The sequence below is a fragment of the Cornus florida genome, unplaced genomic scaffold (genome assembly GCF_030987335.1).
Source record: "Cornus florida cultivar Cherokee Brave unplaced genomic scaffold, ASM3098733v1 CherokeeBrave_3.0.0_Hap2_Chr05, whole genome shotgun sequence".
Lineage (NCBI taxonomy): Eukaryota > Viridiplantae > Streptophyta > Magnoliopsida > Cornales > Cornaceae > Cornus > Cornus florida.
In genome coordinates, this window is record NW_026775575.1 from 117,370,746 (window position 1) to 117,498,308 (window position 127,563).

At 33.3% G+C, this 127,563-nt stretch overlaps 12 protein-coding genes across 17 annotated transcripts; 6 read left to right on the top strand and 6 right to left on the bottom strand.

Annotated features, from left to right (window-relative positions):
- The first annotated feature begins 11,724 nt into the window (after positions 1-11,724).
- LOC132308948 (protein trichome birefringence-like 42) lies at positions 11,725-13,650 on the top strand. Its single transcript, XM_059807251.1, has 4 exons — positions 11,725-12,294; positions 12,372-12,546; positions 12,691-12,866; positions 12,988-13,650. The coding sequence occupies exons 1-4, from the start codon at positions 11,813-11,815 to the stop codon at positions 13,472-13,474; spliced, it is 1,320 nt and encodes a 439-aa protein (XP_059663234.1). The 5' UTR covers positions 11,725-11,812; the 3' UTR covers positions 13,475-13,650.
- A 334-nt stretch (positions 13,651-13,984) lies between these two features.
- Positions 13,985-20,786, bottom strand: LOC132308947 (uncharacterized). 2 transcript variants are annotated; one of them, XM_059807250.1, is made up of 6 exons: positions 20,707-20,786; positions 19,216-19,390; positions 17,961-18,738; positions 17,776-17,880; positions 14,530-14,702; positions 13,985-14,439 (listed from the first exon to the last, which is right to left on the bottom strand). In XM_059807250.1, the coding sequence occupies exons 2-6, from the start codon at positions 19,309-19,311 to the stop codon at positions 14,236-14,238; spliced, it is 1,356 nt and encodes a 451-aa protein (XP_059663233.1). In that variant the 5' UTR covers positions 19,312-19,390; positions 20,707-20,786; the 3' UTR covers positions 13,985-14,235. The 2 variants fall into 2 exon arrangements, with proteins under 2 accessions (XP_059663233.1, XP_059663231.1); XM_059807248.1 differs by having other exon boundaries at positions 20,604-20,768.
- A 9,501-nt stretch (positions 20,787-30,287) lies between these two features.
- Positions 30,288-32,134, top strand: LOC132310521 (ABC transporter G family member 10-like). The gene has a single exon (XM_059808686.1). It carries the CDS (start codon positions 30,288-30,290, stop codon positions 32,112-32,114), a length of 1,827 nt encoding a protein of 608 aa, XP_059664669.1. The 3' UTR covers positions 32,115-32,134.
- A 1,552-nt stretch (positions 32,135-33,686) lies between these two features.
- LOC132308949 (transcription factor bHLH30-like) lies at positions 33,687-36,602 on the bottom strand. Its single transcript, XM_059807252.1, has 2 exons — positions 35,871-36,602; positions 33,687-34,399 (listed from the first exon to the last, which is right to left on the bottom strand). The coding sequence occupies exons 1-2, from the start codon at positions 36,132-36,134 to the stop codon at positions 33,908-33,910; spliced, it is 756 nt and encodes a 251-aa protein (XP_059663235.1). The 5' UTR covers positions 36,135-36,602; the 3' UTR covers positions 33,687-33,907.
- Positions 36,603-50,099: 13,497 nt separating this feature from the next.
- Positions 50,100-55,938, top strand: LOC132308950 (ketol-acid reductoisomerase, chloroplastic-like). Its single transcript, XM_059807253.1, has 10 exons — positions 50,100-50,453; positions 50,566-50,658; positions 52,505-52,570; positions 52,741-52,881; positions 53,526-53,753; positions 53,845-53,962; positions 54,038-54,177; positions 54,384-54,551; positions 54,730-54,885; positions 55,257-55,938. Exons 1-10 carry the CDS (start codon positions 50,154-50,156, stop codon positions 55,623-55,625), a joined length of 1,779 nt encoding a protein of 592 aa, XP_059663236.1. The 5' UTR covers positions 50,100-50,153; the 3' UTR covers positions 55,626-55,938.
- Positions 55,939-65,915: 9,977 nt separating this feature from the next.
- On the top strand, positions 65,916-70,128 carry LOC132308951 (inactive TPR repeat-containing thioredoxin TTL3). Its single transcript, XM_059807254.1, has 7 exons — positions 65,916-67,226; positions 67,917-68,112; positions 68,198-68,382; positions 68,467-68,800; positions 68,944-69,148; positions 69,254-69,360; positions 69,765-70,128. Exons 1-7 carry the CDS (start codon positions 66,280-66,282, stop codon positions 69,915-69,917), a joined length of 2,127 nt encoding a protein of 708 aa, XP_059663237.1. The 5' UTR covers positions 65,916-66,279; the 3' UTR covers positions 69,918-70,128.
- A 1,639-nt stretch (positions 70,129-71,767) lies between these two features.
- LOC132308952 (ubiquitin-conjugating enzyme E2 36-like) lies at positions 71,768-75,167 on the bottom strand. 2 transcript variants are annotated; one of them, XM_059807255.1, is made up of 8 exons: positions 75,035-75,167; positions 74,834-74,861; positions 74,457-74,543; positions 73,941-73,999; positions 72,866-72,907; positions 72,713-72,786; positions 72,377-72,474; positions 71,768-72,023 (listed from the first exon to the last, which is right to left on the bottom strand). In XM_059807255.1, the coding sequence occupies exons 1-8, from the start codon at positions 75,068-75,070 to the stop codon at positions 71,986-71,988; spliced, it is 462 nt and encodes a 153-aa protein (XP_059663238.1). In that variant the 5' UTR covers positions 75,071-75,167; the 3' UTR covers positions 71,768-71,985. The 2 variants fall into 2 exon arrangements, with proteins under 2 accessions (XP_059663238.1, XP_059663239.1); XM_059807256.1 differs by lacking the exon at positions 74,834-74,861 and having other exon boundaries at positions 75,035-75,143.
- A 1,610-nt stretch (positions 75,168-76,777) lies between these two features.
- LOC132308953 (bifunctional riboflavin kinase/FMN phosphatase-like) lies at positions 76,778-82,217 on the bottom strand. Of its 2 annotated transcripts, none has more exons than XM_059807258.1 (10): positions 81,976-82,217; positions 81,433-81,640; positions 80,771-80,901; positions 80,125-80,194; positions 79,938-80,003; positions 79,101-79,255; positions 78,943-79,020; positions 78,542-78,678; positions 77,802-77,894; positions 76,778-77,214 (listed from the first exon to the last, which is right to left on the bottom strand). In XM_059807258.1, exons 1-10 carry the CDS (start codon positions 82,145-82,147, stop codon positions 77,071-77,073), a joined length of 1,254 nt encoding a protein of 417 aa, XP_059663241.1. In that variant the 5' UTR covers positions 82,148-82,217; the 3' UTR covers positions 76,778-77,070. The 2 variants fall into 2 exon arrangements, with proteins under 2 accessions (XP_059663241.1, XP_059663242.1); XM_059807259.1 differs by having other exon boundaries at positions 81,433-81,619; positions 81,976-82,212.
- Positions 82,218-84,773: 2,556 nt separating this feature from the next.
- LOC132308954 (14-3-3-like protein D) lies at positions 84,774-90,268 on the bottom strand. The gene is made up of 7 exons (XM_059807260.1): positions 90,089-90,268; positions 89,520-89,826; positions 89,342-89,429; positions 87,767-87,876; positions 87,532-87,680; positions 85,208-85,263; positions 84,774-85,097 (listed from the first exon to the last, which is right to left on the bottom strand). The coding sequence occupies exons 1-7, from the start codon at positions 90,159-90,161 to the stop codon at positions 85,086-85,088; spliced, it is 795 nt and encodes a 264-aa protein (XP_059663243.1). The 5' UTR covers positions 90,162-90,268; the 3' UTR covers positions 84,774-85,085.
- Positions 90,269-95,685: 5,417 nt separating this feature from the next.
- Positions 95,686-100,216, top strand: LOC132308955 (protein AGENET DOMAIN (AGD)-CONTAINING P1-like). 3 transcript variants are annotated; one of them, XR_009482509.1, is made up of 4 exons: positions 95,686-96,394; positions 97,237-97,376; positions 98,349-98,417; positions 99,764-100,216. XR_009482509.1 is itself a non-coding variant. In XM_059807261.1 (2 exons), exons 1-2 carry the CDS (start codon positions 95,991-95,993, stop codon positions 97,271-97,273), a joined length of 441 nt encoding a protein of 146 aa, XP_059663244.1. In that variant the 5' UTR covers positions 95,686-95,990; the 3' UTR covers positions 97,274-97,914. The 3 variants fall into 3 exon arrangements, 1 of the variants encoding a protein (XP_059663244.1); XR_009482508.1 differs by having other exon boundaries at positions 98,349-100,216; XM_059807261.1 differs by lacking the exons at positions 98,349-98,417; positions 99,764-100,216 and having other exon boundaries at positions 97,237-97,914.
- Positions 100,217-102,734: 2,518 nt separating this feature from the next.
- Positions 102,735-106,158, bottom strand: LOC132310522 (heavy metal-associated isoprenylated plant protein 28-like). The gene is made up of 3 exons (XM_059808688.1): positions 106,150-106,158; positions 103,206-103,281; positions 102,735-103,106 (listed from the first exon to the last, which is right to left on the bottom strand). Exons 1-3 carry the CDS (start codon positions 106,156-106,158, stop codon positions 102,751-102,753), a joined length of 441 nt encoding a protein of 146 aa, XP_059664671.1. The 3' UTR covers positions 102,735-102,750.
- Positions 106,159-107,792: 1,634 nt separating this feature from the next.
- On the top strand, positions 107,793-110,356 carry LOC132308957 (protein AGENET DOMAIN (AGD)-CONTAINING P1-like). The gene is made up of 2 exons (XM_059807262.1): positions 107,793-108,467; positions 110,034-110,356. Exons 1-2 carry the CDS (start codon positions 108,064-108,066, stop codon positions 110,038-110,040), a joined length of 411 nt encoding a protein of 136 aa, XP_059663245.1. The 5' UTR covers positions 107,793-108,063; the 3' UTR covers positions 110,041-110,356.
- The last annotated feature ends 17,207 nt before the right edge of the window (positions 110,357-127,563 follow it).

Genomic DNA, 127,563 nt, shown 5'->3' on the forward strand with positions numbered 1-127,563 from the left:
TAAAAATAAAAAATAAAACCTTTTTATCATTTTTGAAATAATAAGTTAAATTATTAAAAAAAAAAATTAAGTAAATGAGAGTTCAAATCATTTTAGAAAAGATAAAATTAGAATAATCATATCATCAGATTGTTGGAATAGCACAAACAGGATAAAAAATTAAGAAAAAATTGGACAAGATGATCTCGACATGTATAATTAAAGAGTAATAATACAATAACCGAACGGAAATCACTGAACGGGCACTGAAATTGACATACTTTGCCACATCAGATTCTCTTGTTCACGTTTTTTAGAGTTTCTAACCCAAGTTTTGCCCTTATCTTTATTACATACCCCACTTGCCCTTATCTTTATTACATACCCCCACTGGTTCTCTCTTTCAATTTTTTTTAAATCTCTTTCCAAAATTCTCTCTCTTCTGCATATTCCATGGCCACCATCTTCTCAATTCATAAATTCGTATCATACTAGAAACCTTTCAATTACTTATTCTTTTTTTTTTGTTGTCTTCTCTCTTTGAAGAAGACCAGACGGAGTTAATAAGCAACCGTGATATAGACTAATAAACCTATTTTGATGAAGTTTACAGATTAGGGTTTATTTGCAAGATTTTAGAGAGGGAGAGATGGACAAATTTTTAAAGAGAAAAAATGATTAAAGAGGAAGAAAATTTAGATAGCGAAAAGGTGAAGAAAATTTTCATAGAGATAGAGAGGAGATAGATAAATTTTGAGATATAGAAAAAGTTACAGAATTTGAAAGAGATGGAAAAGAGAGAATTCAGATCCAAATTTGAGAGATAGTGAAGAGAATGTCAGTAGAGAGAGATGGTTAAATTTTTAGATATAGAAAAAGTTACAGAATTCGAAAAGAGATGGAAAAGATAGAATTCAAACCCAAATTTGAGTGAGAGTGAAAAGAATGTCAATAGAGAGAGATAGGTGAACAATTTGAGAGAGAGATGAGTAAAATCATAAAGAGAGAAAAATGAAGGTTATGAAAAGAAGATAAGACTGAACATAAGGGTATCTTTGTTATTTGCAGAATTATTTTTTTCTCAATGAGCTTCAAGTAGATGACGTGATGGGTTCGGTGCCAACTCAGAAATAAATGTTCGGTGTTTCTATCATTATTCATAAATAAAACCTTTATAAGCATAAATAATATTACAAAGAGAAAAATTAAAGTTGAGAGTAAATAGTGATATAATAATATGTGCATTGACCGAAACTATTAGTATAAATAAACGAAATAAAAATATTTAATTCACGTAACCGATCTCAAATTATTAAGAAAATTGATTAATTGTCGTTATTATTGTTCTAACAAGATTTTTTAAATAGAATTAGAAAATTTCTATGTTCTCCCCAACATAACTTAAGAGTTATTATTTGATTAAGGATTTTTTTTTGTGTCGGAAATTTCATTAAGGATTAAAAGATTAAAAAACTCAAATATTTACTTTGCTCCGAGATATATATATATATATATATAGATTGATATTTCTTCTCTTACCTATACTTAAACTTTTCAACTTTAACTTTAGAATGTAATAAGTAAATATTAGTAATGCATTACAATCCTTTATTTTTTAAAAATAAAGCATATACCATTCTAGATTTTAGCACTCAAAAGTTCACTAGCATTTGTCTTACATAAATCATGGGAAAAAACATAAAGCATATACCATTCTAGATTTTAGCACTCAATAGTTCAATAGCATTTATCTTATATAAATAATGGGAAAGGGCAGATAAAAAAATCAGAATAAAATTATTATATATCTCCAATCAATATTCTAATAACTTAATGACATTCTGTGTAACACAGTGAGATCAAGTTTGCTGATGAAATATGGACGGGGGATCATAAGGCCCCCAAATCAAGTGGCCGACAACTTGTGGCTGATATGTTGCCATCCAACACCACTCTCCATGTGTCTCAGTCCCACTATATACTCTCTCTTCTCTGTAACCCCCAACAGTCACGTCAACAGTCACGCTAGGGGACACACAGGTCACTTACATGAACTAGTCCAAAGCAGAATTGGGACTTCCCACAAGTTGGTCGAAAACTACAAAAATGGAGGAAATTTCAATGATGATCGATTATTTTAATATTATGCTTCCAATATACATCCAGATTGATATAGTATTATGCAACTCAGCCGCCAACACAGACAAAATATATATAGTATAATACATATTTAAATTTATTTATTTGTTACAATATACTCCTCCCTAGTAGTTAGTATTGTGGGGGCCAAAAAGTACAAAGAAAAATTTTCATATGCCTGCCCATATGAAGCTGTATCCCCAAAACATAAAAATTAATATATATATATATATATATAGACTCAAAAAGTACAAAGAAAAAATGCATATGCAGTACAAAGAAAAAATGCATATGCCTGCCCATATGAAGCTGTATCCCCAAAACATAAAAATTAATATATATATATATATAGACTCAATGAGCTTCAAGATTGAAACTCATCCTTTGACTTCCCGTCAGTGATTTGGAGGAAGAGCCTCCATACCCCAGTGGTTGTCATTGCTCTAATATCGTTATTATTTTTTTTATTATGATTTCAATCAAGAGCGATCATCCAAGACAATTTAGTAACAAGTGAGAGGAATTAACAATTCTTTCTGTTTTTGTTCTAAATCACAACTGGTTGACTACTGTTATATATATATATGTGCACACACACACACAAATATACATGTACAATTATGAATATACATATATGTATTTACGCTGGCAATTCTTTTCTCTATTTTGCTATTGATGTGATATTGATTTTTTTTTTTTTTTTTCCCTGATTGATCTAATAATTTGTTTTCCATATAGTAATAAATTAATGGAAAAAATTTGTAAATTTGGTTGCCAAAAAATTTATGTTCATGGTTATAAAAGTTACTTATTTACCGAAAAAAAAAAAGAAAAAAAAGAAAAAAAACTGGAAAGGCCATGCATGATGAGTAAGTATTGGGTCCATATATGATCTATATGGGACGGTAAAAGAGAAAATTAACAAGTGGCTTAAATTTGCATTATTGGGTATAAATTGATTGTTCTTTATATTTAACTAACAATATATATCTTATACCCTTCAATAAAATTGAAATTAATACACATTTATAATTGAATTCTAATGTATTCAGTTCTCATTTTGTACTAATGTCTTAAGTACCAATGATATCTCCTCTAAGTTGTAAAAATAAAATGTGAGAACTATAAAGATAAATGCGAATGTGATTGAAAAAGAAATAGTCAATAATTAATTAAAGTCATAGTTATATGCATATGAGTCTTATTCTCACAGCTGTGTGTGTAGGGTATTAAGAAAAGCATGTGTGTTTGGAAGGTAAGGTGTTATTATAAAAATTGTGATGAAGAAAACAGAGTAGCCTTCTCTTCTCAAACACTAATTGTGACGAAGACAAGAGTCAAATGTTGATGTAGGATGAATCAGAAACTTCAAATTTATAAATTCATTCGGATCAATAAAATAGAACAATATATATATGTATAATATCAAACATTGAGTGCATCTTGCATTTCCTTCCCAACACTTGACATTTCATTATTTTAATTAAAATCTAAATAAAATTACTAGGATAAATAGTTGAAAACGAAACTACGGGTGTGGGTTGGAGGCAACAGGTCGCATCCAAGGACTAACAACGTGAGCTTTGTTAGGTGGTGTGAGGGTAGGACCTGCAATTTGTTGAACCACGTTTGTATTTGTATTTATTGTCCCCCATGGAATCTAAACCCAAATACGCACTTTGCATCTCATCCCAAATTCCCAATTGTTTTAGGAGTTTCTTTCAGTGTCCCCCACACTCCACATGATTGCCCAAATTAACTCCAGAGCCGACCCAGACTTGATACATGACCCTTCCACGTAGGTGCATATATATATATATATATATATAATTTCAGCGATGTTGATGGGTTTGGAGTAGGACCTTTGATTAAGTAAAGATTCGTTTTCTTAGTTTAAAACAAAAAAAAAAAACAAAAACATTTAAAAAATAAAGTAGAGCAAAGTATGACTTTTCCTTCGAATTCACTAATTAAACCCATTTTCAATGGGTGGGTCCAAGAAATTTTCAAGAGGATCGCTTAATTATGGAAGGTGTGCTTAATTATGGTCTCGCTAGTAAAATCGAAGTCATCATAATGGATAATTTGAAACATTTATCTCTAGGGTTTCCCTTACACACTGCATAACAGGGGCTGATTTGAATTATTACTGAAAATGATAATTAGTCAGTACTGTGTTAAACAAAATCCATTAATTATATAAATCATACCCAATATGTTAAAATTGCCAACTCCAATCCAATGTGCCACTAACTCTGGCAACGACAACTCCCACATGTGGAAAATTACTTCTTTATGTTTTATTTCTACAAATATTCTAAGTTGTTGATGTGATGATTATCTTCTTCTACTTCTTCAATTTGTTAAATTTTTAAAGAGAGAAATTTTGTTTGATGCAGTGTAAGACACCAAAAAATATTAACTTAAAAGAATATGTTGCGTCAAGGTATTGGCTGATCAAGTTGGGCTAGGTGGGCCGTATGCACCTTATCCTGTGAAAAGCTCTGCCCCCACTCGAATGGTTTTCATATAAGGAAGCTTATATATGAAGCAACGTCATAATCATATATATATATATATATATATATGTTGGCTTTTGTAAGATGAAATTTAGAATATGTGGCCTCTCAAACGTCAAGATGATATCAACCTGTGTTGATGGACGTGAATTGGCAACATATACCTAACTTTGTACTTAATGAGGGCACCCAACAATAAGCAGCCATTTCCTGTAATGGGGTTAGTTAGGATTTGTTGGCCGCTTTGCTTTGTTTTCAAATCACGCTCATTAATTGATTCTAGTCATTGTAATACCACCTTTATCCTATTCATTTTTGGGTATGTTTTACTTTTCTCCCAAGCGATGAGATCATGATTATCATTAGAATATTTTAACCCACTGTTGGAAATAAAAAATTAAAAAAAAATTATTCATTGTTTATATTTTACAAAAAGAAAAATCTTTTAATACATTGTTGGAGATACTCTGAGCTTTTTTATTCTCATAAATACATTGTAGATTACATTAATGCTAAAAGTTATACATGTAATATATGCTGTGTTTTTTTTTTTTTTTTTTTTTTTGCACTTAAAAGTCTTAAACCCTTCATCTTTCTTTACAAAGTGCAAACATAACAAGGGCTGGTATTTATTACGAGTATCTGTTAAATTGTTAATGATTTACTACTAGTAGCCTGGTAGGGTAGAACTTTCAAAACAACGAGATTTGTTGGGCTTCTAAGGCCCAATTACCTATAACGCTCATTACCTATCCAACAGGATATGAAAAAGCTTGTGGTTTGGATGTGAAATCTAAAAATCCAGGTCAAGTTGGCAAATGGTTTCTATTCCTAGCCTGCTAACTCCTTACAGGTGGGCTAAAACTTAGGATTGATTAACGGATACAACCTCTCATAATTAGACCCTTCAAAAAAAAAAAAAAAAAACCTCTTATATTTAGGTAACGACTTATAATTCGTCCATGTGTATAATCTAATATCATCAGCAATTAATCAAAAAAAATTATTATTTATTGTCATTTCGCTAAAGCACTTTGGATAAATAGCCTCAAGGGCAACACATGAACACTAAAAAAATTTGAATTTCTTTTTTTTATTTTAATTCTAGGTAAGGTGGCTTTTACTCTATTCCACCCTGATTCCTAAGATAACTTTCTTTAGGTAGCCTTTTCTTTAACATAAATTTTCAACAGCATATTCATTATTTTTCTTTTCTTATCCTTTTCTGGTGGAATGTATAAACACAAGAATCTTTTCAATCATGTAAATACTCATTTAGCTACTCATACAATATAATTTAAGTCAACTTTACATTAGTTTCTGATCAATTATCTCATCCTTTAATGAGATAATTTATGAATTTAAAAGATTCCTCACTAAAAATAAACAAATAAAGTAAATTATTCATCAATGTTTTAGATCATGATTTCAAGCACTTCATCCATTGATTAATTGTGCCATATGTCTTGAATTTACAAAAAACCCAAAAAAAAAAAAAAAAAAAAAAAAAAATTGAATTTTAAAGAAATAAATATAACTCGTGTTATACCAAAGAAAAAATGATTTTCACATTCTCATAAGAACCTAAAAGATAACAAACTTAAACCTACGCTTCAAGTGTGAATTGTGCTATGTAGAAGGTTGTAAAAGTAAATTTCAAAACAAAACCTAGAAGAGGTTGAATAGACTTAACTTGCTCATTTATCCAATTTTCAAACTATTTTAATTTGTAGCCCAAATAAAATAATCAAGTACACAAAGCAATAAGTATAATGTTATAAAGTAAGACATAAAATCAAGATTTTTAGTGTGAAAACCTGATGAAAAAAACAATGGAGACTTATTTGTCTCGAGTGAAACAATCTACTATGTCGAATCAAACTTATACCAACTTTATCGCAGGTTCACACCCCGTTCACTATGTCAAGAACCAATTGTTGAATGCCTAACACTTACTCTTGCGACTCCTAGTCCAATTGCGGCAAACTTCAAACATATTCCTCGATCCTTTGCAGAAGGGTTGTTACACAGCTGTTCTACGAACACTTTTGTGAGGTTTTTCACTTTTGTGATTTTTATAGATATTTTCACATTTGTTCATTCATTCATTTTATTGCTGGGTCCCTAATTATTTTCTTTGCTGTAATTAATTGTGTTGTATGTCATTTGTCAATTACATGAGGGGTGATATAGACATTTGCTGTATTAATGGCATATTGGGAATTTAATGATGTTGGGAGGTGTTTTGGTCTTTTTGCTACAAGTGTGAATTGCAATATTTGCGGAGTGCGAATATTACTGCTTGTTTTTTTTTTTTACATGAAATAATTTGATAATTGTTTGATCGAAAATCAACGGGAGCTATTTTGCCACTTTTTGAAAAGGTCAGTGACAGGGAACCGAAAAGTATCCCCGAAAAAATCACCACCGTATCTTCCGTGGCAAAACCACGTTAGATTCTCAGTGCAGGTAAAAGAAATAAAAAATAAAAAAAAAGGAGGGAGGGAAGGTGACAGGCGCGGCTGATCTCACAACGGCGGTGACTGGTGGTTCAGGTGGGGGCGGTTCGGGGCTCGGCCGTGGCTGATCTGGGTTGAACTGCCGGCTTATGGGTTGAATGGCCGGCTGATGTCTTAGAGACTAGGCCGTGATAGACTCAGCCGTGATGGTGGCGGATCTGAAAATTAAAGGACAACCAGTCGACGATCACTTCCACGCCGGCGAGACAGATCACTTCCACGCCGGCGAGACAGATGAGGATTGCTGGAGCCGACGAAGATGGGTGAGGATGGATTCGGCTGTGGTGGTTCGACTGTGATGAGAAGATGGAGATGGCTGGGTCGGCGACGGCAGCTTCGGCCTCGTTTACAAGGCTTGTCTCTCCAGTGGCGTCGCCGTCACCGTCGCCGTCGAGAAACTCAATCTGCGACGACGACTTCTCAATCTCCGACGAGACAGATGGCGGGCTGTGAGGGCGGTTTGAAGATGGTAGCGGTAACAGAGATGGCCAGCTTGGAGAAGACGACGGCCGTGGAGAGGGACCGGCGATGGGGACGATCCGATGATGGGCGGCGGCGGTTCAATACGGTGGTTCACGCCGGCACTTTTGGCTGGAGTTTGCCCCCGGCTGAAGTTGTTGGTTGCGGGTATAGAATCTGACATGGCTTTGCCACGTCAAGATTCGGTTGTTTTTTCGGCGGTGATACTTCGGCCCCCTTATTATTTTCCTTTTGAAAATTAAGGAATTTTTTTTTTGCAGTTTTATCTTCTTATAATTTAAAATGTATATTAGACAATGAGTTTGGGGTCACTGTTCAGACAAACGACCATAAAAATGTAATCTTGAATACTTAAAAAAAAAAAAAAAAATGAATGTAACCTTGAATATGATAAAAGGCACCATAGTGTAAAATACTTCTGAAAGATTTTTTCTTCCCAATATTTAAATGGCCCTAAAAGTTATACTTTCTTCATCTCAAATTTAATGTTGCACCTTTTTTTATTTTAGTCTGTTCTAAATTAAATATCTCATTTGAAAAGTTAAAATATTATTTATTATAACATATAAACCCATTATGAATATATTTAATAATTCATTCACAACTAATATAATAAATTAATAATTTTATAAAGCTAGATTCCCAAACTTTTAAATATAATCTAATGGTTCTATTACGAATCCATTATTTCTTTTTCTAACCCAACAAAATCACTATTTTACGTATTTTGAAGTTTCTAAACAACTTTCTTCTTATTTAATGTTTCCTAAACTAATATTACAAAATAACTATCTTCCATCAAAACAAATATTGAGAGAGGGGGAGGTTTTTGCTACTTTCAGTTTGCAGATACTGCATAGTACCAAATCATCTTTATGCTTGAGCTTCTTGCTAGACTTGTTTTTTTTATATTTTTTTTGGTGGTAAATTCCTGATAGTCAATTTCTTATGCAACACCCTGGGCATCTTCATCTCTCGGCTATCAAAGGGATCACGTGCTGACCCCTCTTCTGGTCCACTCTTATATCAGCCGATCTCTACCATATGGAGGATATGAAAAGCATGAAATATTTTACCCAAATTTATTGGGCCAAAAACTCTTTTAAATTGAAATATTGATTAATTACTAATAAATAAATAAAAGTAATATTTATTTATTAATACAAACACGTGGAAGGAAGCTCAAGAAACAAAGGAACCATAGTTCTTTTCGTAATATTAGTTTATGAAACTTTAAAGAGGAAGAAAAGTGGTTTAAGAAATTTTTAAATTGAAAAAATAATGATTTTGTTAGATTCAAAAAGAATAAAGGTGGATTTGAAATATAATTGTTAGAATATGAACAAGAAATCACCAATATATATAAGTGTGTGTGTGTGTGTGTAATGATTTACAAGACGATTGGTCTTCGGACAGACTAGTTGGGTAAAACTTTTAAGACAACCAGAATTTTGGGCTTGTAAGGCCCAAGTTCCTGTAACGCTCATTACCATTATGAGCCACCAAAAGTCGAAACCACATATCTTTCAAGTTTGGCTGTGCTGAGCAAATGGAGTGTATAATGTATCCTGGCGCAGCTTACTAACTCCATACAGCTTGTGTGGGCTAAAAGTTGGGCTAGATTAATGGGCCCAGGTAAGTAGTTAGTAGTGTTGGTACATGATTTCGAAATGGTGAACGCCTAAAATCCCTTGATGACGACAAATGAAGCAGCATTTTTTCTTCTCTTACCTATGGTTGGTCACTGGTTTTCCGATCTGCAAGTTCAAAAATATAACAAAAACATAATACACAAAACACATGGACACATAATAACGAATAAGATCATTAAATTCACTAGAATAAAGGGATTAAAAAGTTCTTAGGGAGTACCCAATCGGCTCCCAATTGGTATGGCCCATAAGATTATCGGCCCATAAATTTTTTTTGGGGAGTATAAAGAAAACCCAAAGTCTCTTCTTGATTTGGATACAGGTACAGTAGTAATCAAGGACCCAAGTAGTTAAAATGACAAACACAATAGATATTATCCCTTCCTTGTAAGGAAGGAAGGGCTAAAACGACATCGTTGTTGCCAGTGCTAAGTATATTGGCAGTTAGTTTTTGTGGGGAAATGTATGGGCTCATAAACTTGAACACCGTCCTTGTATTTATTAATCCCAGCTTTTACAACCATACCAAAACAGTGTCCATTTCCACTTCCCTTTTTTAGAAGATATGGTCTACACTCTACAATCACATCACACCGATTCATTTTGAAATTCAGTAATTAAATTATCTATATATATTTAACAAAATTAAATTATCTGATAGAGTCTGTCCTATGTCCCTATTAGTTTACACTCTCCAGAGAGAACCACCTAAAAGTTTCAAGTCTTCAGCAAAACAAGCAGGCCTTTTGGTGTATTTGTAGTTTCTTCAATGCATTTATTGCAGGTAGTTGGAGAAAATATTTTGGAAAAAAAAAAAAAAGGCCAATTTCTTATAAATAATATTCACCATATGTTTTACACTAGCTAAGTGTGGAGTTGTCTAAGGATATATGTAACAAACCATTTTTTTAATATAATAAGGTGGAATTCTAAAAGCTTGATTTTTGCTCCATAATACTGTAATTATATATATATATATATATTGTTCTCTTCCTTTCTAACACAAAACACATACATACATGCATCATATGTAATCATGCACTTTGGTGAAATTCTGTTATAGAAAAGGGATGCTCTGTTGACTCTGGTCATGTAAATTATGTGACTGTGGGTAGAATTAGGAGATAAAAACTGAAATGGATGGTCTCACGTAGATTAGGAAAGTACCAATACTTGCTATTTTGTGCAGTCGTTTGTTGCATGTAATCATTCACCAATTTAAAAAAATAATAAAAAAATAATCCTGAATTAGTGAATTAGTGACCATATATTCAATAATCCATCATGCATAACTTTGAAATGAAGCTGCAGCCAAACAGATCCTAAGTTGAATTTCCCTAATGAGGTGGTTAAAAGATGATTTGGTTGATCTACCTCCACCAAATATTGGTCAAAAACCTAAAGTAGCTACTTACCTACTGCCGTGCTATAATACCTGCCTCATCATATTCATGATATAAAGCTGCACCTGTTATTATTATTCTTCTGTCAAACTACTCAAGTGCCACTAGATGGGACTAGGATGATGATGTTGTCCAAGGACATAATTTAACACAAACCCATGGAAATTAAAATTAAAATTCCAAAGATAGAATCGACATATTAGGACAACAAATTAAAATTCTATCTATATATATATAGAATAAAAAAAATATTTTCAAAATACCAGTCTGGCCAATCCACTCCTAACTCAGAAACAAATTCACATGAATGTCCTAGGCGTCAACCTCACTTAGCCTGCAGCTCTGAAGAAAATACTCATTAGGATTTTAATGTCATTATCGTAAAAATTATTTAGGGTTTACCAACTCACAAGACTTCTGTTTACTGACTTTTGATGCAAACCACTTTTCTTTTTCTTTTTTTTTTTTTTTTTTTTTTTTAATTCAATCTCTTTATCTCTCCCCCCTTATGCATTACATGTGGAAACACACACACACACACACAAAGTACATGTTGAATTTCGTAAATTACCTATACTTATTTGATTACATATCATTTCAATTCTAATTATTTTCTAATTATATAATGAATCTAATTAATTAAATTAAAAATCTTATATATACACTATATAAACATCATTTGGCTTTACATAAAAAGAATGAAGATATATAGAGTATATTACTCTTGTAGATAATAACTAATATCAGTACCCCATATTACTCTTGTAGATAATAACTAATTTAAAACCAATGTAGTTAATAATGTGATAGAGCCCATCATGAAGAGACTCCTATCATATTGCTCTACAAATACGGTAATATATAATCTCTGTTCTTAACACTTGTATATATATATATATCAACCTATTTTTTGTGTGTATATATATGTATATTGACGCTTCATTTATCAAGTTACTCCTATATATAGACAAACAACATATTAATTAGAAAGTGAAGACCACTGTCAGTCACACACTCTTGGTGTTCTTTTCAATTGAACATACGTTGACTTCTGAAACAACCTTCTCCAATTTATATATATATATATGTGATATTGCGTTTGCTGTGAATGATAGCTAGCTATGGATTCAAAATCCTATAATTCTTATACTTCAACCATTAACGAGCGATGGAAGGTTTGTATATTTGTAAGCTTCTTAGGTTGCTTCATGCTTCTTTTGTGTCTTCGTCGTCCCAACCAACATTTCACTTCTTCAACCTCCTCTAACCTCCCATCTTCGGCCACTAATATCCCACCAACAATTTTTACTAAAAATGGATCACAAATATTGAACCAGACAAGATTTTCGGTCACTAATATCCCACCAACAATTTTTACTAAAAATGGATCACAAATATTGAACCAGACAACGGCCACGAAGGTGGAGAACAAGTACTGTAACATATTTGACGGAAAATGGTTGTACAATCCGATGCAAAAACCATCATATGATAAGTCCAAATGTCCATTTCTTAGCAATCAGGTGAGCTGCCAGAGGAACGGAAGGCCAGATTCCTACTATGAGAGTTGGAGTTGGGAAGCGAAGGATTGTCAGATTCCAAGGTGAGTGATTAATATATTTGTGTTTTGCTTAATTTAATGTTTTAGTATGTCAAGTGATTGGTTGGTTTTATGTATAGGTTTAATGGGACAGAAATGTTAGAGAGACTGAGAGGAAAGAGAGTGATCATAGTTGGAGATTCCCTTAACAGAAACCAATGGGAGTCTCTTGCTTGTCTCCTCTACTCTGCTATTCCTCCCTCAAGGGCTATTGTCAACTATCAAAAGGGTGACTACAAAGTCTTCACCGCAAAAGTAAAATTTCAGTTTCACCTTCCATATTAGATTTTAACTTTTTTTGTTATATGTATGTATATATCCATATACGCTGTGTATATTTCTGTGTATATATGTGTGTGGAACCCTGAACTAGTGGGATTCTTGTTTTGAATGATACAGGACTACAATTGTAGTGTGGAGTTCTACTGGAGCCCATTTCTTGTGGAACTATACACAGACCAAACCAATGGCACTAAAGTTTTGAGGCTAGATGAAATTGTGACCATGGCTCACCGTTGGCAAGGGGCCGACCTTATGGTATTCAACACCGGTCATTGGTGGGTGCACCTCCGAAAGTTCAGAGCGTAAGTGGATGTGATTTTGGTCAAGTTTCATGAATTTCAACCATTTGGATTATTATTATATATTTTTTTCTCCAACAATTGGAAATTGACATTTAATATTGCATAATTGCAGGTGGGACTTGTTTGAACGCAACGGAAGATTGGTAGAGGATATTGAATTAATCTCCGCACTTGAAATGGCCATGAAGACTTGGGCAAAATGGGTTGATAGTAATGTGGATTCAACCAAAACTAGTGTGTTTTTCAGGAGCATTTCGCCTGAACACAAAGGGAAGAATTGGTGCTACAATCAAACCAAACCCATCATGGATGAGTCCTATGAGCCAATATTTCCAAAGCCTGTGATTGAGGTTGTCGAGAGGACAATCAGTGAAATGAGGACACCGGTGAAGTACTTGAACATCACCAAGCTATCGCAGTACCGGAAAGATGCACATCCAACGTTGTACGGTACAAAGAAAGGGAAGCCCAGGTCTTTCTCCGATTGCAGCCATTGGTGCCTGCCGGGGCTGCCGGATACATGGAACAGGCTATTGTTTGCACATCTGGCGCTTGACACCTCTAGCGACAGTGCGAGTTCGTCACATGTGATTGTTTGATCCTCATTGATTGTTTTTGTTTTGCACAGGAACATAAAATTTAAGATTCAGAGTGTTCCTGCGACTCAAGAAATATATCGACTCCATCCGTAGACACTGTTTCAATTTAATTGCTTTTGGTTAGTTATAGCGGCCAGACTAATTTGAAGAACTTCGGGATAGGAATTGGGAACCAAGTTGAGACAAGTTCTAACAAATTTAAGTTTGTAGAACCAGATGTAACTCTGACTTGGTCTAATTTCGAACGAATGATGAATCTACAGAATATCATGTATGTATTCACCTCTGACCATGAATGGATACCTCGCCTTTTATTACCCCCAACCTTACCTGCCGCAAACCCTAGAAAGATAACCATCAACAGCAGAGTTCATCTTCCATTGCTGTCATCCCCTTGTCTAGTAACATAATGAACTGTATGCAACGACCAAATAGCTAGAAGTTGAATCAGTAATCAGCAACAAGGTCTGACATGGGAAGATTAATAAGAACACTATAGGAGACTACATGTTAAAAAGTAAATAGGGCAGCATCATATGCATACATATCTTTAATCATTACATAAACCCCATATATCAGTTAACCACTAAAATGTGGATCATTATGCTATTGTACCACTTCAATGTAATGTTTTATGGAGAGAGATTGAGCTGCCATTAATGACATCCAGTATAGTACTCTTTATCCCCTACAACTGTATGGGGTAACCAGATACAATCAAGTGAAATCTTTATTTACAGAAGCCTTGTGAATAGTGGTGTCTAGAGAAGCTCCCACTCAGACTCGCAAAAGTCGGTGGTTGGTAAATTGTGTGTCTCTGCATCCATGGTAAGAGTTGGCACCCAATTCTCTCCTGTTTTCTGGCACGACCTTGTGCCAACATCTTCATATTGTACCACAAGCTGCTCGTACTCCTGTTTCCTTGCTAACCTCATTTTTGAAGAGAAAGCTTCCTGGATCTTTTTCTGAAAGGAAACATCCCATCAATGAGAAGTTCCATCAACGAGAATGTTGTGTGTGTGTGTGTAACACAGAGAGAGAGAGAGAGAGTGTACCTTGTATGACCTTTTTCCGTCTTCCCTGTGAGAAACAAAACAAAGTTTGCCTCCATCTACCAAGACACAAGATTCCCCCAGCTTCAGCTTATCAAATTGTACAATGGTTTCCATCCCTGGCTCAGTAATTGCATTATTCTCAACCATGTCCCTATTACAGTCCCCTGATTTTCCTGTAAAATTTCTCCTATGTCAGTAGATAAATCGAAGAATTTACAAAAGGAAGCATTACAAAAAAAAAAAAAAATAGCACTTAGTACCACAAAGATTGTTTGATAGAGGAGGAGGACAAGGGAGATAGAGGGAGAGGCAAATATGAGATGATTTATGAGATGCACTTGAAGGCAGTAGACAAGCTTCCAAGAAGCAATATTGCCCATGGAAAATTAAAAGTGTCTTGATTTCATGTCGTTTAGAATCTGTGCATCTTTTGTTCACGTCTATTTGAAGAATTTCAAATGATTTCCCCCACAGTAGTTATGGCTGAAGGATGAACTTGAGCTTCCAAGTATAACATAAATAAATAATAATAATAATAAATAAATAAAATGGAACGTTCCATTTTAAAAGACGTCCAAACAAGCCCAACGTCCATAAATCGAAAATCGTACACCAAAGATATCAGCTAAATATAGTTCTTGAGCAAAAAGCGTAAATATAAGCATACATGTAACTGAAATTAAGATTGGATGAGTGTTGAGATGTCTATATCGTGACCAGAATATTGAAGTTAAATAACAATTAAATAAAATTGTGGAGAAATGATGACTAGTTTATATTCAGAATTCAAGCAGACAGTATATACCAGTAGCCAAAGGACCGGTGAAAGTGGAATTTCACAGACTCATGTAGCTTATTCGTATACTAGCTGTTTAAGATCATGACAGTGTGCAAAAGTGAAATTGAAGCTTCCATACAGGAAATTTTATCTGACCGAAAGTAACTAATGGGCAATGAAGCCTACAAACAACATGGCAAAAAATAAATATATCTTAATATATAAACATTCTATCAAATAAAAGTCAACACTAATAATTCAGGGAAAAAAAATCAACACTAATATAAAAACTGAGACTTAAAAATCATAATAATCAATAATGATCCTTGCACACCGACAAGGACATAGCAAGAACAAAATATTTCTTACTTCAGTCCCCCCCCCCCCCCCCCCCAAACAAGATCAAACTTTTTATAATTTTTTAAAAACCTTCGATTTGATTATGGGAAAACTACACATATGTAGAATTAGGAACTCTAAATAACAAGTTGATCAATTTTAAAAGTTGATTTTTCACATGGATTGAATTAAGCAAAATAATTACAAATAAATCAAGAATTATTGCTAAGGTCAAAAATGTCCTCACACTCTTATTCCAAAAATAAAAAAATACATTTTTAAAAATTATATAATTTCAAAATATTAAAATAGATAATTAAGAATTAATTTAACTAGAAAATAAAAATTCTCTATCGCTTCTCTTTGTCATCAATCAGTCACTAACGTGGAGGGACTGTACTTTGGATTGCCTTTGAAATTGATGGCATCTAATTTGAAAGGTAAGAACTGAAAAGGGAAGCTTCACAAATATGACAGTGATGGACATCACATAGAAGATTTTTCAATTGCTACCTAAATTAAACTATAATGGGAAGTATTGGAATATCCATATGCCTTTCGTTTTGGTTGTCAGATCTGGCTCCTCTCAGTTAAACACTCTGTGCCAGTACATCCGGTCAGAGATCTACCACATTGTTCCCTTAAAAATAACACCTTGTTTCAACGCCGTCTTCAACCGGAAAATTCAAGAACGTGAGAGATTCCACGTCGCCGAAATCACACAATAACCAAGCGGAGACTCCACGTCGGATTGCGAACGGTTTCAGAACTCCATCTCATTCTCTTCCTTCTCTATGCATAAACATCAAGCCATTCAAGCATATGCTTTAGAGAGAGAAAGCGATGAAGGTGACGTAGAGAGAGAGAGAAATCGTTTGTTCATTGGAGTTGCAGTCAATATAAATCAGAAAAGTGGATTCGTCTGTGGGCCGCCGGAATCACATCTGATGCCGAGGCTATCACCACCAAACAATCTCCATCACCTTGACTCGAACTTCCTACAATTCTTGCTCAAGCCTCCTGCTCAAGCCTCCGAATCTAAAGTCTCTGCAGAATCTGCTAATGTTTCACATCATACCCAGAAAAATCGAATCGGACGGGTGGGTGGGTTGACTTAGTGAGTCGACTCCGCATGACACGCTCTCCAACACCCACCATCTCCATTTGATGACGAGTGAGGGTTCCGGCCAGAGAGTCGGCGATCTCGCCAGGGTAGTTCGCCCGGACCGATTTATATATATGTGTGGAGAGAGAGAAAGAGGGAGGGAGGAAGTAGAAGACCTTGAGAGCATCTAGAGAGAAGGAAGGTGGGTGGTGCTGTCTCTGGATATTGGTGGCTGATTGATGACGAAAGAAGTGATAGAGAATTATTATTTGGTAGTCAAACTAATTTTTAATTATTTATTTTATTATATTGAAATTATATAATTTTAAGAGGATATTTTGATATAAGAGTGAGGATATTTTGGACTTGAGCAATAAAATTTTTTTTATAAGTGGATTTGAGCAATAAATATTGATGTATTTATAATTAATTTGTTTAATCTAATCAAAGTAGAATATTAACTTTTAAAACTGATCAATTTTTTTTATTATTTTGGGCTCCTAATTCTAACTATGTGTAGTTTTCCTTTTGATTATTACTAAAATTAAACTTCTTTTATTTCTGGAATTAAACCCTTATTTTTATGCTAAAGCAAAATCAAAACCGACGTACAAGGTTCAATGGTAAAATGTTGTCAAGAGCCCAATATGTGGCGAACACAAGCAGAGAACAGTCCTAGAAGTGTTTATGCAACACATGCCCGACACGGATACGGCTTCATTTTAGAAGCATTTGTCCTTTCTAGGCAGTAGTGCCCAGCAACTACTACAATATAATGGTGCAGCATTTCCTTCCACAGATATACGGAGGTTTGAAAATCATTTTGGTTCCCGCTACTGAGATCAATTATGAATTCTTCATTCATCATCTCTTTTTTTTTTTCATAAATTTCTTCATTCATCATCTCTTTTATGCATTACTTACAAAACAAAATAAGATGATCCAACCTCAATGTTCTCCTTTTCCTAATTTACTCAACGACAAGAAAGTGAAGTTCCACATCAAACATTTGAGACAACAATACCTGTATGGGACGTAAAGAGCACCCCACCAGCAGATTCACCATATTGTGCATCCTTAGTAGTGTATGACCCTGAAACCAACCCACTGTTCGTACATGTGTTTGCAGCTGCCAAAACAGGAAGTTAAGAAACTGCAACTAGAGGAAGTCAGAAATATAAGCAAATAAAACAGCCAGTATGTAATCACCATTTGATTCTACTGCTAAGCAATCAGTTCCATCAGCAGAGGAAGTACTTCTCACTATTGGTCCTTGATTCCTACTGGATTCAACTGATAGAATCATATCAGACATTGGGAGGTCAATTAAAGCATCCGTGAGAGACGAAGTTGCCCCCGCAATACTATTATAAGTTTTCCCTCCTCCAAAGTCGTGTGTAACTTCAACTGAAGTGGGGTTTGATATCATAGCTATCTGGTCACAAGCTACATCATGATTTTCACTTATTTTATAACACAACGAAGACCTGCTCGAATCTTTTGATACAGAAGCAATTGACCTTGTCACTTCAGATGAAGGTTGATAGTTCTTTTTGGAGTTCCTTTTGATACCAAAAAGATATTCATCAATAGAGCACGCCTCTTTAACGGAACTCCCAGAAGATGTGGGTGGAAACTGATCCAAATCACAAAGTCTGCTGAAAGATGATAAACGGTCTGCATCCCAACCAGTACTCACTTCAGAATCCTTAGTTACTTGCTTATCGACCTTTGTAGGATCTTCCTTGATGCTTGATTTTGGCTTAGTTACTTGCTTATCAACCTTTATAGGATCGTCCTTGATGCTTACTTTTGGCTTCTTATATATCCCAACATCAGCATATGGGTTCAGAAACAAGTCAGCCGCAGTCACTTCCAGAGGATCTGTAGAAGATGGAGGAAGCAAATCTTGCACAACATCTGAATAGAACTTTTTGACACTTTCACCGACCGTTTGCACCTGATCTTCAACATACTTAACTGTGTCCTACCCAAATAAATAAGTGATGTTGTGATTAAAAAAATGCCAGCTTCAGTAAAAGTATATATCTTAATACATCCACATAATGCGAATGAGTATCGCATGAAATATATCAAAATCAAACAGACAGAAGGATTCGCATAGAGGATAATAATTAATCTCTTTCAGGGAAGAAAAAGGAATGTAGTGAGATCTATAAAGATTGTAAAGAAAAACCATCTCAAGAGAAAATACTAGTAATTGAGAGGAGACTCGGAGAGGAAGGGGTAATATGGTTGTTGCAATCATAGTTGTACTACTATGATCTTTTAACAATAATATAAGCACTGGCCTTGCAGGGTAGTGATGTGCAGCTACCTCCGCACTTGCGGAGTTTAAAGAATGGAGCCTCAGGAATACCCTTGTGACTCATAAGGACTGGACGGAAGCCTAGTAAATGGGATAGGCTCAAGGCTAGATCACTAAAGATGGAGAAGTACATACCTGGTACATAATTTCTTCTGCCTCCAAGCACATAGCTTCGAACTTCTGATATATACCCCCAACCCAAGTGATACCTTTAAACTCCATAGTCATCATAAGGTAACCTTGCAGGATAGTTGCTCCACTTTTGTGTGATTTTATTTAATTCCTACTCCGAGATGATGCTACTCTTCAACTGCAGAAATTCAGATGATTTTTTTTTTTTTTATCAAGGCATGCAGTTGTTTCACTGAACTATGTATGATATCCTAGCTTAGGTAGACGTAATTTGTATATAGACCAGAAAGATTCGAACAAAGAAATGCAGCAGCAACTGATTAAAATAGTTTACATGGTAAAGTGTTAAAAGAATTTCAATGACCAATTTCATGTAGTCCCACCCCACAAACTAAACACTGTTATAAAATGAAACACTCTGTAGAACACCATTACTACAATCTTCAGTTCAGGCATTATTCAATTTTTATTTATTTATTTATTACATAGGCAAGAAACTCACACCCCCACTTTTGCCAATATGGGGACTTGAACCATTTACTTTCTACTTTGGAGTTTGGAAAGTGAAAAAGTATGCTACAATCCTTGATGGTAGTCATTATTCAATTCAATGGAAGTAGGGTTGAGCCAACAGAAATGTAGAACATTTCATGTCAGTTTATGCAGGCTTTATATTCAATATTCCTTACGAGCCTAATCAATGCTAAAATTTATCTAGTGCTTCAATTTAAACCCCCTGCATATCACCCTTGTAGTAAACATTTTGCAGATAACGTTAAACATCAAAAAAATTGCAAGACATCCCCTTCCGTCAAGTTATTTTTAAGAAATAACAGTCAAAGGACGGGACTATTTGAAAATCCGGATCGTTCTTTTAAATTAATTGCATAAAATGTCCATGAACTCTAAAATATTTGCATACTACCAACGGAATATTTGCATACTACCAACGGTACCAGGGAATACTGTACACATTTCTTATAATTCAGGGGCCATTTGTAGAATTAACCTTAAGGGCAGTCGTAATTTACACACTTAACAGCCACCTAATTATGATAAGGTAGTTGCCTTATTTTACCAGAGCCGAATTTTTATAGGTCAGGGGATTTCTGGGCAATTAACATATAAACTGCTTTATCCCTAATTCTAGGGTTCTTAGAAGAAAAAAAGTAGCATCCTTTCAGATTAGGCTTATAATAAGAAGGATAGAGCTGTTACAGTACAAGCAAATAAAGTCTCTACCACCAAAAACTTGTCAGAGATTAATATGAAATGTTTAACTAAATTAAAAAACCAGAACCCACATATAGTGGTCGAGAAATATCACAAAATATATAGAGATATAAAATGATATACACAGAATTCTATAAAAGTAAGGCATAGAGAATTACATATGAACACCCAGAAGCAGAAAGCTGGAGAAATCAAGGTCTAATAAAAAAAACTCAAAAATCAATCTACAGACGAAAATACATGAGAGAGAGAAAACTTTACAGGAATCAGAAACGTAGAGACGGAGTTCACTGTGCCTTCTGCAAGCGGAACTTTGACAGGTGGACAAGAATATACCTAGATTATGATCCAAATAGTTATATGAAATCAAAACAAAAACTCGGTGGGTTATTGGGCCCCCACTATAGTTTGGGCTACAATTGGTTGAGCCTCTGTTAACCACAGAATTCTAATGGACTCATTACACGCATCAGGCCCAATATTTGAGCAACCTCCACTAAGGACGTCATCAATTTGACCCTCCCGTTCCTTTCTTAATAAGAGGGATGTCATCAATTTAACCCTCTTTGTTTGGATCGAGGGATTTGAAGAGAAAAGAAAGGGAAAGATAGTGATTAGGGTATTTGGATGGAAAGAATAAGAGAAAAAAGAAATGATTGGGAGGGGCAAGCTTGATAAGATTTGGAGGGATTTAGAGAAAAATGGAACAAATTACAGAAGGGGTAAGCTTAAGAGTTGAGAGACAGCGTGTAATACCCCTAATTTTAAAAGGATAGTCTCGGCATTTTAATTCTGATTTTATTGCAGTTTTGTTTGATTAATTGTTTATGTGCTAAATTGTTTCCTTGTTTTATTATTTATTTTTATTTAATTGTTTACATTTACTCGTATATTTAAATATCGTTATGTGTTTAATTGGTGGTTGAATTGCATTAATTGGTAAATTGTGTTTTATTTTCATTAATGGATAAATTATATTTTTCTTATCTTTTCTTTAAATTGTTTTAATTAGATTAAATTAATGTAATGGTGATAGTTTTAAATTAGAGTTCACGAATGGGCCGATTAAGTTTCAATTTAGGGTTTTAATTGGACTTAGGTATTGTAGTTGTTTATAAATAGTTACCATACGTTTGCCTAGGGTTTTAGAACCCTATTCACGGCACAGTGAAGGCAGAGACATAATAGAGAGAGGGTTGAGAGAACAGAGGCACCGTAAGGGCTACCAATGAGGAAAACAGAGAGGACCAAGGAGGTTGATTGTGGATTAGAGCCGGAGCAGTAGGAGGCTTGACAATATTCAGTATTTGCCGGGAACTTAGAGACGACGCCGAGATTTCATAATTGAAATCACAAGCAAGTTATTTTCTTTCTTTCTCCCGTTGGTCTGTGTTCTGTACACCTAGATAGTCTTTAAGAGTTTAATTGGACATTAACTGAATCTTGCATATTTATTATGTGTTAAATTAATTTTCTGTATGCGTTGAATTAACTCTGTTACAGTTCTTGCAAGTCTGGGTTTCAGTTTGGTTTTTAAGCATGTTAAATCGGTCGCGGTTTTAATCACTGTAATTAATTCCAACTGTTGTAAACAAGTCATTGGGATGCTACTGGATATAAATAAGACTCTTAGATTCAGTATTGAAGAGGAACAGAAGAGTTGGAATGGCCGGAGACGAAGCAGATGGTCAGAAACGGAGGAGAACTGGACTGGAGGCTCTCAGAGAGGGAGAGAGCCAGCTCCATGGAAGTGGGAGCCGGCTCCCACCCCGTTAAAGCCGGCTCCAAGAAGCATGGAGCCGGCTCCATGCATTAGGGAGCCTGCTCCCGAGTTCATGGAGCAAGCTCTCTCATGTTTGCGCTTTCTGGACTTTTCTGACGATACTGTTTGATACTGTTTGGACGCTTAGATCGTTCCGATTAATTTTGGGACTTTACTGGGGGTTAATAATTAACTTTAGGTGTTATCAAGGTCTCTAATTGCATAAGTTACCCCATTATATTAATGGAATTAACATTGTGCAATTTAACAACTTTGCATGTTGTTAACGGTTGGAAGGAAATTAATTGTTTAATTTTAATTTGGTGATTTAATGAGCTATGGTATGATTTTAAATCTTGTTTTAGATGCACAGTAGGGTTATTTAATTAATAGATTTGACCTATGCATGCTCTGGATTTTAAATTGCTGAAATATTAATTCTTTTCTGCAAATTACATGAATAAAGGATTGGATTTAATTGCAGAGATGTTTTACACTATTCTGCAATTAACTGGATAATAGTTTTGAGCTGGATTATGGTTTTGGATTTTAATAGTTGAAATATTATACACTATTCTGTAATTAACTGGATTATGGTTTCGAACTTTAATTGCTAAAATATTATACACTATTCTGCAATTACGTGGATTTTGGTTTTGAATTGGATTAAGGTTTTGAACTTTAATTGCTGAACTGATATTTAGGTTCTGTAATTTACATGGATGATGTGGATTGTATGCATCAGTATGGGACGGTGGCATACTAGGGATGGTTTAGTACAGAACGCTAAGACCTACCCTATGGGAATAAGGGAATGGACTGTAAACATTGAATCCTACTTATATTTAGGTCAGATCAACTGAGTAAGTTGAGTGATTACATGGATTAACTATTGATTATAGTTAAGTCATATCAACTGAATAAGTTGAGTAACTAACTGAATTATAAATCGTGTGTCAGATCAATGAACAATTGAATGATATATTCTGGCTTAGAACGGATTTTAAATATATGATTATGGTATCACGAGATGAGCTTGAGTCTCAGACTCGTACATTAGGGTGCATATATGCAGTGGATGCGTAGCTGGCTATGATAGGTGGAGGTGTACCCTGTTAGGTCTAGGTACTCATTGTGATACCCCCTAATTTTGGAACACGGATTGATCAAGTCCGCGCACAAAATCAAGGGATATCAAAACAATTTAAGTATTTAACAAGCACAGAATACAAAGATGAATAATAAAGAATAAATAAACCGCTGAAGAAAACTAATAAATAAATATTACTTAATGATTCTCCAACAATTACAATTCGGAAATCCCATAACTCAAGGACCCCTTAAAACATTATCCAATAATCCAATACTATTTAAAAGTACACAAGATGAATAGACGAATGACAGTCTCCCAGCTGCGGATCCTCAACCTCGAGACTGGAACCTCTAATAACCTGAAAAATAAATCGTGGGTTAAACCCTACGAGCAAGTTCACTCTACCAGGCCTCTGAAAACCAATAAGCAGATCATCTCTGATCAAAACCAAACCTAATAAAGTTTTAACTTTAATAAAGCACGATATACATGTCTATATATAATTATATATACTATACTAATCACATCCATTAATAGGTTTATTAAATTTCCATACCTATTAAATAATTATTAAAATAATATTCATACCTAGACCAATCTACCATTTCATTTTATAAAAACTCCTTTGACCTTAATCCCATCCTAGTCAGTTGTCTAATCATTTAAATAACAAATTATAATAAAAGAAATACTCTATTTAATCCCAACCCGATAATGATTTTAATTGTTTAAATCACATATCCAAAATCCAAGTTTTGACAAATCATCCACGTCTTCCCCAATATTATTTTATTAATGTAAAATAATACACTAACCAGTAAGTACTAAACTATTCTCATTTAAGAATATCTAACCCTAATCCAATCCATACATACAACAACTATAGATGATATTTTAATCATCTAACACATAACAACGTAATTATGCTTTGGCAAATCAACCATGCCATTGTAAATATTTTTATTTATATATTGGCAATTCAACCATGCCTCCATAAGTATATTTATTTATACATTGGCAATTCAACCATGCCTCCGTGTATGTATATTTATACATTGGCAATTCAACCATGCCTCCACAGGTATATTTATTCATACATTTAATTAGCAATTCATCCATACTTTCCATATATGTATTCTATTCATACAAATATTTAAGTAATATATTTAATCATTTGACAATTCATCCATGCCCACACTTTAACCATGAATTAACTTTAAAATTAACAATACGCGAAATCATACATAGTCATCACATGCATATTATACGCATATTATTAATTTAACAACCAGCCTATTAAGATATGCCAAATAAGAATGATAATATTAATCATCTTAATGATTTATATATATATATATATACCTACACATATGTTATTTAATGTATTTATGTGTTTAACACCTTCTTTAATAATCCTTGATTATTTAAAATCAATATACATACATACATACATATATATATATTCATCCTTCCATACAACTCATAGACAAATTAAACTATATATACACATATATAAATAATTTTATATATATATATATATATATATACACTTCCTTCCATAACAAATTATTAATTTATTATATTTACACAAATTAGTGCAACTAAATATGTCAGAAATAGTTTCCTTTAAATACTCCATATTGGTTTAAATAGTTTTCCGACACTTTCTCACTAAAACATAAATATTTCCTAGTAGGATGGGAATCTGATAATGAAATTGGTACCATTGGAAAGAAGACGAAAAATCCTTGAATTTGAGCTCAAGAATGACCCAATTTCGATTTAAAATGACTAAGTTATGACTGTTTTAATTTCTAGTGTCGAATTAGGCCAACATAGTTTCCCACGCGCGCCCAAGTGCTTACTATGCACTTGCACGCGCTGGATTCAAGCCTCCTTCTGTGCTGGTATTGGCTAAGCTCTTTCAGCTACCGTGAGCTCACTACACTGAATCCATCACTTCCTTTATGCCGCATCCAATGGTCATAAATGAGTGCGCAAATAAACACGCTCACACTAGATTATTTTCTATTAACTATAATAGATCTAAGGTCCAGATCAGCGAGTGCACCATCTTCTCATGGTCTGCAATACACCAAATAATCCCATAGTTGACCAGACCACTTCTATGGTCCAGATACACATGCGCACCAAAGTTTTATGCGCCGCGATGCACCATATCAATTCACATAAGTTTAATTAATCAAATGGCCCTAATTGGCGTATACACCCTATTATCCTACACCGCGCCGCACTGGATCAATTCTTTATTGTGCCGCCGCTCCACATGCGCCAGTTACCTAGTATATATATATATATATATATATAATTATTTTCCTAACAAATAATAGGAAAATAAATCCTAATAAATTCCTAAAAAATATCAGAAAAATTCCAGAAAATTACAGAACAATTCTAGAAAATAAAGAAACCATAATTAACTCTCTTGGGTCACAAATCCACCTATAGATTGATTTTAAAATATACATAACACCTATATATATCAATTAAAATCCAATAATCTAAAAATCAAATATAATAGTTTATACTTTTTAATTATTCCGATCTAACCATAATTTTTAAACAAATAAATTTAATTAAAGCCTTGATACTCAAGGTGAAATCCTTATGAGTTCTAAGAGGAAAGTTAGAGAAAACTCGCCTGAAGGTTTCGAAACGAAACCGACGCTTTAAGCTTTAATTATCTCTTCCAATTCCGACGTCCTCCTTTTCAGATCCGACCTCCTCCTTGTCAGCCCTTCTTCTTCCTCTCTCTCTGTCTGTTTTATTTTTCTAGCGTGTAAAACCTTTAACCCTAAAGCCTTATGTGTATTTTTATACACCTTAAATTCCAAATCCTATTCCAACTAGTATTATGAATTAAAATAATAATCTTTAAATAATTTATATCTATAAACATATATATATATATAAATATATATTCCTTCCATAATTAACTCATTAGTTAATTAAATCATATATACTTATAAATCCTATTCCAACTAGTATTATGAATTAAAGAAATAACCTTTAAATAATTTATATCTATAAACATATATTATATATAAATATATATTCCATCCATAATTAACTCATTAGTTAATTAAATCATATATACTTATAAATCCTATTCCAACTAGTATTATGAATTAAAGAAATAACCTTTAAATAATTTATATCTATAAACATATATTATATATAAATATATATTCCTTCCATAATTAACTCATTAGTTAATTAAATCATATATACTTATAAATATCAATAAATATATATCTATATATATATCTTTCCATAACAATTATTAATTAATTATATTTATATATAATTATATATATATATATATATATATATATATATATATAATTGATACAAAAGTGATCATTTAAATAATTAAATAACCACGGACCTTCATTAATTAACCCAATAAGGTTTCATACAAGCCCAAGACCACATCTTTTGGTCCAACTTTCCTTAAGCCCAATCCAATTAATTTAAATAAATAAGATAATTAATTAAATACAGAAATTAAAATAACTAATTACATGAAGCACATAAACAAACAAGAATTTACAACTAAGTCATATAATACCAATAAAATCAACACACCAATAATTCAATCAATAATCAACCACACAAACAATCAATCATCATACATAATCACGAAATATAACTTAATTAAAATAAGATAATTAATCTAGCACTCAATAAAATAAAATAAATCATTGAAAAATAAAATAAAATAATTAATCATAATTAATAAATCTTTTAAAATTATCGGGGTATTACACTCATGCCCACCTTTGGCTGCGTTTTTGCATGTTGCCTTCTACAGGTTGAGACCCCTTTGTAGTCCAGTGAATGTCCCTTAGTGTGGATATATATGTATTTATGGACTAGATAGATATTGTTAGATATCTAAGATGTATCTGCGTATCAGGTCACTGTATGGATTGCAGTTAGATTAGAACTTATTCATGGGCCTGACCCACTCTTATATTCTTTTCAGGTACAGGAGGGTTCCAGCCTTAGAGCTTGATCGTGCTTGTCGGAGGCAGTCACTCATTCATCTATTTACGTAGGATTTCTCTCTATGTTTTAGTTTGGGATTTTATTTTCAGTTTCCAGTTCAGTTGGGATTTTGTTTAGGGGTCCACTAGATGGATTCCCGAGTTGTACACTTGGAGGTATTGGAGAATTGGATTATTATTATTCATTATCATTTTAAGGATTTTATATTTAATCATTTTTATCAGAGTATTTGTTTTATTATTTAATTCTTAAATCTTTTATATTCTGTGTTCATTTATATATTAATTGTCTGATATTCCCTCGGGTTTGGGCCTGATCAACCCATGTCTCGGATTCGAGAGGTATCACACAGCGGATCGGCTGAAGCTTTGCGAACGGCGACCGAGCTGGAACAGCGGTGATGGAAACTGATAGATATGGGTTTTGATTTTTTTAACAAACTGATTCTTGTAGATTTTGTAGTTTGCAGTTGCAGAGGAGAGAGAAAGGAATAGATATGAGTTTTGAACTTCTGATTCTTGTTTTGAGCTTCTGATTCTTGTATATGGGTTTTGAAAAATAGAATATATATATATATATATATATATATATATATATAAAGAGAGAGAGAGAGGAATACATAAAATAGAAGATATATTTATATATATATATATATAGTTTGCAGTTGCAGATAGAGAGAGAGAGAGAGAAAAAAATTATCCTTTCCCTTATTTTCTCTCCTTTATGTTATCCAAACAACAATATTATCAATTCCTTTCTTTTCTCTCCTATCTATCCAAACATGAATATAAATTATAGCTATCATTTCCTTTCCTTTCTTTTCTTTTCTTTTCTCTCCTGTGTATCCAAACGAAGCCAAATGAAAGGGATACCTACAGAAAATACTTCTAAAGTATACTTTGCGTAGCACTTTTATCCCTTACTTAAAAGAATATGTAAAAAATATTCTTAACTTTTCACATTGTGCAAAAATACCCTTCCTGACATAAATTAGTATTGTAATACCCATTTTGCTCTTTTACTTTTTTGAAATGCCCAAGGGGTATATATGCTACCAATCTCATAGTATAGGAGTGTTATGTATACATTACCTTCTTCTTTTTTCTTTTTCTTTTTTGAAACTTTTTTCTCAAGGTATATTTCTAAACTTTTTTTTAAAAAACTTTGAGAATTTGTAAAATAAGGATTTGAATTTGTTGATATTTCAATTTACTATTTTCTACTATTTTTTTTTTTCTTTGTTTTATTTTTTTTCAAAAAAAAAATCACAATATCAGTGTGCACTGATTTTCGGTTTTCGGAGTTTGAAGCAGATTTGTTTTATTTAGTTTGCAATTTATTTTCATTTTTTATTTTCTATTTTTATCTTTTCTTTGCTTTTATACTTTTTTTTTTATTTTTTATTTTATATTTTTATCTTTACTTGTCCATTGTCGGTGTCCTCCAATAGTGTCTTTTTCAATCATTTTAAAAAATTATTTATTTTCATATATTTTATAAATTGGTTTAATAAGGGTAATTTAGTCAACTTAGGGTTTAAATTTGTCAGATGGGCCTATTTGAAACTTAATGTGTGTTTTTTGCGCGTAAGGAGTGTCCTCCAATAGTATCATTTTACAAAATTATTTATTTTTATATATTTTATAAAATTATTAATTTAGTCAATTTAGGATTTTAATTTGTCAGAGAGACCTATTTGCACTAAATTGAAATTTTAAAGATATTTTTTGTATGTAAAGAGTGTGATATGTAGGAGTATTTTCTACGCTTAGACCCTTAATAAAAAGTGTTTATTTCTATTCTAATTAAATCTATGGATATAGTTTTGAAATGTGTTCCTTTTCATAACATATAGTTAATTATTTGTGCATATGAATATCATGTGTACAGTAGTAAGAATAATTAGGTAAGTTTATATGTATGCATTACAAATTGTTTATCTCAGAATGGTTTTGTGTTGTGGATCAAACTCGAACAACTTAAACTCATCCGAATAAACCATATTTAATTGCATTTCTTCTTTTTCCTTTTTTGATAGAACAAATCATAATGTCGACATTTTGTTCAAGGCTGGTCATATGTTTAGTCCTCCTCAACACTAATCAGTGGACATGCCAAATTGATAATATGCAGACATGTAACGAAATAAAACTTCAAATTTCATTAAAATCCCATCATACCAAACAAACCGTCTGTTCGGTTGGTCCATCTCCAAAACCATACCTCATCTTAAAATCATGATTAAATGCAAAAGTGGGCTTCCAGAATTCAAAAGCAAAGTTGGATTGTGTTCCAAAATGAAAGACCTAAACCTAAACCTAAAACCTGTTTGTTTCGCCTATCACATGGTCCACAGACTCAACACAAAAAGTAAATGGGGTGGAAGCTCATTAAAAGCCTTATCCACACTTCTTGGTATCATCAAAGCCTAATGTAACTGCTGCTCATAGATAGATAGATCATAGAAGTAACTGCTAATTTACTTTGTCAGCCTCAACTGTGAAGTGGTGATGGATGAGACAACCAACACCTATCCTGGCTCAAAGTACACACTCCAACAGAAAAAGCATTTTGGAACCTCCATTACAAAGTTTTGAAACTGTCAATAACCCCAACAAAACCATGATACAATAGTTGCACAAATCATGCTTCATCTGACCAAATACCAACTGTCCTTGTAAAAAGTGGCTCCCACCAAGTTGAAATCATATGGTAATCACCACCTTGATTGAGTAATCATGATAAAGATCATGTCAATCTGTTGGCACCCTTTTACCCATAGAAATATATCAAAGACATCAGAAGAGGGGCTTGACTTGCCTAGTACATGCATGCAAATATAACATCACCTCTGTGGTGACCAGTGTGTGCATAAAGAAGGGCCGGTTTGGTGTGTTAGCTCACCATCCTCCTCAGTCCTCCCAACACATCTTATAATCCCTTCTCCACCTCTCCATGGACCTACCAGTGAAGGCACCGAAAGCCGGTGGCCGGAAAACCAAATATAGAATAAGAACCAAGGATTTGTCCTACAAATTATCACCAAGATATTGTGAGATCAATTGGGTGTTCTGGGGTGAGGTGACAAACAATACAAAAAAGTACATTTTGAAGAATGTAAATTGTGAAGCCAAACCAGGGGAAATCACTGCCATTGCTGGTTCAAGTGGGGCAGGAAAGACCACATTGTTGGAAATTCTCGCTGGGGTGATTGTGCCGTGTAGAGTTTCTGGTCAAGTACTTGTAAATGACCAGCCAATGGATGCTACACATTTCCGGAGAACATCTGGATATGTCACACAAGATGAAGCTCTATTCCCACTTTTAACTGTTGAAGAAACGCTCATGTATAGCGCACGTCTCAGGCTGCAGGGGGGCCTTCACAAGGCTGCAGCTAGAGTGAGGGAGCTGTTGAAGGAGCTTGGATTAGACCATGTTGCTGGTACAAAAATCGGCAGTGAATCAAGTCGAGGCATCTCAGGTGGTGAGAAGCGCCGGGTTTCAATTGGTGTTGATCTAGTTCATGACCCGGCTGTTCTTCTGATTGATGAACCAACATCAGGATTGGACTCAGCATCAGCTCTTAATGTGGTCTTGCTGCTTCAGTCTATGGCCAAGAATCAAGGTAAGACAATTGTGTTAACCATTCATCAACCTGGCTTTCGAATTCTGGAGCTTTTTGATACAGTTGTGTTGTTATCCAATGGAATTGTCCTCCACCATGGATCCTTGAACCTCCTAGAGGAGCGACTCAAGTTTGCAGGCCATTTCATCCCTCGGCATGTCAATGTGCTCGAGTTCGCCATAGAAAGCCTTTCCATAGATAAGGAAGAAAACGATATCAAAGACAGTGAAACTGGACAAGAATATGATCACATCATGAAAATCTCTAATTTGGGTAACATAGAAGAAAATCACATCTTTTACCCCAATTCTCGAATTAATGAGGTAATAATACTGAGCCAGAGATTTTCTAGTAACATTTTTAGAACAAAACAGCTGTTTGCTGCAAGAATAATGCAAGCAGTGTTGGTAGGGGTTCTATTAGGGACGATATTTATGAACGTGAATAATGATCCAAAGAGATTTAAGCTGCAAAGTAAACTTGGGTTCTTTGCCTTCAGTCTCGCCTTCTTGCTGTCTCCCACAACAGAAGCTCTACCAATTTTTTTGCAGGAGAGGAGAATTTTAATGAGGGAGACCTCGAGAGGAGCTTATAGAGTCTCTTCTTACGTTATCTCAAATACACTTGTGTTCCTTCCTTTCCTTCTAGCAGTGGCTCTTCTCTACACCATCCCAGTTTACTGGCTAGTCGGATTGAGGCCAGATATTGATGGATTTCTATATTTCTCTCTGGTGGTTTGGATAGTTGTTCTGGTTTCAAATTCTTTTGTGGCATGTTGTGGCGCACTGGTGCCAAATTTTATCATGGGAAGCTCTCTGACTGCGGGGCTCATGGGGTCTTTCTTTCTCTTTTCTGGGTATTTCATATCCAAACAGGACATACCCAGCTTCTGGATTTTCATGCATTACTTGAGTTTGTTTAAGTACCCATTTGAGTGTTTTTTAATAAATGAATATGGAGGAGAGAAAGGGAAAAGGAGATGCTTGGAAAGTGTGGAAGGAGTATGCCTCCTGTATGGTGATGGTTTCATGGTGCAGCAAGGTTTGAAGGAGTCACAGCAATGGAGCAATTTACTTGTGATGCTGGGTTTTATTTTTGGGTACAGATTTATTTGTTTCATGATTCTGTGGTACAGATCTTACAGAAGCAAAAGTTAGAAGAAGGAAGAGTTTTTTTTGTTTAGATTTTAAATGCATTTGCTGCATGACGTTTCATAATGTGTTCTGTTCTTTTTATCTGATCGATTGAAAAAAGAAATTCTAATTCCAATTCCCCTAAAGAAGAAAAATATGCCAACTTGCCCTGGATTGATGAAACCAAGGTCAAATTGTCCTGGACAGGGACCATATACTCAGCTAGTTGTTGTTAAGAACTCATCTGTTATTATTGGAATTTCTGTATCATTTCTTAGAACTTGATTTTCCAAATTTTCATATTTATTCATTTCTTTCATCCGAACTCACGAAATAACAAAAGGGCTTAAAAGAACATCCAACCGATCAAATTACTGGGTTATAACTTAATATAGTTTTCCCGGATTCAAAACAGTGTTCTGAGAAGGGTACGTGGGAAGAAGCTGGACTCAAATTAAACCTGATTTTTGAAATTTGTGTCACCTTGGATCAACCAAATCTTCCAACTGGTATAAAATCAGTTCACCATTTCACTTTTAACTAGCCACCAAGACGCTTTAACTCAAGTATGTCCATAAGAATCCTAAAGACATCAAATGCATAAACTCGGGTTTCAAGCAGGCTACGGATGGAGAGGGAATTGGGGGCCTCACTAGAATCTTCATACTTGAAGCATAGAGGAAGAAGAAAGAAATATATAAGAGAAATTTTATCACCGCATGCATGAGCTCCACTACATTACTATAAACATTCGGCTCGGTTCAACAGATCGCGGATGGTATTTTCCTGCACAGTTTCCCCAGGGCTTGAACATTTTGTTTAAGTTGAAAATGTTCTCCTCAGTTTTGTTAATATTTTTCTCTCTATTTCTTGCCACTGTTTTTCAGAGTGTGGCTTCAGGTTTCAGATATCTACAAATTCATAATAAATGTTGCATTGACTCACAAGTAAAGTTGCCTTTGCACATGACCAAGCAATTTTCTTAATATTTGTGAACAACTATTAATGCCTTAGTTGCCCACACAAAGAAATGTTGCAGTACTAGAGGACCAGTCTGAAACATAATTCTTCATAAAAAAAAGGTCTTCCTGATTGCTGCAGCGTAACATATAAATGCAATCATATCCGCTTGCCCTTATCATCTCATAAACAAGACTATGATGTTTCAAACGACTTCAGATATTTGACAAGAATCAAATTTAATTAGTTCCAGAAAACATGTTCCAATAAACAACAATTTATGTGTGTAAAACAAACTATCACTTTTGGACACATTAGATCATGGGTATGAAACTAGATTCACAAGTTCCTATTTCATCGTCATCTCATGTTCCATCCAAAGAGGGAGAATGGTACAAAGACAACAAAAAAGACGAGCGCATGTCATGATAATCAAGCCATGAGCATCAGAGAAGAACTTCGAGTCATATTCATTTTTCAGATAAGTAAAATGCACTAAAGAAACCAAAGGGAGTGTAACCCAAATTCTAACGGAGTGTGGAAAACCAAAAAGGACCTATTATCCTAACAATGCACATCACTTGTGGAATTTACAAGTGATTCAGTAGAAAATGAGATATTCCCTGGCTGCCAAAATAACTCAAACATCAACTATCTATTGCTTATATTCATTAAGTACAACATTTCAGCCCTCTGCTAATCATCAGGCACATGACAATTGCATACAAACCCTCTGGAGTTTGAAAAGAAAAAGTCATATATGCTACAAACTTCTGGATCAACATTGTGTACGCCAAAGCATATTAACAAAGAAAAGTGACAAAAATAATGAAAATTATCATTTAAAATCACCTTTTTTACCAGAAATCGTCTAAAGAAGATGAGCCTGAAGAATTGAGAAAAGAAGCTCTTCGTCTCTTGTTTGAAAGTGAAGTTCTTGATGAGAACTCTTGTGAAGCATAAAATTTATCAAGTACAGACCTCATGGCCTGGCGAACAGAAGTTGCAAGAAGCTGGCATTCTTCAGTATCTTTAATGTTCTCTTCTTTGCAGCAATTTATCACAAAAACATTAATCATCCTGCTTCCCAAGGTTGAAATCTCTGCCCTCACTGTTTTCAGATGGAGGGCATCAAGAGCTTGCTTTAAATCAGACAGAATTTCATGTCTATAATCACAACATAAGGATGCCCTGATAGAGAAAGAGCTTCCATCTGATCCATCCTCCTGTTCAACTCTTACTTCATCAATGTCCATCGGTATGAGAACACCTTTAGTGGCTTCCGCAGCATTTTTTCTTAGTTCTTTCAAGCGGTTGATAGCTTCAGCAAGTAATGATGCTTTGTCCATCTGGGAATATAAATTGGTAATTCAATTTCAACAACTGTTTCAACATACTCTCAGAAGCAGTAAAGTTCTAGTACTGTTACGGCCATAAGTTTCTTGGCAGCAACAAGATACCGGGATCATCATGATTAACATGTAATACTGATATTAGCTTCTGCCCTACAACCATTTCATAGGCAGACTCTCATTATTAACAAGGGAAAAAATTAAAGGCATTTTCATAAATCGATTAATGATACAAACTTGGGGTGGGGGTGTTAATACAGGTGATTAACTTTGATTTTACAATGGGGCTCAAAGAAGATAGTGATACTACTTGGCTGGCTATGTTGTCACCTTTAGTTGTGTAATAATTACGTTGTGGACTTTTCGGCATTACTGATGTTTACTGAATTTTTTTTTTCTTCTCTCATAGTAATTACATAGATATATGATCAATATATAAATATAGATGATGAGAGGGGTACCCAACATTTTGATGGGACTATTCCGGTCCCAGTATACTGCAAGCCCCAAGCAGCATGACGAAATTATCCAGGAAAGTCCTGTGAGTTAATTATTGATGTAAAGAAATGTTTAAAGAAAACTGCTTCTTTAAGTTATACTCTTCAGTTTTTTTTTTTTTTTTTAAAAAAAAAATCACAAATTATAGAATAAAACAATCCCCACATCTCCTCAGACTTTGTTCATATCTACACAATAATCCAAGATGTATTTAGCACCCATTTACGTTTTTAAAGAAAATATGCCCCAAAAGGTGTCAAGATGAAAGTTGGAGGCATCCATAAAGATCCTAGCTCATAGAGAATTAATACCTCATAACTCTTCCAGCTTAATGTCAAAACTGTTAAATTTTCATCTACAATAGCGCTTATACATATGAGAAGACTATAAGTTTGCACCCTACATGAAAATGGCAAAGTGCAACTATTATGCAATCAATTTCAGACTTACAAATCCTACTAATGATATTTTGCATACTGTTAAATTGCAAAGTTCAGATGCTACTTCACAGTTAGGATGCTATTCTAGGAACTTTTAATTTCTAATTCTTCCAAAGTACATGACACCTAACATGTGTTTGGAAAGTTAGTGAACTATGCAAGCCCGTCTTCGGGATGATCCCATGGAGTAATTTTGGGCAGGAAATTACCAGACAAAAAAAAAAACTGCATTTCTTTGTTCTACCGGATAATTTAATTTTCTGTAAGTAATACTGATCATACTTTGCTATAACTCGAAATAATTATTAGAAATAATTCTAGTCACCATTAGCAATTATCTTCCTGTAAGTTAATTCCCATGACTTTTAGTAGTATTTGTTAGTTGGGTTCATAGATACTGTAGAACATGACAATTCTACTTCAATGGCAAAATTGATATCATTTTCTTGAGTCTAAAGATAAATGCATGACAAGACGTATTGAAATCTAAAATAGTAAATTTAATAAGCATCAGAAATAGCAAAAATCACCTTATTTGTGCCAGGAACCAGGCTCCGAAGCGTGGAGAGATGACCATTAATCCGCTCTCTCCGCCGTCTCTCCGCCTCGCTATGATTCCTCAACGCCACCAATGCCTTATCTGCCCCCTTTTGTCCTGGCCTCACCAAAGCCCTCACAAGCTCTCCTCTCTCACCATCTAGCACCAATGAAGAGGAGGACATCGACCCATTTCTCAAAATCTCCTGAAACTCACAATTCCCTGAAAGCCCATCAAAAGAACTTGGAAATTCCATAATTTTTAAGGGACTATCTTACAAGATAGAACATAAACAGAGACAATCAATCAATGCAAATTTCATGAGACTAGCTGGTAAGAAGTTGAAGACCAGGAGGGCGATTGGTTGGGGATGACCAAAAAGACAAAGCTGGACAACACAGTTTGGATATTCTTGAACTGGGTCTGCTTCTTGTGCTTCTCTTGCTACTTTCCATCACTCAAAAAGAGAGGTGGTTTCCAAAGTGCTTAACAAAAGAACCACCACATTTTGTTCTAGAATGCTTTAAACATTTTTGGAGGTTTCTCGGAAACCCAGGACCAGAATCGGCAGAAACTTGGAGATTTAAAAGCTTTGAAGGAAATACCATCAGCTGCATAGGTGAAAATAAAGTGAGGAAGTACACACACACAGTGCTTTTTAGAAGAAAGGACTTCTAACGCGCGTGTTTAAAGACCACAAACACTACTTAAACCCTAAAAAAGATAAATGTCAATGGGGAGCAAGTCCAATAGATATATATATGTATATATGTATATATAGACACACACACACAACTAAACCCAAAAACAATTCCCACCAAATCTTGGCCTACCAAACCAAAAAAAAGTCAAATTTGGGCGCTGTTTCCCCTTAATTTTGAACTGTTTATCGCAATTTTGAGTATCTTAAAAATGAAATGGGAGTAAATGCTCCACAAAATATACCCAAAAACAAAAAATCTCAATTTTTAACCATCACTTAATAATTAGTACTCAATTCTATTAAAGCGGACACAAAGATGTTAGTATAACGTATAATGGTTAGGTAAGTATGTAAAACATTTTTAGCATTGAGTAAAAAGTTTTATTATATCAAAAAATAATTACGATTAAAAAACAATTGTGTTTATTTTTAAAACAAAAAAATTGTATTATATAAAAAATAAAAAAAAATTATTACGACTAAATTTTTTTTTTTTTTTTCCTGTTACCATACATACCCATCTAAAAAAAATTAAATAAAAAGGTTTTTAATCTCTCCAACAGCAGAGAGGCTGAACAGGGTACTTGACAAAAATTCAGTCTCACAATCGTTACGGTGCAAATTCTAATTTTATTAAGATTAATAACAAAAGAGTGAAATCGACTTTTTTGCGTCTCAATTATCTATTCAAATAGATCGCAATGCTATCATTTTCTAAAACAATATATACTGTATACATTTGTATCGATTATCGAAGATAGTGATTCCAGGTCAGTCTGCTCAAAGCCTTAAGAATTCTCTGGATTTTAATCACATCATTTATCATTTCGATGACTAAAATAATGGGCAATGCTACTTTGCAACGTGCAAGTCATTTTTACTTTGAAGAAAGAGGCCCACTCACTATTGTATGTATTTTTAGTCGTTTGCTCACGTAAAATATCATATGCCAACTGCAAATTAATATTTGCAGAAACCTTCGGGAGAGTCACGTCACCCTCATAACTAGGAAGGTTGTACTGAATCTTTTGGTAACCCATATATTTGAATTAATTTGACTGTCTAAACTTTTGGCAAGGTGTTAGTAGGTTAAAAATTTGGGTAAATTATATCGATATTTATTTAAGTTTGGATAAATTATATACCGATGGAGTGTTTTGTTTTTATTATTTTGACCTCTTTTAAAAATGTAAAAAATTTCATACCCGTATCTAATTTAATACTAGATTAATTTATTTTAAAAAAAATGTCAAACTAAAAGACTATTATCTTCTTTTTTTCCATCTTGTAAACACTATATTATCACACCTATTTTTTATGTATAAGAAACCTAATCGAACCCTAAAAAAAAAAACCTAATCAAATGTCATTAACAAAAATAAAAATTTTTGTTGTTGAATGTCCAAAACTTAGGAGAAATCAAAGTTATAGATGTCAAAGTCTTAACTGGGTATAATTTATTAGGGATGACAAATTACAACACGACACGATAACATGACACGAGTTAAAAGGGTTTGGGTTTGACATAAACGAGTTTGGGTCATAAAAGAGTCGACACGATTAACCCGTTTACTTAGTCGTGTCGAGTTAGGGTTAAGGGGTTCAGGCCGTATAATCCGTTTATAACCCATTTAATTCAACATGTTATAATCGTAAATATGACCTATGTAATTTGTTACCTATTTAAACCCAATTACTATGTATAGTTAACTCATTCCAACATAAACCTTGTCTATGTTTTATGATTTTTCTTTTTATTTTGAATATTTGAGGTAATTGTGACAATTTTTTTTTCTATTATTTAATATTTGATTAAATATTAAATGTCTCGTTTTGATAAACACGTCATTAAACAAATTAACACGTTTATCTATTTAATAAACGAATTGAACAAATTAACACGTTTATCTATTTAATAAACGAATTGAGTTAGTATTGAGAATTTTTAACACGATTATCTATTTAGTATAACACTCTTATATCGACACGAAACAAACTTACGAACTACTTCAAGAAAGTACCCTAAAAATTATACTACTTTCAACATATTATTGTTAGAAACTTACAAGTCCAATCAAATGTATCTAGTCCACAACTATTTGGTCTGGGTAGAAATTCACCATATCTTTTTTGAAGACTGCTTTTGCCTCCCACGGACGACTTGGGTGTCAATTAATAATAATATAAACTCCCAGGGCCAGTGGTGGGGTTAATATTTTAAAAAGAAAACTTGTTTTTTAATTTTTGAAGTTAAAAAAAAAAATGCAAATTGAGTAGAGTGAAGTTAGGCCATCAAACAAAGGTGGCTTGGGGCCCTCGGGGGGTAAAGAACCAGCTCATCACTTTGGAATAGAGCCAATGAGGCCCTCACCAACTACCTTTTGACATTAATATTTTGACCCTTTACTTGCTGTTGATAATGACAAAATTAGAGATTTAAGATAAAACCCCCATTTCATTTGCTCAGTGGTTTACTAACTTTTTCTATGTATTTGGAGCTTTCTCATTGTCATCATCTTCCTTTGAGCTGATCCTCATCATCATTTTTCTGATCAACACACCGGCCATTATCCCAAACATTATGAGGTTTCAACTTTCAACTAAATAAAGATAAAGATAGAGATAGAAATGAAATGGAGTTAATTAATACACTATCTGTCTCTGTCAATTAGCAAATTACAGAATCCAATGCTTTGATATGATAAATCTTTACTATTGACTTGTGTTTTGGAGATCTAACCCCTTCTTTAAGGAGATCCAGTTTATCCTTTTCCAACAAAAAAGTAGCAAATCATCTTTATTACTTCGATATAGATAGATATATAGTATCCTTGAATGGATCTTGGCTTACAATCATCTTCCTTCTCCTTTCCTTGTAATCTCTATAGGTCACAAACCACTTATAATTGTTAAATACTATTTGAACTCATGTCACAACTACATGGGGCCGGGGTTGGTCTAGCTTGTTACTAAACTCAGAACAGCCTCTAATATGTTAATTTCTGTGTCTTTAGGTGCACACAATATGAGGTTAATTTATACTTTAGTCTCAAGACAAACATAGGAGACTATCTACAATTAATTTGGACTGCTCAATTCATTAGCCTTTTTTAAGCACATGCTATGAAACTCCTTTAATTTCTTGTATTGTTTGTGATGTTGGTTCGATTCCATGGATTCCAATCTTCAAGAATATGTTCAAAATCCATTTTTTTTTTTTTTTTTTTTTTCTTTCCCGAGTGTTAAAAGGTCAAGTACGTACTTCAATATACAATTAGTCCAATAGTACGTGTTGCTTCTTGAACCTGTTTCTGTTAGTGATTTCTTGTGTACTGCACTTTGGATTGCAACTGAGATGAAGTGTATGATGTGGTGTGATTATAATTAACAAGGGTTAAAGTTTGGTCCCTAGCTTTTTAAACAAATGAAGTAGCTAGCTACCAAACTTAGCTAACAATATGCATGCCTCACACCATGTATGTCCACACATGCATACATGAACAAATTAAGTCATCCCATCCAACAAGAAGCTAGCCTTACCATACAAAAATATATATATTCACATATATGCATGCATCCACACAAGGACAACAAAAATTCAAGAATATGACAACAAATTAAACACAACAATAATAGGACAGCATTAGGATTGGTAATTAGAAGAATATACTTATTGAGTGACCATATATGTATATATATATATATATATATATATCTATATATAGCTTCAGCAGATGGATCACATTCGATTATAAGAGGAAGGTCAACAATATTATTGTGATGACTATTTGTGAATGACAGCAGTAGCATCAACAAATCAGAATTATTTAAAGAAAAGTCAATAAGATGTGGCTAAATAAATAATGTAGGGAGTTGTTAGTGTGATTCATCATCATCATCATATATATATATACATATATATATATATACCACCATCCACAATTTGAATGGAAAAGACACCAACTATATATTAGCAACTCAAAAAGGCACTTAGTATGAAAAGAAGAAAGAAAACAAACATTAGGATACATATATACTATTTCTTAAAAAAGGACCATAATCAGTCATGCAAGTGACAGTGCAACTATAAGGTAATTGCAAGTACTTCCGCTTCTCTAACATATTTGATGCTTGCTATGTTCATCAAAGAAAAGGTACGTTGACTCCGAATGAACGAGGAAGTGGTCCCGGAGGCCTAGCAGTGATGGTAGGGTGTTGATTTAAGTCATCACTCGGCCAAGATTCGAGCCTTCCCCTCAGCTAAGATTCTCTCGACTCACCCGGTGTATGGTGGGGGCCAGCCCTACACCTCCAGTTTGGTGCCACATGTTGGGGTCCGTAAGGGCCGCTTCGTAGGGAGTTCTGGGTTATTCCAAAAAAAAAAAAAAAAAAAACGAGAAAGTGCATATATATAATATATATATATATATAGCCATGATCATATGTTATATATACAAGCTCCTAAAATTGAAATTTAGCAACTTGTAAAGAGTTAAGTAATTGCCACAACCAACATTATTAGTTTTATTAGTTGATAAATAATGGGATTGGATTTTAATAATTGAAGTGGAAGTGTTATTACAACAACCTCCAACCTGCCCAATATATTTGTATTTGAGTCAACCATGAGCTGACCAAATTCAAAGTAACCTGAACTATACACATTTATATTTATATGTATATATAATACATTGGTCAATATTAATCAGCCCCTTGTAATTTGATTTAAATTCTTACTTAACAGCAAGCAGCATCATCACTTGTGGAATTATTGTTAAGCTCCTAAATCCAGACAGTAGATTGACCTACCTATATATTTTAGTTTCCCATTCATATATATATATATGACTTCTTAATTTCTACTCTATCTTTGGACTTAATTATGTTAATTGTAGTATACAATGTTATGTAAGCTAGTATATAGTCTCTTCTATTTAAGCTCTACTTGAGAAAACGGATGCTATATATATATCCAGCCAAAAGAAGGGGAAATAATTAATGGATACTTGTTGAAGAACTTTGACGTTCATTTCATTCATGTTGATTCAATTTGTAAAGAATTTATTCTTTTTTTCCCAGAATTACTACTATGATATATATATATACACATAATATTCAGTATCAGTTCTTGATATAGTTTTTTTTTTTGTTTTTCAAGAGCGTGGTCCTCGATTATTTTTTATTAAGCATGTTACAAAAACAGAGATCGAGGTTGTATATATATCTAGCCTTTAATAGCATCCATGCTTAATAAAGTATCTCCCATATTCAAACTCTACTTCTTAGGCGCAGGATCGGGGGCGCTGACCCCCTCCATGGGCCATGCTGGCCCTTATTTATTTTTACTTTATGCATATAATTTATAAATAATTATAAAAAGTTCCTCCTAAAATTATCTTTTTCTATAAATTTCTTTAATTCTTTATTTTTTTCCTTCTTACTCAAATTCTTCTTCTTTAATTTATTTTTTTTCTTTAAAAAAATTATCTCATACATATATATATATAAATTATCTCATACATATATATTATCTCATACATATATATATATATGTATGAGATAATTTTTTTAAAGAAAAAAAATAAATTAAAGAAGAAGAATTTGAGTAAGAAGGAAAAAAAATAAAGAATTAAAGAAATTTATAGAAAAAGATAATATATATATATTATACATGATTCCGTACTAAGACCTACATTTATGGGCAAAGAGACACTAAGGCATTTCTATTATTCAAAATTGTATATTGCTTACAAATAACCTATATATAGGCATGGTAAAGACAAAAATATATAAAAGGTGTTCAATGTAAAGACAGAGAAAATGCTCCATGATAATAATTCCAGGAAAAGGAATGTGAAGACAGAGAAAATATGTTGTATGATAATAATTGCAATACTCTCCTTCAAATTTTAGATGGGATTACAAGAATAACTTGGCTCTGATACTATGTTAAAAATATGAGAAGGAAAAAGGGAAGAGAGAAATATGAAGAACACATGCATATACATGGTTCGGTACTATGCAGACAAAGAGCCACTGAGAGATACATTTCTATTATTCAGATCTGTATATTGGTTGAGTACAAATAGCCAATATATAGGCATGGTAAAAATAAGAATATATGGCACGTATACAATAGTTAAAGGAGGAACCGTCAAAGGAGGAGGTGTACAATAGTCAAATGAGGCATTATGATTGATGGAGGTGTACAATAATCAAATAAGACACCGTGATTGATGGATGATTTTGCTTTATAGAAATATTTATAATTGGAAAGAAATTAACCGGATCACCGTGATTGGTGGAGAATTTTGCTCCACGATTATATAGAAATATTTATATATCTCTATTTTTATTCTCTTAATTTTCAAATTTATTATTGAAATTTTATACTTAGGCTATGTTTAGCAACTGTATTCTATTTTGTATTTTTGTTGACAAATTGCAGAAAAAGATAAATAAGTTATGAAAAACACATTAATGCACTATTATCACACCATTATTTTTGAGCTTATTATTTTGCTACACGGTTAGTTGAGAAAAATAATTATTTTATTATGCTTAATACTCCTCCCCCAAAATGCTTTGCTTTGCGTACCTAATTTGGGATACTATACATATCAAAATGTGCAGTTTTAAATGTTATTAAAAGGAGAAGTTGGGAGAAAAAGAGAAATACAGTGCAAATTTTATGTACCAAGTTTCTAAAAATTATTTATTTATTCAGTATCCAAAATTATAACTTAGTAGTGTAAGAAAAGAAAAAAATGGTCTTAATATATAATTAGTCTTAACTTTTAAATGATTTTATAATTTTATCTATATTTAAGAGATGTGACGTATCATATAATTACAGTTTAATTTATAACTGTTATATATCTACAGAAGGGTGTGTTTTGATAGACCCAACATGTTTTCTCTTGGCAATGTTTAAAAACGGTCCCAACCCTCTATATATATACATGAAAGAGAGTCTGAATCCATCTTTCAGTTTCACAGGCAAAGATAGAGGGTTGAAGAGTGTTTCTATATTGTAGAATGTTTCTGTATTGAAGTGTTTTTGTAATAGTTTATCTCAAACACAAACAGGTAAAGATGGCAGGTATGTTTTTCCAAATAACGTTTTATGCATTGGAACCATGTATTTGTTATCGATGAATTGCTTACATGTAGTATTAGAGCCACACATGGATTCTAATATATAAATCCATTTTATTTTCATCAGTATATTATAAGTTTAGTTTATATGAAATTTATATACTATATTTAATTATACGTACAGTACTCTGTTTCTTGTGCGTGTGTGTATATATAGATGAATCTATAAAATAAATACAGTAAATATATTGTACGTGATAGGACACTGATATATTGTACGTGATAGGACACTGATATATTGTGATATATTATATGTTTTGTTGGTACCAATGTCTCACGTATGCATATATACATATATGTTACATAATAATATATGTATCATTGTAAGGATTGAAATTTCTAATTCTGCCAAATCCCATATATACAAATAGTGTTTGTGTTACATTAATTGTGTATGTTATGAGTGCATGATGACACATTACATTACTTTGGGACACCCACATTTGATACTGAATCATTAGCATATCTATATGATTGATATGTTAACTTTTGCCAATTTTATATATATATATAAGTGATCATCTATGATTATCATATACATATTGAAATTGGATATTATTTTGTAAATGTATTGAAATTGGCAACATATACATTGTTATGCATATTGTCTCGTGTTTTATATTGATGCATATTGTGTATATATAAATTGGATTCATTTTAAAAAAATAAAAAATGAATCATTTAACAATCCTAAGCATAAATATTCTTGAAATTGGAATAGGTGTTTAGTCACCAAAGTGACACACTATGATAATTTCAATAATATGCTAGTGGTAAAATTATGTTTTTACTAAAGTTGAAGGATTGGAATTGCGTTTAGTTGAGACGAACAATAATCAAACCCAAAGGTGGATTATTGAGATTTGTTCAATTAAACGGATTGAGATAGTTTATGTAGAATATATAATAAATAATATATTATTCCCAAAGGAATTTATTTTTGATATTGTATTATCTATGATTAATTAGTCTCAAAGGTGAAATTTGTTTCACTAGTGGGAGACTAACATTTAATAATATTGGCCCAAAGGAAATATTGTTAAATGTGGCGTTGATCCCATTTAGAATCAAATATTTTGAGGCATTGCTTATTTATTCTGGAAAGTTTGATTGTTTTTCCCATCAATTAAACTATATAATTGTGGCCTTAATTATTTTAATGTTTTTAGTTTTATTCCATAACAGTTGATTCATTACCGTGTGTGAAGGCCTGACTGGGTCTAATTTCTCGGACTGGAAAGATGAAATAATTTTAAATTTGGGACTTGGGGATTTAGACTTAGCCATTAGGTCAGATGAACCACCTAAGCCTACAAACACTAGTGGTGCAGAGGTGAAAAATGAATGGGATAAATGAGACAGGTCTAATAGACTTAGTCTAATGTATATTAAGAATAATATTTCTAAATATATTAGGAGTGCCATTTTTGATAAACTATTGGCTAAGGATTACCTTAAAGCTCTAGAAGAACATTTTACTATTTCAACTAAGTCACTGGCTAGCACTCTTATGACCCAATTGGTAACCACAAAATATGATGATCTTAGTGGTGTGCGTGAGCATATCATGAAAATGACTGATATTGCATATCAATTGAAAAATCTGGATATGGATGTTAGTGACTCCTTTCTAATCCACTTTATTATGACTTCTCTTTCTGCGCAATTCGATAATTTTAAAACTACTTATAATGCGTAGAAAGATAAGTGAAAATTAACAGAATTAATTAGTATGTGTGCACAAGAAGAAGAGCGAACCTGACACAATACGCCCGATATGGCACACATTATGGATCAAAAAATAGTCAAGAAAAATAATAAGAAAACTGGGAAAAGGAGTATAAAGGTTAATGATGTTGAACCCAGTCGGGCACATAAAGTGGGGAAAAAGAAAGTTCAATACTTCTGGTGTCACAAGTGAGGCCATGTCAAAAAGGAATGCTTTAGTTACAAAAACTGGTTAGCAAAGAAAGATAGCATCTATTATCTAGTGTGTTGAGAATCTAATTTAGCCATTGTTCCACTAAATACTTGGTGGATTGATAAAGGTAATACTATTCATATTTCTAATTCCTTGCAAGGATTCTTAAAGAGCAGGAAAATCAATCCCAATCAAAGGACACTCACCATGGGTAATGGGGTAGAAACACAAGTTAAAGCTGTGGGAGTTGTTCATCTTGTCCTTAGTAGTGGTTTGTCTTAGAGTTAGAAGATGTTTTGTATATTCCTTCAATGTCCAGAAATTTGATCTCTGTACCTAAACTTGATATGTTGAACTATGAGTTTCATTTTAGTAATCGTAATATCAATATCTTTTATGATTCCAAATTTATTGGTTCTGGTTCATTAGTTGATAGTTTTTATCCTCTAAATCTTGACCCAAATTTTTCACAATCTCTTTTGTCTTTTAATGTGAGTACCAAACGTAGTCTTACCAATGATTCTTCTTTTATGTTATGGCATAGGCGTTTATGTCATATCTCTAGAGAGAGATTAGAAAGATTGGTTAGAGAAGGTGTTCTGAACACATTAGATTTTTCAGACTATGGCATATGCATTAATTGTGCTAAAGGAAAGTTAACCAAGTCTAGATATAAGGGTGCTACTAGAAGTAATGGCCTCTTAGAGCTTATACACACAGACATATGTGGTCCTTTCATTCCTGCTACACTAAACGGGAAGAAATATTTTATTACATTTATTGATGATTATTCTCGTTATGGTTATGTGTACTTGATTGGTGAGAAATCTGAGGCACTGGATATTTTTAAAATTTATAAGACAGAAGTCGAGTGTCAGCTTGATAAGAAAATTAAAGTAATACGATCTGATAGTGGTGGTGAATACTACGGAAGACACGATCATACAGGTCGTAATCTAGGGCCGTTTGCTAAGTATCTACAGGAGTGTGGTATAGTTGCGCAGTACACCATGCTAGGTACCCGTGAGCAAAATAGTGTGGTTGAACGAAGGAATCGCACACTTATGGATATGGTGCGAACTATGATGAGTAATTCATCTTTACCAGATTTTTTGTGGGGTGAAGTTCTTAGGACTGCTGCATATATCCTAAATCGAGTGAGGCAGTCTCAAAGACTCCTTTTGAGTTATGGACAGGAAGAAAACCTAGTTTAAACTACTTATGTATTTGGAGATGTGCAGCAGAGGCTAAATTATATAACCCACATGAAAGGAAACTTGATCCCTGGACAATCAGTTGTTATTTTGTAGGATATCCAGAAAGGTCAAAAGGTTATAGATTTTATTGTCCATCACATAGTACCAAACTTATTGAGACCCTAAATGCTAGGTTCATTAAGGATGGTTACACCAATGGGAGTATAGAGCCTAGGCACATGGTATTTGAGGAAAATCGAAATATAAATTTAGTTCCTTGGGATGACGTAGTTGTTCCACTCGCTACCATGTAAGATGGTGATTTAAGTTATCAAGAGCCTGAAGAGCAAACACCTCGCATAGAAGAAATCTCAAATGAACCAATAGTTGACATGCCATTACGAAGATCAAGGCGAGAAAGGAAAAGTGCTATTCCAGATGAATATGAAGTTTATCTACAAAAGATTGAGTTCAACATTGGTAAAGAAGATGATTCACTATCATTTTCAGAAGCCAAAAGTAACACTTTTGCTCAACAATGGTCAGATGTAATGAAAGATGAGTTAGATTATATGAAAAATAATCAAATTTGGGATCTAGTTGACTTACCAGAGAGAGTCAAACCCATTGGCTGTAAATGGGTATTTAAAACTAAACGAGACTCAAAATGTAAAGTTGAAAGGTATAAAGCCTGACTTCTTACTAAGGGTTTTACTCAACAAAAGGGTATCGACTAAAAAGAAACTTTTTCTCTTGTTTCGAAGAAAGACTCTTTTAGAATTATAATGGCATTACTATCTCATTTTGATTTAAAGTTACATCAAATGGATGTAAAACTGCATTCCTAAATGGTGACTTGCTCGAAGAAGTTTATATGAAACAACCCGAGAGTTATAAAATTGGGGGCAAAGAACATATGGTGTGCAAGTTAGGGAAATCTATTTATGGGTTAAAACAAGCATGAAGATAATGGGACATAAAATTTGATGAGATAATTACTTCATATGGGTTTAAAGAAAATATTATTGATGAGTGAATTTATGTGAAAGTCAGTGGGAATAAGTTCATTTTTCTAGTGTTGTATGTTGATAATATCTTACTTGCTAGTAGTGACATTGGTCTATTACATGAGACTAAACATTTTTTATCTCAAAGTTTTGAAATGAAAGATCTTGGTGAAGCCTCATTTGTCATTAGCATTGAGATTCATCGAGATAGATCTCGTGGGATTATTGGATTGTCACAAAGAGCCTATTTAGAAAAGGTTCTTAAAAGATTTGATATGCAACACTGTAAAGGTGGAATTGCCCCTATAGTAAAGGGTGATAAATTTAGTAAATTCCAGTGTCCGAGAAATGACCTAGAGCGGGAGCAAATGGAAAACATTCCCTATGCATCTGCAGTTGGGAGTTTGATGTATGCTCAGGTTTGCACACGGCTAGACATATCATTTGCTGTTGGTATGCTAGGCAGATACCAAAGTGATCCTGGCATGGATCATTGGAAAGCGGCAAAGAAAGTAATGAGGTACCTGCAAAAGACAAAGAACCATTTGCTTATATATAGAAGGACCGACAGGCTTGAAGTGGTGGGTAATACAAACTTTGACTTTGCTGGTTGTTAGGATAGTATGAAATCCACTTCAGAATTTATCTTCATGATGGCTGGAGGAGCAATTTTATGGAAAAGTATTAAACAAACACTAACAGCTTCATCCACCATGGAGGCAGAGTTTATTGCATGTTATGAGGCCACTTGTCATACATTATGGTTACAGAACTTCATCTCAAGACTTATGGTGATAGATTCTATTTCTAAACCATTGATGATTTTTTGTGACAATTCTGCTGCAGTTATGTATTCAAGGAATAACAAGAGTTCAGGAAAATCTAGGCATATAGATATTAAATACCTAGTTGTAAAAGAGAGGATTCAGAACCAGTTTGTGTCTATTGAGCACATTAGTACACAGCAAATGATTGTTGATCCTATGACTAAGGGGTTGCCGCCTAAGCTATACAGTGATCATGTTGCTCATATGGGTCTTATTGATAGCTTTGATTTACTTAGTTAGTGGGAGGTTATTTTTTTTGACTCAGTTGTAGACACAATTGTATTTGTGATAACAGTTTCTTATATTATATTATTCTCATTTATTTAGTTTTCCATATTTGTGCACGTGTGTATGGAAAATTATAAATGTCTTTTATGAGACATGGTGTATCCTTATTGAGACACGGTAGGACCGAAGTATGGCATAATATTTTATTATTTAGCACATGTGGTATTTATGTATAATATTGAAGTTGAGTGTATTAATGTTTGTGACTATTGATGTCCTATATTATTAAATAATATAATGACGTCCTTGATTCAATATTAATATACTTGTAAGGACTTCATGAAAGTTGTTTGGTACAATGATTTTCTAAATATAGATAGTTTATTTAAAGTGTGCGCACCAACATTGTTTAAAAAAATATTTTTCAAAACAAATAAATAAATAAATAAAAGATTAATTATGATTATAAGACCAAGTGGAAGAATGTAAGAAAAAAAAAATGGTCTTAATATATAATTAATCTTAACTTTTAAATGATTTTATAATTTTATCTATATTTAAAAGATGTGACGTATCATATAATTACAGTTTAAATTATAACTGTTATATATCTACAGAGGGGTGTGTTGGTTGATGGAGCCAACATGTCTCCTCTTGGCAATGTTTAGAAACGATCCCAACCCTCTATATATATACGTGAAAGAGAGTGTGAATCCATCATTCAGTTTCACAGGCAAAGATAGAGGGTTGAAGATTGTTTCTATATTATAGAGTGTTTCTGTAATAATTCATCTCAAACGCAACCAGCTAAAGATGGCAGGTATGTTTTTCCAAATAACAGTTTTATGCATTTGAACTGCTTAAAATAAAAGATTGAGAGTTCGTGTACCGGTAAGTACAAGTGGTTGTGAGTGAATTTTTTTTTTAATTAATTATTCACTGAAAAAAAAAAAAATTTGTTCCTAGAAGTTAATTGCACTAAATTTATTTTTGCATTTTATTAGGCCTGTTAGGCCCATTTTGTCATGAGCAAATGCCTGTCTAGAAAATGAGAGCATGGGCCTCAAATATTTTGGATGGGCTGTTTTGTATCCCTACCTATTTGGGCTTTCGGTCGTACATTTTTTCTCTCCTCTACTCATATAAGAACGCGTGGTTATAAGGCCACAACCCCTCTCTCTCTCTCTCTCTCTCTCTCTCATTACACGTTTGGTTGCAGTGAGTCAGTCACCAAAATGGCGGCGGCTACCTCCTTCTCTCCCTCCGTGGCGGCTTCCTCATCTTCTTCGAAAACCCTAAAGCCATCCCCGAAAAGCCTAGGTAGCAATCTAGGGTTTCTTTCTTCATCGTCTTCGAAAACAGCCCTAAAGCCTCTCAAAGCTCGGGTCTTTACTAGCAATAATGCTGGTTCAGGCTCAGGCTCAACTCTCGGGGCTCGGATGGTCTCTATGCCTGCGATCAAGTCGCCAATGTTGCTCGATTTCGAGACCTCTGTCTTCAAGAAGGAGAAGGTCACTCTAGCTGGTCATGACGAGGTATTTCCCCCATTTTCTCTATCTAAAACTCTTCTTCTTCTTTTTTTTTTTTTTTAATGTATATTTGTTCCATGTGATGATTGTTTGGTGAGTTTATTTTTGGATATTGTAGTTTATCGTGAGAGGAGGGAGGGATTTGTTCCATTTGCTGCCTGATTCGTTCAAGGGTATCAAGCAAATTGGTGTTATCGGTTGGGGATCTCAGGTATTTTCAATCTTTTCCTTTATTCGTTAACATTATATTGTTGTTTTATTTGTTTTTTTTTTTTTTTTTTTTTCCTTATTTTGAATAATTATTGTTCATTGCCTTAGGAGGCGTTTAAAAAATAGCATTCATTTTAAAATGTTGTTTAGATCTCGAGTTGTGCCATTTTAATGGAACTTAAAAGTTATCGTGGATGATAAAATATAGTAAGGTTCCCTACTTTTGTTAAATGGCTCCGTTTATGATATATATATATTAAAAAAAAAAAAAAAAAAAAAAAAAAAAAAAAAAAAAAAAACTTAAAACTTTTACACAATGCTATATACATTGAAATCGAACCGTTCAATTTAACCCTCAAACATACTTTTTTCCACTGTTTTTTTAGCATTTTTGCTTAATGTCCCCTCAGTTTTTTTGGTAAGTGTAAATTTCGGATTTTGGAATCTCTGGTTCTAAACATGAAAAACTTATCTAAGCTAATTAAGAGGTGATTTTTAGTGGATTGAAAGATTTAGAGATCTTCAGTTGTTAAGTAATGGACGAATACTCAACTCAACAGACTTATAAAGGGAAAAAAAAATTACCCTACTCAACAGAGTTATGTTGAATCATTTGGTTTCTCTTGACCCTCAATCTTCCTTAGTCATTACATCTTTACTTTTGTTCATATGTTTGTTAAAGCTGCATTCTATATCTATATACTAAATCCTCTTATTGATATAGTTACTCTCTCTTAAGGCATCTATTTAGCATTTAGTGATGTTTTAGTTTCATCAATCAAATTACTGTCATGCTCAAGTAGCATTAGTAAGGTTTTATTAATCTTATATCTGTCTTGGCAATTCATTCATAACTAGGATGTTGCTTCAAATTTTGTATTTTCTCTCTTTGTTGGGAAATTACATTCCAGAAATGGTATTCAATGACCTCTGTTTTTATTCTTCTTGTGGTCATATTTGTTGATGAGAGATTTCAAACTTATTTAGAGATCTGAACCATGCAGTATTGCCACAATGTTATTCAGATAACAGGACAATGTATTACTTTCTCTCTTTTATTGGTCAAACTTACAAATTTATGGAAAGTGGGAAAATGAGTTCTTTTATTGGTATTGGCATAAAATTCTTTTTTAGATAAATGACTGGATTATTAGTCATTCATTCTTGTAATGTAAATTCTTTTACTGTGAGACTTAAAATGTCATCACAACATGATGAGGATATGTAACCTCATTGGATTTTGTAATTGCTTTTCTTTAATTGATTTGAGCTTTTCTCTTTTCATTTTTTATATTTATAAACTGACATGATTTCATGTGACCTTGTAGTCTGATCTCTTTGAATGTAGGTGATGTTTTGTGGTTGTTGTTGCTTTTGTTATTATCATTATTTTGTGTAGATACATTTAAAATTAGAATTAACTTGGCGCTTCAATGGTTGAGTTTGGATACTTTGAAAGTACGGAAACTTGAAAGTTCCTGCTTTCTGATTCCAATGGCAGTTTGTTGTTTTGACAAATGGTGATTTGATTCTGGAAATAATGTTGTTTTTGTGACGATTTGGAATGAAGAAATGAATAGAGAAGTTCACTTTTGAAGTTTACCTGATAGATTCAGTTACATATACTTTTTAGCATAATTGTGCATTATTTGGTAAGTATAAGAAGATTGGTTTAGGTTAGGTGGATGGGAACATTTTCCCTCTATTTGCTAGCTAAGATTATGTAATTATATTTCATATTGGAGTTTAACTCTTTCTTATGTTGGGGTAAATGATTTTCCTTATTCTCGAATCATTTTGTTGATGTTCTATAAAAGTAATGACAGCATTCCCATGCATATATACAGGGCCCTGCTCAAGCTCAAAATCTAAGGGATTCTCTTGCAGAAGCTAAATCCAATATTGTGGTCAAGGTGATAATTAATTTTGTATACTTTTTGTAGTGATTTTATTAGCATTCATAACGTGTTTTTCAACTATTTGTTTGCATTATGATTCATGAATAAGCGATGGCTTATTTTGTATATGAATCAGTTTCTCATTTATGAATACATCTGCTTGCCATATTTGCTTTGTAATACAGATAGGTCTTCGGAAGGGTTCTCGTTCATTTGCGGAAGCTCATGCTGCTGGTTTCACTGAAGAGAGTGGAACACTAGGCGATATATGGGAAACTATATCAGGCAGTGATTTGGTGTTGCTCTTGATTTCTGATGCTGCACAGGTTGGTGCTATGTAAAGATGTATATTCCTGGCCTACATTATTGACCGAAACTTTAATTATTGCTAGTATGTTATCCTATGCTTTTGTTTTGTAGCTATCAGAATTCGTGTCAAAATTTGCTTCATAAAAATATAGCTTTCTAACTTTTTCTGTTTTCTCTATGTTGCCTTTAAATAATGTCCTCTTGTTAAATTTGAATTGCTACCAATTTCTGTTATTTCTGTGCTGGACAAAAACTTTCAGTACATGTGAAGCTTCAATTTCCTCATTTTGGCTCTCTTCTTCTTCTTGTTTTTTTTTTTTGGCTTCTTTTACATTTCTTATTATTATATCATTCTAATTGTGATGGAATAAAGGGAAGGAAGAAAAACACAACAGTTACAATACACACTAATTGAGTGATGAGTGAAAACATTCACAAATCCAACACCAACCAATCGCTGCAGGACGGTTAGGGGTATAACTGCGACCTCTCATAGCAACAACCAGATACTGAGATTTGCTTGAATATCTCAGTTAATCAAAGTAATGGCAAATACAATGGGGTATCGATTGTGCATTTCACCAATGCCATGGGTATCTGCTATGCTTATTCTATTTCAATCATAGAATGATTATCTTATTCTGAAGTTCATGTGTTGCAGGCTGACAATTATGAGAAAATATTCTCCCACATGAAGCCAAAGAGTATTCTTGGGCTTTCCCATGGATTTCTTCTTGGCCATTTGCAGTCAATGGGCCTGGACTTCCCCAAAAACATGAGTGTGATAGCTGTGTGTCCCAAGGGAATGGGTCCATCTGTGAGAAGACTCTACGTTCAAGGCAAAGAAATTAATGGTGCAGGAATTAATTCCAGTTTTGCGGTCCACCAGGTAAGTGTGTGTGTGTGGCATGCACATTGTTTTCTCTCTGGCTAATTGTGTTCAGTAAGACGTCTATTTACTAAATTTCTTTGTTGGACAGGATGTTGATGGCAGAGCCACTGATGTTGCCCTTGGATGGTCGGTTGCCCTTGGTTCTCCTTTTACATTTGCCACTACACTAGAGCAGGAGTACAAGAGTGACATATTTGGAGAGCGAGGTAAGTGGTTCCTTTATCCATATTTTGTGTTTTCACTGTATATTGATGTCTGATTTTCCCTCATTTGGTTAATAGGTATCTTACTTGGTGCTGTGCACGGGATTGTTGAGTCCTTGTTTAGAAGATATACTGAAAATGGAATGAGCGAAGATCTGGCTTACAAGAATACTGTTGAGTGCATAACAGGGATAATTTCAAAGACCATTTCAACTAAGGTTAAGTTCTTGTGATCATTTCAGGGAATGGGGAGTTTCTTGTGATAAAATTCATGGGTTTCATTCCTTTCCCCTGCATCTGTGTGTTACTGTGTGTGTGGAAGCCTCTCATGTCAGTCATTACTTGACCGTTTTGAAATCTTTTACCATTACATTTTCGGGATGTTTGCCTGTTGATATGTTACTTTTCTTGTTCCTTGTAATAGGGCATGTTGTCTGTGTACAATTCTCTTTCAGAAGATGGCAAAAGGGAGTTCGAGGCTGCATATAGTGCCTCGTATTATCCCTGCATGGACATCTTATACGAGTGTTATGAAGATGTAGCTACTGGCAGTGAGATCCGGAGTGTTGTCTTGGCTGGGCGTCGCTTTTATGTATGTTAATTTCCTTATTGTTTTCATATATGTCTAGTGCATTACTATGTCATTGTTCTAAAATCATTCATGTTATGTTAAATGTAAGCTTCTGATCCCTTGAGCTATTTATGGTATTTGAATAGTTGCAAGTTAAGATAAACATAACCATTGATTCGATGATTGATTTTCTTTGCAGGAAAAGGATGGTCTACCAGCTTTCCCGATGGGTAAAATTGATCAGACGCGGATGTGGAAAGTAGGTGAACGAGTTAGAGCAGTACGGCCAGCAGGCGACTTAGGCCCATTATATCCCTTCACTGCAGGTGTCTTTGTGGCATTAATGATGGCACAGGTAAGAGCTCATTTGAAGTTTCAACTTTCAAGTTAAATCAAATCAGGTTATAATTTTTAAGGAATTGGAGTGGCCATGCATTATGGGTTGATATTGAGGGTTGCTTGCTTGAAAAGAAAGTTCTATTTTGTAATCTTAATTCCTCTACTAGTAAAAAGATTTTTCTAAGAAACATTGATACAGTAGAATGGTAAAATATAATTGCTCTCTAGCAAACTAAGTTAAATTTTTGCCTGTTGAATTCAAGGGCCCACCTTTTAACTTCTTACTAGGAACTGTGCTTGTTGACCATGTATTTTTTATAACCCAGAAAAGATGTATTAGAAGATTTGTTTGCCTTAAATTTTTTTATGATATTAATCATTTTACAGATTGAAATTCTGAGGAAGAAAGGCCACTCCTATTCGGAGATCATCAACGAAAGTGTGATTGAGTCTGTTGATTCTTTGAATCCTTTCATGCATGCTCGCGGGGTTTCTTTCATGGTTGACAATTGTTCAACAACAGCACGGCTAGGATCAAGGAAATGGGCCCCACGTTTTGATTATGTTCTTACCCAGCAGGCCTTGGTGGCAGTGGATAATGGAGCTTCCATCAACCAGGACCTCATCAGCAACTTCCTGTCAGATCCAGTGCACGGAGCGATTGAAGTATGTGCCCAGTTGAGACCTACAGTTGACATATCGGTGCCTGCAGATGCCGATTTTGTTCGTCCGGAGTTGCGTCAGTCTGGTAACTGAAGTGTTGAATTAGCTAGATTTCTTTTGGCGGGCTGTTTGAGAGAGAAGGTTTATTGAATGTAGGAGCACTATTGTTCTATCTAGTCTGTTTGGATGCTACTTTATGTTTGTAGAAGTACTCCTTTTGGCGGGCTGTTTGAGAGAGAGGTTTATTGAATCTAGGAGCACTATCGTTCTATCTAGTCTGTGTTTGGATGCTACTTTATGTTTGTAGAAGTACTCTGTACGTTGTGCTGCTTGCTGAGCGACTGAGCATGATATGTACTTTGTGTTGGTGATTTTAAATAATGAGTTACGATGATTAAGTATTTAACACGGGAGGAACTTTGAGAATGCATACTAGTAATTTACTCATAAGTTGGAAATTTTGATTGTCGGAACAGCTTTTCGTCTGTAACAGTTGCATAGCTGTGAAGAGTACCTTGGGTCTGAGGCATGCTTATAAATTCTGCATTCTGGATCTCCGAACGTGTGGTCAAGAGTGGATCTTGCGGAGAATCCGTTGACTCCAGTCTTTTGATTTCTTTGAAGCCATAATAAGCTTAGTTCCGAGGTACCTGTCTGTTTCGTGACAGCATCTTTTTTATTTTGAGTTGAGTATATATATATATATATATATATATATTTTGCTATGTGCAAATATTATGCTGAGAATCCCCTGATCTTGTGCTGAGAATCCTGATTTTTGTAGAATTAGGTCCAATTTATCTCTGCCTTCCAATTTCTTCAAGCTCGATAGTGGGTAAAAAGTTCCGAGGCACTTGTCTGAAGAATATTAGCTTGTCACGTTGTGGCATAAATAATGTCTTAACGAAATGTCAAAAATGAAAGCTAGGATTGAATTAGATGAAACGGAATGAAAACTGTGATACTGCAGCAGATGATAAGAACATTTGATGTGAAACGGAGTTGCTAACGCTACAATCGAATACGTCAAATTCATTTGAACTCGCATCTAAATAAACTCTAAATTAATGTGCAGTTTGCCGTCCAATATTGTTCATGGACATCCAAGAGTGGAACCATAATTGTTGGCTGGCCTAGTGGATTTTGTGAAATTCGTATTGGTATTTGGGAGATTGATTAAATTTCATTACATGGCATTATAGACCTCCCATTTATACACATTGTTAGTCTGTATGCGATAGGCCGGCAAAATATACCCAGACCCAAATACCCGTTCGAATCCGCCTAATAATTTGTAATTATTGCGTGAATACTTTAGTTGAGTAGGTTATTAATGAGTCAATCATTAATGGATAATATATTTAGTGGGTTGGTACACGCTACTGTCTTTGCACACTCGCACTCCTAATTGGTTAAGATTCTTAAAATTAATTAAATGTCTCTTATCATTATGGGATATTTAAAATATAAATTTATAGTACAGAAGTGCCTTTTAATTATTTCTTCTAACCTAAGTGTTTACATTATGTCTTTCTTTTAATTGTCTTTTAGCTATATAGATACTCGATCTATATATACATGTAGGTGTATAGTGTGAGGGGGTTAAAAAAAAAAAAAAAAAAAAGAATTTAGATGTGTGTGTATATATATATATATATATAAAGAAAAGAATTTAGGTGTTTATATATATATATATACATATATATACACACATACATATACACACCGAGCAGAGAGAATAAATAATTAAAAGGGCACTTTTGTCCTGTAAATTTATATTTTAAATCTCCCACAATGGTAGGAGATAATTAATTAATTAACTTGTAATTTTAGGAAGGACAGTCTTGTGCGATTGCAATTAGGTAAAATTTTGTGGCAAAAATTTCCTCTTCTGATTTGAAACTTCAATTTCCATCAAGCAATATTTCTTGTTGCTATCATTTCCTTCTCCTAAATTATTGTATATTTATTTATTTTCAGTTAGTATAACTTAAATATTATATCTTGCTCTAAAAATTCATCTTTAGTAGTGATATAACACCGCACTTTAGGACTTGTTTATCAATCTAAAGTACCATAATGGCACTTTTATCAATCTATTATATTAAGTTAAGTTTATTTTTTTTTTTAGTTTCACAACCTATATATAAATAAATAAATATTAAATTGAATTGCTAAACTACAACCTTTGGTACTTTTGTTTTTTTTTCCTTGTTTGGTGTTGGGCAAGATCACATTACAAATGTTTTGACATCTCATTAGAGAATGCATGTGGCTGCCAACGCTTGACGTGAAGAAACCACCAACCTAAAGGACATTCATTTTCTCTCTCTACTAATCTCATTCTCCTTTTTCTCAATATTTTCTCTCTCCACCACTGCATATATATATATACATATAGATATACACATATGTCTACGTTGGGTTAGCCTCATTGTAGAAGAATTGGGAATGAAAGGAAGAACTTTTGTGCAAAACAAGGTATTATTCGGGACAATGAAGACTTGCAAGCCCTAATAAGTGAACTACTTAGATTAAAAGGTAACGTCTTTTAATTCTCTCTACACTACAAGTAATAATATTCCATATATATATATATATATATATATATATAAGATAGTGTTATTTGGTAGGTTATCCATAGATCACTGAAAAATAAAAAGAGAAAGAGAGAGAAAGAGAAAGAAATAGTTAAAAAAGGGGAAGGAGGGGGGGGGGGGGGGGGGGGGGGTGGGGGCTATGAATCTATGGAAGAACTAGGAACTAAGAAGGCATAACATGACTAATCTTCTGATATTATTTATTATATTACCTGAATTAGGATATGTGTATGTATCTGTGTTGGATGTGTCAAATCTCTAAATAGAATGATACATAGAAATGGCTAAATATTATTTTATTTAATTATTTTATTTTATTTTTTAAAATAAAGTAATATTTTTATCTAATATAGTGTTCGAAATAGGCATTTAATTCATTTTAAATTAATAATATAATATAATTGAATGATTAGATATGGTTTTTAACTATACATGTCGATCCACTAAAAAATGTCGAATACATACCCAGTACTATATGTCCAGTACTTCACTACTTTTGAAGAGTTAGCCTAACATAGATTATTTATACAAAATAACACTTAATAATTTTCAAACTTACTTAGAAGTACTGAAAAATTAATTTACATTTATCAATATATATATATTATTAATTTATTACTATCATTTAACCACATCGTCTCCTTATCTTTTGAGCGCGAAGAAGATGTTCGGAGAAAGGGCCATAAAATCGTTACACAGTTATTCAAGACATTTTTTTTTTAATGGTCAAGAAACTACCATGCTTATTGGTAAAACTCTCCTTTTCAAAAGATAATTAAGTTGTTCAAGTCCTAGTCCTGCATGGACCAGTTGTGTTGCTCATCTACCAAAAAACAAAAAATATGAAAAAAAAATTGTCAAAACATGATTCCCAACTATGCTTTACACGCACACACACAGTGGTAAGCAACCAAAGCTTCGATCCATTATTACTATTTTTTTCTAATTCTTTTCTTTTTGCTTAAGATGGAGGATTATTTAACTTATCATAATGGAAGCCAGAGGCCATTACAATATTATAAATACCTTAATTGGAACCATCAAATCTCATTGCCCCAGATTATGCAATCTTCTAACCATAAAATAGAGGCCAATATCATTGTGGCCTACTAATACTTCACCTCTCCATGGAAATATTATCGTATTCTTATAAATAAAAAATGATGATATTCAATTTCTTCTAAAAGTTTTTGCATAATCAATAATTCATTAAAATGATGATATTCCTTTTCTTATGATTCATGAAAAAAAAAAAAGGTTTCTTTATATTTTTTAGCTTAAATTCACACTGACTTTGTTCACGTGGATTTGAACTCCTAATCTTCTTCTACTTTGATTATTGAATATGTTATTTGGATGGTAATATATTTTGAGTAGATTTTTATGAATTTAATTATGTATTTAAGCAAATTTAAACAATATTGTCAAACTTGAGAGTTATAGTCTGGATATTGATTCTAACAAAAATATTTGAAATTGTAAGATGTATTTAAATATATTTAAAGTGTTAAAACTACTTACTTAATAGATTTATTTACTAAATTCTTCTTGACTTGCAAATTCACAAAAATGCCAAGTCTAACCATAAAAACAAGTAGCTAGTAAAGTTGGGGACATGTTGTCGTGTTTAGACATTATAAAAAGGATTAGATTAATGTTTGTTAAAGCAAAATGCATTTTTTTAATGATGATGAGTTCAACCTTATTGGCAAGTTGAGCTCTAACTTAAACAATTTGTGGCCTCGAATTGCGTAAAATGTAGTATTTTTGGTTTAAGGGTGGAAGATGCCAATTAGCATATATATTAGTGTAATTGTTTAAGCACCTAAAGGTCAAAAGATAGCATCATTAGGGCCTAATTAGCTTCCTCTTTTGGACCAAAGCTAACTTTGGGTAACTTTACATTTTGATTGCTCTTTAGTACACTAGTATAATTATGTTTTTGCCCTTCAATCATTCTCGGTTAACCCACTCTAAGCTGTCCCATGACCCACCTTAATTTTTTCACTGAAAAGTGAGAGTATTTTAATACTGCTATTTTTTTCACTTTTACCATGGCATAGTTTTGTTATGTGGAGCACACTCATTGGACCAAGCACAAAACTGGAGACTCAAAAACTGTGGGTGGAGAACAATGCCTCCCTGCTGCATAAAGTAGAAACATACAATTATTACGAGGGGTGAGAAGCAGGGATCAAACCAGCAGCTACTTTAGTGAATTAAGTATTTATTTATAAAAATAATAAATGTCATTTAAAATGAAAATAAATTTTAAATGAGTACTTATCACGGTTAAAAATTATAAAATAAATAAAATATATTTTATTTACCATTTAAAAACTCAGTACTTAAAATTCATCTCTTCAATTTTTAAGTTCTTTAATTTTTGTTAATACAAAAAAAAAAAAAAACAACTTTATACGCAAATTGGCTTAATTTTTTGAGATTTAGTTAATATAAATAAATATTAAAATTGAATTGCTCAAAAAAGTCAAAATTTTTTGAAATTTGATTGAATTTTCAAATTTCAAAAAGAAAGAAAGAAAAAAAATACCCTGTAAGGCATTGTTTCACTAGGAAGAAAATAAGATGAGAAAATGAAAGGAAAAAAACCTGAAGTGCTTTGACAAGAAAATTATTTTCTGCATTAATTTTATTATGATGCAAAATTTAAACTTTCTTGCAATTTTTTACAAGAAAATTAATAAGTCTTGGAAATCTACTTTTCTATATATATTTTTTAAAATAAATTGAATATTCGGAGGAAATTTTGGAATATTCCTGTGAAAAATAATGGTGAGACCTTAGATGGAAGGCGCAGAGTAGTAGGGATGGGATTGAGTTTTAGGGTTCCTGAATGCCCAGCTGGCACCGCACTCTGCACATGGCCAGCTGCTCCCATCTCCTCTCATCTCATCTAATCTCTCTCCTCTCTCCAATCACACCCATCTCTTTCATCTCATCTCATCTCCTCTCTCTCCTCTCTCCAATCACACCCATTCTCATCTCATCTCCTCTCTCGAATCACACCCATTCTTATCTCATCTCCTCTCTCCAATCACACCCATCTCATCTCATCTCCTCTCTCCAATCACACCCATCTCATCTCATCTCATCTCATCTCATCTCCTATTAACCTATCACTTTTATTTCATTACTGTACATGTCACGTGCATCCTTATTCCTCACTTCATTTTTTACTTTTCTTTTATTATTTTATATTTAATATTTAAATGTTTAATATAGTTATTTTCTGCAATTAAAAAGTTCACCATGAGTTAAAAATACGAGTTTTAAGTTAAGACCGATTTATTTTGTATAATGAAAGTTTCTAATTGAGTTATATTTTTTAAATTTATTGAATTACAAGATTAAATATTTAAAATATTTTAGGTCGAAAAAACAGTTTACCATAATTGAACACGTTGTTATTTATCTTATAAAATGTTTTGAACTCTAGGTTAAAGGAACTTATGATTAAATAAAGTCAAAAACTTGCAAGTGGCTCACAAAACTATTTACCTTGTTGAGCATCTTGACACACTTTGGTCCCACTATAAGACATTTTTCTCTTTTTTTTTTACTCTTGTTTTAGAAAATATATATATATTTTTGAGGTAGTGTTTGTTAAAGGTTTAAGTCGATGTTAAGAATGAGTCTATCGACCTCGATACGTGCAAATTAATTTATAAAAAATTAATAAATAAATTATTTTTATTAACTTTTAATATATTTTCTTTTCGTAAATATTTTACGATAATTAAACATTAAAAAATATATATAAAAAGATTTTATTTTGGTGGAACAAAATTGTTGGACAAGGAAGACAATTGGATTGGTTTGATTAAAATTGCAAGTTATAAGCTTAAGAAAGTGCGTTGTCCATCTACAAAGGAGGCCCATAAAAACTTGGCTTTAATTTCCATTCTAGTAGTTGATTTTCAGTTTGCTTGCATTAATTTTTAGCACCTTTTACTTTCTTTGTGTGGATGGTACTCTCCTACAAGACTACACTTGGATGACCTAAGCTATCTACCCTACTCTTTTTCAAAAGGTAGAACACACTAAATTGGTACCCCTTTTTTTCTTATTTAATGACAACCTTGGTAAAATTATAAAATTGCTAATCATTAAATTCATATGTGAATCAACTTCAAATATATTTTATCCATACCATAGTTCAATATCTTAATTGAAAGACACTAAGGCTGAAAAATATTTATTAAACAATTTAAGGTTTTTTAAACATTTTATAATAAACAAAGGTTATATATTTTTTATTTTATTAAAACTATTATGATCTTTATGACAACCTTAAAATATAAATCTAAATAAGACATTATCCTTCCATTAAAAGAAAGGAAAACATCATTTTTCATATTGAATACACAATTATATTATATTATGTGTCTGTGTATATATATATATCATACATACATACACATATGTACATACATATTATAACTACTAGTATAGTTGATCGAAGCCGAAGGGCCGGCCCTGGGGCAAGGCAACCAAGGCGCCTAGGGCCTCAAATTTAGGATCATAATGCAAATATAGTAGTATTTATATGTGATCATAATTTTCATAATTTGTTTATATCCCCTCCCATCAAAATAAATAATTTTTTTTTTCAAAAACTTGTTTATTTTATTATTATATTATTTTTGGGCTCATGTGTGTGCATGGAAGGCTCCATTAAGCCAAGTCTAAACAAGCAAAATTTTAACTCATCGATGCAATCAACTGTTACATTCTTTAAAATAACCTTAAAGATTTCCTAAACATGACATGATTTCTCATATTGATGGGGAAAAATTATTTTTAGAGTTACAAGGTTTAAGAGAAGTTTTACCAAGAGGGACAAAAAGACAATTGAGATATTGGATGTTATAAAAAGATTAGGTTATTGTTTTCCAAATGCATATATAGTGTTATTGACTATCTCATTGCAGATAAACTTTTCAAAATCAAAATTGATCAAATCTTATCCATGGTTGACAATATGTTAGAGAAACTTAATTGGAGCACTTTAATTGACAATTTTGTAATTCAAAACGTGATCACATTAATTTTGATTGAAGTTGAATTTTGATTTTTGTAATTAAGTTATGTTGAATATTTCTTTTTATTTTTTGATATAAATGGATCATACTCTTTATAAAGTACCAAGATCGCATTTTATTTTGTTTTTTTTTTTTTTTTAAATATTAATATATTTTGTGTTTAACGTCTCATTTTAATGAAAATTTTAGAGTCTTTTAACTTTTGACATGTACAAAACCTTATGTATAAAGGACTTTACGGTTAAAAATTCGCTAGAACCCCCTCAAACTTTTGGGAGTGTCAGGGCGAGCCCTGGGCAGACCATCCTTCAAATTACTCTTGTACTACTATGTTGAATATTCCAAATGTAATTGTATCAAAAAGAAAAAACAATAAATAAATAAAAAATAACTTTAATATTAGCAACTAACAACCGAACATAAACAACCAAACTAGACAATACCCACGTGTGATCGTGAGGACATTAACAACCAAATTATGTTAAATGAAGATCGGTTTGGACAATATCAACGTGGGATCGTGAGAATTTTGTTTGGGTGGCTTGGATCTCCAGTGACTCTGAAAGGAAAATGCTTATATTATCACAAAAAAAAAAAAAAAAAAAAAATTATACTGATTTTTTCCTTATCAAAAAATTTATTGACTTAATTGTTATGTTGCCGTGCCTAATACTCATTTGGGAAACAATAATATTGATATATTTACTGTTCTATATTTATGAATTCAAAGTCAAGTGCAATTAAATCCATTAAACTTTCCACATTCTTGTGCCCCTTTGTTCCTCGTATCTTTTGAGGCTTTATATGGACTTTCATTTTTTTTCTTTTCATTACATAGTTATTCAAAAAAGAGAGAGAATGTGTGATCAAGAATTGTACCCATTTTTTAAATATATTTTTTAATAGGTCAATGGTTATAGAGTTAAGAGTTTAGGGAAAGAGATTTGAACCTATAAACATAAAGTGAGAACATTTAAGGAATGACTCTTTATCACTCTATCAATATTGTCGCACATTAAAAATTACATCTTATGGAATCCCTTCAATAACCATCCCTATAGAATTAACCCACCATACAACAAGTGGTATTGTTACCCAAAAAGTAAGAAATGACAATAGTACTAAGAATATATATATATATATATATATGTTTTATCAAATTTTGAATAATTTTTCTGGCTAAAAGATTAGTAGAAATAATGTTCACCGTTGATTTTTTAGGTAAAGACTAAAGAGACCTTAAAAACATTTAATATTTCAAATAATACTACAGTCAGCAGAGTTTTTACATTTAGAGTATTTAAGGTAACTTATTCAAAAAATATCATAGGTTAAAATGAATATTGAATTATATATTCTTTCTAAATCTATGACTTAAAATATAGCTGCATTGACACTCACAATATCAATAACTTGTATTCCTATTTGAGTAAATTAGGAAAGAAAAGAAAAGAAATGATATCATTCTCGTTTGGAAAAGAAAAAGGAAAGAAAAGAAAAAAAAACATATTTGAATCTGTTTGCTATCATACCTAATTTAAAGGTGGGATCCAAATGTTTTTAAATTTTATATCTATTGAAATGTTAAAAGTTATTTTTGATCTTATGAAAGTGTCATGTGTTTTTTAACCAGACAAAACAAATAGAAACTAAAGAAGAAGAAGAAGAAGAAGAAGAAGAAGAGCTTGAATGGGTTGCAAGAGCTAATGAGGCCAAAATCAGGATGAGAGGGTGAAGAAGATAAGGCATGAGAAGTAAGAAGGTGTTGAAGTCCACATCAGTGGGAAGTCGGGCATGGGCTCTTAAAAAGAGCTTGACATCATCAACAATAAATCATGACCAGAGTTCAGACGATGATCCTCGCAAATCATAGGTGGTGTTGGATAAAAAGCTTGAATCTTTTGAGGAAATTGTTCAGGTTTGAGGGCTGGCTTCACATATACGAGTATAATAGAATTGTGTCATCCGCAAATAGGAGAAGAGAAATTGCAACTCAAAATGCACAACATGACTGAGGAGGGATGAAAGATCTTGGGTCTCAACTCTCGCGATAATCTTTCCAAATCATTTCTTTTCTCTCCTCATAGTGGTCATATATAATTGGTGCACAAAAACTAATTACCAGATTTGAGCTTTAAAAAAATAATGCTATTTAAAGCCCAAAACTAAAAATCAACCAAATTATACCATGTCCATTTTTTTAATAAATAAAGTTATATCACTCACACCATTAATACATTTTCTTTGGATTTTATGTAGTTTATTGGTTTGGGAAGCATTTTCATAAATATAATCATAATTGTGATCATTATAAAATATTAGGATTATGTTTGATAAATTCGAATTCACACCTTAAATTTGAGATAAATATTTTAAATTAAACTTCTTTCGATATCAAACACATGGTAACATAGATTTATTTGAGTTGAAATTATGGGAAATTCATGAATTTATTGTTAGGTGATTATTTAACTTCTACAGTTAAAATTTAGCAGTGTTAAAATAAATAAAGCATAATTAACACCTAACACCCATGAATTTAAAAGCATTAAATATTCCTGCTACCCTTAATATTAACACAGAGTTTCTTCGTAAAAAAAGCGGCTTTCCATAATCCAGAGAGAGAGAGGGGTAGGTGTCTCGTGAACTGAAGAGGGAAGAAATCAATAATATATTTATAAAAACACAAAAATAGAAATAGTAAAATCTCATTCTCTCTCTCTCTCTATCTCCACTTTCTTTCTTTCCCGTTCATTCTTGGCTTAATCCCTTTAAATCACGAGATCCCCATCTACTGCCCTTTTTTTTTTTTTTTTCCTTCTTCCCGTCCTCGTCCCTCCCCTGCCCTCTCCTCTCTCTCTCTCTAAAATCTCTACATTCATGTATTCTTCACAACCTCTCTTCTATTGTACCCTTTTGCTGTTGCATCTTCCATTCTTGTAGTTTTTATTATAAGCATTCATGTGAGAGAGAGAGTAACTTCAATTACTCTGAATCAAAATCTCTCTCTATATACACACATAAACACACACATATATACATATCTATATATATTTTGAGTTATACTGTAAATACGGTGTAATGTCGCATCCTGGGAAGTCATTACATGAAATGGGTCTTGATTCGCTGCCCGATCGGTTCCAAGACTCCTTCGGTTTGGACCACAACAAGCCCGATTTCAAAGAACTCGATCTGGGTTCTCCAATTTCACCCTTAATCACTCGCGCTGATTCAGATGGTGGTGGTGGCGCCACCACCACCGCTAACACCAGTAGTAGTTCAAGCTCATTTACTTCGGTGTCAAATCACACCCCACGCGTTCAGAGATCCATTAGAAACCCAACCAATCACTCCGGAGAGCTCGAAACCAGCCGATCTGTGGCCACAACTCGCAATTCCAAACCGGGTCATCGAAGATCAAACTCCACTGGACCTCCATTAATCTATTCAGGTTCTGGAAGCCTCTATAACAACAACAACAGCAGTAGTAGTGGTAGTAGCACCACCAATAGTGGTGGTAGTTGTGGAGGAGGTAGTGCAGGTTCAGTCTCATCTCCCAACACAACCATATATCCAATCGGCAACATTTGCCCTTCTGGGAAGATTTTAAAATCAAATATGGCTTCCCGGAGTTCCAATCGTGCTGAAACCTTGAGTTCAGGCACAGGTCATTACGGCATTGGAAGCATAGTTCGTGGTGGTGGAAAAGTTGAAGCTAATGTGAGTGGGAATACAGCATTTGCCGGAGAATCTGCAATGGTGAAGAGGGCTATGTCGAGTTCGGATCCGGAAGAGGTGAAAAAGGCCGGCAACGAGTTGTATAGAAGTGGCCATATTGTGGAGGCCTTATCGCTGTACAACCGAGCTATTGCCATATCGCCGGACAATGCAGCATACAGGAGTAACCGGGCAGCGGCGTTGACAATGCTTGGGAGGTTGGGGGAGGCGGTGAGGGAGTGTGAGGAGGCTGTAAGGTTGGACCCTGGGTATGTCAGGTCTCACCAGAGGTTGGCCTCTCTTTATATCAGGTCAGTGTAGAAAACTATGACAACAATTTTATGAATTTCGTCAATCTGTTTGTGGGTTGATCATTTGTTGTTGTATTTTTCGAAAAATAGATTTTTTCTCTTTATTACTTGGATGAATGTGATTGGTTTCTGTTGTTGTGATGCAAGTTACGTTTATGTTTTGTTGCATATTGGGTATGATGCAGATTGGGTGATTATTTGATTGTGTCTTTGTGTGCTTGGTTTTGTTTGCTCTAGCTTTGTAATTCAGTTCTCTATGGCTTATGATTGGTTTACAGAGTCCGAGATCTCAGATGCTATTTTTCTTAATTGGTTTGGTTGCTTTTGTTCAATGCATACAAGTTGTACATTGTTATTGGTGGTTCTCTATGGGCTAGCTGCCTGGGTGGTTGTTGATTTCAAGTAATTCATGTGATTCAATTTATCACCTTTTCTTTTCTTTTTTTCTATCTTTATTTTTCAATAACATCTTCAGGCTTTCTGGGTTCAATTTTGCCGTGTCAAACTCATGTTCAGAGAAGGATGGGATTTTTCCTTGGTGGCTGTAGGTTTCATAAGATTCATGGGTCATTTGTTTAACTCTTAGAAGTTAGAACCTTCCGGTTCATGCCTTTTTCTTCTCCCATTTTGTTCTTCAGTGACACAATGAAATCCCAACATGGCTTTCAACATTCCTTATACTTTCTACAGGTTAGGACAGGTTGAAAATGCCCGTCACCACCTTTGTTTTCATGGGCAACAGCCTGACACAACAGAGCTTCAGAAATTGCATTCATTGGAGAAGCATCTTAATCGTTGTTCAGATGCTCGAAAGATTGGCGATTGGAAAAGTGCCCTAAAGGAATGTGATGCAGCTATTGTTGCTGGAGCAGAGTCTTCTCCTCAGGTAAAGTTAGAAGCCTGAAATTTTCACTTGTTTTAATTTGAAATATTATGAAACAAAAGTGGCTAAATAGTTGTTGATTTTACAGATCATTGCTGGTAAAGCAGAAGCCTTTTTGAAGCTCCAGCAACTTGAAGATGCAGACTCTAGCATGTCAAACATTCCCAAATTAGACCCTTATCCTCCTTCCTGCTCACAGACCAAGTTCTTTGGCATGCATTCTGAAGCTTTTGTTCTCTATGTCCGAGCCCAGGTTGACATGGCTTTTGGAAGGTGAGCTTCAGATCATCAAAGATCTGAAAGATAAATAGCTGTGACTCTTGGCCTGAGTGACGATGAACGATGGATGTCTTGCAGGTTTGAGAATGCTGTCGCTGCAGCAGAGAAGGCTGGGCTGATCGATTATAGTAACATTGAAGTTGCTATGTTGCTAAATAATGTGAAATCGGTCACAAGAGCTCGTGCTCGCGGTAAAGATCTTTTTGATTCCGGACGATTTGCAGAAGCTTGCACAGCTTATGGTGAAGGCCTAAAGTACAATTTATCAAACTCTGTCCTTTATTGCAATAGAGGAGTTTGTTGGTCTAAACTTGGATTGTGGGAGCATTCTGTTGAGGACTGCAACCAAGCCCTCAAGATCCAACCAAATTACACAAAAGCCCTTCTCCGCAGGGCTGCTTCAAATGCAAAGGTGATTTAGCATATTTCTCTATGTTATTTGTTTCCATGTTTTTTTTTTTTTTTTTTTTTAAAAATTAAAAGTAATCTGGTTTTTTTAATTTTTGTTTTGAGTTTTATTTTGCTTTTTGTCTCTTTCCTTGTGTGGGTGTATAGCTTGAAAGATGGGTGGAAGCTGTGAGAGATTATGAGGCCCTGAGGAGGTATCTTCCCGGGGACAATGAGGTTGCAGAATCTTTGCACCATGCACAAGTTGCATTAAAGAAATTCCGAGGGGCTGAAGTTCATAGTATGAAATTTGGTAGTGCAATGGTGGAAGTTACTGGTCTTGATCAGTTTAAAGCTGCAATATCTTCACCTGGTGAACCTTGATGCCTTCATCCCAGTACTATTATTCTTCTCTTTGGTTCTCCACTTTTTCTCTTTTGCTCAATATTTTGCCTAAGTTGAAACACCAATATTTCAGGTGTTTCACTTGTTCATTTCATGATGGCATCCAACCAACAGTGTGAACAGATATCTCCATTTGTAGATTTGCTCTGTGCTCGATACCCATCTGTTAACTTCCTCAAGGTAGGTAACCAACATTGGGGCCTCCCCATGTAACTACGTTGATCAGACAATTCTACTTGCTATTGAAATGCATAATATTCCACACTTCCTATACAAATTTAGAATCATCATCATATCACTAATTATTTGCTAAGAGTGTATAACCATTATCAGGATCTGAAAAATTGCAGCATTTTATTATAGTTTCTTTTCTTAAAAAAGAAAAAAAGAGAAGGAAAATAGATTTTTAAAAAAGAAAAGAAACTAACTTATTCAATTTCTGTAATCACTGTGATGGTCTTATGCTTTAAATGTTAAATAAAAGATGGGATTAAATGAGCAACACATAATTGATTTGTTATGGTGATTCATACTTATGTCCTGTTGTCAAAACAGAAGCATAACTATTTTGTTTTTTATTGAAGGTGAACGTGGAGCAGAGCGCAGCAATAGCAAAAGCAGAAAGTGTTAGCCTAGTTCCAACATTCAACATCTACAAGAACGGCGACAAGGTGAAGGAGATCATTTCTCCTCGCCATCAGGATTTAGAGTCCTTGCTGAGGCAGCAGAGTCTGTAGAGCGAAGACCGTTTTGTTTCTTCTTTGCGGGACAAAAAACCCAATCTTCTTTACATCTGGTAGTTCCCAATATTTCATTGATTCATACAAGGATGACAAATTTTATCTGTGATATAATCAACTACATAATTATTTCAGTCTCATGCAGGGAACCCTCGGAGAATGGTACATTTGTAGTTTAATTTATTTAATTCTTGCCATTTTTAATCCATCTACTCTCTCATCATCTTCAAGCTATCAAATTTATTTCCGTCAATTTTTGCATATATTGCCAGTCTTATTTTTTTTTTTTTTTTTGTCTCATGTTATATTTACAAGGAAAATTTTACTCAGACAGATGTAAGCTTTTACTTTATTATTGGTCCCTTTAATGAATTACACAAAAGGGATGGATGAGATTACGTTACAATTGGAGTCCCATATTTTTTTTTGGGTAAGTAATATCATCTGGTAGGTGCTAATGTGTGACACAGCCATCTTTTTCTTTTCCTTTTTCCTTTTTCCTTTTCGTTGCAATTTGATTGATTGTTGGTAAATTGCGTATTCATTTATGCTATGGGTTTAGATGATTTCTAAATGGTTGATAGGTTCTAATTATTTGGTATTCAGCCGATTGACTCTACTAATTTTTTTCACTTAAAGGATATGCGATATCTGAGTGTCTTTAGTCTTTTCTAAGTGAAAACAGTGTTCATGCAAGTAAAGGATCTTTGTTTTGTTTTTATTTTTTTTATTTTTTTTATTGTAATAATATTTGGTACTGTAAAAATAATTGGTAACGATTATTGCAAGTCTAGTGGTATGTGACCCTACTTTCAAATAAAATGTTTTTGGGCCAATTGGGTGTGTAATTTGCGAGGACGAAAAGGAAGTACAAATAACTGAGAGATGAGTAACCCTTGTTATACTTGAAATGTACTCGAGTTATGGTGATGCAACCAGTCAATATATGGCAAATATAGATATAATTATTTGTAATTTAAATTGACAGAAATCTTGGGGTCTATAAAGTTCTCAAAAATAATGAAAACATAGAAACAATCATTATGAATTTCAAAAGATTTACGAAATTAGGCATTTTTCTAGGCTCAATTTCTTTTATAAAATTTCTTTAATTAAACGAATTTTCAAACTGCTTTATACTTTTAGCCATCTGAAATGAAAAAACGGCAATAAAGAATATACTAAACCCAAATTGATCGGAAAGAAAGTGCAAATGCAGTGACCTGTGGCGGTTGAAAACGAAGTTTAGACAGCATGGGCGAGAAAGACTGAATCTACTGAAAATATAGCCGTTTCTCTCCTTGAAAAATGGGTATAGAAAGATCCGAGCTAGCTCATGAGGGAGGATGACCTGTTTTACAGTTGTTATGTTGGAATATCATGATGTATGTCACCCATTCACGCCAAGCGACAAACCCAAACATCATCCTCGCCATCCCTGTCTTGTCTGGGGCATGCATGGGCACGTCATGGGCTAGCACCAGTATTCAGATTATATATATATATATATATATATATATATATATATATATATCTGTACACTATAATGATGCTCTTTTAGCACACGAAAGGAGCTCAAGTCACAAGTAGAATTAGGGGAAGGAAAAAGAAGGTTGTATATGCGTGTTGCATGCATGACTTGACCATTACCCCCTTAATGAATTGTGTTTAATTTAAAATCAAGCTCATCACAGATCCCTTCATCCAAAACAATGCAGAATACACTGCAAAACCTTCAAATGATGCACAGAACAACCAATAATATCCACACCAAACACTTCCAAAACCTAGGAAATGACTCAAATATCTCATAAACTGACATTGATATTACGTACAAAATTGAGATATATGAGCAACAAATTTTTATTATAATCTACAAAAAGTAAATGCCCTTGGAATACATTAAAAACATTAACAGCCACCAGTGCCAAAAAGCCTTAAGAAGATTGATTCCAGGCTGTTCATGCAATATTTTCTTAGCTTTCATTAAAAAGCCAAAGACAACTGTTCAGCTTCACTTACAATTTCAGAAATAATAATACTTGCAAGAAACAAGCACCCATCATCATGCACCAGTCGCATATAAACGGGTCCACTCTTTTGCTGCAAGTTTCCAGAAAATAAATTCCAGTGAATAAAAGTTGCATATCAGAGTGAAATTTATATAAATCAGATGACATAAATCCATCTTTCTTTAAGGGAATAAAACATATTATTCTTTTACAGTTGCACTTGTATACATAAATCCATCTTTCCAAAGGACACACGTCATTCTTTTGTAATGACACTTCTGTTAAAATGACATTTTCATTTAAAGACCGCCAGCAGCATAATTTGTCTTGGTTATATGCTTAATATTTTGCTTATAATAAACCAAACTTTTCTTCTTCTTCCGTTTTTTTTTTTTTTTGGTAGATTGCCTTAGCGAAAAAAATCTTTGCTAGACTAAACATTACCCGTTTCAACAGCTTCAGCTTCATTTCTCTTCCAATGCTTTGCAATGTTCTCTGAAAGTGGATCATCTGGGTTCGGAGCACTAAGAAGTGCTTGGATACTGATTCACAAAATAGTGCAATATTGTTAATATTTAACAGAGTCCCGTGCCAACTACACTTAGCCTATCACATGTGCTTTACATTGAATTTTTTAAGTAGACTTCTACTGATCTCATTTTCCAAGGGAAATCATGACGTTGCAGAAACAATGACTCGCTACATTTAGTCCAAATCATTGTATCAACGAAATCGCCAGAATAAAAAGAGCACTCGACCAAGGGAACACAAAAGTTTCACCTCAGCAATACTGTTCGGATCTGGAGGGCTGGACTCCATTTATCTTTAAGAATATCCAGACATATCCTCCCCAGCTGCCCAAAGAAATCAATGATATTTAGAGCAGGAGATATAAACTTTCAGCAGCAAAGCAAAACAGCTGATGCTACTTGCCTTATCAATGTTAGGATGGTATATTTTGGTCAAGAAGCGGACCTGTAATAAGCAAAATCAAATGAAAAGCTAAAGAAAGGTCAACAGAAAAAGGAAAAAAAAAAATTGGAAAAAGAAAAAGAAATTCAAAGCAGACACTAACATAATTGTTCCCCATCTGCCAAGGTTTGACAAGATGAGGATTAATCTCAACAAAAAATAGATTGGGACAAGTTGGCTCACCAACAAAAAAAAAAATATTGAAAAACCAAATAGGTAATCACGCAACAAAGTTAGAACTAAAATTGGTGTGCAGAAAAAAGTTTACACCACTGTACAAGCACGAAGATGCAAACTAGAATAAGGTAGAGCATATCTCATATGTTGCCTAAAATGTTTTTTTTTTTTTTTTTTTTTTTTTTTTTTTTTTTTTTTTTTTTTTTGTAGTATAACTACTAAAAGATACACTATGGTTTAAAACCAGTACTCAACTCAAGATATTAAAAACAGGGGCAGCATTTAGGAGTGGAAAGAGGAAAAGGGCAGCCACCCACAAGAAGTTGAAAATGTTCTCAAACAAATAATCAGTCAAAATGCATTCGAAAAACATTAGAACAGGCTTTAAAGAAAAGTATTTCAACACAATTTTTTTGAAGGCAACATCAATAACATTAGGCAGCATTTCAAGGGCAAATATCTGTGTTGAAAGTTAGCTTAACTTCATAACATACCCCTGCAAAGGGACAATAATAACAAAAATAAAAGAAATGTAACTTAATGCTCTTGCCAACTTGTTGGTCAATTTATATTACCACAAAAATTAGGCACAAAAGAAGAGGGCATATGATATCCACTATTAAAGAACTTGTTGGAAGATAGCATCAAACTTTCAATATAGGCTCTTTTCGATGAAGCAAGTCATAATAACATGCATCTGAATAGAAAGCAACTTAAAAAAATTGTTACATATATTACTTGAACTTTCAATGAAAAAGTTCAAAAAGCTCCAAAATGACATTGTGGCAACTACTAAAACTTAGAACCTCAGACAAGAAACAAAAGATCGCTGCAAAAATAAAAATAAGCATTGCAATACCTTGGGAGCAGCCATTGGATATTCTTCAGGCAAAAATAATTCCAATTTGAATACCCCTCCTAAATAGATATCAATATTAACAAAAGAATCAGAATATACATTTGAAGTGTGGTGAAGAAAAATGGAGAAAGAAAACAAGAAGAAATGTTTATACAATAATAAATTTAAATAAATAATACTGGCAGGTTAGCATAAAAAAATTCCGATATGCAGATAACGTACACAAAAGTTTAAGATAGATGAGCAGTTTCCAATCTCAAATAATTTGAACACAATGGCATATTTCTGACTTTGAAAATATTTATACCCTTATTACCAGAAAATATGTCCCCGGTATACTAAAGCATTGCTAGCAGTACATCAAAAGATGAGATTGTGCAGTTGATTAAATTTTACTCCCTCCGTCCTCCGTCCCAAAATAGTTGGGTTCTTTGGGAACTGATACCACATTTTCTCCATAAATAAACAATGGAATACTCATACGAATTCAATAAACAAGGATAGGGAGATGGTTACCTTCATAAGGAGATTGTGATGGACCAAGTATCAATACATTGAAATATCGCATGTTATCTTCTGAAGGCGAAGCACTTATTCCTGGAGCTGTATTTACATTTCACAAGTCAGACTCCTTCCAAACAAGCACAGTTTCACACCAACAATTCACACATCTCAATCTAAATCACATTACACTAAAATTAGAGTATAATCTCTATTAATCCACTCTGCTCCAACCTTCCTTCTATTATTATTATTATTATTTTAAAAAAGAATATAACTTTAACTACCACCAAAAAAAGCCATGGATACTTCTCTTCTTAAATTCACTTTTTTTTTTTTTTTTTTTTTCTTTCTTTTTTTCCTGTGTGCGGTGTGTGTGAGAGAGAGAGGACCTGGTTCAGTGAGAAGACGCTGTGTTTCCTGTTGAATCGCATAACCGGGTTAGCGAAAATCAGAAGTAGAAAGCGAATGATTCATATATTATACACATATATAGATAGATATACACATACAGAGTAGAAATTGAGAGATATGGGAAATAAAAAAGAGATCTACGAAGTTGAAATAGGGAGGGAACGGAAAGCAGAAAGTACCTTGATTATCCTTCGAGGTAAATTACTGTTCGCCATTAACTCTCTAGTCTCTCTCTCAGGGTTTTGGTGGTGAACTCAACAAAACAGATGTTAAGGCACGACTTTACAGAGAGAGAGAGAGAGAGAGTCGCAAATGTCCATTATTTGGAGGAACTAGTGGGACCTACTTTGTCGAGTCCAGTTAATAATTTGAGTTCACCTAATTAAACTACATAATTATCCTTCCATTTGGTGAAAAAAAAAAAAAAAAAAAAAAAAAAAAAAAAAAAAAAAAAATTCCTTCCATTTTACCCCCTCCGGCCCTATTTAGTTGTCTTGGAAGCAGCATAAAGAAGAAAATTCGAGTTGAAGGTATAAATTATACAAATTAAACCGCTACAGTAACTGATCAGAGGATACATATGAAATTCTGAGTAAGAAGTACGTTGGAAGTGACATATATCTACTATTCGAGTTTTCCGACTAGGCTCGTTGCCACTGAGAATATCATAAATCGGTAATAATTCGTCTATTATTCCTTCCATGGCTCCATCTTTTTATTTTAAAATGTCTCATTTTAAAATTAAATATATATATATTTTTATAACATTTCTATATTATTATTTTAACTAAATAATTACACTAATTAGGGAGTATTATTTTGTCTTTTAGTAAAAAAATATTTAAAACTTTAACCTTATTAATACAATAAAAAATTATTAAAACTTTACAACCATAAAAAGTTAGAATTCCCCTGAGCATGACATATATTTTGAGAAAGTGAAAGTATGAATCACTGGTCCAATTGCTATCAATGTTTTTTCTCCGTCGCCTGCTGGTCCTATGTTCAATGGTGCACTCTGGGCATTACTAGTCTTGCACCAACACTTTCCAAACACCATCATATTTTCTAACCCAGAAAACACGGAGTAATTATTACAATTGTGTCACTTTGAAGAAAATAAGAAATGTTGGATGATGGTCGTTCATTCTTCCCTTTTGTTGTAACTTGTTCATTCCTTAATTCCTTGGACGTCAGCATTAATAACTTCCATGGCCCTCTCCCTCATCAATTGAGTCATTTACGGTCCACTCAAATCATTTCAATGACCTTAGTGGGGACATTCCTCCAAGTTTCAAAACCATAGTTCTTGAGGATTTAATGGGGCCTTCAATAAAGCCACTTGTTTGCAACTAGTTTTCATTTCTTGTTCCAATCCTAGAAGGGATTACCTGTCGGTTGTTTGGAGTAATGTTTTGGTTATTAAGTGTTATCAGTATATAATTAAGAATCTAGTCTTTATTAAATTTGCAGTCAATATATTCCTTTTTATTTCAACTAATTCTCAATCTTTCTTATTCTAAAGCATTTATCCACATTTCTAGTTTTATTGTTAACTTCTTTTTTACAAGTATTTAATATGACAATATTATCAGCAAACATCATACATTAAGAAATGTATTCTTTTGTTATTTCAGCTTAACACTATATCATTTGCAGTGTGATAAGCCTCAAATAGCAGTATAAAACAACCACAATCATCACAATGCGAGGAGGCAAACTAAAAACATAGCTTACACATCAATTAAGAGCCATTTATACCAATAGTAGGAGACAAACTAACGTCGTTCTCTTAACTTGACAGAGGCTCGACCATAAGTTCATGAATCACGGCATACAATGCCATTTTTTAATTACTCTTGACCCTAAGTTCTCAAAACAAAACCAATATGAATAGCATGGTTTAATAATCATTAAGAATATCAAACCAAAAATCAGGATTATCAAATCCATTCTCCATAAATATATTATTAACCATACAATAAAAAGCTTGCGCGACATATAGACTATATGTTGTACATATATGTTAAGCCAAATCGTACGAACAGTGCATATGATACGTCTAAATTAATTCAGAAGCATATATAATATGGTATTAGATGCCTTTTCTTGTCCCCAAAAGGGCAAAAAAAAAAAAAAAAAAAAAAATTTGGACCTGTGTTCCAGTCAATGTGGAATTATTAAAGTCTCCAGTTCATTACAATTCTACTAAATTTCATCCGAGGCAGCAGTCATCTTCGAAAGAAGCTTCTGAAAAGAAAGACGCACAGGTATGATGGGCATATACTGGCAAATCCAACGAATCGCTAGCAATGAGCTTGTCCTCTTCAACTATTTCAATCTCAGCAGATGTATTTCCCTGTACATCACATATGTTTCTGCTTAGAAGAGGCTTAACTATAAGAAAACAGCAAAGATACTTCAATGTCAACTCCATGAGAAATTCAATAAGCTAATATTGACCGAGAAACTTACTAGTTGGCTGTTGGGAATGATCATGCTTGGTTTAAATTAGTTGACTATATTACTTGAAAACTTCTCTCTCTATCTCTCTCTCTGAAATGCCTTTACAGAGTCAATTATCCTAAGAAATAGTTCATTCATTCTATTTGGATTTTATTCTCTCTCTTCCTATTGAATGAGATATGCTAAACATACCTCATCAATGATCCATTAACATGGAAACAAAATCTTTTATTGATGGTTCAGTTTTAACAACTCATCTAAGTTGCAATTTCAAATTAATCATACTATTTCACGGATTGAGTATCTCTTCATCATGGCTTTTGATATTCAAATTTTGGAGGCAACACTGCAAAAATATCAAGAAACATTCCTGACAGTCGCATGCGGAGGTAAGACTACGTATATTTATGTATATTTGACACTCCCATGCTTCCCTCCAACCCCCCAATTTATATAATTCTTTTTCAGATATTTAAGTACCTTGCCAGTCATTCCTCTGATGTAGCCAACAAGCAATACTTGCATATGCTGATTAGATATATCCTCCTTGCTACCATCAACCGGACATAATCGCTGCGAAGGAGCACAAGAATCGCCATACATATAATCAAATTGACAAAACTTCAAGAATAAAGGATAAGAGTAAGCTTAGAGTGCCCATAACAAGAAAGAATGCATTTTGAGACAAAATCAACATATAAAAGAGCATCTCAGAACTCAGCGCAATAGCGAAAGTTTCTGTATAGCAACTTTCAATAGGGTGCCACCCAGACCTACTTCTCTCATCAAGAAATAGAATTCCATAAAACAAGAAATTTCTCATATAAAGGCAGTTTTTTCTAATATTTATGTAAATCGACTGGGCTCATTCAATATACCAGCATACAGGAAATTCGGAGACCTACCACCATTGATTAATTACTAAAAATAGATATAGGGGTATCAGCAAACTACATAAAAATGAAATAATATATTTTGATTTTCAAGGAATATGAGCATGTAAGGTTGTCAAGCAGGATGGAGTCCATCAAATAAACTGAAAAGTGAAAAAGAAACAAAAGTTCTAGGACATTTTAATATATTAAAAGGTTATAAAGAAAAAATGGAATAGCAAATGCTATGAAGAAAGGAAATGAAATACACAAGGAATCCTTAAACGCTCCTTTATAGACCATGATATCATAATAGCAAAGAAAAGTGTTGAGGGGTTAATTACTGACAATTTTTCTCTTAGCAGTACAGCATCCATGGTCCCATCCAATGCCAGTTACAACCTTGAAGATTTCATCAGTGTCAACTATGCCCCAACCAAAGTAGACTCCTGAAACTTGATCAGGAAGAGCAGACGGTCCACTATCTGAAGTAAATATTCTTTCATCAGTGACTTGTGAACATTGCCACACATCGAGAACTATAATCAATTGCCCAAGCAATGTAATGAACCTATTTGCTTCGCTAAGCAATTATCACAGCACATATAACATTGTTTTTGCAAGCATTACTAGATTATTCTGATGAACCTAATGCTTACACAGACCTCAAGTACAATGCACTCTGTAAACTTGACATAATTAAAACTGTCACAACAGAAAATATAAAAATATATATATTCTAGAAAAACCTGCAAATTCACAAAGAAGCCCATGGCTATATAAACCCTTCAAATGAAATGGTTCAACTGGCAATGTATTGTCCACCCCTGCAATTAGGATCCAATCAAATAATGCAGACAAAGAGGTTAAGAGCAACAAAAGTATTTCGCATTGAATAGATATATACAGTCTTCAAAGGGTGGAAGACCCCACATCTCAGGCTGAAATTCTAGAAGTGAATGAAGCACAGAATCCGCAATATGATATTGCTCAGCTTCACTTTGTAGCGAGGGGATTGCAACTACTTTCATTCCAGCAGCCTTCGCTGCTTTAACACCAATCCTGTTAAAAAAATATAAATTATCAATAGGTCTTGGTTAAGTAAAGTAAGTAAACTTAATTCCAAAGTGATCGAAAGAAGAAACATGTCATGGTAGGTGAAAATTTTCATGTTAACTGTGGGAGGCATGCTACATAAAAACTATAATGTGAGATGTTTTACTGTGGGATGGTGTGACTACCTTCTGCTCTATGTTCATCATTTTCTTTTAGCTGCTTTTGCAAGCTTAATATGTTATGAGATATATAATTGGCTAGTAAAAAGTGATTACCTGTGTCCGTCCTACACTGAGTACTGGGAAGAGAAGATGGGAGACAAAACTAAACATTGACATTGTTTGACACAAAATAGCTGCTTTTAATCTCGAACCGACAACTCACACTTGCCAGATCAGGCTTTTACCGTTGCATCTAGTTCGATGAGCCCATTACGATAGGCTAATGTGCAACTCTGTAAAATCATATAATGCCAAAATGTCCTCCAAGGCATGCAATTTAATGCTAGATAAAAGGCTTAGTAACCATGGGATTAGCAGATTTAAGCTTTACTAGGAGAAACAAAATGTAAGATGTACTCTATAATATTATTCTGACAACTTTTAAGAACTAATAACTCAAAACAAAAGATATTCTAACCGACTTTCTACAAATCACTTGAATTGAATTTACAGTGAGGTTGACTTACAATGAATCTTCTATGACAAGGCAGCGAACTGCATCCACACCCATTTTATTTGCAGCTTCCAGAAATCTGATGGCCATTCGAAAAAAATCGCGAGAACATGTTAACAAGAAATTAATTATGTTATCAAGGATAGGATAGATTTTTCTATTTACAAAAAAAATCTGGAATTTAAAATTTCTTTACTTACAAATCTGGAGCTGGTTTCCCCAATTTGACCTGGTCACTTCCAAGAATTACTGAAAAGCATTCTTTCCAACCTGTGGATAATAATCGCAATAAGTAAAATTAAATTGAAAAACAACACAACCAAGTATGTGCCAACTGTAAACATCAAACAAAACCAAATTACTGCACATGGAACTGCATTCATACGTGGCATACAGAAAGTTGACAAGGCAGAGATATTTGAGGAGAAATTATTGGAAATCCTATGTAGTACCAAGTACAATGATGAGTGATTATTACCTATAACAAGACAAGTGTTTTTTATTGGAAGAGGCACTACAAAGTGGATACCAATAATTCTTAAATTTGTGTGGGAGAGAACAGAGGATGGTAAGATTCACAATGTTTACAAGGTTAAGTTTTACATCCCAAACAGTGTCTGGGAAGTAGCTGCTAAGAAGTGCAACTTAGTCTGCTGAAATTCAGTTCCCTAGCTAACTAAGTTCCATCCTCGGTTACATAGTGAAGAATTGACCATGGTTGAGAATATCATGATAAGACTAACTAACAATGCATAATAACAGAACAATTTTGTTTTATTATTTTTTGTATTATAAGGGTAAAACATGTAGTGACCAATATATATCAGGAAATGAAGAGAACAAAACCCTGTTGGTGAGAGATTTTTGTATCTATGTTTTGGCGTATGGAATTGGAAGCAAGTGCAAAGGGCACTTGATGCTTATGGAGATGCATGATAAGGCGATTGGCACCAGGAAGTGCTTTTGCTTCTACCCATCTGCAAAACAAACAGTTAATACATCCATAATAAGAAAACATTGCAAATGGAACAAAAATCTATTGTTAAAACATGTCATAGTCAACACATTTTTTGGGCATCCCCATTCTGTTGCTCCATGTGTATATATAATGTACTCTATATAGATATGCGTTTAACCCAAATTTGTGTAGACGTGCATTTTTTTTGCGTGGTTATTATAACACGCTTGTGCTCATGCCTACAAGAATTTCAAGGCTTTTATTCCTTTGTTTTTATTAGGAAAATGGCATCTGCCCCAATTTGGCCCAAGCAAGACTCCTTTTTTAAATGCCTCCGAGGGGACTTTGACAGTAAAATTATTCTATTGTGATGTCGAGGTTAGGAAAACAACACGTCTATAAACAGAATTGTGTGACCCTTCAAGATCCTGCAATGGCAGGAGCATCATGCACTGTGTTTATCTTCTAATTTTATATGCGGAGTCTTTTTGACTGTGATACATGAGAGTGTGTATATTTTGAAAGAGAGAGAGAGAGTGTGTGTGTTTACTTTTCCTGATACAGGGGCATAATTTCCTGTGTATAACGATGAGGTGGGATTGGAAGATCATAGTCCTTAATAATAGCTATTGCTGACTCCTTGTGAGTCATGCCTAGCCTCTTATTTTCCTTCTCCCTGTCCAAAACCTTGCCATATTTTGCCAAAAATTGTTTCAAAACATCCTTTGTAGCTTGCTCTGCACAAACACAACCATAAACTATTGCATCATACATAATAATACATGTGATGGGTACCTACCTATATTATCCAGTATATGGGAAATAATATAAAATTTACGACACCCAACCATGGGGCTGTGGGGCTCACGACAACTGGTGAGGTGTGGATTCCATATTTTGTGAGACAACCGCTTGTAAGGTGTGGATTACAATAACATGGCTCATTATATAAATGTATATTACATGCTGCATACGTGTAGATGTAGATATATAGAGGAAGAGAGAGACATCAAATCAACCAAGAAAAGGATTAGAATGAATAGAGGAAATAAAGACCTAGAAAAGTGTTGGAATGAATAGAGGAAATAAAGACCTGTGTTTAAGAGGGTGCCATCCAAATCAAGTATAACAGCAGAAACATGGGTCTCTGTATCGTGGGTTTCAAACTCAAAGTCGTTCATGGCAGATGAATGGGAGGAGGAGAGAAGAGTGTATGAGTGAATTTGGGTAGGATCAAAAAAACAGAAAAGAAGGGAAGACTGCATTTTAAAGATGATTCTAACTAGGGATTGATTCCCATGTTGCAACTGGGCTTAGTGCCTGGTAGCGTAAGAAGTCACGTTAAGGCTGCAATTGGGATTCAACTTGTTAGAGAGAGAGAGAAAGATTATTTCCCACTTTTGTTTCTGATGTCGACAGAAATGGGGCCGAGTTGGAGTAGTCGTACAGAGGCATTTAAACATGAAGGGTTTTGAAGTGACGCAATTAGTTGGCCAAATTTCCTCATTTTTTCATGGCGGCCATCACCATCAGTCGCCCAGCCTCTCCTCAACAAGGTGTACAAATAGCTCTAGGGTATCATCCACCAGACAATTCATCCGTGACTGCAGAAATGAAAAATAATAAATAATAAATAAATTAATCAATGATCAAGGCGGTGGCTGAGCATCCACCACCCAACATCAAGCTCTCTCCTCACCAACTGAAGCGGACTTTGAGCTTCCACATGACCAATTTTAGTGCATTTCGATGTGGAACTATAAAGTAACATATAACAAGATGAACATTAAGAAGTACATATTATCTGTGCGTCACGTGATCATTCATGCTTACCAAAGCAACTATTGATAATCTTTTGGCAAAAGTGCGAAACACTCACTGAGTTATTACCAAAATAGTAAATACTCCCCTAAACTATCTGATGTTATAAATCTAACCCTAAACTATAACAAAGTTGTAAAAAGAATCCCCCGGGCCACATTTTCCGACCACCTCAAAATGACTAAAATAACCACATTTATTAATTTATATAAAAATTGTAAAATATAAAAAATATACAATACCCATAATACCCTTCAAGGACCATATTACAACTAACCAATAGGTCAGACAATTTTTTGCAATTTTGCCTAATAATAATTAACCATATCAATTAATAATAATAATAATAATAATATATGTGAATCACTTTTAGCCCTGCGAATTAACAATAAGGATAATGATAATAATATTAGTAGTGGTAGTAGTAATAATAATAATATTTTTAAATAATAGTAAAAATAAATTACTTAATCAGTTACTTGATGAATCCATATACCTATAAATAATTTTTGTAAACTCACAAATTATAAATAAATAAATAAATTTCAAAAAATTATGTGCTAGTTGAGTTGACTGTGTAATAATAATATATGTATTTTGTGGAGGTAAATAATAGTAATATCCACAACGGAACCATAAACAAAAAGTACAGCATAAACATTTAATTTCATTAACCAATGCAAAAAGAAAGTGATCAATAAATAGATTAAGAATTTACGTGGAATCCATCCGTTACATTAGCTCATTAATATTCCCTTTATTTACCATTGTTTTGGGCTTCATTTGTTTTATTTTTTATCTTTTGATATTTGGTTGTCCAAAAGTTGAGTAAAATAATTTACAAAAACCTAATAAAAAATAATTTTTGCTTTTGTTTTGAAAATTTTTCAGGACCTTAGCCAAACACCGAAATATAAAATTAAAAATATATATTTTATCTTAAAAAATATTTTTCAAGGAAGATATTTTAAAACAAATGAAAATTTGCCTAATTTTTCACTTTTAAAATTATTTTCAATAAACGTATGTATATATATGTTTACTATCATCATTTTTAAAATTTATTTATTCGTGTTTTTTAAATTTTTTTTAAATTTTTTATTATAACAAGCAATTTATTTTTGTTCTTATTTTAAATTTTTATTATTATTAGTACGACAACTAGTATTATTATTATTATTATTATTTATTCTTATTGTTATTATTATTATTTTTAATTCGTAAGAACTAAAAATGAATCAAATGATTCACATATCTTTGCAACGAAGCAATTTATTTTTGTTATTTTACTATTATTACTATTAATACTACTACTACTAATATTATTGTTTAATATTAATATTAATAATAATAATAATATTATTATTGATATTGTTTAGTCAAATTTACAAAAAAAATCACTAAGATTGAGTTTAGTAAAAAGTTTCTTATTTTTTGTTGTCAACCTTTAAAAAAAAGCAAAACAAAAACAAAAATTACGTTCAATAAAATATTTTTGCTTTTCTATAATAAAAAACATTTTCAATTTTTGTGAAGAAAAGAGAAAATATCAAAATAATGTTTCTTATATTTTTTGCTCTGTAGAAGAGAAATGTTTTCACTAATGTTAATTCACAGGCACTATTCATTTCAAATAAAATTCCTATTATTTGTGTTATATACTAAGTTGCATATTAAATGTTAATTAAAATATATATTTTTAATATAAAATAAATTAAATATTGTATATTATTTTTTATTTGATAAAAATATATTTTAATATATAATATATTAAATAATAATGTAAATGGTTTTTTGTAACAAAATAATTTTTGATATAGAATATAATGTTATTAAGTTATTAAGCAGTAAATATTTTATATTATTATATATTATATCTATATTATATTATATGTAAATATTAAATTATAATTAATTTACAATATTATAACACTATTTAAGTTAATACTATTTAAGTTTTTCTGCGTTAACATAGAGGATAGGATTGCACTCCCAGCATCCACAACATAGAAATGCCTATAATGTACTGTAACAAATAAAAATGCAAGCAGCTAAATTAAAACTTGGGGAGAAAGTAAATATGAAATATATAAAGCTCTAGAGAAAAACAAAAAAAAAAAGGTATAAACTCTCAATCTGGATAGTCATTGCAAAATGTTAAACCACCTAGAGCAACCAAACCAATCCTCTGAACTCCACGCACTACTGAAGAGTAAAAGGCTTGGGGATGCAAAACAGATGCCAAGCTTATAATAATAAAACACATTATAACATGATAAGATAAAGATAATCCCCCAAAAAAAATCTATTATAACTGAACACAAATATCCCAGGGTGTAAGGCCTCATCCTCCCCGAATACAAATATGCAGGTGCTAAAGCTCTATCTGCCTCCCTGCAAAATAGCAATAATAATGATAACAATTACTCCCTATTAAATATAATTAAGTATAGAACTCATATATCACAAAAGAACAGTAAGTTTATGAGATGTCAGTATCCCACCTCTGCATCCTCACTAGCACCAGCTTTGGAGGCTGCATCCATTCTATGGGCATCTTCTGTTGCGGTTCAAGGGAAAAACAACAATTTAAAAAAAGTGGTTTTTAATAGAAAATTGGATTCACGAGGTGTTAAGGAACTGAAAACAGCAACAATAGCACATCTTCATGAATTAAAAAGCTAGCACCAACCTAGTCTGTAAAATATATGAAGCATGATGATGTTGGACTGACTTGACAATTTGTAGAATTTATAAGAAATATGTTATAATTTTTAAACAGAAACTCTTCATCCAGTCGATGATGCTTCCTAGTTAGCCAATAAATAAATATCAGGGAACTTGTGTTCCACTTGTAACGTTTCACCAAACAGCTGTTCATCATTCCCATTGCCTTCTGAGAAGACATTATAAAATGTAACATGAGAACATTCTAAATGCATTGCAATGCATTTAGAATGTTCTCATGTTACAGCATCAACTATGAAACATTAAGCAATTCAACCAATGAATGCAGAGTAATAGCACATTTTTCTTATATATTAACCATGGGCCAGTTGAATCCTCTTAACTTCTTAATCTTCAGTCATTATAAATTCTTATATATTCTAGCTCATTATCTCTTTATCATTGTGTGTGGCTAATAATTTTTGTGGGGTGTCCTAAAGTACAAACCCACAAAATCATGACATGGCAATACAAATGTGTACGTATACGAGTGTGCATGCATAGATGTAACACTGGTTCAGTTCTAGGTCTAATATTTTTGGAACCATTGGGGACCGGTTCGGCCCTGGTTCATTCCAATACCGGACCATGTCCACCCCTAAATGCGTCACCTATATAAGTTCATTATCTCTTTAGAAGATTCTAGAGATCGGAATTCAGAAGAGAAACCCTAGTCTCCCTAGCCCTCTCGCCTCACAGAGAAACCTTACCCCGCTCGTCATTTGTGTTCAGACCTTTATAACCCTGAAATCACAAAAAGAGCGTGTATTTTGAGAGTTATAAACCTCCTGATCAAGCTTCTCTGGTTTGCTATTTGGACTTTGGAGGAATACGTTCAATTGATTTCATTTTCATTGCAAATTCTTGTATATTTATATCTTCAAGTCTGTTTGGTTCCCGAGAAAATGGAAGGAAAATGACATTTTACACATGATTTTATATGGATCCATCCAGAAACACCGTCTATATTGTTTTCTCAACTTTATTGACTATATATAAATACATGTGATGATGTTTATTGATTCAAATCCATAACATCAAATAAGTACTTGACATGCACTACCATCTGATCTCTATTTCACCTCTCTTCAATTCTTTATTTACTTTTTATCTCTTTCAAATTAACCTTTCTTAATTATATAAGAGTTGGTTTATTTATTTGTACATTTTTTTTTATTTTTTGTCCAAGCCCAGTTGAAACATACAAACTTGACCATAGTCGAGCTCGGGCTAAGGTCTCTCTAACCTGAGGTTGGGTTCAACCCAGGCTTGGGCAGCCATGTTCTTAGTAGTGTGGGTTGAAAAAGGGTTGATTCAACCCACCCGAGTTGCACTCCTACATGCAAGGACCACAAGTCAAACACAAAAACGATTGTCGAGGCGTGCCTGGTGGTTGACATGTTTTTATTGGTGTAGATCTGTTTTGCAAAAAAAAAAAAAAAGAAACACAACTTCTAAAAGGAATCCAACAAAAACACAAAACAGAGATTTTAGACATTCACCGTATTGTGATAAAAACAATTTTTAATGCACATATTGTTGTCAATATTTTGAATCAAACGTTAAACAAGCCAAACTCAAGTAATTAACTGTAAGTCCATATATTCCAAATACCAACAATCTTTGCATGAATTACACGATATGATCTATTGCATAAGAACATAATATATAGAGCATATTAACAAATGAGGCCGATTGATAGAAAATAAGAGGACAATTTACTTGACAGTAAAAAGAATGTTCTAACGACTTTATGTGTGCCAGAGAGGAAGCGCCTCATCTATCTTAGGAAAAGGTGCTACAAGAGTGTTCTTGACAAGCTTGTTGGGGTTCCAATGAGATCAACTAATCAAACATAAGAGGGCACTTTATCTGAGACTTATCTACTAAAAGGGGCATGTTCTGCTGGCTAATGTGTGCCCAACAGGAAGGACATCAACATTAGCAAAATATCTGTACACACACACGCACTAAAGCAAATGAAACAGAAATAACACAACAATTATTACAGAATCAGAAAACAAACAAATCTTAAGAAAAGTAATCCTGAAACTGAGAACTACATTGCCCAATAAAGTTTTGTCATAACTTATACAATTACCTCCCTCCTCCGGAATGTCCGAAGTCCACAAGGTGAGGTTGTCCCTAAGGAGTTGCATAATTAAGGTGCTATCTTTGTAGGACTCCTCGTTCAGGGTATCAAGCTCAGAGATTGCTTCATCAAATGCTTGCTTTGCGAGGTGGCAGGCTCTGAAAAAGCAGGTTCCACATCAACTTGGATATAAAGAACAGACCAATTCTATTGACTTTCAGGCTGAATATGAGATCCTACAAACCTTTCAGGTGAATTCATAATCTCGTAATAGAAGACTGAGAAATTTAAAGCCAAACCCAATCGGATAGGATGCGTGGGAGGCAAATCAGCCTCTGCAGCTTTGGTAGCCATCTGCAAAAAGATTAAAAAACATATATACATATATATAAAGGTATAAATAGATAGATAAATGAGAGAGAGAGAGAGAAAATAATAATAATAACAATAATGATAATAATGCTTTATTTCTAATTCCTAACTGCCAACTGCTATAAAATACACACATATAAGGAACACTAAGTAAATGATCTAATCTCGACTTCTTTCAACCAACTATAATGATAAAAGAATATATGATATCAAGTTCATGCCAAACATAAGTTTGTTATTATGTGCAGAAAATTGAGAGGAACAAGAGGTACAAAAAGGGAATAATGAATGCAAAAAACTACTCTTTATACTGATTACTGAGGGAAAAGGATGTTGGTCCTGCCAGCACAGGGTGTCGGATGAGTGCACTGGGTAGTGACCTCAACTCCAGAATTATCTACATTGCATCACTCTGTAAAATCCTATACCTAGAAGTCATGGAAGTAACTAAACATCAAGTTATGTAAGGGTGAATCCATGAAAATCGTCTGTCATTCATTTCTGCCAAAAAGCCTCTATATTTTCTTTTCAATATTGTCCCTTCAAATTGATTCATAGCCAGTAGTATGTGATGAGGTTTAGAGGTATCGTACAACCCTTCTTCTCACATTCACCTCTTGGGTTGGCGGTTTTGTTGAAATAACAATGGTCATGTAAAATGATGAAAAGAAATAGATACAGTGAATTCTCTGAAATCTTCAAATGTAGATAAACAATTCAATAATGACCTCAGAATAAGACTGGTCTTAGATCTCTAGCAAAAATGAAACCTGTCCCCAAGGACCTTCGCTTATATACTCAATCAATATGATTATAGAAAGGAAGCATCCTCTACAGACATCTCAGCCCAAACTGAAGCATCCCTAGAACAGCAAAGAAAACCCAGAACTTCCACCTAAACCATAACCGTTATAAAAGCCAAACTAAGATAATAATGACACATAAATTTCTCTGAGAAATATCCCCAAATAAGAAATGAGGATAAATTAAATAGTAATAATATATAAATACCACTATCTGCTAGAGAATTTGACACTTGGTTGAAGAGAACAACATCTCAAGTCAAGCACAAACTGAAACCATGGTATAAGAAAAAATATAGGTTGTTCAATAATATTAAAGAGTGAAGTTTATTGATCACGTGATCATGAGATTTCTTATTAAATCCCAACAAAAAGTTACTTCTCTGAACAACTTTGCCTCAGATAAAACTTTAAATAGCAATGTTGACATAACATGCACTAAAGAAAGAAAGAAAAAACAAGATAACAATTAACACCATTACCCAATAGAAAACAAAAAAAACCCATCCATAAAAACTGCCAATATCAAACGATTCCAATGTCATTAGAAATTTCTGTTTCATAGAAAAGTAAATATAAAAATATTTAAACGTTGCTGCCAAATAAGTGAATAAAAGTGAACTAGAAAATGGAAGACAATATACCTCATATGCTTTTAGTGAATGATCAGCAACCTCTTTTCTCTCATTACCAGACTTGAACTCCGCAAGATACCGATAGTAATCCCCTTTCCTACATCCAGCAGAAACTTCAAATCCTAAATATCCTGGTAATGTCAAAACAAAAACACAACAAACACATCATCAACTCTAGGTCCCTCACATTTTGTAGTAAAACACAGTCGATTCTCCGGCTGAACATGAAGGAATGAGATGCCCATCGATCAAAGCCATGATATCGTTACAAATGTTTGTAAGCTCCAACTCAACCTTCTGCCGATACTCCTTGATCCGCTTAGCGTTCTGTTCGTTCCCTCTCGATTCTTCCTTCTGCTCGATCGATGACAGAATCCTCCATGAAGCTCTCCGTGCACCGATCACGTTTTTGTATCCCACAGAGAGTAGATTTCTCTCTTCAACAGTCAATTCAACGTCAAGTTCCGCAACCTTCTTCATCGAATCAACCATCTCTGTCAAAACCAAAAGACAAAAAAGGAGAACTTTGAATCATTTATGAAGTAATAAACCCTACCCTGTGTTTGGTTTCTGGGAAAAATAAGAACAAACTGAGTCCAGTTGAAGTCAAAATCTAATACTATAATAATTTCTTTGCTTTTTTCTATTTTCCTAGTAATCAAAGAGAGCAGAATCCTAATAAGTGAGAGAAGTAGCAAATTAAAGTTCTCATAGATATCTAGAGAGAGAGAAAGTTAGACAGATAGAAACCCTAACCATCGTAGCGCTCGGCCTGTTCGGCAAGCTTGGCGACGTAGACAAAGTTGTCGCGTTCTTTGGAGGAGGCCATATCCGATCTGAGAGATTTTAGGGTTTCTGCAGGGGAGGGTTTAGTAAGATTTCTCTCTGGCGTTGCCCGAGAACGACTTTTGGGGGCAGACAGAAAAACGAATGAAAATGCAAAGAAAAAAAGAGGAAAAAAGGTTGAAATATCATTGAAAAACTAAAAAAAAAAAAAAAAAAAAAAAAAAAAAAAAAAAACAAAAAAAAAAAAAACTTTCCTGAAATATCACTTATGTCCTTTGTAGTTTTGGTAATATTACATTATTATTCGCTTATTTTTAAGATTGATTGTGAATTTTGTGACACATCATTAGCGAGAATGTCTTGACTATCTGTTTTAATTATAGTTTGACAAAGGTGACTCGTATTTAATGGAGTCAGACAAGTCAGTCATTACCTTTTTTTTAAAAAACAAAAAACAAAAGAAAAAATGGGGTCTTCATTTTGATGGTAATTGACATTTTACTGAGTATTCCATGGTATTAAAGTTTTGAACATACACCGGCTTGATTGCAAGCTTTGACAGGGATGTCTCCCATTTGCCCTTGACTATACGCTGTCACCGCTTCTGTGTTGGGCTAAGCCCAATGATAGGCTTTTGTTGGTTATTTTGTTGGGCCCTATCCACTAATAGTGGGCCGGCCTTTATTTTGGCAACTTTTGTAAAATTTTACCATTTATACAATACTTGCTTACCTTCCAAAAAAAAAAAAAAAAATGGGTTTTGCATTCTGAGAGATTGTTATAAACTTTTCACAGTCTTCGATTGGTAGGTCTCGCTTTGTTTGGAACAAATTCTTCTGGGTTTTGTTTTGGAATTAGGAAAAGGAAAAAAATTACTCCTATATATATTGGATTTGAAATGAAATTTGATGTGGGTATTTAGAATAACTTGAAATTTAATTATAAAAAATAAATTTGTATTATTTTGTCCTTAAAATAATAATTGAAATATTTTGTTTCAGTAAAAAGAAAGTAAATCAAATTAATGTATAAATTCAATCAAATTCCACCCATTTTGATGGAATTTGAAGACATCACAACTCTTCAACTTTCCTTTTTAACAACATGAATGGTCACATTTAATGTGAAAACTAATCCTCATATACGCAGCATAATCATGGGAAATTAATTCAAGAAAATCCAATATGAATCCTAAAAGTTTGTAGTTGAAAATCAATCTTGAAAATTCAAGTATCTAGAGTTACTATTTGATAAAACTGAAAATTTGTAAAATTAATTTTTTAAGCCAGTGTCAAAGTTTGTAGTGTTATTTGGAAAGTAGGAAGTTTAGAACAGTTGTTTGAATTTCAAGTTCTTAGTGTTTTTTAAACACTGGCTTGAATTTCTTGTAGTGGTGGAGATTATGATACCAATTTCTTAGTGTTTGTTTTATGAAATAATTCTATTTTTTTCTTTTACATAATAATCAAATTGTGTTTTTTATTTTTAGTTTAGAAGTACCAAATCGACGCTTTGAAATGAACTAAATTGTATTGATCGATTCCAAATTTATTCAAATCCCTAACCTTATTTTAATCTATTAACGGTCATAGCTGAGGCCTTGTTGTGAAAAAACTCACTGCCAATCTACCCTAGCTCCTTAAACATGACGATGATTTAGAAGTAGAGGAATTCTACAAGAACTTGTGTCATTGTTAAGCAGGCTGAAAGAGATGTAATACGTGCAGCATTGCAAGCAACGATATGAAGGTGATGCTTAATTGATTAATTGGAGAGGGTGATATGAGAATATGGATAGAACATCTATCCTTTTGGGTTATATATCTTATATTACCTCTCTCAAACCCAAAAACTAAAGCTTATTAAATATTTTATTTTCAAGCCCATATATTACTTTCTTGTTAAAGAAATTAAATTAAAACCATTGAAGAGCCTTATGAAGAATGTTCTTTTTACTTGAGACACTGGGTTACTTTTAGATGCATACTATAAAGAGTCCTAACTCTTACTTTGTTCTAGATCCTATTATCAGCTTCACCAACTTAATTAGCTTGATAAGTGCTGTACAATTAGGTTGGTCAACACCATGTGGTATACATATTACATAAAATTAATGTAGCAAGTTCTCAATGAAATGAAGGGGTGAATTAAAATAACATGAAAATTAAGTTTTTTTTTTTTTTTTTTTTTTGGAGTTTTAGCAATACTAATTCTATTGTTCTGAAAACCCTATTAAAAAGTAATTGAAATGGCTAGGCTGAGGACTGTTTTGTTTATGTCTTGTTTGTCTATGTTCTTTCTTGTTGCTATGAATTTTAGATGCATTCATTTAGTTTGCATCCAATACTTGTCAGCCTATAAAAAGGAGAAAGGAAGGCGAAGAAAAGAGGATGATGACTCAAGAAGAGATGCTTCTAAGAGCAGCTCAAACAGGTTTAGGCCTTGGTGTTAATTTTAAAATATGGTATATAAATCATTTGTTTTATAATATGAATTTTCAGGTTGCTTCTTGCTTACAGGATGATCTCAATTTGTGTTGTGTGAATTTTTTATGTTGCAGAAATTATGAACTAGAGGAACTTGGAGGAAGGAAGAAGTTAAGAAAAGAGCAATTGTGCATAAAGCAGTTTATGGTGGCCCTCAGTTTCGATATCTTTCTAGAAATGGTAAACTTTCCCCCATTACTCACTAATCCTGAATTTTATTCATGTGCCAGAATGAGAATGTGCGACTTAATTCTCACTTTCACAGTGCAGCTGAATAAAAGTTAATCCGTTTTTCTGCAGTTATATATTCCTAGCTCTTTAATTGCTCTTTATTGCATTACAATCTATGTTACGTAGACTCTCTAATCCCCCATCATATATGTACCCGTGTTAATGCATGTTTTTGCAGGTGATTCGTTTATAGAATTCACTGGAAGATCGTCTTGCCAGTCAGAGATTTCCACAACTTCATCTCCATGTAAGCATACTATAATTTTTGTGCTCATGAGGGTGTCTTCATATGTGCTGAAAGTATTGACAATGCCTTCATGTCTATGGATGTTTAGGTGTCTTTGTGTGTGCAGGGGAAGATTACTCACTGTTCTTCATAATGTTGAATCTATTCACATGAGTGTCTTCACTGTTCTGCGCGCATGATGTTGAATCTATTCCTCAGCCCACTTTGCTTGTGCGCGCACTATGTTTGGCCGGGATTAATGGATGGTCCAGGCGTATTGATGTGGATTGTTTGTTCCTTGTTAGGGTGTTTGTGTAAATTAGTTCGATGTATTGTATGTAGTGTTGTTTTGGTTGGTTGTATGGTGTAAATGCCGCATGGTTGTTTCTTATTGTCAGGAAAAAAGAAAAGAAAAAATAAAATAAAGTATTAGTTAAAGATTCTGGATCATTCCATTATTTGTAATGCCCTCTTATTTATATTAATATGTAGATCCAGTTATTTCTATAGTAATAAAAATAGTAAAGCAAAAGGGCTATGTTTGATTTAATGCATCTTTTGGTTTCTTTCCATTGGAAGGGGGATATCTGAGATCAAAAAGGTTAAACATAAAAATATGACTCATTTGATGGAGAAAATCATGGAACCAATCCCATAGATCTAAATTAATACGAATTTCTTTAGCCTAAGTGCTTTGGAATTTTATTTTATTTTTTCATTGATTTTGCTATAGGTTCTTAAAATACAGGCATGTAGGGTTAATTTTGTGTTGTTTATTGATTGTTTATAACTTCTTCTTTTTTGTTCAAGATGCATTGTCAGGTTGTCATTCTTGTTGTGGTTAGGGTGTTCAAAAAATCCAGAAAACCGAAAAAGGGGACCGGATCGGACCGAATTGGACGATTTGGGTTAGTTGTATAGCGGTTTGATTCGGTCCTGGGCCCAAAATTATGGAACCGTAATTTTTCGGTCCGGTTCTAATTTAAGGTCGTGCTGGATCGAACCAGCCCGGACCGAACCGTTACTATGTTATATATATATATATATATATATATATGTATATCATATCATAAACCTAAATCAAGTAAAGTTCTCATGTGCCCCATTTCTTTCTTTTGTTCTTTAAATTCCTTAAATTTCTTTTAAAAAAAGTCAAATTTCCCTTTTCAAATATATCTCAATTTTCTTTCCTTTATTTCTTCTTAAAATTTATTTATTTATTTATTATTATTATTATTTTTTGCGTATTATATTAATGTTAGTTGATTTTTTTAAAAAAAAAAACTTCGCCCCCTCTAAATTAAAATAAAATAAAAAAGAAATCAACCGAAACCGACAAACCGAATCAAAACAAACCGATTTTTCGCGGCTTGGTTTGGTTTGATTTCATAGACATTGTGGTTCGGTCTGATTTCAAAAATAGTGGAACCGTTATAAATGGTTTGGTCCCAAAATACTTCCAATCCGGCTCAAACCGGACCGTGTGCACCCCTAGTTGTGACCATCCTACCACTCAGTCTCAGTTAGAAGGAAAAGATGAGAATATAAGGTGGAACATCTCGCGCTCAATGTACATTTTTGCTGGTTTGCTTCATGGAACTTGATGACTAAGTGAAGACAGTGTATAAAAATTAGCAATCCATAGTGAGCGGTTCGGTTAATGGATTGAATCCTAAAAAAATTGAATCGATCCGTTAACCGAATTGATCCGATCCATGAACTATATATATATATACAGTAATATATTATTTCTATTTATTTATTTTTTATTTGTTTTTAAAATTCAGCCTTAAGTTTCTAACCCTAGGCTTTCTAACATAAGGTCTATGCCACCTCCTAGTCTCTGTCTCTCGACTATCTCTTCTTCAGTTCCTCATATCTATTTATATGCACATGATGTTTACCTTAAGTTATCTTATACTCTTTGGATGTTACTAAACCATTTAATTGAAGTCCAAAGAGCTGGGTTAAGGCTGCCCACACTGAGTTTGATTGTTAGCGGTTAATTAAGACATGATACTGCTGTTGCTGTTGGTGCTGCTGAGTTTGGTTGGTGCCAAAGTGATGAAATGCCTACCCATGGGGTGAAAATTGGGGATGCAAACCTCTTTAAAAAGATTTCCATTGGCGGCTGGGTGTTTCGCGGTTGCTATCTTAAGCCGCTGCACTACAATATAATCATATTGAACTGTTTGAAAAAGCCTAATTTGTAAGAACCGAACCAAACCAATCCTTTATTTCACGGATCGATTTGGTTCGAATTGAGAGTCCTCATGGATCGGTTCGGTTTTAGATTTAACCAATCCGTGAGGACCGGATTGGTTTGAATTTTATCCAAAATCGAACTGATCTGATCCGTGATCAATCTTAACTTTAAGGTGTTTTTTGCACGTGGGTGTGAGATGCATTATAAACATACTTTAGGAGTATTTTCTGCGATTAACCCATATTAAATATTTTGCAAAGTATGCATTCAATTTTGTGTTTACTTTTTAATTTTTAAACTATAGTTTCAATGTCAACTAGTTGTTTTAATTGAATCAGATCATAATTGTGCCTGAAATTACAATAGAGCCAGCTGTGCATAAACCGCCACTAAACTTCCACACTGATTTGTACTAATTCTTATCGCTTTGGATGAAATCACACCGCTGAAATGGTTGTGATCAGGTGATTATCACAATGGCCACCCTAAAACCCAGTTTCCTATTCCGAACTATATAAACCACACTTATATCCTCTTTGTAATAACTCTCTCCTGCGAACAAGCTTTTCCTTGCTCTTCAAGAATCTCGTGCTTTCACTCTCCTTCTCTCTCTAGGGTTTTCTCTCCAAAACCCTACTCCTCCCCCTTTATCTCTCTCTATATTACATATCTCATTCCCTGTAATTCGCATCTTCTAGTGTTTTCAGAGTACCATAGGGAAAAATGGGGTTCCGCAGAGGTGATCAAGTTGAAGTTGCGAGTAAAGAGGAAGGGTTTCTTGGTTCGTACTACGCTGCGACAGTGATTGTAGAGATTCTCAAGAAGGAATACATTGTGCAGTACAAGACCCTGTTGAAAGAAGATATGTCCGGACCCTTGAGAGAGATTGTCACCGCCGGCGAGGTCCGTCCTTGTCCACCTCAAATTCCGGCGACTTCCTTTGGTTTGTACGACACGGTCGATGCTTTTGACAACGATGGTTGGTGGGTCGGAAAGATTGCTGGCAAAGTTGGGTTGGAGTACTTGGTTTATTTTGAGACTACAGGGGATCAGATCGCTTACCCAATGAGTCGGCTGAGAGTTCATCAGGAATGGCTGAATGGCAAGTGGATTTCTACCAATAGGAGGTTGTCAATCATATGATTCCTCTTTCTTCTTGGAATTTTGATTCTTACTTCATATATGTACTAAACCCTGCTTTAACTCTGTCTCAGGCCTTTTGTGTTTGCAATGTTCTAGGTTTTCTAATGGAATTATTCTTTAATATTAGTCTCTGATTATGTGTTATGGATTTTCTTTCTTCTTTCTTCTTGTCGAGAAGCTTTAATGATGTTTTATGATCTTGATTTTGCTTCGATTTTCAAGATTGATGCTATAATTGGGTTGTTGTTTTACTATTTCCATTTTTTTTTGGTTTTTTGGGAATTGGTTTGTGCTCGTTTAATTTGGGGGCTCTATTTCAAGTTTAATTTGTGATATAATTGTGTATCACCCTTATGATTTATTGTTCCTGTTGTGTTTTAATGCTATGCTATGTAGCCGTGTTAATTCTGTTTTTTTTACTTTCTTCTTTTTTCCCCCTTTGTTTTGAAATCCTTGAATGGGTTAGCAGTTTGGTCACTGGCACTCTCTTTACTTTCTAATGCAAATTCTTGTTTAGCCTCTTGTTTGTTACTATGTGGTTTAATTTTTGTGTCTGCCTATTTCCTATTTGCTACCTTAAAACTCATTAGTCCTTCTTAATGGTAATTCTGTGAGTGTGTGTGTGTGTGTGTGTGTGTGTGTTTGTGTTTGTGTTGTGTCTATATATATATATGTATGTATGTTTGATGTTGTTAACTCTGATTAAGGCTTGAATTGAAGCCTCTCCTATTGTTGAAATATTTGTGTAGCATATTGTGGGTTTCCCTTTGAAATGGGAAATTGGTGTAGCTGAGGAGTGAGATTTGATGTGTGTGTGTTTTGACAGGTTCTGTAGTAGTGATGGGTCAACAGAAGATTGGTAGAGTAAGAATGCCCAAAGAGGAGGATTGACGAATATGGATGGAGCAGCAGCAGCATAACATAGACATGGGATCATCTATCTCATATGGGGCTTTACATTAAAAGGTTTACCATTATTATGTATCTCTCTTGTTAGTATGGAGTGTCACTATTCTGTTCAACTCATTTGTAGAGTCAATTATGTGAGTTCTGAAGCTGCTGCATGAACTACATTGGTTATTTCTGTCCTCCTCCTTTTGGGAAAAGAATAATTAGTCTAATTTCACCTGTTTACTTATGATCTGTAGTGGTGAAGTGAAAGGAAACTTTCACGTCAGATTTTGCATAGTTGTTTTTGATAGTTTCTGTATAACAAATTAAAGTTTACTTTCATCCATCTCTTATTTTCTTCTGCAAACAACTGTTGTGTGTTGTTCATATGAATACAACCATAATCTTCCTTGGTCAGAAATGACAGTGTGAGCAAGATTGTTAAATTATAAACATGTTTTGGTTTCATATCACTTCATGACAGGAAAAGATTCTAGCTCTGTAAAACACCACTAAACATTAATCTTCTTGCACTTGGCTTGTTATTACCTCTGTATTGAAAAATTAGGTTGTAGTCGCAGCAGTGATTCTGCAGATAATTCATGTTTTTCTTGCATCCTGTTGTATCCTGTTGAAGGCGAAGAAAAGAGGATGATGACTCAAGAAGAGATGCTTCTAGAAGCAGCTCAAACGGGTTTAGGCCTTAGTGTTAATTTTAAAATAATGTATATAAATCATTTGTTTTATAATATGAATTTTCAGGTTGCTTCTTACTTACAGGATGATCTCAATTTGTGCTGTGTGAATTTTTTATGTTGCAAAAATTATGAACTTGAGGAATTTGGAGGGAGGAAGAAGTTAAGAAAAGAGTAATTGTGCATAAAGCAGTATATAGTGGCCCTCAGCTGAATAAAAATTAATCCTTTTTCTGCAGTCATATATATTCCTAGCTCTTTAATTGCCCTTTATTGCATTACAAATTTACAATCTATGTTACATAGACTCTCTAATCCCCCTATCATGCACCCGTGTTAATACATGTTGCAGGCAATTCGTTTATAGAATTCAGTGGAGGATCGTCTTTCCAGTCAGAGATTTCCACAACTTCATCTCCATGTAAGCATACTAAAATTTTTGTGCTCATTAGTGTGTCTTCATATGTGCACAATGTTGAATCTATTCGCATGAGTGTCTTCATATGTGCCCAATGTTAAGTCTTTGTGTGTGCATGGGAAAGTTAGTCACTGTTCTGCATAATGTTGAATCTATTCACATGAGTGTCTTCATGTCGTGTGCTGAAAGTATTAGTTAAAGGATTCTGGATCATTCCATTATTTGTAATGCCCTCTTATTTATATTAATATGTAGATCGAGTTATTTCTATAATAATAAAAACACTAAAGCAAAAGGGGCTATGTTTGATTTAATGCATCTTTTAGTTTCTTTCCCTTGAAAGGGGGATATCTGAGATCAAAGAGGTTAAATATAAAAATATGACTCATTTGACGGAGAAGATCATGGAACCAATCCCATAGATCTAAATTAATACGAATCTTTAGCCTAAGTGCTTCGGAATTTTTTTTTTTCCGTTGATTTTGCTATAGGTTCTTAAAATAGAGGCATGTAGGGTTCTGTGCTGTTTATTGATTGTCTATAACTTTTTTTTCCTTTTTTTTTTGTTCAAGATGCATTGTCCGGTTGTCATTATTGTTGAGGCCATCCTACCACTCAGTCTCAGTTAGAAGGAAGAGATTAGAATAGTGGTGGGTGGGAAGACAGACCTCGAATCCTTGTGTTCTACTGTCTTAACTTTCCAGACATTGATAATTTGTAAGCAGCCTTAGGATTGGCCCCATGTTTTCCTTAGTTTGTAGTGGAATTAGGATGTAAAATGTTGCCTTAATGTATAACATGAAACTCTCGCTGTCCTAAGTTTGTATATAAGGTGGAACATCTCGCGCTCAATGTAGTTGTGGGACATATGATCTTCTGGGACCTTGGCAATTCATCCTCTTTTAGGTTGATTAGACACGTGAAATCTGTGTTGAACTTTTAGCCCTGTTTACTACAATAATTTTGGTTGATGCAACTTGTTTTGACTACCATGCCTCTGTTTTTATTTTTTACCTTCGGTTGATTAGACTTGAATTCCATGTAGAACTTTTAGCCCCGTTTACCACAGTAATCTTGGTTGATGTAACTTGTTTTGATGACTATGCCTCTGTTTTTTATTTTATTTATTATTTAAATCGAAATTATACCTGTGTTTATATTGTTTAAAATGAGATTATGTATATGTAATGATAGTTGTAGTGACAAGCATATATAATAACATTCACCTGCTTTGCAAAAACAAATATTATATTACATGTTAAAGAAGCTATAGCTAACGTGTGGATAGGACTAGGATGCACATAATGTATTTGATCCCAGGTCCTAAAATTTGCTGGGCTACTTTGTAGGTTTTTGTGCGAGAATAATAGGATTAGAGAGGAAAACAACATGGGGAGTCTATTTGGTTTAATTTATGGGCAAGGATTTGGTCCAAAGCCGAAGAGATGAGTGATTTTAAATACTCGTAGGGAAGCATCTTATATCCAATTTTGGGCTTAAAATTCCAGCTCCTGAAAACCAGGATTCAGATTAGCTATGTTAGTACCAAGTTTCTTTTGTATTAATTTGTACATGTATCTATATTTGCTGGTAGTACCGCTTTCGATTGGGCTTGAAAATTTCAATGAAGAGAATTCGCTCAATCTATTGTGTAGAGTGAGATGTGAATTTCATGGTAGCAGATCCCTCTTTGGTCTGCAATTAAAAGTGTAATGGACCCTTTAGAACTTGATGACCAAGTGAAGACAATGTATAAGATGGCATGATACACACAGAATACCGTGTCAAGTTCTAAAGAAAATTCTTTTTATGAGGATTGTCAATTTTTTTTTAATCTTTCATTTTCCAAACGAGCTGTAAGGTATGTATGAATCCAAACCCGAGAGAGCCACACACACAAAATAAAAGAACAAAAAAAAAGTTTCATATTTTGAAGCCATTAGCAAACATCAATTGATGGATTTACATGAATGTATGTATATTATTAAGTAGCTTAAAAACTATATGACATATAGAAGCTCCACTTGACTACTATAGATAAAGTTACTTCCACTTGGGGAATACTGGGGGCAATAGAGGAGGTAAAATTGTAAGCAATGATTACGGAAGCACTTGGCTGGTAAATGAATGAGGTTAAAGAAAGACAAAGAATCAACCTGCATTGTTAGAATTCCCAGTTAAGAGAGAAGTATTGTTCCTCTCAAGCTTTTTCTTCCAACACTGGTGCTTCCAACACTGACGCTGACTCCTTTTCTTTCCACCCAACAATTCCTCTTCATGTCTTCCAACAACACTACTCGTTCCAAGTGAAACCGACCTCGCAACCTCCTCAGCCACTGCTCCATGGTTCTCAATTTCCCCCAAACAACCTGTAGATTGAATCTCCTTGTTTTTGAGCCACAACTGTCTCATCCTTTCCCTGATATCACAACCCTGTTCCTCATGCTGTCCATCGCAAAACCCACACTTGACCTCCCTTTTCCGGGCCACTCTAATGCTTCTCACTTGCTCCCAAGTGAAAGCCAGTCCCAATGCATCATCTAACGAATCAGGTTTCTGTGGGATGATCCAATCCTGAATATCTTCCCTCAATCCGTCAATGAAAATCCCTTTAAGCAAAGTTTCTGGAATTCCATGGTCCGGCCATCTCTTTATAATCCATTGTAGTCTCAAAAAGTAGGATCGTACCGGTTCTTCCTGACCTTGGTTTAACATCATAAGTTCAGATCGAAACTGACCAATAAAATCATTCCTACGATACGCCTGCAAAAAAGAGGACTTGATTTCTTCCCAAATAAGCCAAGGATAGGGTTCAATGTTAAGATCATACCAAAGGGCAGCCTCTTTGTCAAGCGTAACGGGGAATATCCTGATCATCATTTCAATGGAGGACACATTGTTTGCGCGACAGACTTTGGCGAACCGGCTTAAATGAGTAACCGGGCACTCATCAGGTGTGCCATTAAAGACCGGAAGAGGTGCAATGTTGATGTAAGAAGCGAATGGGATAATGGGTTGTAACTCATTAGGAGAGTTTGATGCGGAATTGTTCAAAGAGGGTATTGCATGATCAAAGGTGTTGCTAGTAATTTTATGGGTACGAAGTGATTGGGGCACTGGCAATGGAAGATGATGATTGGTAGGGGCATTCAATTTGGTTATAGTTTCGGATCCCATGTATGCACTACTATTACTACCCTCAAGGCTACTGGGTTGTTCATCATCTTCATAGTCCTCTGATTCAATTTGCAGAGAATCGGATCTAGAAGTTTCTACTAATTTATCATCTATATGAGTGTTTCCTTTAGGAGTTTTGCGATGATGCTTGTGTCTTGAGGTGTTGGAGGGCAGTGTTTTCGTAGAAAATTCCGGCAATTGGGATTTTTGTCTGGTCCTTCGGGTCATCTCTGCTTTTGCTTATGGTTTGACAGAGAATGAGAAATGTGGATGGGGATATTGGGGCTTCGGAAGAACAAAACTGCCGGTTCAAATTAGTTATATTGTAAAGGCGCTTACAGAACCGCAACGGTTGGTCTTTGGGAGATTTTGTAGTGAATGGACTTGATGGAATCAAGTTGTGAAGCCTTTATGAACCCAAAGTTACGGAACCCAGTTTGAAATCAGCCCAAGTTCCTATGAACATCAATCAAACTCTCTCTAAAAACATTATATGGTTAAGAATGGAAAATATATTTTTATTAAAAATTACTTACAGCCCATTACGGTAGTATTTTCAAACAGATTAATTTCCAACATTTTCAAGACAAGTGTCATAGTAACTGTCTATTGATTGTTCAATTGGGACAATTTATAAAAGGATTTATTTGTCTGTTCATAAATTTCAAAAATTGTTTCACTTCAGCAATTAATGAATAGATCGAGTTGCAGATGTCTTGATAGCTCAGTTGGTTAGTGGCTGAAGTGAATTTTGGAGTGTCTACTTCAACTCTCTACATCTACTAATTTAATTTCTAACATTTCTTGTCTTATTAAAGTAAAAAAATAAAAAAATTCATGGAGTTCAAGATTCTTACGAGGGCAGAGACTATCATAATATATTCTTCTCATTTAATTGTTTCATAGAATTTATTCACTGGCAAACCAAAACATAGGTCATTCACCTATTTATTAAAGAACAAGATCATCTGTTAGTGAAAATAAAAAGACAATTGAATGCAAAATAAAGAAAGAAAGGAAAAAGAAAAAGAAGAAGATTGCATCTTATTTTAAGAAATACATCTCTTTCTCACCACTAAACCCGTATAAATTTAACCCCACACACACACACATATATAGGGTAATGTACTTAACTTTTGCAGAACTTAAAGACTTATAATCACATAATTGAACAAGCATGAGGGTTGTCATCACTGAACGCAACTCCGGTTTGGTCCCCAAAAATGGTGGAATGTTGGGGATGGTGATAATAACCGCGGTCATGGGAGTAGCCGTGCTTATAGTAGTTGTAAGAAGAGGATGGCTGGGACTGGAAAGTGTGGTAATACTGTTGGTGATTATTATTATTATTATTATTATTATTATTATTATGTTGATATTCTTGGTTGTAAGGAAATGGCCACAACTCAGCTCTTCTCCCTGTTTTTCTCACTGTCTTCAGAACTTTCTTCTGCTCAGCCCATCCCGTCACTGTCACCTTCTGCATGTCCATGTCAATGTCTACATCGTCCACTCCTGAATCCATGCCATACAAATTAATTAATTCATGTTTCATATAATCTATCTACCATTACTCCCAATATTAATTGAGGTACAATTAATTGTGCATGTTACCTTTAAGTTTTTGAAGAGCTTTCTTAATCTTGCTCTCACATCCAGCGCAATCCATATGTACTTGCATCTCAATCACCTATTGCCAACAACACTAACTAGTTTATTAACAACATAGTTAAGTAATTGGTGATCTTACATTAAATTTTTTTTTTCCGCAACAAAATGGTGTAGAATTTTTTTTTCTTGCCTCTATAACCATTAAAGTGGATGTAGCAAATATGTTTTTCACTATATATATATATATATATATACATAAAGGGTTATACATACACACCAAATCAACAAAAAGGAAATGAGATAGAGGGAGAGTACCGTCATGTTTGGGTTTTAAAGAAATTAACTTATGCACTCTTCTATATATTCTTTGGTATCTGAAATACAGTACTGCAGCAGATGATCTCTCTTGATCTTAACCCAGCTTAGTGATAAATGAATACAGGACGTTTGTTCAAGCTTCTGTACTATCTCTGTGTGTGTGTTTGTATATATATATATATATATATATATATATATAATTGTGAAGACGTGACATTATTATATATACAGTATTTCCGAACCGACATTTTCTTACCTTATGGTTGGAGCAAGAATAGGTCCCCCGCCCATGGGGGCATCCATGTTAGTACTCGAATAGTCAAATGTACAAAATGTATAGGTCAATACTGTATGAGTATATTAAAAGGGTCAGTGAAATTCACGCGATCTGAATGCGCGTGGAATGTACCCAGTCGTAAAGTAGGAGATGCCCTTCCAAACATAGGTTGCCTTTAAATTTGTTTCACGCGCCAAATATATATATATATATATATATATATATATATATATATTTTTTTTTTTTTCGAAATGGAGTAGAAATGGACCGATGGATGCGGGATGGGCACTGAAATTTCCATGTGATTGCGCTCCATATGGATCGTGTACTGTTTAATACGAATGCGTGCACTGGGCCATCCACTATTCTATTTGACCCACTGGTGGTTGTGGCGGCTGTAATGGCGGCGGCAGCCATGGTAGGCTGGCGGTGCTCGACCGGAGATGGTGTATTAGGAAAGGAACAAATTAACAATATGACATTTCATAATTCTTTAGACTTTTGGAAGAATAATTTTACACATTATTATAAAAAGAAATAAACAATAACAATAATAATAATCTCTATTTATGTTTGAATAAATGAAAGAGAAAAGATTATTTTTTATTATTTCAAATTAATTGTCCCAATTCAAATTTAGGCTTTGTTTCGTCCTAGTCAAAATAAGTAAGAATTAGAATTTGAGGTGACCTCATAAAAAGCATTTATTTTTTTATTTTTGATTATTTCAAATTAATTGTCCCCATTCAAATTTCAATGTACTATTCCTAGTTTACCTTCGTTACTTTAAAGTTGTAAAAATTATTAGAATTATTTGAACCCATCGTAAAAAAAATATATTTAACAATTCATTACCTACTTCTATAATAATAAAAAAATTAAAAATTATACTCTTAAAAAATTAAGTTTTTAAAAAGAGACATTTTTTTTTTTGTGAAATGAAAGATATATTATTTTTCTTTAATCGGGCTTGCTTGAATATTTTTACCTAATACCTACATCAACTCAAATTGACCATTTGCAACTCAAGTACCATCCAAACTAACTTAATATTATTTTGCACACCCATGAGAATTATTTACACCAATATCAAAATAATAATAGTAGTTATTAGTGCATTCAGTAAATAACATTCAACCTTTACTTTTTATTAATATTTCAAAGCAACATAGGCTAGCAATTTTATTGATAAGAAAACATTAGTTACACAGTACAATCAAAAACTTTGGCTACTAACTTATAGATACAAATTCTTTATTTATTTTTTTCCAAAAAAATAAATATAAAAAATTGCTACGTCCTTAATTGCAATTAATTTCAAAAAAAAAAATTGGTTTGATCAACTTCAATTTGATTGAGCAAGTTCCTAATTGCAATGGGGAATAATGTGTTTCTTGTCGGATAAATTGAGCATTTGGGTTTGGGCCTGGTTTAAATGCACTCTTTATGTCTTCATTGTATTAGTTTAAAGCTGCGTCTTTTGTTTCAAACTTTGGGGCTTGGGCTCGAAGACTGTTTGATTGCATTCGCCCCATCCCTTCCAGTCAACATGAATTTCCCGGGAAAAAAAAACATATAAGGGTACAACAGCAGCATTTAGCTTTTTTATTCTTTTCTTTCTTCAGCCAATTCAACTTAAGACCATGAAAAGCAATGGAAGGTCGAGGGGCTATGAGCTTCATTAAACAATTTGCAATCCCAGCCTTCTATAATGAAGAGATCACTGAAACCCTAATCTATACTCCATTTGATTCCTTGCTTAGCCACCCAATTTTCAGCCATTAAAGCCAAATCAGGATATGAAAAAAAAAAAACCACCACCACCTTCAAGACACCTTCCCTATTAAGCTTTTAGTACGTACGCACAGCTGATGAGGGTGGTCCCACTTTTCAGCAACTTGATCGGATTTGTAATCAATAGAGAGAAACCCATTACTTAAAATGGTTAGAAATAATCTCTCTCCTGAATGATAGTACCCTTCAAAGTAAAATTTGTTTCTACTTTTCTAAAGATTCCAAGAGATAGAAGTAATCTTCCCAGAACGAATGCTTCCATAAGAGGCAAAGGGATTGGAACAACTACTAAAAGTTTTAAACCAATATTAATACGAGGGAGATTACCCCTCATAACTTTAAATGAAGCATTTTTTATACATAATATAGGTAAAATATTGTTCGTTTTTCTATTAAGCACGTTACATTATTTTATAGAATGGTGATAAATTTATATGAACATAGGTGACGTGAGAATTGTGAGCACACTTAGCTTGCTCCGAGTCTCAACCACATTTGGAAGCCCGACATTCCCGTATGCACACTTTCGGTGGATAAAACTATGATATTATTTGTAACTGCACTCATCCTACTCAACACAATATTAATGGCTTTTGACTCCCCCAAATCAGAGACTTTCCGGGAGATCACACATCCATCCAGATTAAACATGTTTTACTTTGAAATTCTAATAATTTCACGACCATCGAAGCTTTAAAATATGTTGTGTCCTATAAGGGTGATAAACCTACATATAAAATTTTACATTTTTGTCCCTTATAAGAAAACATTATACTTGAGAAGGTGAGGAAATACTTTGGTGTAATAATTTCTCCTTTTAAAAGCCTTAATTTTCTTGTTAATTTTTACTGAAATAATTAATATTACCCTTGAGTCTGATAGTGATAATTGTGCATAAAATAGACTCGATATTCTAGAATATAGTAGTCAAAGGGGAATTCCCTTTACGCCCCTTGTGGGGGAGTAGCTATTTCATACTTGTCAATTTTAATATTAAATAATTTGCAAAGTATGCATCCAATTTTGTGTTTACTTTTTTATTTTTAAACTTCAGTTTCAATTTCAAATTGTTGTTCTTTATATTTAGTGTTGCAACTAGATTTTTTTCTTTCCAAAATTGAAACATTTTAAGTATATAATGACATTTATGTTACTATTTAGATAATAAAGAAATAAGGAGTTAATCAATAATCAAGAGACATTTATGTAAGGCACACTATAATAATGACATTTATGTAATTTAAGGCACACGATAATCAAGAGACAGAGAGTTAGATCATCGTGCGCCTTAAATTACAATAGAGTTAGCTGTGCATAAACCGTTATAGAACTTCCACATTGATTTGTACTAATTCTTATCGCTTTGGGTAAAATCTTATGGCTGATATGGTTGCGATCAAACGATTATCACAAAGTTCTCCCAAAACCTAAAACCTAGTTTCCTATTCCGAATTACATATAAAACTTCTCATTTTTGTCCCTTATAAGTAAACATTATATTTGAAAAGGTGAGAAAATACTTTGGTGTAATAATTTCTCCTTTTAAAAGACTTAATTTTCTTGTTAATTTTTACTGAAATAATTTATAGTAACCTTGAGTCTGATAGTGACAATTGTGTATAAACTAGATTCGGTATTCTAGAATATAGTAGTCAAAGGGGAATTCCCCTTAAGCCCCTTGTGGGGGAGTAGTTATTTCATAATTGTCAATTTTAATATTAAATATTTTGCAAAGTATGCATCCAATTTGGTGTTTACTTTTTAATTTTTAAACTTTAGTTTCAATTTCAACTAGTTGTTCTAATTGATGATCGATTAATAAATTTTTAAGTTTAGTGTTGCAACTAGAATTTTTTCTTTCCAAAATTGAAACATTTTAAGTATTTAATTACATTTATGCAACTATTTAGATACTAAAAATATACGATAATTTTTTTTTTTTTGAAAAGTAAAGCAATTGCATATATAAATATAGAAAACAATTACAAGCCTCAAAGGAAGCCCAATAAGAAGAAACAAGAGTTGCCCAATGATAATTGAACCAACACATCAAAAGTCAACTGGACCCACAACAATTAGCTCAAGAGCATAGCCCATTCGACCTGCCCAACCAGTTAAAGCCCTGAAGCCAAGCCCAATTCGCATTGCTCTTGATAATGCCCTAGTCTTGCAAAATCAGGTGACCACGAATAATTGCATACGGCTTGCGATCAGCCGACCATAACAAAGTTTCCTATTCCGAACTATATAAACCACACTAATACATATCCTCTTTGTAATAACTCTCTCCTGCACTGCGAACAAGCGTTCCTTGCTCTTCAAGAATCTCATGCTTTCACTCTCCTTCTCTCTCTAGGGTTTTCTCTCCAAAACCCTACTCCGCCCGCTTTATCTCTCTCTCTCTATATATATTACATATCTCTTTCTCTGTAATTCGCATCTTCTAGTGTTTTCAGAGTAACATTGGAAAAAATGGGGTTCCGCAGAGGTGATCAGGTTGAAGTTGCGAGTAAAGAGGAAGGGTTTCTTGGTTCGTACTATGCTGCGACAGTGATCGTAGAGATTCTCAAGAAGGAATACATTGTGCAGTACCGGTCCCTGTTGAAAGATGATATGTCCGGACCCTTGAGAGAGATTGTCACCGCCGGCGAGGTCCGCCCGCGCCCACCTCAAATTCCGGCGACTTCCTTTGGTTTGTACGACAACGTCGATGCGTTTGACAACGATGGTTGGTGGGTCGGAAAGATTACTGGCAAAGTTGGGTTGGAGTACTTGGTTTATTTTGAGACCACAGGGGATCAGATCGCTTACCCAATGAGTCGGTTGAGGGTTCATCAGGAATGGCTGAATGGCAAGTGGGTTTCTACCAATAGGAGGTTGTCAATCATATGATTCCTCTTTCTTCTTGGAATTTTGATTCTTACTTCATATATGTATTGAACCCTGTTTTAACTCTGTCTCAGGCCTTTTGTGTTTGTAACGTTCTAGGTTTTCTCATGAAATTGTACTTTAATATTAGTCTCTGATTATGTGTTATGGATTTTCTTTATTCTTTCTTCTTGTAGGGAAGCTTTAATGATGTTTTATGATCTTGATTTTGCTTCGATTTTCAAGATTGATGCTATAAATGGGTTGTTGTTTTATTATTTCCGTTTTTTTTTTTTTTGGTAATTGGTTTGTGCTCGTTTACTTTGGGGGCTCTATTTCAAGTTTAATTTGTGATATAATTGTGTCGCTCTTCTGATTTATTGTTCCTGTTCTGTTTTAATGCTATGCTATGTTGATTCCGCTTTTTTTACTTTCTTCCATTTCCCCCCTTTGTTTTGAAATTCTTGAATGGGTTAGCAGTTTGGTCACTGGCACTCTCTTTACTTTCTAATGCAAATTCTTGTTTAGCCTCTTGTTTGTTTTTGATCTATGTGATTTAATTTGAACCCTGTTTTAACTCTCAGGCCTTTTGTGTTTGTAACGTTCTAGGTTTTGTCATGGAATTGTACTTTAATATTAGTGTCTGATTATGTGTTATGGATTTTCTTTCTTCTTTCTTCTTGTAGAGAAGCTTTAATGAAGTTTTATGATCTTGATTTTGCTTCGATTTGCAAGATTGATGCTATATTTGGGTTGTTGTTTTACTATTTCCATTTTTTTTTTTTTGGGGAATTGGTTTGTGCTCGTTTAATTTGGGGGCTCTATTTGAAGTTTAATTTGTGATATAATTGTGTGTCACTCTTCTGATTAATTGTTCCTGTTCTGTTTTAATGCTATGCTATGTTGATTCTGCTTTTTTTACTTTCTTCCATTTTCCCCTTTTGTTTCGAAATTCTTGAATGGGTTAACAGTTTGGTCACTGGCACTCTCTTTACTTTCTAATGCAAATTCTTGTTTAGCCTCTTGTTTGTTTTCTATGTGATTTAATTTTTGTGTCCGCCTATTTCCAATTTACTACCTTAAAACTCATTAGTCCTTCTTAATGGTAATTCTGTGAGTGTGTGTGTGTGTTTGTGTTCTGTTTTAATGCTATGCTATGTTAATTCTGCTTTTTTTACTTTCTTCTTTTCTCCCCCTTTGTTTTTAAATTCTTGAATGGGTTAGCAGTTTGGTCACTGGCACTCTCTTTACTTTCTAATGCAAATTCTTGTTTAGCCTCGTGTTAGTTTTCTATGTGGTTTAATTTTTGTGTCTGCCTATTTCCAATTTGCTACCTTAAAACTCATTAGTCCTTGTTAATGGTAATTCTGTGAGTGTGTGTTTGTGTTGTGTCCATATATATATATATATACACACATATATATGTATGTTTGATGTTGTTAACTCTGATTAAGACTTGAATTGAAGCCTCTCCTATTGTTGAAATATTTGTGTAGCATATTGTGGGTTTCCCTTTGAAATGGGTAATTGGTGTAGTAGCTGAGGAGTGAGGATTGATGTGTGTGTTTTGACAGGTTCTGAAGTAGCAGTGATGGGTCTACAGAAGCTTGGTAGAGTAAGAATGCCCAAACAGAAACAGGAGGATTGAGGAATATGGATGGAGCACCAGTAGCATAGCAGACACATGGATCATCTATCTCTCACGGGGCTTTAAATTAAAAGGGTTACCATTATTATGTACTCTCTTGTTAGTATGGAGTGTCAATATTCTGTTCAACTCATTTGTAGGAATTATGTGAGTTATGAAGCTGCTGTATAAACTACGTACATTGGTTATTTCTGCCCTCCTCCTCCTTTTGGGAGAAGACTGATTAGTCTAATTTCACTTGTTTACTTCTGATCTGCAGTGGTGAAGTGAAACCTAGTTGTTTTTGACAGTTTCTATATAACAAATTAAAGTTTACTTTCATCCATCTCTTATTTTCTTCCGTAAACAACTGTTGTGTGTTGTTCATATGAATACAACCATATCTTCCTCGGTGGGATATGACAGTGTGAGCAAGATTGTTAAATTATAAACATGTTTTGGTTTCATATGACTTCATGACAAGAAAGATTCTAGCTCTGTAAAACACCACTAAACATTAATCTTCTTGCACTTGGCTTGTTATTATCTCTGTAAAGAAAAATTAGGTTGTAGTCCTAGCAGTGATTCTGCAGATCATTCATGTTTTTCTTGCGTCCCTATTGGAAGTTATTCTGGTTTGTACATATCATAAATCTTGCATTGGACGGATATTCATTTTTTGATTTAATGTCCATTTGTGTGTATTTGCCTAAGAATGAGGATGTGAATGTGAAAAACTATTATAGGAACTTGTTTAATCTGATGTTCTAAAAGTTAAAACATATCAAAGTGGTGTTGATAAGAAGAGATTGTTTTTACATAGAGTGGAGGAAATTCACAAGTCACACATTGAAGAGCACAAATTGGCACTCCAGTTTCAATTTCAAGGAGTCTCTTTAGTGTAAGAGCAAAAAAAAATAGATTATAATGGTAGCAAGGATTTATTTATTTTTTACTTATTGTTAAATTAATTCATCCCAAAGCATGTGGTACTTTTCATTTGGGCCTCAACTTAGAAACACAAAACAGAAATGAATGTAACATCCTAACTAGTTGCTCAATACTTACATATTATGCCTCTCGCTCTAGCCTAGAAATTTTTTATTTTTATTTTTCAAGGCAAGAAGTATTAGAAAATGTATTAGTAGATGAAGAGAATCGAAACCTGACACTCCAATATTTACTGTAGGCACTAATTACTGGGCTATTGAGACATCTGCTAGCGTAGAATTTGAATACTTGATCTGTCAGTTCAACAATTTGATATATTGGGTCTGAACAAACTAAATCCGAGCCCTTTACTTTGGGCTAGATTTTGGTCCTCCCACAGCAATTGCCTAAACTAGGTCCAAGAACTCTACAAGCTTAATTTTGGGCCAACAAGTCTAAAGGTATCAAAGAACAAGACAACATGAAGAAAATAAATTCGAACTATTTTCCAATATTTGGAAATCACAGTAAGGGAGAAACTTTGAATATTTAAGTATCATTTTCATTATTGAGAAAATTTGATCTAACTTCGCGTTCTGCCACTTGCCCCACTGCTGCTATTTTGTTCTGGTTGCTAATTCACATTGCAGGCTTCCTTGTTTTTTAAAATGAAAGGGCGAGAGTTCAACACTTTGTAAAGACAAAAATTAAGTGTGTGAGTCTCTTGCTAAGGTAAAAAAAAAAATGCTACACTTTCTTCTCTCTCCTTGTACACCAAACAAATGAAATGTATTTCTACCTAATTGTTTCAAGAAGTGGAATGGACAATTAGCCTACCTGGTATAACATATCCTCTCTCCAAGAGAAGTGTGGGATTAGAGTTTCATAGTAAGTACTTGCGAGTGTGTGTTAATATTTACCTTTAAAAGAGAGACAGAAAAAATAGTTCCCCTAAAATAGCCTGTAATAAATATATCTACAAATTATTGATCAAGGGCCCACCTAATTTGTTTTTCAAAACATCAAAAAAAAAGAAAGAAAAGAAAAGAAAGATTACAATGGTGTGGCACTTTAAACAAATGTATGTAGAAACAAGAGTTTGGTAGCATAATTGGGGGAGGTTATGTAATGGAGTAGATTGTAAGTCAGCAACTCCATGCCATATTGGTGATTGGCAACAAAAAGTAAACAGTGAAGATGCCCCCAAATCATGTCCAATTATGTAAAGCAAAAAACAGGGGTTCTTGTCAACTAAAAGGTTTAAACAGATTTTTGGGGGACCTAGTCTAGCCTCCTTGGTAGTTGCTCACTCCCAATCCCAGCTTATGAAAGAGAAGACATACATACATATTCACACCATCACTAACAAAATTAATTTTATCCAAAACAAGAAGAGGAAGCACATGGCTGTCCTTTCTTTAGTCGGTAGGGAAGATGACAAAACACATCCTCCAACCATGAATACAGGTAACACAAAATATTCTCCATGACACCCACCCACAACCTGTGTTGTCCCTTTTTCAGTCGGTAGAGAAAATGACAAACCACGTGCTGATATACTTCACCCGTGGACACTGCATGTTCATTTTAAAGTTGGTCCTGTATGGTATTGGTATCCCCCCTCATTCCCTATTCCCTCTGTGACTCTCTGTGTGTGTGTATTTATACTATATAAGTGCGTGTATTTATTGTGTATATTATTTCTTATATTCATCACCATTTTGTCCATCAATGTAATTGAGGTTTCACCTTACTTCAAAATTTTAGCCTATGAGAATAATCGGAGAAGCAAAGTTTGTGAATTGCATTTCTAAGAGTCATTTATTTATTTATTTTTTACTTTTAAGTGGGATCCACAATCTCTTTTTAAGATTTGTGAAAGGATCTGTGATAATATTAAAAAAATCTGTTTCGAGTTAATTCAATTTTATATTGTGAAAATTAAAAACTGTTCAAGATAAGCGCAATTTATCATAATGTTGTGTCTTGTCATTGGGGGTAAATGAGTCACTCATTGTAAAAATATAGTAGTGATCAATTACTAATCATTTTCTCTATTTCCAACAATACAAAATAAAGTCGCATTTTATATTAATTTTGTTAAAAAAAATTGTCAAATTTGATCTAATATTTCTCTCCCTTTAGCAAGACCAGCACTGTGCAAGTAATGGCATTATCAATTTGACAAAAAAAAAAAAAAAAAATCAAGAGATTTTCCTGGTTTTTCTTTAATGTCCTGAATTATTGTTACATTTACAACTTCAAATTTGGTGTGGAGGCCAGACAGTTACAACAAACACATATCAAATCATGAAAGCAGAACAGTAAAAAGGAAGAAATGGCCTCAAAAACTCCAACAAGACTTTTAATTTTAGCATTAACCAATACCATTATACACAATGATGATTTTAACTGTGGAGGAAAGCCCTGGGGCATGCTAAAAGAGAAAAAGCATGCAATATAAAATGCTTCCATTAACTAATACCATCAAAATGATGATTTTAACTGGACCTAAAGTCCTGGGGGCAATCCAAAAGGGAAAAGGACACCAGGACATGTAGTGTTTTTTTTTTTAGTTAAAAGGTAAGCTCAAGACATGTAGTGTTACTACTACAATAATGTCTACTTTTTATTCAGGCTCCAGATTCCTGGTACCATTCTGCATTGGACACCTTCCACTCTCCAATATTCAACTCACAACATCTTCACATTATGACAAACCATTTTTTTGTAAGCATGACATGATTTATGAAATGATTTATGTATGGAAACCTATATAGATACCGAATACGATATACGACATAACATGATAAATTTTTAAATAATAATAATTTGTCATATTATTTAAGGTAAAATGAGAAAAGCATTTTCAATGTTTACATCTTGGACAATTAATATTCCTATATTTTATGTTAGGTATATAAGTCCGTCAAGTTTGAAAAAATTGACAAATAATGGCTTAATTCGTATAATCGATAAGAAAATCACCTTTAAGAAGTCATATGCGTATGACTATTTTAAGTAAAAACTTCCCTAAAACACCCTTTTACTCTCCCCAAAATGCCCCTTATATAATTTTACATATAAAACACCTCTTTTTCTCTGGCCTCTCTCTTTTACAATCAAATAATTTGCAATCCACCCTTCTTCTTCCTCCCTTCCATATTTAAATTTTGGACTTTTTCAACATCGGGGTCGTAGAGCTACTCCAAAACCTAACTGATTTCAAGGGCAAAGTGAAAAAAACACACTCCTAATGTTTATATTTTGGACAAATAACACTCTTATCTTTTATATTTAAGTTTAGGCATTTTAGTCATTTTATATTTACTAAGTTTTTCACCTTTTTTCTACAGTTACATATAGGCACTTCAGTCTTTTAATTGCTGCACTGAGAACATGCCTTCTTCACACCAAAAGTAAAAGTTATGGACTTGTAAGAACCTATTGAGAGTTTTATATCCTATATGCCTACTATACGAGTGTTTATTACTTGCAACCCTATTATTAATATTTATTTATGAAAAATATGACAAATAAACTGAGAGTTGACAGTTACGTAGTACACGGCATGGATAAACTTTGGACTAAATTAGTCAATTATTCTATGTAGAATAATGATAAAAAAAAAAAAAAACCCTAATAGTAATTCCCGAAATTTCACCGAATCTGATGTGGTCAAAGACAGAAAGGATTTATTATATGTCTTTCAAGACAAGTATGATTCATTAAATGTCTTTTAAGATTGGTAGGATTCAACATCCTCTCTTTTAAGATTGGTAGGATTCAACATCCTTTCTCACCTGACGTGATTTGGGTGGTTTCGTCTTCAACTGCACAAACTGAATCAAACTCCAAGTTTTAATTGTAGCACACAATGGCAACGATTTACAGTTTGGGAACTCATGTGAATGAAATCCATAAATGCAAACAAAAAAAAAAAAATTTAATAAACAAAAAAAGATATCGATACACTCATATCTATATCTATGTGTGTGTATATATACATATATGCTTCTATTGTATATTCTCTTTGCTAATTTTATATTTTTGTTTTCTGATCAAGAAAATAATTTTATAAGATAATGGCACCTTCATTATTATATTAGGATTTTCTCCAATTTTCCTTTCATTTTCTGCACTTCATTTTTTCTTTTCATTTTGAAATCATTGATGGAAAGGAGTTTGGATTTAGATTGTAGGTAAAAAATGGTAGACTATTTTTCTATAAATAGAATCCATGTCATGAGGCTGAGGACAACTATGATTGGTGTAAGACCCACTCAAGACACGTGACGTGAGAGAGGACTTTGAATTTTCACTCTTTAGAAATATTTAATGAATTTGACGTGGTTTGATCACGTGAGATTCGGTGACAATTCGGGAATAATTATTCGGTTTTCCATCACTACTCTTCTATGTATCTCAATACCATTTTTCTTTTTTTTCTTTTTTCTTTTTTAGTTTTTCTTAATAACTTTACTATTGTATTGACATCAAGACTTAACAGGTACGTTCCCATCGTAGAAGTATTCATACCCTTGTAGAAGAATTCATATTTAAATTCTTGTTAAATGTGTCCTCACCCATTTACTCCTGATAGTGAGGGTTTTTGTAACGACCCTAGCTGATGCCAAAATTTAAAAAAAAAAATTCGGCATAACCTCCCCTAAAAATGGGTCTTCAACAACCTGTCCCAATACACAAAACACATAATATCATCCAGCATCCCATTCATCCGTTCATTATACCTCAACATAGTTCATCCACACACCAATTAATCTAAATTATCATAATTATAGTCCCAAAATACATGGTTAAGATTTAAAGTCTCTATCTTACAACGTTACATGATACAATTGCATGGAAACATATACCATAATTCTATTAGTTTCATTTACATCAAACAAAAGATAAGTTCGTTCTTAAGTTACAAGGCCATGAATACTAACTTAGTTACATCCCTACAACCATGAATATACATAAAACGGTCAAAATACAAAATAGCAAACAACCTTCTAACAACTTTCAAACTTGAGGTGGATTATCGTCCACCGGTTCATTTCCAAGACCTGAAAAAAATAATATAAATAGTAGGGTGAGCATAAAGCTCAGTAGGTGACACTTAAGACACAATTCTTGTGTCCTTGTGAATCCAAACAAAGCATAGGCCAATGGGAAATAGGGATCATGCAATATAGGGAATTAAAATAATATGCACGTCAATTCCAATTATAAACCATGCAGTGCAATGAAATGCAATGCATGCTAATGTCACTCCCCACTTTCATTCACAAAACCATCACTTTCAAATGTTAATACAGCCCGCCCTTTGGTAACCCCGCCGCGACACGAGAGGAGGATTGGTTATCGTCCCTAGACCTTTGGTAACCCCGCAGCGTCATCGAGGAACCCGAATAGCTCAACCACGCTAGGGCGACTCCCTAGTCCCCTCTAGGCTATATTAACCTCCGGCCCGTTAGTAACCCCGCAGCGACCGGGTTTATAAAAACTATTTGACAAAACTCTTCTCCCAAAATTTCCCCCATTTTCATTTAAAGACAAATTCTCCCATTTCATGCATCCCAATGACATGTGCATGGATGTACATATAATCTCAATATTATGACAATGGAAAATTTGACACAATCTAAATAAACATGTTCTCATTTGTCATTTTCAGCATGTTAACACATAGTGGGCATGATAAAGCAACATCTAAACATATTGTACACATGAAACAAGTCATAATCAAACTCTTGAAAATTCTCTAGACATCATTCATACAATCATAGATACAATACTCCCAATTAAACATGTTTGACACAACAAGGAGGTGTAATTCACAATAGAACAAGAAAGGAGTGGATTAAGATGCCCCTACCTCAAAATGAGCAAAATCCCTAGAAATGGGTTCTTAAATTCGAGCTCCCAAAGAAGACAAAAAGCTGAAATTCTGGTACTAGCACGTAGAGCTCGTCGTGCTTGTCGTTTTGCCTCAAAGGGCTCTCAAATCTACCAAGGATTGAGAGAGCAATCAAGATTTGAAGTTGTAGAAGAAAAAAAGAAAAAAGAAAATAAAGAAGAACAGAGAGGCTGCGGGAGAGAAGAAAACAGAGAACAAGAAAAAATGAAAAGAAAAAAAAAAACGTGGTCTTATGACCACTTTACAAAAGCTGTGGGTCCCATCTTTTTTTTTTTTTTTTTTTTTTCTCTTTTTTTTTTTTGCCTTTTTAAGTTACAGGCATTACATTAAACTGGTCGACGTATGGTGTGGAGACGTCGACCGGTTTATGCCACTCAAGTAGTATGTATTTAATTTCCCAAATTACACTTTGGCACCCACTTGAAGTTGTAAATAATTATTTTATGACTCACTAAAATGCCATAATTATATTTTAACCCCCGAAAGGACTATATTGCCCCGAACCTTATTTTATTTACTATGTGATATAAGTTAATGACCGTTGTACCCTTGAGTCTCAATTTATTGAATTGTGATAAATTACCATTTTGCCCTTTTCGGGCTTGATATTTAAATTTAATGTGAAGAGACCGTTTTACCCTCGAATGATTTTGGATCGGGTAAGGACCCGTTTAATGATCCGGATTCATGAGGATTTGAGTCGTTACAGTTTTAATATTTATATCCTTCAACATTTAAGGAGTTCATTTCACCCCATTCAAAAGTTGTTATTTATTTATTTTATTTATTTATTATTATTATTTTTTTGTCATTAATAAAAGACACACATCCACTTTTACTCCTACGAAAATTTGAACCCTTAACCTTTTATTTTTTACAATCAGGCTAACTCCCATTTGTTGAAGAAAAAGTCAAAACTACTCGCTGCTTAGGAGCCATGAGAAGGGTGGAAGCCATGTTCTATCTTATTCCCCTTTTCAATGTAGTGTCTTTCAGTTTTATTTTTCTTTTTTTATGTTTTTTTAGGAAGAGTACATATGCCAGTATGATCTAATTGCATTTAACATTAGTTGGGCTTCCCTCTTCAGAATTTTATTTATTTTTTTAATCAATTTTAAAGATAATATTGACTTAGTTATTGTGAGTAAATGATTCTAAACATCTGTGATTGGATCGGGTATCAACTGTCAATAAAATCCACTCACCATTAAATAGGTGAGTAAAGGGATGGCAATTTCCTCCAACCCATTGGGTTTCTGCCCCGCTCCACTCCTAATGGGGTCGATTTGGTAGCTCCATAAATGGGTTTGGGGCGGATATGGTAAAAGAATTGAAAACCCGAAGCGAGTTTGAGACGGGGGCGGATTTAGTGATGCCCCTACCCCACCCCTGCCCCGACCCCGATTATATATATATATAAAGTATATATTTAAGTTAAGTGTCCATTAATATATTTTGATTAAATATTTGTTAGAATCACTACTTACTAAAATTTGTGCACGTGATTCAATCTTCAAGAATCAACCAAGGATTCAAGACCTTAGTATTCTATCTCAAGTCCATAAATTAATTCAACAGTTTCAACTTTACTGTAATTAAACGGAGTATGCGGGGCAGAATTGGTATTTTGTCTACCAGAGTAGGGACGGAGATGGTATACCAATTATAAACCCGTCCTGGAGTTGGTATAACGGATTTTTTAACGAGGCGGAGTAGGGTTTAGTCAACTCCATCCCAACGCCGCCCCGTTGCCATCCCTATGAGTTTTTATTTTTTCTTTTATTTATTTATTTATTTAAGTTTTAGGTGTGTTGATTATGAGCATGTTTGAATTTATTTATGGTCTTAAATTTCATTCATTACCCTATAGATGCAAAATTCTTTTGTGTGTGTGTATTGTTTCCCTTGGCATGAGTGTGACCGTGGTGGCAAATGGCATGTTTGGTTGAGGTTTTCACAGATCAAGTGGCCTAGACATATATAGTCCATGAAACCAGACTAAGCAGCTTGGAAAATACCAAGTTGACTCCCAAGTTTGAAATATGAACACTTGGGAAGAATTGGCGCCAACTTGGGTTGATATATATATATATATATATAGTTAAGCTTATATATTTATATGGAATTTGATCATTTCTTGGAGGATGGAGTTGATTATTATTCATTTCTAAGAGAAACTATTTGGTACAAGATGTAATGATAATATAGTACACCAAAGCCAGCGATGAATGATTGTCAAGAAAAAATGGTTAGTGTTTATTGATAAGAGTACTATATTGTTGGTACCTCAAATTACTCAATAGTTTCTAGACCTGTAGGATTTTTTTCTAGGTGGGGCCAATTAGGATGGTTGGTATCTTATTAATAGGCTTGATGTGTATATCGAATCTTTCTTTATGTTGTATCACCTCTATTAAGAATCCAATAATAATATATAAAGACAATCAAATTAGGTTTGGAGTTGGATATTTCAACTTTGTACTCTGCTACTCAACCATAAGCGTTCTTCCCAATAATGATTGCGGGGTCTTTTCTCATCGTTTCTAACTTTACTTTTCTATTCTTTAATTATTGACATTAACATTTATGACCCTAAGGGCAAATTTGGACATTCCAAGCTAGGAAGAAAGTGTTCCATACACATAATTCTACTATTTGAATTTTGAAACTCCTTCATCATATATGAAAGTGGTCCTTACAAGTCATGCAACACGATCCTTGCTTTCGGCTCCTCCTTTTGTTTTCGACACTTGGCATGCTCTATGGCTCAAATATTTTTAGGAAGAATAGGGGAAGAAAGGAAGGAAGAAGAGGAAAGGAAAACAAAAAATAAAAACCAGGAACAAATAAAGGTCATTTCGGTTTTTTTTTTTTTTTTTTAGTGGTGGGGCTGTGGGAATCTCATCATTTGGTAAAAGAGGAGAGTGATTTTTTATTTTTATTTTTAAAATTTTATTGATAATTATAAAAAACCAAATGAAGAGTGAAAAGGTAACTCCAACATTTATGATGTTAGATTTTAAAATTTCTCAAAACTATTTTACATGGTAATTGACCGGTTAATACTTGAAATTTGTCTGCTAGTTTCAAATGCATTATTTGTCATAAAAAGGGTAAAATTATATATATTCATATTAGTTGATGATTTTTTTAGTATCTTTCTTGTGGGACACATTAAAATGATTGACGTACTATTAACCGGTTTGATGTGTCTTACTAAAAAGGTACTAAAAACAAATAATCATTAATTAATATGAATAAATATAAAGAGCACCTCGAGTCTTTTTTACGTTAAATCATCTCGATAAGAAATTAATTCTAAGTGCATAAACACAATCAAATTAGATTTGGAATTGTATATTTCAACACCGCAATCCGCTCCCCCAACCCCACTACACCCACCCCACTAAACAAAGGAAAAAATAAAATTGTTGAACACCCTAAAAAAGAAAAAAAGGAAATTGGAGAAAGCAATTAAAATGATATGTGATTTGGAATTGCAGAGATGATCAAGTTATATACTATATGCTCTACGTCCCCCAATGCTTAGTGACAACAAAGTTATTTATATTTGCTATTTTCATTTAGTAACGATCGAACTTTTGAGTTAAAAAAGGAAAAAGTAAAAAGAAAAAAAGAAGTGATATTCTTAGAAGTGGGCACCATATGCATGTGTGTATTATGAACAGAGAGCTCCAACTAACGAGTTTCAAAATTTATATCATGTGTAATCTAAAATGAACGATCCCAACCGCAACTAAAATTTATTATACACTGCTATGATTTGTATTCTGTAATTGACCTCATACCTGTTGTTCACCTAAGGACTCAATACAAGTCGTCTGCTTGGCTTCCCTTTGACAAATTTTTTTTGCTAGCATTCAGTTGCTCTCTGTGTATATACATATATATAAATATGTATGTATATCCATTGACGGGACAAGCTAGGTCTGAAATATTCATCAAAAGAAACAAGAAAGAATTAAAACATCATTATTGGGCAAAACTATTTTACCTATTAAGGTGCACGTTAATGTTATAAAAAGTTAGACACGCGCACTAAAGCTGTGTGAAAAGTAAAGGAATGATTAACAAAGGCAAAGAGTCCTGAGACATAATTTTAAATCATTTCGGTTCATGCATCTTCTTCTAGACTCTACACCATTTCAACCACTGGACCCTACAAACATACTTCACAGCGTATCAAACCAACAATAGATAGAGAGAGAAAAATAATACTTACTTCTAGTCCCAACACGTAACTACTTGTGATATACATTTAATTGAATGCGCAGCATCATTATTTCGAGTCTTAAAATAATAATTTTGCACATCGATGTGCTGAAAAAACACACACCATAACACCTAAAACACCAAAAAGCATATGACAAAGGATTTAGAATTCGATTCTGCTTTTATATATGTCAGAGAAGTGTTTTCTCTGATTAAAGATATTTTATTTCCGTACGAAAATCTTCCGCTACAAATTAGATTGTGCATTAGTGACAATATGAATATTGTGATTATTAAACACATTATTAGTGGTCATAGTATCTAAATTTTTTATTAGCTTGTCAGTTTCTTATAATAGGCATCTTTTGAATGGAACCGTTCCAAATTGGTCCATATTCTACCAATCTCGTGCACTGTGAATTCTATCTCAATTTATCTTTAAGTAAAAATTTGAGTTGTTAGGTAATAACAATCGAATTAAGTTTAATGTCAAATGTTTCACACTACGGTTCGCCATTCAATTACAATTAATCTCTATCAACAATTGTGGTGATCTACTTGTCACATTTTTTTTTTTTCATTATCAATAATTGTGGTGATTAACGAAGGGTAGAGGTGGGAAACAAAAACAAAAAAACACAAAGACAGAGAGAGAGACAGAGAGCATCGTGTTTCCATTTTTTCTTCCTTACTTTTGTCAATTTGAAATTCTTTCAAACTTTTTAATAAAAAACAAGAGGTGGTCTTTACAAGAATGCATTTCTTTTTTCTCATTTTAGTTTTATAGTTAGGTAAATGTTTTCACACACTGAATAAAATGTCCTTTATGAAGCCTCAACCCTCATTCTCTCTTTTAAAAGCAGGGGTTATACTACACAGACTAATGACCCACTGCTCAAAGCTCTTCTTTTATTCATATAATCGACCACCCATTGTTAAGCTTAGCCTAACACAATTTTTTTTCTTCTCATCTCTGCCTAGTTCAATCATGAATCATCTACTTTGTTATAGATATACATATATATATATAGAGAGAGAGAGATCACAATTTTAAGTTTAGAAAAATTGATAGATGCTTGGTTTGGATTGTAAAGAGACATAACTCTATTGAGGTCAAATGGGGTTCCTTTATATGTTCGCATGACCATGTTGTTAAGAAAAGCTAATTATTTTTCTTAATCCCAATACATGAACTATTTATTATATATACATGAGGCCAAAATGGGCTCCTTAATATGTATCTAGATTCCTTGTTAATTATGTAATATACTATATATACACATGCACAACACATTAAATTGATATGTAATACCATTATTTGGAGCCTTCAAATCTGATTTTGCACATTGCTTTTATGTGCAAACTTTCAAATTTAATTATTTTGAATCTTGAAATAATAGTATTGCAACACGTCTTGAGTTTAATTTGATTTTTGGGATCTAACCACATCTTAAGTTTCAACTTCCATCACATCCAATGTATGTAAGCTAAGAATTTAAGTTAGATAATAACAATCAAATTAGGTTTGGAGTCAGATGTTTTAACTGTGAAGTTCACTGTTCAACCACAATCATTCTTCTCTAATAATTGTGAAATAATTTTGAAGATTTACACGAAATTTTTTTTTAAAAAAAATTTCATTACTTAGGTTTTCAACTTAATATTTACTTCTACAGGAGATAGAGAATAAGGAAGGGAAGATGTGGAAAAAAAAAAAACAAACGCTAGAGGAAAAAGCCCAAACACAATGCGAGATCACACCCCTCTCTCTCTCTCTCTCACGCACACACATAGACACACACACGAAAAGCAATTCAACATAACAACTCTGTTACTAAAAGTTCCTGCCTTACAACTAACTGTATTTTAATGATTCTATGTCACACTAACTATATTTTAATGCTTTAATGTCACCCATCAGTTTTTTTTTTTAAAAAAAAAATCTTTTTCTTTAATTTTTTATTATTTTTGCTTGCATCTTGAATTTTAACTTCCTTCACACTCAAATCAACAAAATTAAAAATTTAAATTAAATAATAACAATCAAATTAAATCTAGAGTCAACAATTTACCGTTCTATCACAATCAATCTCCATCAATAATTATGGAGATCTACTTGTGCCCTTTATCTTTTAATAACTTGGGTTTTACCTTAATATTTAGTACTACAAGTAAAAAGGACAGGGAGGGCTAAGGAAGGGAATAGGTGTACAAAAAAATAAAAAATCATCCAGAGAGAGCATTGTTTTACATTTTTTCTTCTTCAACATTTGTAATTCTAGTATGCTTTCGTGCTCAATAATCATTTTTTCTTTTACCTGGTAAGAAATATATATACTCATTTTGTTCTTACGAGAATAATTCTCAAATTTTTTATTTGAAAGATAAGAAAAATCAATAGATGAAATTTTTAGTGATTTTCAATTGAAATTTGATGTACTTAGTTTTTTCCCCTATACAGAGGGTTTATTTTAGAAATATGCATTTTATATCTTCTTGGAATACAAAATACCGTTGAATCAAATTAAAGAATGAACAACCAAAAAAATCAAACACCAAACAAAAAAAAAAAAAAAAAATCAAACACCAAAAAAAAAAATGATTTTGGTCAATTAATAATGGTCAAAGAATGAAGAATTTAATAGCATGTTATATTTATATTAAAAAAATGCATTTAAATTAAAATATTTTATTCGAAAATATAAATAACAAAGTGTACTATAAAGTAACACATAACAAAAACATGCACACAATACAAGTATCATAAAAAATAATAGAGAGAAGTAGAAAGAAAATTATATAATAGAACAAAAACAAATTTTAGAGCTTAAATCTCATAAATCCAATAATTTATGAAATGCGAAAACAAAATCCTAAATTAAACTGAGGTTAACATCAACATTTGGCTAAAATGTAAAAGACTATTCAATAAAAATTCACACAAATCAAATCAGAACTTTAATATTAGCAGTAAAATCTACAAATTCAATTTTTTTTTTTTTTTTTAAAATTTATAGGAAAAGTAAAATAATTTTGTTAATTAGATGGCCAATTTTTCAAAAATTTCAAATTCTATAAATTCATGTTTTCATTTGCCCCAAGGACGAACTAGGGCAAATTGCATAAAAATCCCTTCACTTTTAGTTTTTGGCATAAAACTTTCTTACAAAAGGTTTTTTTGACCTAAAACTCCCCTTATTGCAAAGTGAAGTTATAATGACAAAAATACCCCTTAATATAAATTTTACAAAAATATAAATTTTCTTTAAAATGATTTTCATTTTAGGTTTTCTTTTACTTTTTTAACTTTTTTAATAAGTAAAAAATTGATTTTTTTTATTTTCATTATAATTTTTTAGAAAGTAAAAATTTGATTGGATTTGATATATTTTTTAAAATTGTTCCAAGTATTTTCATTTTCTTATGATACGCCGTTGCAACATTATGCTGAATGAGTTATTTGTGTTTATTCTAATCTTATATTAAGGGGTATTTTCGTTATTATAACACCACATGCAATATTCTAGGGAGTGTTACATTAATTTTTTTAGGGGAATTTTGGGCCAAAAATTGAAAGTGGACAAACTATTTGAAAGTCTCTAGTATTATTCTTTTCTATTTATTATTTATTACTTCATTTGTTCCAAAATTCTTAACCTATCTGGGGGAAATTCAACTGTTTATGGTAGTATGGTTTTAATAATTTTTTTTTTTTTTTTGTATTGATAAGAGTAAGTTTTTAAATATATCACTGTTAAAAGACAAAATAATATTTGATAACTAGTGCACTTATTTAATCAAAATGAGAATTTGAAAATATTATAAAAAATAGTATATCTATTTTTAGAATGAGATATGTATCTTGGAAAATCTCAAAATAATAAGAATGATAAATATTTTAGAATGGACAGATCCCTAAATTTTAAATCTGTTAACATGAGCAAACTCCTTGAGTCACCACCAATACAACCCGAGCAAGTCCCATCACTTGAAATTTTGTTTTCCACGTGGTGTTAGTATGTGGACTCCAAATAACTCCACGTGGCAGCTCTATTTTTTGGTTTGGGGGGACCTGACTTCATGGACTGAACAAGCTCATGATAATAAGATCTTCTACCATTCGAAAAAAAAAAAAAGATCTTCTGCCCTCAGGCCCACATGAATGGATATCTACTGGCCCACTTGGATGCTTGGCAGACGGGCCCTGGCCCTTAAACACCCTAAAACTAAAGTAACAAATATATGGAATCCATTATACTATTCCTTGCTTTTAATTCTGGGCCAAGAGCAGGCCCTTTAACTCTAGATTGTATCAATCGAGTCATGACATGATAGATATTGGTACTTCACCATTTTTGTCAACTCATTGCCAAGTGTAAGTATGTGAGAATACTTCCTCCTTCGGTCCCAATTAAATATTCTTTTTTTTCTTTTTCTTTTTTTTTTAATTTTTGACTATTTTAAAATAAATATTTTATTAAAAAAGTAAAAGTATTATTATTATTTTAAAAAATTTGTAATATTATTAATTTAATATTTTTATATTAAATTTATAAAAAATAAATCTTCACATCCTGAACATATTTAATAATTCATTAAGTAATAATATAATAAAAAATATTAAAACACATCGAAGTTAAATTCCTAAAATTAATCGTTTAATTTGAAACGGAGAGTGCTTATCTTTAACTATTACGACACACACACACACACACACACACACATACATATATAAGAAAATTATTATTACTTGCCAAAAAAGAAAATTAGAAAATTATATTGAGAATCGAATAAATCATTCTAGACCTTAGGATGCATAATTGTAGATCGAACGGCTACCATCTGTCAGCAACCATCAAATTTCGCAGAGGGTATCTTCAACGTGGGACCCTACAAGATTGGTCGGATGTCATTTCCATCAACTTGACGTGTACCTCAGGTTTCCCCACATCTCACTCTTAAATTATGGCAAGTAAGAATTCAAATGTATGTGCAAATCCAACCTATTTTGGCTTAGGCCAAGAAAACGATACTACCTAATACTAGTGTGTACTTCACATATCCTAATTTTAAATCAAGTAAAATATTTAATTTTATTATCAATCAAGACATTTAAGATCTAAGAGCATTTAAGTATGATTGACTTTATAATAATTTTTCACTTTTGTTAAATGGAGCACATTTAATATTATTTGGTTCAAATAAAACTTGTGAAGAAAATAGTCGAGAAACACTCTTTTGACCCAACAAAAATATGTAATTGTCAGCAAAGTAATAAGCTTCCGATCTTAATTTGAATGATTATCCGATCTAATTCGATGTTAAAAATATATTATTGCCTGGTGTCTATTTAGTTGGCAAATAGAACCCATCATTGATTTGAGATATTGATAAGGTTAGATGTGCTACATAACTTTCTAAAGTATTTCCCATATAATCAATCTCTCAAAATGAAATTTATAAAAAAAAATTATATATATATATATATATATATATATATATATATATATTAGCCGTTGCAATAAAAGGTCTGCTGTTAGCTTTTTCTTAAATTTTTTAAAAATTAATTTCGTATCAATTGATTCAAATAAAAACAGTGAGGCCTAAGAAAAAAATAGAAACATTTGGAAGAGCCGTTGAAGTGCAGGAAAAAAAAAAAAAAAAAAAAAAAAAAACTGCAAACACTCAACTAGGACTCATTGGCTGGCTATTGCACTCCTACATGTGTCGAGTGTTTTAATGGCCAATGTGTGGCCCCTTGTTTGGCGAATCTCATACAAAAAGCCTTGGCTCGACACATTCTTCGCTGCCCACATTTACAGCATACCGGACACCCTAAGAACAAAATTAAAATGTTTTTATAATTGCATTCATAGCATAAAGCAAAGTCCAGAAGTGTTATTAATTATAGGAGGCACTATTGAGACAAATTTCCCAATGTGTTATTCCATTATGTATGCATCTTTGAGGTAACCATTGGGTCCCAAAATATTCATATCATGCTAGCTAAACCCATTGTCTATATTATATACTGAAGTTTTCATGTAATATTAGAGGGAACGTAGGTTCTGATTATGTTGTCAATGGTGGTTACCATATGTATCAAATAGCTAATTTGTTAGTTGTACAATTCATAATACTAACGTACCATCTGATACTATTCAAAATAACACTTAATTAAAGAGTACGAAGTACATGTCTCTAGCTGTATTATTAATGTTATGTTTGCATGAATCCATATGTATGTATGTTTACCATGTAACCATATATATGTGTATCAAGGCTGTATATATATATGCATATATATCAATATTGCCAACATGCGATCATGCTCCCGGAAACCCTGACATAAGGCTTTGTGGTTAAGAGACAGACTTCAAAGGTATTT

What these genes read in the sequence shown, in the direction of transcription:
- LOC132308948 (XM_059807251.1), top strand. Translation starts at nt 11,813, where the DNA reads ATGGATTCAAAATCCTATAATTCTTATACTTCAACCATTAACGAGCGA. An exon ending in ACAAAGTCTTCACCGCAAAA is followed by an intron (nt 12,547 to 12,690) that starts GTAAAATTTCAG and finishes TGAATGATACAG; the next exon opens with GACTACAATTGTAGTGTGGA. An exon ending in TGGTGGGTGCACCTCCGAAA is followed by an intron (nt 12,867 to 12,987) that starts GTTCAGAGCGTA and finishes GCATAATTGCAG; the next exon opens with GTGGGACTTGTTTGAACGCA.
- LOC132308947 (XM_059807250.1), bottom strand. Translation starts at nt 19,311, where the DNA reads ATGATGACTATGGAGTTTAAAGGTATCACTTGGGTTGGGGGTATATAT. An exon ending in CTTAGCAGTAGAATCAAATG is followed by an intron (nt 17,881 to 17,960) that starts GTGATTACATAC and finishes CTGTTTTGGCAG; the next exon opens with CTGCAAACACATGTACGAAC. An exon ending in ACGGAAAAAGGTCATACAAG is followed by an intron (nt 14,440 to 14,529) that starts GTACACTCTCTC and finishes GTTTCCTTTCAG; the next exon opens with AAAAAGATCCAGGAAGCTTT.
- LOC132310521 (XM_059808686.1), top strand. Translation starts at nt 30,288, where the DNA reads ATGGACCTACCAGTGAAGGCACCGAAAGCCGGTGGCCGGAAAACCAAA.
- LOC132308949 (XM_059807252.1), bottom strand. Translation starts at nt 36,134, where the DNA reads ATGGAATTTCCAAGTTCTTTTGATGGGCTTTCAGGGAATTGTGAGTTT. An exon ending in TGGTTCCTGGCACAAATAAG is followed by an intron (nt 34,400 to 35,870) that starts GTGATTTTTGCT and finishes TTATATTCCCAG; the next exon opens with ATGGACAAAGCATCATTACT.
- LOC132308950 (XM_059807253.1), top strand. Translation starts at nt 50,154, where the DNA reads ATGGCGGCGGCTACCTCCTTCTCTCCCTCCGTGGCGGCTTCCTCATCT. An exon ending in TGACATATTTGGAGAGCGAG is followed by an intron (nt 53,963 to 54,037) that starts GTAAGTGGTTCC and finishes TTTGGTTAATAG; the next exon opens with GTATCTTACTTGGTGCTGTG. An exon ending in TGGCTGGGCGTCGCTTTTAT is followed by an intron (nt 54,552 to 54,729) that starts GTATGTTAATTT and finishes TTTTCTTTGCAG; the next exon opens with GAAAAGGATGGTCTACCAGC.
- LOC132308951 (XM_059807254.1), top strand. Translation starts at nt 66,280, where the DNA reads ATGTCGCATCCTGGGAAGTCATTACATGAAATGGGTCTTGATTCGCTG. An exon ending in TTGGCCTCTCTTTATATCAG is followed by an intron (nt 67,227 to 67,916) that starts GTCAGTGTAGAA and finishes TACTTTCTACAG; the next exon opens with GTTAGGACAGGTTGAAAATG. An exon ending in AGCTGCAATATCTTCACCTG is followed by an intron (nt 69,149 to 69,253) that starts GTGAACCTTGAT and finishes CCAATATTTCAG; the next exon opens with GTGTTTCACTTGTTCATTTC.
- LOC132308952 (XM_059807255.1), bottom strand. Translation starts at nt 75,070, where the DNA reads ATGGCGAACAGTAATTTACCTCGAAGGATAATCAAG. An exon ending in GCGTCTTCTCACTGAACCAG is followed by an intron (nt 74,544 to 74,833) that starts GTCCTCTCTCTC and finishes ATGTAAATACAG; the next exon opens with CTCCAGGAATAAGTGCTTCG. An exon ending in ATCCAATGGCTGCTCCCAAG is followed by an intron (nt 72,908 to 73,940) that starts GTATTGCAATGC and finishes TGCTTATTACAG; the next exon opens with GTCCGCTTCTTGACCAAAAT.
- LOC132308953 (XM_059807258.1), bottom strand. Translation starts at nt 82,147, where the DNA reads ATGCAGTCTTCCCTTCTTTTCTGTTTTTTTGATCCTACCCAAATTCAC. An exon ending in AAAAATCTCTCACCAACAGG is followed by an intron (nt 80,195 to 80,770) that starts GTTTTGTTCTCT and finishes TATTATCCACAG; the next exon opens with GTTGGAAAGAATGCTTTTCA. An exon ending in TCTTCCACCCTTTGAAGACT is followed by an intron (nt 79,021 to 79,100) that starts GTATATATCTAT and finishes TCCTAATTGCAG; the next exon opens with GGGTGGACAATACATTGCCA.
- LOC132308954 (XM_059807260.1), bottom strand. Translation starts at nt 90,161, where the DNA reads ATGGCCTCCTCCAAAGAACGCGACAACTTTGTCTACGTCGCCAAGCTT. An exon ending in ACTGTGTTTTACTACAAAAT is followed by an intron (nt 89,430 to 89,519) that starts GTGAGGGACCTA and finishes TGCTGGATGTAG; the next exon opens with GAAAGGGGATTACTATCGGT. An exon ending in GGACATTCCGGAGGAGGGAG is followed by an intron (nt 85,264 to 87,531) that starts GTAATTGTATAA and finishes GAACCGCAACAG; the next exon opens with AAGATGCCCATAGAATGGAT.
- LOC132308955 (XM_059807261.1), top strand. Translation starts at nt 95,991, where the DNA reads ATGGGGTTCCGCAGAGGTGATCAAGTTGAAGTTGCGAGTAAAGAGGAA. An exon ending in TGGATTTCTACCAATAGGAG is followed by an intron (nt 96,395 to 97,236) that starts GTTGTCAATCAT and finishes GTGTTTTGACAG; the next exon opens with GTTCTGTAGTAGTGATGGGT.
- LOC132310522 (XM_059808688.1), bottom strand. An exon ending in AGCTCTTCAAAAACTTAAAG is followed by an intron (nt 103,107 to 103,205) that starts GTAACATGCACA and finishes GCATGGATTCAG; the next exon opens with GAGTGGACGATGTAGACATT.
- LOC132308957 (XM_059807262.1), top strand. Translation starts at nt 108,064, where the DNA reads ATGGGGTTCCGCAGAGGTGATCAGGTTGAAGTTGCGAGTAAAGAGGAA.